The 144,179-nt window shown below is 44.3% G+C and overlaps 2 protein-coding genes across 8 annotated transcripts; both read left to right on the top strand.

Annotated features, from left to right (window-relative positions):
- The first annotated feature begins 24,788 nt into the window (after positions 1–24,788).
- Positions 24,789–46,870, top strand: LOC122542200 (transcription factor PU.1-like). Of its 4 annotated transcripts, none has more exons than XM_087978274.1 (6): positions 24,789–24,912; positions 34,663–34,687; positions 38,202–38,295; positions 39,602–39,798; positions 41,552–41,663; positions 44,157–46,870. In XM_087978274.1, exons 1-6 carry the CDS (start codon positions 24,890–24,892, stop codon positions 44,474–44,476), a joined length of 771 nt encoding a protein of 256 aa, XP_087834400.1. In that variant the 5' UTR covers positions 24,789–24,889; the 3' UTR covers positions 44,477–46,870. The 4 variants fall into 4 exon arrangements, with proteins under 4 accessions (XP_087834400.1, XP_043535597.1, XP_043535598.1 ...); XM_043679662.2 differs by having other exon boundaries at positions 41,552–41,714; XM_043679663.2 differs by having other exon boundaries at positions 41,549–41,663.
- A 7,992-nt stretch (positions 46,871–54,862) lies between these two features.
- On the top strand, positions 54,863–141,610 carry mybpc2a (myosin binding protein Ca). Of its 4 annotated transcripts, none has more exons than XM_043679656.2 (32): positions 54,863–54,981; positions 66,463–66,726; positions 66,842–66,868; positions 70,409–70,432; positions 70,547–70,576; positions 79,696–79,773; positions 81,083–81,231; positions 81,821–81,938; positions 83,796–83,838; positions 88,732–88,788; positions 90,135–90,304; positions 91,558–91,690; positions 93,903–94,027; positions 96,396–96,501; positions 98,557–98,723; positions 101,800–101,965; positions 102,570–102,676; positions 104,042–104,071; positions 104,427–104,569; positions 107,735–107,894; positions 108,606–108,710; positions 111,583–111,771; positions 112,060–112,194; positions 114,434–114,601; positions 116,401–116,489; positions 120,483–120,678; positions 130,081–130,220; positions 131,257–131,416; positions 132,423–132,559; positions 135,228–135,414; positions 138,650–138,691; positions 141,423–141,610. In XM_043679656.2, the coding sequence occupies exons 1-31, from the start codon at positions 54,960–54,962 to the stop codon at positions 138,658–138,660; spliced, it is 3,636 nt and encodes a 1,211-aa protein (XP_043535591.2). In that variant the 5' UTR covers positions 54,863–54,959; the 3' UTR covers positions 138,661–138,691; positions 141,423–141,610. The 4 variants fall into 4 exon arrangements, with proteins under 4 accessions (XP_043535591.2, XP_087834399.1, XP_087834398.1 ...); XM_087978273.1 differs by lacking the exon at positions 54,863–54,981 and adding an exon at positions 59,958–59,991; XM_087978272.1 differs by lacking the exon at positions 54,863–54,981 and adding an exon at positions 60,313–60,394 and having other exon boundaries at positions 70,412–70,432.
- The last annotated feature ends 2,569 nt before the right edge of the window (positions 141,611–144,179 follow it).

The raw sequence follows: 144,179 nt of genomic DNA, 5'->3' as shown, positions 1-144,179 counted from the left end.
AATCTCCTGAACTCCTTTCCATTGCCATTTTAACAGAGATGATCACCTATTTTGGTTAAATGCACTAAAGGTTTCCATGCTACTACCCCAAAGCCTATTCTGGGGAAATAAACCACTAGTAAAGTGTTTATAACCAGGACTACAAGACGACAAGAATCAATGCAGGAAGATATAATTTTTTACAAATCAGGAAAAGAACCCACTTTCAACAAAGGGTAATAGTATAACGGAGCACGTTTATCATTAAGTCAGATGTTATAAATGATGAATGAGGCATGTGTGGAAAAAGTGATAAATCCAGAATGAACAGACTCAATAGCCTTGCATTATATAGAATTATGTAAACATTTATAGCATTAAGGCAGGCCATTGGGCCTGAGATTTGAGCATCACTGGAGAAGATTTTAATGATGTATAATGGTCCCTCACAGTGCTGCGAATTCTGTGCAATTCTTTGTAAGTAGTCTGTGCTTGTTTGATAATCCATAGGATGCTTATTTAATTTTTAATATCTCCTATTTATTTTTCCCACATCTGTTTTTGCAGCCTTCCTTCAAATGTCGACAAGTAGGTGACTGGAATAACACAGCAAGCCAGGCAGCATCAGGAGGTGGAGAAGTCAACGTTTCGGGTGTAACCCTTAAATGTCAGCTGTACTATTTGTAATGATTGCACGAGATAAACAGCTTCCAGAATGAAACCTGGCTTGTTTGATCACATTTAATTTTTCGCTGTTGGTTAACAGTGTGGTTAGACACTGAAATTACTCAAACAAAGCTGTATGTGTTTTAACAGCAGAACATAAGTTGATTACTCAAAAGTAGAAATAAACTGGCAAGCCATATATACTACCAATTTTAAATTCCTTAATACAAACATCAAAGCATTGTTTTAACCTGTATCCCAAAACAATACATTCAGTGACTCAATCCCAGAGAATGATCACTCTTAGCTTTATAAGTCTTTATCCAATTGGCACTTTTCAGCTTCTTTATCTTGAACTGTAGCAACAATTTTATGGTTCATTACAAAGTCTGCTAGCATAAACTTCTCGATTCTGATACCGAAACCTTTCTGTTTTGACAACTTGAAAATTTCGGTCTAAATTTTCTTGGCTTGGTAGCCTCAGAGATCAGAAGCCATTTCTGCTGAGTGACTGATCACCCTGAACTGGAAAATATGTGGTTCCCCTACCAGGTAAAAAAATACTATTTTATGAACTAAGAGTTTGAACCTTATGTTCTGAAGTCATAACTAACCCAATTACCTTTGTGTTTATTCTGCCTGTCATAAACCCAACAGTCTAAGCATTTTATACATTAACCTCACAAGGGCTACTCGGAAATTGGCTGAAATCATCTCTTCTTGGACATGAGGTATTTAGGTTACAGATTCAAAATGGCTTTCACTAGAAGACAACATTATATAATTTATCAAAATCCATCTGTCTTAATTTTGGGATTTGGATTTCAAAATAATAACATATTATACACTTTTCACCACACCTCCCCTCAAAAAATAAACTGAAGAAGTAGCTTTGAGAGTCATGGTACATCAGTTGTAATAATCTATTTAATATAAGTATAAACAGGATCTCATAACCATGTTCTCTGCAAGTTTATGTTAATCATGGCATACGATTTCATTGAAATTTGGTCTTGACAAAGCATCTGCTATAATATTTTTTCAGAGTCATTGGATACACAAGCATCAAGTTTCTTTATGTTTAACGCATGATTCAGTGTTTCTCCACCATTGAATAAATCTGTTAACAAATATTCAATTTCCTAGAAAAGCAACTGACTATTCAACCTGTGTCTCATCATTTTGTAGTAAAATGGTTCCCACACTAATGTCATTTGCATCAGCAGCTGGTTTGAATGGCTTCTCATAATTACATGCTGTTCAAACTGGTGCAGTTATCAATATACTTTCAAATTGCCAATGGCACTCTGACATTCTTTTCTCCATTAAAATTTCTTGCCTTCAGTAAAGTTATCAAAGGAGCCATGACAGTGCTGAAATTCAGAGCAAATTTCCCATCAATCCAGTCATGCAACTATGTCACAGAATTTCACGATGTGAAGAGCTGGTGTTGGACTGGAGTGGGCAAAGTTAAAAATCACACACACCAGGTTATAGTCCAACAGGTTTATTTGGATGCACTGGGGAGCAAAAATTAGTGTCATGCAACTGAAATGATATATTAAACAAACCTAGATTGTTGTTTCGTCTTTCATCTTTTAGAATGGGTTACAGGTTTCAGTTCATTAATATGTAAATCCCTTCTAAGTCACATTCTCAAGATAAGTTAAGGTTTTATAAAAAATAGTGACATCTCAGCTTAGACAATGCTTTAAAGGTGTGAGCCTGTCTGTATCCCAATCTTGACTCAAATTCTATCCCAATCTCGATTCTATTTCCAAAGTATTTGGAAATTGTATTTTTTGAGCAAAATAGATTGTATCTGTAAATGTAATTCTGCAAATACAAATTCACCCCATGGACTTATGTGTGTGCTCTTGCATGAGTGTGTGTGTGGAAGCTTGGTAAAGTGTGTGAGAATGTGATGGGGTATGAGCCTATGAGAGGGTGCGTGTGAGAGCGTGTATGAGAGAGAGAGAGTGTGTGTATAAGTGAGGGTTTGCGTGAGTGTGTGTGTGTGTAGTGTAGTGGGGTCTGTCATGAATTTATCTCTTGCCTCACTTGAGTACATCTTTGCATTGAGTCTGGAATGAGTTTTTGCATAAAGCATTAACATCATCTATAACCATACAGCCAAAGATCTTTCTCTTGGCCTGTGCACACCAAATGATTTATAAGAATGTAAATTGAAAAATCAGTTTAGTATTTTCAAGAAGCTAGCAAAACATTCCATATAACTTCCTATTCACCCCTATTATACAGTATGATTATTGAAGGTTCAGTGTTTGAATTTGCATTTGTTTGTTCTCCAATTGTTCTGGTATCTTCATTCCCCATGTCTTTCACGGCAATAAGCACACTTGTTCACTGTCTATCATTCAAATACCTCTTTAACATAGTAACATGACACACTGGTTGCTTTTTTTCTCCTGTCCAGAATACTCACGATGTAATTCACATCATTGAGTTTGTTTTTGGTTGGTAAGATCTGGTGAATCTTGCTGCTTATGGTTCCCCAGAGACCGATAATAACACTAATGCCTTGATTCCAGTGACACAATTTTCACTTTTGGCCTTTTTATCAGCTTTAGTTATCATTGTTTTTTGAGTAATTTTCAAATGCTTTTTTGGATAACTCTCATGCTGTGCTTAGTTTCTGTCTGAAACTTTAAACATAAGCAAGAAGTGATTTTTCTCTGAGCTTTAGCTATTAAAATTCTGGTTGATCAATTTAAGAGGTTCTCCCACCTCATATGGAGTTATGTGTATCAATTTAAAAGAACTGGGTCCTGTGGACTCATTAGGAGCATACTAACAATAACTTCATCCCAGTTGTTAAGGCATTCCTGAAAATAAGTTCTAATCATGGTTTTCTAAGTTTAATGCCATATTTTTAATGTTCCTTGTGATCTGGATGATAAGCTGAAGGTGTAAATAGTTTTATTTCCAAACTGTTAATTGTTCTTTGAATATTTGTAACACCAAACGTGAACTTTGATCTGATTGTATTTTTTGGGGTAATCCACATCTTGTCCAGTACATTTTTGCTGTAAATTCCCCCAAAGGTAACTGCTTCAGGTAATCTTGTCAACAGATCCATAATTATTAATCTATAATGAGTGGCAGAGCAAAGTGTGTAGAGGACTATGAAACTTTGCAGAGGAAGATAAATACTTTGAGTGAGTGTGCAAAGATCTGGCAGATGGAGTACAATGTTAATAAATGTGAAGTCATCCATTTTGGTAGGAGTAGCAGTAAAAAGGATTATTACTTGAATGGTAAAAGGTTGCAGCATGCTGCTATGCAGAGGGACCTGGGTGTCCTTGAGCATGAATCATAGAAGGTTGGTCTGCAGGCACAACAAATAATTAGGAAGGCAAATGGAATTTTGTCCTTCATTGCTAAATGGATTGAGTTTAAAAGCAGGGCGGTTATGTTGCAGCTGTAAAAGGTGCTGGTTAAGCCACACCTGCAGTACTGTATGCAGATTTGGTCTCCTTACTTGAGAAAGGATGTACTGGCACTAGAGGAGGTTCACTAGGTTGATTCCGGAGTTGAGGGTGTTAGTTTATGAGGAAACACTGAGTAAACTGGGATTATATTTATTGGAATTCAGAAAAATGAGGGAGGCTCTCATAGGAACATAAAATTCTCAAGGGAATAGATAAGAAAGAAGTAGAGAGGACGCTTCCACTGGCAAATGAAACTAGGACAAGAGGGCATAGCCTCAAGATTAGAGGGAGCAAAGTTTGGACTGAATTGAGAAGGAAATTCTTCACCCAGAGGGTTCTAAATCTATGGAATTCTTTGCCCAGTGAAGTAGTTGATGCTAATTCAGTAAACGGTTTTAAAGATAGACATTTTTTGAACAATAAAGGAATTGAGGGATATGATGAGAGTGCAGGTAAGTGGATTTGAGTCCACAAAACGATCAGCCATGATCTTACTGAATGGCGGAGCAGGCTCGAGCCAAATGGCCTACTCCTGCTCCTAGTTCTTATGTTCTTAAAAGATATATCATATCTAGTTTAGATAGGGTTTCTACACATTCCATTAAGACCCTGCTGAACAGTCCTTCAAAAGCTGATATTGAAATTAAAGGTTTAGTTGAGAGTAGGGGTTTCTTCTAACTGACATGTATGATATATCTGGTTTAATAAAAAAGACCATGTTCTTATATGATATCAGCTAATACGATGCATTAGAATTTTAGCCTGTGTTTTTCTAATATACAAGTGACCTGCCATTGGAACTTGAGCCAATCTTAAAATTTCATTATAATACTGAGAGAGGGCTACCACCTCATTTGGTAATTGAGGCGGACTCAGTTTTCTCATTAACATTTTAACCTGACTGTCAGGTATTGCTCCTGATTCAAGTCTTGAGTAGGCAATTTGATATTACTAGTATGATTCAGAATTCATTTGTTGCACTTCTCTTAAGACATGCTAAACATGTCAACCTCATTTTCTTTTCTTTCATCCTTCTTATTTAAATTTTCAAAAATTGTATCAACACTTGATTTTCCAAATCATCGTCCTTTGTCACTGATTCTACTCTTTCCTGTCTAATTGCGGTGGGCCTGAGATTTAATCATAACACATTCAATATGGTCCTCCTGTAGTGTTTCAGTTACTTTGGTTTCTACTGGTTTTTCCAACAACCTTAGTGAGATCAATATACGTGAACCAGTCAGATCATTCTCCAGGATGAAATCGGTCAGTGCCGACTATGTTCCCAATGTAAACTAGTCATACCTGCCTGTGTTTGACTCGCATCCCTCCAAAACTTTCTTATTCGTGTACTTATCCAAATGTCTTTTAAATATTGTAACTGTACGTACATCCACCACTTCCTCTGGTAGTTCATTCCACACACTAACCACTCTGAAGCAATTTATCAGGAAGTTGCAGCTCACGTCCTTTTTAAATCTTTCTCCTCTCATTTTAAAAATATACTTTTCAGTCTCGAAATCCCGCACCATAGGGAAAAGGCCCTTGCTATTCACCTTATCTATGCCCCACTTGATGTTATAAACCTCTATAAGGTTACCGCTCAATCTCCCACGCTCCAGTGAAAAAAGTCTCAGCCTACTTTTATAACTCAAACCCTCCATTCCCGGCAACATCCTGGTAAATCTTTTCTGAAACCCCTGCAGTTTAATGATGTACAGAACCGTACACAGTAATCCAAAAGAGGCCTCACCAACGTCCTGTACAACCTCAATATCACATCCCAACTCCTATACTCAAGAGGTCTGAACAATGAACACAAATGTGCTAAACACCTCCTTAACCACCCTGCTTATCTGTGATACAAACTTCAAAGAGTTACATTACCTGAAGCCTGAGGTGTCTGTTCTACAACACTACCCAGGGACCTACCATTAATTGTATACATCTGCTGTTTGTTTTACCAAAATAACAACTTGCATTTATCCAAATTAAACTGCATCTATCACTACTCACCCCATTGAGCCAATTGATCAAGATCTCTTTGTAATCTTAGATAACCTTTTTCACTGTCCATTATACCACCAATTTTGGTGTCATCCACAAACTTACTAACGGATGCCTCCTATATTTTATCCAAATCATTTATATAAATAACAAACAAAAGTGGACCCATGCCGATTCCTGTGGAACACCGCTTATCACAGGTGTCTACTCTGAAAAACAGCTCTTGGTATCCACTCTCTTATCTCTTACCATCAAGCCAATTTTGTACGTCATTGGCAAGCTTACCCTGAATCCCATGCAACCTAACTTTACTAATTAGTCTACCATGCGGAATAAAATTGGCCTAACGGCAGGAGACACACCATAATGGTGGAGAGCTTTTCAGACTGGAGGTCTGTGACCAATGGTGTTTCACAGGGATTGGTATTGGGTCCACTTTCCTTTGTAATTTATAAATGACTTAGATGAGAATGGGGAAGATATGGTTGGTAAGTTTGGATGACACCAAGATTGGTGGTGTAGTGGATAGTGAAGAAGATTATCTAAGATTACAAAGGGTTCTTGATCAATTAGCTCAATGGGCTGAAGAGTAGCAGATGGAATTTAATTTGGATAAATGCGAGGTAATGCATTTTGGTAAAACAAACAAGGGCAGGACTCATACATAATGGTAGTGTTGTAGACCTGAGAGACTTAGGGACTCAGGTAAATCATGATTTAAAGTTTGCATCATGTATAGATTGTGTGGTTAGGAAGGCATTTAGCATGCTTGCCCTTATTGCTCACACCTTTGTGTATAGGAGTTGGTTATATTGAGGTTGTACAGGACCTTGGTCAGGCCTCATCTGGAGTACCTAGTCCAGTTCTGTTTGCCCTATTATAAGAAGGATATTATTAAGCTGAGAGGGTTCAGAAGGACTTTGCTGGAAATGGAGAGTTTGTGTTATAAAGGAGAGGCTGGGCGGAATCAGAATTCCTACAGTTGTGGAATAAGGCCATTTGGCCCATCAAGTCAACTCCAATCCAGCATCCCACCCAGTCCATCCCTATCACCCTGCATTTTCCATGGCTAATCCACCTTGCCTGCGTACTTTGGACAATTTAGCATCGCCAATCCACCTAAACTGCATATCATTGGAGTTTGGGAGAAAGGCAGAGAATCTGGAGGAAACCCATGCAGGTAGGGGTGGGGGGGAGCGGAGAAAGGGTGTGCAACTCCGTGCAGATGGTTGTCTGAGGGTGGAATTGAATCCAGGTCCCTGACCCTGTGAGGCAGTAGTGCTAACCACTGTACTATAGCTAGAAAGTAGATGTCAAGGTGACCTTATAGAAGCTTATAAAATTATAAGGGCTCTAGATGAAGTGAATGTCCTTTCCTTCAGGTAGGAATTTCAATACCAGGTGACATTTTTTAGGTGAGAGGAGAAAGATTTTTTTAAACTGCGTGAGAGTAAGATTTTTTTTTATACAACAGTTAGTATGTGGAGTGAACATCCAGAGGAAGTGGTGGATGCAGGTACAGTTACAATGTTTAAAAGACATTGGAGTAAGTACATAAATAAGAAATGTTTGGAGGGATATTGGCCAAGTGCAGCTGGGTGTAAATTATTTAGTTTGGGATTTATGGTCAGTATGGATTAGTTGGACCGAAGGGTTTGTTTCCATGCTATATGATGCTATGACTGTATGATAAACTCAAGAGCATTCAGTATTGCTTTTTAACAATTTCATAATTTGAATATTGTTCTTGAAAAGCTGGTGTACACATTCATAGCTGTACTTTGTCAAATGTAAGTTAAAGAAAAACATCATTTGGCCACTTTATGTGTCCATTTACCTTCTCAAATAAAGTGAAATGTCTTTCCACAGCATGATATGTATGTTTAGGCATAAAAAACAAACTTCTAATTGTATCAAATCCTTCACTGGAATCAGAATCAACAGCTGAGCTACTATCCCTTCTTTCGTCCTTTACTCTGAACTCTTCTCTGGTTTGGTCATGTTGTCTGATTTCCTTATCTGTCTGAGGCATAAGTTTTTAAATGCTATTACCATAATGTGTTATTTCTCCTTTCTACTTTGCTTTATCTTCATATTCCAATTAATGCTTTCTAATTTAGTTATTTTCCTCTCTCCTGCCTTTCCATTGTTCTTTTTATTATTTTCTGTCTCTATTGCTTTTTTTTTCCTTTTTCTTCTGATTCAAGTTTTTTTCATTTCTCTTTCTAAGTCAAGTTTTGTTTAATTACTATCTGAAATTTAACTAATTGCATTCCTTAGCCAAACACATCAAGTTTAGGTTTCCTTCCTTCTAATTCTATTGCTTGGTAATTACTTTTGGCATCTAATCCTTATGAGGTCCACTTTTATTTTTACCCTCAATTTATCTGCTAACTCTTTCAGTTTAGTCTTTTATTATGCAAGTGTAGAGTTCCTGTGCCATTAAAAGAGTTGAAAAGCTAGCAAGGCCTGCCTGACACAACATAAAGTGTTCTAAACAAGGTAACAATGTAACATTTGGTCGAAACAACTAGCAGTAGATGGATTGCCTTAGACAAAAACAAATTCAAATTCAGCCAATCAATTTAAGTTATGCCCCAAGATACCAAACTCCAATCAAGTTTGAATTTGGCATTTTGATAATATTAAAACCAACGAAATGATCCGATATTTTGGGGTATAAAACCAAACATTTGCACATTTAGAGGGAGAACTGCCACAGAGACTGCTAACTCAAGAGCTGTTGTGGTTCTGTTCGCCGAGCTGGGAATTTGTGTTGCAGACGTTTTGTCCCCTGTCTAGGTGACATCCTCAGTGCTTGGGAGCCTCCTGTTAAGCGCTTCTGTGTTGTTTCCTCCGGCATTTAAAGTGGTTTGTCTCTGCCGCTTCTGGTCGTCAGTTCCAGCTGTCCGCTGCAGTGGCCGGTATATTGGGTCCAGGTTGATGTGTTTGTTGATAGAATCTGTGGATGAGTGCCATGCCTCTATGAATTCCCTGGCTGTTCTCTGTTTGGCTTGCCCTATAATAGTAGTGTTGTCCCAGTTGAACTCATGTTACTTGTCATCTGCGTTGGTTTTGCTCATGCTGGGTATCGGGTCCTTTACCCTGGTGAGTTGTCTGAGAGTGGCTGTTGGTTTGTGTGCTGTTATGAGTCCTAGTGGTCGTAGTAGTCTGCTACGACTACTACGACCACTAGGATCCATAACAGCACACAAACCAACAGCCACTCTCAGACAACAACTCACCAGGACAAAGGTCCCGATACCCAGCATGAGCAAAACCAATGTAGTGTACAAAATCCCATGCAAGGACTGCACAAAACACTACATAGGACAAACAGGAAGACAGCTAATGATCCGTATCCATGAACACCAACTAGCCACGAAATGACACGACCAGCTATCCTTAGTAGCTACACACGCAGATGACAAGCAACATGAGTTCGACTGGGATAACACTACTATTATAGGGTAAGCCAAACAGAGAACAGCCAGGGAATTCCTAGAGGCATAGAATCTGTGGATGAGTGCCATGCACAAACACATCGACCTGGACCCAATATACCGGCCATTGCAGCGGACAGCTGGAACTGACAACCGGAAGTGGCAGAGACAAACCACTATAAATGCCGAAGGAAACAACACAGAAGCGCTTCACAGGAGGCTCCCAAGCACTGAGGATGTCACCTAGACAGGGGACGAAACGTCTGCAACACAAATTCCCAGCTCGGCGAACAGAAGGGACTTGCAACAACAACGAGCACCCCGAGCTACAAATCTTCTACAAACTTTTAACTCGAGCTTTCTGAGAGATACCTGCCTGGGGAATGAGTTTGCACAGCAGATAATTGAAACTGACCTGGAGAGAAGCTACAGAGGAAATTTGGCAAAGCTGATTGGTTTTGAAACGGGATTTTTTTTTTGTGTAAATCCTAATCGGGATTTTTTTTTATCAGACTAGTATTGTAGAGCGTGAGGTAAAAGATAGGTTTAAGAGAAAGGACTTGTAAATAGATATTGGTTTTAATAATCTCTGCTGGACTTCAAGAGTAAAGTTGTTAATTTTTACTCTAAATAGTGACCTCTGGGATAACTCTTTGCCTCTTGAATTTTAACAGATTACAGCATGAGGTGAATCTTTTCTTTGTTGCTGGCTTAAATTAGCAGAGGGGTTTACCCTGTGTCGTATCAGTTTGGGGGCTCGTCACCAGGATTTGAACAGTTTAGGTTTTGGATTCGTGGTTTGAACAGGTTTAGATAGATCTAGTCTGATAATTGGATAGATTTGGGGTACGAAAAATGCCCAGTAGATTTAAACACTTGCTGGTTAGTATTCTACACCTTTAACTAAAATGTAAGTGAGACGATTTGTTTAATTTCAGTGACTTGTAGTTAGTTAAATTAAAAGTGGGAGAAATGGCTCCTAAAGTTGCTAAAGAGGTTCTGGGGTTTCAAGATGATTCTCAAATTTGCCAACATAGTTTAGAAGGAAAGGAAAAGGCCATACTTCTTGAATTAGCAAAGAAGTTAGATTTGGGTTTAACCAAGGACAAAAGTAAAACTGAAATTGTTAGGCAATTACTCAAACACTTATGTATATCAGAGAAACAGACAAGTGCAGTAGAGGTAGAAAAACTTAAATTATAATTAAGGAAAATGGAGTTAGAAGATAAAGGGAGGACGATAGAGAGAGAAGAAAGAGGAAAAAGAGAAGGTTCTTAGCTGAGCAAAGAGAGAGAGGGAATTTGAACTTGAGACGTTGTGACTTAGTCAGCAAAGTCAAGTTAACAGGATAGAAATTAAAAGAGAAAGTAGTCAAATATACAAATATGTCAAAACTGCCACATTTTGATGTGAAAGATGTTGAGCTTTCTTTATTTCATTTGAAAAATTGGCTAGGCAGATGGAGTGGTCTGAGGATTTATGGGTAATGCAAGTTCAGACTAAACTGGTAGGCAAAGCTAATGAGGTATTTGCCATGCTGTCAGATGAGGGGGTCAAGAAATTATGAAGAGGTCAAACAGGCTATGTTAAGTGCTTATAAATTGGTACCAGAAGTGTATAGACAGCGGTTTAGAAACATAAAGAAGGAACCAGGTCAGACTTATGTTGAATTCAAAAGAATTAAACATAGTCATTTTGACAGATGGGTATGTGCTTTAAAAATAGATAGGACCTATGAGGCTCTGAGAGATTATTCTGCTGGAGGAATTTAGTCCTGAAAGACAAAGGGACTTGCAACAGAAAGACGATAAAAGATATATATGTGGGTGCGTACTCTGAAAAGGGGGCACAGAATATTCCTGAGGGTTATTATCTGAAAGATAGAATCCTAAGATGGAAATGGAGACCAGGGAAGGTTAGTGCAGAGGAGAAATAGGCCAAAGTGCACCACTTTTGTTGCCGATAGCATACAGACAGGAAGTGATACGGGTAGCAAGTGAACTATCTGCAGGAGGTCACCTAGGGGTACGAAAGATTCAGGCTAAGGTACAAAAACATTTTTATTGGCCTGGAATGCACAAGGATGCGGTTAACATTTGCCGTACATGTCATACATGCCAAATGGTAGGTAAGCCACACGCGGTCATAAAACCAGCACCTTTGTTGCCAATTCCTGCTTTTGAAGAACCTTTCATGTAGGTTTATAATTGATTGTGTAGGTCCCCGAGAACCAGAAGTGGGAACCAGTCCTTGTTAACCATAATGGATCTGAAAATGTGTTGCTGGAAAAGCGCAGCAGGTCAGGCAGCATCCAAGGAGCAGGAGAATCGACGTTTCGGGCATGAGCCCTTCTTCAGGAATGAGCAGGAAGGGCTCATGCCCAAAACGTCGATTCTCCTGCTCCTTGGATGCTGCCTAACCTGCTGCGCTTTTCCAGCAACACATTTTCCGCTCTGACCTCCAGCATCTGCAGTCCTCACTTTCTCCAACCATAATGGATGTATCTACCAGATTTCCCGACATAATTCCATTACAGAGTATCAAGGCCAAAATGGTGGTAGAGGAGTTAGTAGCTTTCTTCACATGGTGTGGGCTACTCAGAGAGATTCAGTTGGACAAAGGGTCAAATTTTACTGCTAGGCTGTTTACGAAGGTTATGGATAGTTTAGGTCTGCAGCACTTTAAATCCAGTGCATATCATCCTGAATCCCAGGGAGCTTTTGAAAGGTGTCATCAGGCCTTGAAGACCATCTTGAGAGCATACTGTCAGGATTACCTGAGTGATTGGGATAAAGGTATCCCATTCGTATTGTTTGCCATTAGAGATACCCCAAATAAATCTACTCTGTTTACTCCCTTTAGTTAATATTCAGATATGAGTGAGAGGCCCTTTGGAATTAATTAAAGAAAAATTGACAGGGCCAAGTGTGAGATCTCACACTTAGATTATGTATCGGAGGTGAGGGAAGGATTAAATTGAGTAGGTGAGTTAGCTAAACAGCATCTCAAGAGGGCACAGCATTGAATGAAGCAGGTGGCAGATAAAAGCTCTGATTTGTTTTCCCAAGGGGGTGACATGTTAGTACTGTTAGCAGTGAAAGGAGATCCCTTCAAAGCCAAAGTTATAAATCACACAACACCAGGTTATATAGTCCAACAGGTTTAGTTGGAAGCACTAGCTTTCGGAGTGCTGCTCCTTCATCAACCACCTGAAAGCTAGTGCTTCCAATTAAACTTGCTGGACTATAACCTGGTGTTGTGTGATTTTTAACTTTGTACACCTCAAGCCAACACCAGCATCTCCAAATCATGACTACCTTCAAAGCCAGGTTTAGTGGTCCCAATCAAAATGTGAAAAAGTTGAGTCAGGTGAACTATTTAATAAAGATGTCAGGTAGAAAAAAATGGTATCACATATGTCATGTGAACATGTTGAATACTGGAGAGAAAGAACTGGAGAAGCAGGTTCATAGTTACTACCCCACAGAGTGAGGAATCAAATCCAAATGGTGTGGAATTTGATGTGCCTCAAAATAGATTAAAAAATGAAGAAGTCCTTGAGGAGTGGGATAGGTTAGTAAACTGTCTGTCTCAGGAGCATGAACACAGTTGAAAGATTTGTTATTGCAGTATCAGGACATATGTAAGAATTAGATGGGGAGGACTAATGCTGTTGTACATGAAGTAGACGTAAGGAATACTCCTCCAATGAAACAACACCCTTATCGGCTTTATCCTTACAAAGCCAGACAGGTCCAGAAGCAGCTGGAGGCCATGCTCGATGATGACATTATTGAACCGAGCCAGACAGAGCAAGTGGAGTTTGCCAATCGTCTTAGTTCCCAAACCAGATGGGACTCAACGATATTGCGTGGATTATTGGAAGGTCAATGCTGTTACAAAATCGGACTTGGGTCCAATTCCAAGATTGGAGGACTGTTTCGAGAAAGTTGGACAAGCCAGTTACGTCACCAAGTTGGACTTACTGTGTGGTTACTGGCAGGTACCTTTATCAAATATGGTGAAACAAATTTCTGAGTTTGTAACCCCAAATGGGCTGTATCAATTTAAAGTGATGCCCTGTGGAATGAAGAATGCACCTACCGCATTCTAAAGACTCATGAACAGAGCTGTGGCTGCGTTAACAAACTGTGCAGTCTATTTGGACAATGTAATCAGTCCTGGAAAGATCACATGGTTCAGTTGGCAGGGCTCTTTGAATGACTATGAGAAGCAAAACTGGTAATAAACTTCAACAAAACTGAATTCGTGAAAGTGGAGGTGACGTTCTTGGGACATAACATTGGTCATGGAAGGTTGACAACGCAAAGACAAAGGCTATCAAGGAATTTCTACAACCAAACTCAAAGAAAGAGCTGCTTTGATTTGTGGGCCTTAGCAGATTGTATTGGAAGTTTGTTCCAAATTTCAGCAGGGTAGTGGTACAGGTAACCGATTTGCTGAAGGAAAGCATAGCGTTTCAGTGGACAGAACAACGCCAGGATGCATTTGACCATTTGAAAGCAATATTAACCACCAAACCAGTTTTAGCTACACCAAACTTTTCAAAACTTTTTAAAGTTACCATTGATGCTATTGACATAGGAGTTGGAGCTGTACTGCTACAGGATGATGATGATGGGATTGAACTGCCAGTTGGTTATTTTTTGAAGAAACTCAACATCCACAAGAGGAAAATTCCACAATCAAAAAAGAGTTTGGTACTGGCCTTACAACATTTTAATGTTAATGTCACAAACAATGTGTTGGAGATGGTTGTATACACGGATGACAATCCTCTTACATTCTTGGAATGCTTTAAAGTCAAGAATATGCAACTATTTTGTTGAAGTCTTATGTTACAGACTCTTAGTTTACATATCGTACATGTTGCGGGTCGTAAGAATGTAATTGCAGATGTGTTATTGTGGATTTAACTGATAAAGTATAGATAAGACTGATATCTGTTCAATGTTATATTTATGGGGAAGATGTTAATATGAACTTAGATTAAAGTCATATGTATGTCATGGTATTGTAGTTAACGATTAGGGGAAAAAATGAAGCTATCTTTTCATTATGATGGTTCATTTTTTCTTAAGTGGTGAGGTGTTATGAAGGTGTAGAGGTCCTGTGCCTTTTAAGAGAGTTATAAAGCTAGCAAGGCCTGCCTGACACAGCACAAAGTATTCTGAACAAGGTAACAATGTAACATATGGTCGAAACAGCTAGCAGTAGTTAGATTGCCATGAGACAAAAACAAATTCAAATTCAGCCAATCAGTTTAAATTATGCCCCAAGATACCAAATTCCAATCAAGTTTGATTTTAGTATTTTGATAATATTAAAACCAATGAAATTATCCAATGTTTTGAGGTATAAAATCGGACATTTTGAACACGGAGAGGGAGAACTGCCACGGAGACTGCTAGCTCAAGAGCTCTCTGACAGGTACCTCCCTAGGGAAGGAGTTTGCACAGCAGAACATCGAAACTGACCTGGAGAGAAGCTACAGAGGAAACTCGGCAAAGCTGACTGGTTTTGAAACAGGATTTTTTAAAAATCGGACTAGTATTGTGTAGTGGGAGGTAAAAGATAGGTTTAGGAGAAAGGACTTGTAAATTGATGTTAGTTTTAATATTCTCCGTTGGACTTAAAGAATAAAGTTGTTAATTTTTACTTTAAATAGTGACCTCTGGGATAGCTCTTTGCCTCTCGAAATTTAACAGATTATAGAACAGGGTGAATCTTTTCTGTGCTGCTAGTTTAAATTAGCAGAGGGGTTTACCCCATGTCATAACACTTTAGATTTCAAATGTATGGCTTTCACTACCAGAAGAATCTTAGTAATAATCAAAATGTTTTGAAAATTCAATCCATGAAATAAATTTCACCACAACACTTCTCTGTTAAATGCAGGACCTGTCCGTACCTTTTATTTCTAAAACGGCTACAGATGTGAATTCTGATTCGTAAAGAAGCTCCACTTTATGGTCCCAGCCAATGGTAATATTTGGCAAGTCAGAATTAAACTTGGCTTGATAGATCATATGTTTAAGTTTTAAAATCATTTAATTTTTGCCCAACATAGTGTTTAATCACAGAAACCATCACAGGAGACTGCAGATGTTCTTTAATGACAGAACATAAGTTTGTTACACAAATGAAATAAATAGACAAAGCTAGATACTATGTACATGAAAAACAGTAAGATCAAAGTCGAAATATCAAAACGAAGATTCAACATGATTCCCAACACCATCTATTAGAGACTTAGTCCCAGAGAAATATCACTCCTCTCTCAAGGTTTTATATCTTTACTTGATTAGCATTTTCTAATTTCTTTATCTTGAACAATTTTTTGATCATTTTTTTGAGTTTACTGAACCTCTCACATTTCTAGGCCTAAATCTTTTCAGTTTTAACAATTTGAAGATTCCTTTCCAAATTCTCCAGCTTGGAAGCTTCAAAGAATGGAAACCACTTTCTGCTGAAGTGACTAAACTGAACTGGAGAAAAAAGGTTTTCCTCATAACTACTCTGCCTTCTGAAGTGAACTCCAGATTCTGCTAAACTAAACCTTTGAAGCTTTTTTTGTGGAAGTCAAAGTTAAAGTAATTGCCCTATGAAAATCCAACAGCATAAATATTTTATCCATTAACACCTCAAGGGTCTGCTATGAATTTGGCTGAAGTCATCTGCCGCTTTGGAAAATATGTATATCAGTTATTGTTCCAAATTGACTTTCTGACCTATACGAAAACAATATTCACAGATCTGACCAAAATCCACTTGCCACTATTTTGAAATGAGTATTAAAAAGTACAATATATATCATCAACACTTCATCACATATTCACCTCAACTACTATCTGCAGCAGCAAATTCTGCATTCTTGCCATCTCAAGGTAAAGATCTTTCTCCAGAATTCTTTATTTCAAATGACCATTGAAGTGAAATCAAGAACAAGAGTGTTGATTAATGTCATCTTTTATCCACTTCAAGACGCTAAGGTCTATCATTAGTTGCAAAAGCCTAATGAATGCTCCAGTACCTCAATGAGACAGGGTGCCCTGTTATAATTATGGTCTAGTGCTAAATAAAATAGGAGTTTCAAATTTGTTGACTTAATACAGCAAGCCATTTATTAAGTGGCACCATAGGACCAAGAGTGTACAATTGATTAAATATACCAGTTGATCAAGAGTTCCATGTAATCAGTGTAAAAACACATACTAAGTAAAAGAAACGTAATGGCAGGGGTATACACATCACTTTTAAATTTTATTTACAGCACAAATCACTTAAATAATAAACCAACTTTACCATAAGTAAAACTTCTCAGCACAGAGCGTTCTCCCTTGCACCCTCAACTGAGTACTCGGATATTGCAGAGATCGTGATAATACAGTAAACTCTGGTCATTTAAATATATAATTTTTGCCAGTTTATCAAGAGTGCCAGGTCATAAGGTACTGGTTAAAACAAATTTTGCAGTACATTGTTTCTCTGGAAAGCTGGGATGAAAGGGTTGTCTTCTGAGGAAAGGTCTAACACGGAGTTTCAGAGAAATGATCTTATTGAAATGTATAAGATCCTGAGAGAGATTGACAATGTAGATGTTAAGAGGATGTTGTGAGATCCAGAACTGGGGCCACAATTTTAAATTAGACAGGGGAAATTTCTTCTCTGAGGGTTGTTAGTCTTTGAAATTTTCTTCCTCAGAGTGCAGTAGAGGCTGGATCATTGAATATGATCGAGGGCAAGATGGAAAAGAGACTGGTCAATAAAAAGGAGGAGGGATATGGCAAGTATGGACAGCTAGAATTGAGTGAATCCCTTGGACTATAAGAGCAATGGAGTATACTCAAAAATCAGGAGGGCAAAAAGGAGACATGAGATAGAATTGGCCAATAAGGTAAGGAGAATCCAAAGAGATGCTATCAATACATTGTGCAAAAGAGTAGCTAGGGAGACAATAGGGCCCCTTAAAGATAACCCAAGCCAAATCATTTGAGGAACTGCAGGAGAAGAGTGAGATACTAAATGAGTATTTTGCATCAGTATTTTCAGTGGAGAGGCATATGGAAGCTACAGAACTTGGAGAAATAAACATTGATATCTAAAAAGTGTTCATAATAAAGAGGAGGAGGTGCTGGATGTCTTAAAATGCATAAAGGTGGATAAATCCCTGAGACCTGATCAGATGTATCCCAGAACTTTGTGGGAAACTAGGGAAGTGATTGGTGGGCATCTGGCTGTATCATTGATAGCCACAGAAGAGGTGCCAGAAGACTGGAGGATGGCTAATGTGGTGCCATTATTTAAGAAAGGTGGTAAGGAAAAGCCAGGGAACTGTAGACAGATGAGCCTGACGTCAGTGGTGGGTACGTTGTTGGAGGGGATTCTGAGTGACAGAGTTTTCATGTATTTGTAAAGGTAAGGACTGATTATGGATAGTCAACATAGCTTTGTGCTTGGGAAATAGTGTCTAACTAAAAGTGATTAAGTTTTTTGAAGAAGTGAAAAGAGTATTGAAGGCAGAGTGGTGGATGTTGACCATATGGACTTCAATAAGGCATTCGACAAGGTTTGTGCATGGTAGACTGGTTATCAAGGTTGGATCACTTGGAATCCAGGGAGAGCTAGCCGTTTGGATACAAAATTGGCTTGCAAGTAAGAGACAGAATGGTAGAGGAGAGTTGTTTTTTTAACTGGAGGTTTGTTACCAGTGGTGTGCTCCAAGGAGAGGTGCTGGGCACAATACTTTTTGTCATTTCTATAAATGATTTGGATGTGAATATAGGAGGAATGGTTAATAAGTTTGCAGATGACAGGAAAAGTAGTGATGTAGGGGACAGTGAAGAAAGTTATGTCAAAGTACAATGGGACCTTGATCAGATGGGCCGATTGGCTAAGGAGTGGTAGATGGTGTTTAATTTGGATAAAGTGATTGGTGGGCACGTTTTGATAAAGCAAATCAGGGCACGACTTATACACTCAATGGGGAGTGTTGCCAAACAAGAGACCTTGGGGTGCAGGTCCATTGTTCCTTGAAAGTGCAGCCACAGGTAGACAGGGTAGTGAAGAAGGCGTTTGGTATACTTGCCTTTATTGGTCAGTGAATGTTGTGATTGACCAGGCGACTTTTGGAATACTGCATTCAATTCTTGTCTCCCTGCTTCCAGAAATATATTGTTTAAAGTGAAATGGTGCAGAAAATATTTACAAGGATGTTGCTGGGATTGGATGGTTTGAGCTTTCAGGAGAGGCTGAATAAAGGCACAGATGTACAACATGGAAACAGACCAACTTGTCCATGCCGACCAGATATCCTAACCTAATCTAGTCCCATTTGCCAGCACTTGGTCCATATCCTGCTAAACCCTTCCTAATCGTATAACCACCCAAATGCCTTTTAAATGTTGTAATTGTACCATCCTCCACTGCTTCCTCTGGCAGCTCATTCTATACAGACACCACTCTCTGTGTGAAAAAGTTGCCCCTTAGGTCCCTTTTATATCTTTCCCCTCTCACTCTAAGCCTATGCCCTCTAGTTCTGGACTCCCCGACCCCAGGGAAAAGACCTTGCTATTTTTCCTACCCCTGCCCATCATGATTTTATAAACCTCTATCAGGTTTCCCCTCAGCCTCCAACGCTCCAGGGAAAACAGCCCCAGCCTATTCAGACTTTCCCTATAGCTTAAATCCTTCAACCCTGCCAACATCCTTGTAAATATTTTCTGAACCCTTTCAAGTTTCACAAAATCCTTCCGATAGGAGGGAGACTAGAATTGCTCACAATATTCCAAAAGTGGCCTAACCAATGTCCTCCCAACTCCTATACTCAATGCTCTGACCAATAAAGAAAAGCATACCAAAAGCCTTCTTCACTATCCTATTTACTTGTGACTCCCCTTTTCAGGGAACTATGAACCTGCACTCCAAGGTATCTTTGTTCAACAACGCTCCCCAGCACCTTACTGTTAAGTGTATGAGTCCTGCCCTGATTTGTCTTTGCAAAATGCAGCACCTCAGATTTATCTAAATTAAACTCCATCTGCCACTCCTCATCCCATTGACCCACCTGATCAAGATCTCATCATACTTTGAGGTAACCTTCTTCGTTATCCACTACACTTCCAATTTTGGTATCATCTGCAAACTTACTAACTATTTTCCTATTTTCGCATTCACATCACTTAAATAAATGAAGAAAAGCAGTGCACCCAGCACCGATCCTTGTGACACTCCACTGGTCACAGGCCTCCAGTCTGAAAGACAACCCTCCACCACCACCCTCTGTCTTCTACCTTCGAGCCAGTTCCAAATAGCTAGTCCTTCCTGTTTTCCTGAGCTCTAATCTTGCTAAACAGTTTATCATGATGAACTTCGTCAAACGCCTTACTGAAATCCATATAGATCACGTCCACCACTCTGCTCTCATCAAACCTCTTTGTGACTTCTTCAAAAAAACTCAATCAAGTTAGTGAGACATGACTTCCCATGCACAAAGCCATGTTGACTATCTCTAATCAGTCACAGAATCATAGAGATGTACAGCACGGAAACAGACACTTCGGTCCAACTCGTCCATGCTGACCAGATATCTCAACCCAATCTAATCCCACCTGCCAGCACCCGGCACATATCTCTCCAAACCCTTCCATTCATACACCCATCTAGATGCCTTTTAAATGTTGCAATTGTACTAGCCTCCACCACTTCCTCTGGCAGCTCATTCCATACACGTACCACCCTCTGTGTGAAAAAGTTGCTCCTTAGGTCTCTTTTATACCTTTCCCCTCTCACCCTAAACCTATGCCCTCTAGTTCTGGACTCCCTCATGCCAAGGAAAAGGCCTTGTCTATTTACCCTATCCATGACCCACATGATTTTATTAACCTCTATAAGGTCACCTCTCAGCTTCCGACACTCCAGGGAAAACAGCCCAGCCCATTCAACCTCTCCCTATAGCTCAAATTCTCCAACCCTGGTAACATCCTCGTAAATCTTTTCTGAACCCTTCATAGTTTTGTAACATCCTTCTGATAGGAAGGAGACCAGAATTGCACGTAATGTTCCAAAAGTGGCCTAACCAATGACCTGTACAGCTGCAACATAACTTCCAACTCCTATACTCAATACTCTGACCAATAAAGGAAAGCATACCAAACGCTGCCTTCACTATCCTATCTATCTGCGACTCCACTTTCAAGGAGCTACGAACCTGCACTCCAAGGTCTCTTTGTTCAGCAACATTCCCTAGGACCTTACCATTAAGTGTAGAAGTCCTGCTAAGATTTGCTTTCCCAAAGTGCAGCACCTTGCATTTATCTGAATTAAACTCCATCTGCCACTTCTCAGCCCATTGGCCCATCTGGTCAAGATCCCATTGTAATCTGAGGTAAACTTCTTTGCTGTCCACTACACCTCCAATTTTGGTGTCATCTGCAAAGTTATTAACTATGCCTCTTATGCTCACATCCAAATCCTTTATGTAAATGACGAAAAGTAGTGGACCTAGCACCGATCTTTGTGGCACACCACTGGTCACAGGCCTCCAGTCTGAAAAACAATCCTCTACCACCACTCTCTGTCTTCTACCTGCGAGCCAGTTCTGTATCCAAATGGCTAGTTCTCCCTGTATTCCATGAGATCTAACCTTGCTAACCAATCTCCCATGGGGAACCTTGTTGAACACCTTCCTGAAGAACATATGGATCACCTCTACTGCTCTGCAATCAATCCTCTTGATTACTTCTTCAAAAGATTCAATCAAGTTTGTGAGACATGATTTCCCACGCACAAAACCATGTTGACTATCCCTAATCAGTCCTTGCCTTTCCAAATATATGTACATCCTGTCCCTCAGGATTCCCTCCAACAACTTGCCCACCACTGACATCAAGCTTACTGGTCTATAGTTCCCTAGCTTGTCCTTACCACCCTTCTTAAACAGTGGCACCACGTTTGCCAACCTCCGGTCTTCCAGCACCTCACCTGTGACTATCGATGATACAAATATCTCAGGAAGGGGTCCAGAAATCACTTCCCCAGCTTCCCATGGAGTTCAAGGGTACACCTGATCAGGTGCTGGGGATTTGTCCACCTTTATGCATTTTAACACATCCAGCACCACCTCCTTGTAATATGAACATTTTTCAAAAAGTCACCATCGATTTCCCCACTTGCTATATTTTCCATGTCCCTCTCCACAGTAAACACTGATGCAAAATACTCATTTAGTATCTCCCCGATCTCCTGCGGCTTCACACATAGGCTGCCTTGCTGATCTTTGAGGGGTTCTATTCTCTCCTTAGTTACTCTTTTGTTCTTAATATATTTGTAGAAACCCTTTGGATTCTCCTTAACCCTATTTGCCAAAGCTACCTCATGTCCCCTTTTTGCCCTCTTGATTTCCCTCGGTGGCACAGTGGTTAGCCCTGCTGCCTCACAGCGCCAGACACCTGGGTTTAATTCCCACCTCAGCGACTGACTGTGTGGAGTTTGCACGTTCTCCCCGTATCTGCGTGGTACTCTGGTTTCCTCCTACAGTCCAAGAATGTGCAGGTTAGGTGAATTGGCCATGCTAAATTGCCCGTAGTGTTAGATGCAGGGGTAAATGTATGGGAATGGGTCTGGGTGGGTTTCGCTTCAGTGGGTCGGTATGGACTTGTTGGGTCAAAGGGCCTGTTTCCACACTGTAGGGAATCTAATCTTACTGCCTTTATACTTTTCTAAGGATTCACGCAATCTCTCCTGTCTATACCTGACATATGCTTCCTTCTTTTTCTTAACCAAAACCTCAATTTTCCTTGTCATCCAGCATTTGCTGCACCTCCTAGCCTTTCCTTTCACCCTAACAGCAATATACTGCCTCTAGATTCTTGTTATTTTGCTTTTGAAGGCTTACCATTTTCCAGCCGTCCTTTTACCTGCGAACGTCTGCCCCCAATCAACTTTTGAAAGTTCTCACCATCAAAATTTGCCTTCCTTCAAATTAGAACTTCAATTTTTAGATCTGGCCAATCCTTTTCCATCACTATTTTAAAACTAATAGAATTATGGTCGCTGGCCCCAAAGTGCTCACCCACTGACACCTCAGTCACCTGTCCTGTCTTATTTCCCAAGAATAGGTCAAGTTTTGCACCCTCTTTAGTAGGTACATCCACACACTGAATCAGAAAATTCTCTTGCACACACTTAACAAATTCCTTTCCATCTAAACCCTGAACATTATGGCAGTCCCAGTTTATGTTTGACAAGTTAAACTCCCCTACCGTAACCACCCTATTATTCTTACAGATAACTGCAATCTTCTTACAAGTTTGTTCTCAATTTCCCTCTGACCTATTGGGGGTCTATAATACAATCCCAATAAGGTGATAATCCCTTTTTTTATTTCTCAGTTCCACTCAAATAACTTGCCTGGTTATATTCTCAGGAATATCCTCCCTAAGTACAGCTGTAACACTATCCTTTATCAAAAACGCCACTCCCCCTCCTCTCTTGTCCTCTTTCTATCCCTCCTGTAGTATTTGTATCCTGGAACATTAAGCTGCCAGTCCTGTCCATCCCTGAGCCATGTTTCTGTAATTGCTATGATATCCCAGTCCCATGTTCCTAACCATGTCCTGAGTTCATCTGTCTTCCCTGTTAGGCCCCTTGCATTGAAATAAATGCAGTTTAATTTATCAGTCCTACCTTGTTCTTTGCTTTGTCCCTGCCTGCCCTGACTGTTTGACTTGCTCCTTTTCCCATCTGTACTAGTCTCCCTGGGTCTCCCCCTCCCCAGGTCACTTTTACCTCAGAAGAGATTTCAATGATCCAAAAATGTGCAATTTTTCTCCCATACACCAGGTCCTCAGCCATGCATTCACCTGCTCTATCCTCCTATTCCTACCCTCACTAGCTCATAGCACCAGGAGTAATTCAGATATTACTACCCTTGAGGATCTTCTCTTTAAATTCCTGGCAAACTCTCTATATTCTTTTAGAATCTCATCCTTTTCTCTTCCTATGTCATTAGATCCAGTGTGTACAACAGCCTCCGGCTGGTCCCTCTCCAATATAGGCTGGGACTGTTTTCTGTGGAGCATTGGAGTCTGAGGGTGACCTTATGGAGGTATAAAAAATCATGAGGTTCATGGATTGGGTGAATTGTCAAGATCTTTTCCCCATGGCAGGGAGTCCAAAACTGGAGGTTATAGGTTTAAGGTGAGAGGGGAAGGGACCTAAGGGGAACTTTTTCATGGAGAGGGTGGTGCGTGTATGGAATGAGCTGCCAGAGTAAGTGGTGGACGGCTGGTACAATTGCAACATTTAAAATGCATTTGGATGGGTATATGAATAGAAAGGGTTTAGAGGGATATGGGCTAAATGCTGGCAAATGGGACTAGATTAATTTAGGATATCTGGTTGGCATGGACAAGTTGCAGCAAAGGGCCTGTTTCAGTGCTGTTCAACTCCATGACTCTATAACAGGTAATTAATCTGCAATTAAGGAAATCAAGGAGGACAGAGTGGAAAATGAACAATGAAATCAGTTACTGTCTTATCAAAAGGTGGACCAGGCTTCCAAAGGCAGAGGATTCCATTCCTTTTCCTAATACTTCTTCAAACCAATCACTTTGGGTGTGTTATGACGGATTTCAGAGGCAGTCTGCCCTGAGGTGGGAGTTGAACACACATTCTCAGGTAGGGACACTGCGCCACAACACTCTCTTCCATTGTCTGTGTGGTGAACAAAACTCTTCAATGATAGAAGCCACTGAAAGTCAGGATGGGAACAGGTGTTGTTTTTACAGTATCCACTGAGGGCTCCTGTGAGTGTGTGGTCTGCAGCGGGGAGGGGGAGGTGGCGACATTATTTGTTTGGGAGGGGGCGTGGTGTAGGATCGACATTGAACATTTTGCAGGATTCCCTGGAAAATGCGCACATCTGGGCGAGGATTGAAAAGCAAGTGCAGTAGCGGCTTGAGATCACTGGGGAAATCAGACGCGAGTACAGTTTGCGAGACGATTTGGTTTGCAATTCTGGCTAGTTTACATGGTTGGAAAATCTAATATAAATGTTTCTATTGCTCTTTGGGAAAGGGGGAGATTTTCCGTTCACACTTTTAACTTTTTCAGTTTGTCTTTCCCAAAAACCGACAAAAGACTCTTAACTCCCAGAAATGTTGATTGTGCAATGCAAAAGGGGATTTTTGAAATAAACTCCACAGGCTCCACCCACTTACATATGGATATTTTAAAAGCACGCAACGACACCAGACTGGGCTCAGAGAGGAAGCGGGAGTAAAGAGGTCGTGTTCATAAAGCACCGCTCTGTCCACCAACATGCACACGCTGGAAACACCGCAGTAAGTACTTGTAAACATAGGAAAATCCAAAGCTCTATTTAAAACGCCTCCCCACTAAACACTGCATCAACCACTGGCCTATCCAGATGAACCTAACACCACCAAAACATCCCTTGTTTTAAAAAAAAAGATAAAGTTTAAGGCTTACTTTTTTTCAATGTTGAACTGAAAGATGATTTTGAATTGTCATGGTGAGAGTCTAAAAACATTTTTTTTTGAAGTGATAAACTTTTAATCGGTGCGAGGAATCTAGCTGTAAGGGTATTTTTTTAAATTGGCAGATGGACTTGGGGTGCCAAGATTACTGTCAGTTATGGCTGCAATGTTTCATAGCGTTTCAGTAAGAGTGAAGTTGCTGTTTCATGGGGAGTAAAGTGAATGATAATCAACGCGTTTGAACTTCGAAGATTGGATTGTTTCGAATAGGAGTTAAGGACAAAATGTTTATGATCTTTTCGACAGGTTGCTCTAGATAGTTGCACTCCTGAGCTGCGTGTTTATGTGTACAGTACGGAGGTGCCTGTTTGTAAATCGAGTTGTAATCTTGGCCGAATGAGTTCTGGCTAAATAAATTGACACACACTGGTTACCTCAGAGTTACAGGTTCCATTTGTCTGCTTTCGATTGTGGAACTGCAGTTTTGGGACGCTGGAAGCTGATATCTCCAGCATGTTTTAAATTGGTGAAAACATTCTCATCTGGAGCACCATTCTGTACAATTTGAATAAATTCTGCGTCTTTTCTCGCACTAAAGAGGCGGCAAGAGAAGGAAATAAGCAAATGTGATGAGCAATCACATTCCTGACATTGCCAGGGTTTATGCCAAGAAGGTTAATTTCAGTGTAAGGCAAGAAAATAGTATTTCTGTCACCTATAGGCACACTATGATAGTATCGATACACACAGCCTACTAATTGACACATTCTTCGATGTCAAATGTTCACAATAATTAATTAGATTTGAAGATTCGAGAGACTTAAGTTAGTAAATACAACATTATGCTTTGCCAGGAACTTCCCACAGATAGCAACAAGCTTGACCTGTTAATCTGCTTTCTGATGATGTTTGTTGAAGGGGAAATTTTACTAGAACACTGGAAGAGAATTGTGTTCTTATGAACTGTTTTGTTTTATCATTAATATCGGTGATTATAAATAGACAAGTATTTGCATATGCTTTTGTTTCTTGTAGAGGTTCCTTTCTCGAAAATACTTTTTTGCAGTCACAAATATGTTGTACAGATTTTCCATCTAACTTGGCAATACTTGGGTTTGCTTCTGTATTATTCAATGCTTTGTAATGTTAATAAATTATCAGACAAGAAAAAAATTCAGGATTAACAAACAAAAAGTGAAGGGAGGGTTTTTCTTTTACCTCCACCTTGTGGGCAAATTGGGAACTGCATGGGTTAGTGAGTTGTAGAGACATGCGGGTCTCTGGCTCAAGCCGTAATATCAACTGAGCTAATTTAGGATGTTGTACCTGGCCTCAGTCCGCAATCACTTGGCACCAATCACACACTATCCATCAATCCCTCATGAGAAGAGGGATGATGGGTGAAGATGCCACTATGCTCCATTCATTCTCAAAAAGGGTGCTAGTAGCTTCTATCAAGTGACTGCCTTCAGATGGAGGGGTCAGAGACAATTTTGAAGGTGATCCAATTATTGAAATGACCAAAAATTGTTTCCGGGCCACCTGTCCCCATATTGAACCGTGACTTAAATTAATTGCCGACTATGTGTGCCTGATAATGGCAGTTGTTTACAGAGAGAGAACTATTTGCAGCATCTGTGACAACCACAAGACATTCCAAAGCACTTTACAGTTAATGCACTACTTTGGATGCGTAGCCATTGCTGTGGTTAAAGAAGCTCAGCAGCCAATCTGTCCACTGTCCAATCCTGGAAGACCAATGGGATAATGACTTTTTACGTACAGTTCTAAAGGTGCATATGCTGCTGTTTTGCCTCTGATGCTGCTTGTTTTGGGTAAAACTGTTCAAAACAAGTGTATTTTCTTAACAGTAAAAACAATGCTTTAATTATAGCTTTGTGCATCTTTCACAGATCAAATCTATCTCCTCATCTTGGTGTCGCATGCTGGGAGTTGCCTTGAATTTTACTTTTCGTGATTGTCACCAAATTGTCAGTCTCTCCCTTTCTCTGCAAACTTCGACAGTCCCACAATCCTCTGAGAAGCTGACATCCTGTCTATTTGAGTGTCTTGAGCATTCCTGATTTTGATTGCTCCACCATTGGCAGTGCCAGCCTCTGCATTCACCCCCCACCCCCCGCACTGCTGTGCCATCCCTTCCCTAAACCACTCTACCTATCCAGCCCCTCTTTTAAGATTCACCTTAATATCTCTGGTCAAGCTTCTGCAAACCTGCCCCTTGTATGGTTTGATAACTGCTCCTCTGAGCAGATCTTACTATGTCAAAGGCTGTATATAAATGCAAGTTGTTTTATATCCATTGAACACTACTCACTATCTTCAGCAGTCAGTCTGCAGTCACTAGATGAGAGGGAAGACGTGTGAGTATAAAGGACTGCATCTCTCATTGGAGTCCTTCTTCCAGCTGTAATATTGGGCTAATTGCACGACTGAATTAACATTATACCGGACAATTCCAAAACTGAATGTTATGAAGGAGAGTTCAAGAAATGTGCAAAGCATTTGTTCATTGACCACACACAGCAACTCTCAACTAATTCTCAATCCTCCTCACCTTCAGGAGTAAGTCAGTTGAAAGGTCCTGCAGACCACCAGCAATACACCAAGCTGGCTACCAGGAGGCACCAAAGGGTGACTCACATTTTCGGGGAGACATTTGGCCTTGTTTTGTGCCTTTGTGCAGCTGAATTGAGAAACTAAATTGAGGTTGATGTCATAGACAGACAGACACACACACACAGTTATGTTATGTCATGGTATTGAATCTTAGTGCCACTATGGACTGGCTCATAGGGAGAAACAAAATTGTTCTTGACTGGCAGTAGTCTTCCAGTTATTGATATGGCCTATGAGTGATAGTGTTTACCACTGGGTAGGGGAATGGGAGTTCTCATCATGACCCCAGGATGGTCGAACAAGCAGGAAATTTACTGATTGGAAAGTGCAAATAAATACTGCAACTAGTAAAACTTCCCTTTATTGCAGTTTCTGAAGTGGGGGTAAATTGTCATATGACTACACACTCTGTTTTTGTGGTCAACTGGACAAGAATATTACTTCTCAAATGTAGCAATGGGCTTTGGATATTATTCATCATCAACAGCAATGTAAAATTGCCTCCACGAAACATATGTTATGCCTTCACATACTATGGTCTCCGACTACAGCTGTATCCTGTAGCACTGTGCTATCCAACACAGCAGACAGTCCCAGGTAACTGGATGAAAGGCCCACCTATATCTTTAATTTCCCACCAGATACTGTTGTGGGAGTCGACCTATCTAAAATGCAAAGAAGAGGTCCTCATGATCTCTCCACTTGCCATCTCCTAGCGGTGAGCACAGACTGGCCTCACTGATGATGTTCAAATCCTGAGAAAAAAATAATTTTCAACTAAGGAATGGTTGAAAATTGGTCACAGTCCTGGAAGCTGATAATAAAGTTGGTTATGTTGTCCAAAATGATAAAGCATTCCTTGTTTTTTTTAATTTGATGGTTTACTTTATAGTTCAGAGGAAAGGGCACTCGAAGGGAAAGAGGTAATGGTGATGTTGTTGGGTTTGTAATCCAAAGGTGCAGGCTAATATGTTTCAAATCCCATCCTGGTCTCTGGTGGAATTTAAATTCAATTAATAAATCTGGACTATAAAGCTAGCCTCTACAACAGCAATCATGGCAATCATCATCAGTTGTTGAAACCGTCTGGTTCACTAATGTCCTACATGTGACTCCAGACCCACAGCGATGTGGTTAACTCTTAACTGTCCTCTGAAATGAAAATTTGGGATGAAAGAATAAAGGGGAGAAAAGCCAAATTAATCACTAAGTAGTTGTGTCAATTGTTAAGGAAGATGTATGAGATTATTTGACAGGGAGGGTGTCTGAAAAGGACCAAGAGGGAGGTGGACAGTATTTGCTCGGGAGTGTGCAAAGAGGTTCAGTATTTGACAGGGAGGGTGTGAGAGGCAATGAGAGATGGTATTTGACAAGGAGAGTGTATGGTGGAGGCAGAGTGTGATAATGTGAATGAGTGTGACACTCCCTGTCCTTCCCTCTTGCCCTGTTTCTCAGGGTGATTGCTGCTGTTTCATTTAATATAGTGCAGTCTACAAGGAAAGGTTTGACTGTGCAGCCTTCTGAATCAGCAATACCTGCCCCATCTTTAATGGTGCAGTGGGCTGCTGTTTGCTTATGGTCCTGAAGGTCACTATCCTGAACAAGCTGGAAGACCCCATTTCTAAAAATCAACAACTTGCATCCTTAACATCAAATGAAATGGCCCAAAGTGTTTCACGGGGAAGAAATGGTGTAGTGGTTAAGTCAGCAGGTTACTAATCCAGAGAGGGTGGCGGCTGGGTCGGAGGCTGACGTGTGACCTGATAGAAGTGTATCAAATCATGAGAGGCCTGGTTAGTCAGGGTCTTTTTTTCCCCAGGGTGCAAATTTCAAATCCTAGGGGTAGTGGGTTAAGGTGAAGGGGGAAAGTTTAAAAGAAATGTGCGAGGCCCGTTTTAGCACAGAAGGTGCCAAGGTTGGGGGGTGGTGTTCGAAGCAGATAGCAGAGTTTGAGGCATTTAGACAGGCACACTAACAAACAGAACAGAGAGAGATGGGCCATATGCAGGCAGATGGAATTAGTTCAGAATAGCATTGTGGTTGGCACAGGTATGGTGGGTCGAAAGGCCTGTTGCTCTGCTGTACTGTTCTATGTACTAACCCCAGGCTATCATTTGGGACTCGTGGGTTCAAATCCCACCATGGCAGAATGTGAAGTATAAATTCAATAAAACTCTGGAATACAGAGCTGGCCTTATGGTGATCATATAACCACAGATGATTATTGTTTAAAAACCTATCTGACTCACTAATGCTCTGTAGGAATGAAATGATCTGCCATCCTAACCGGGTCTGGCCTACATATGACTCCAGACCCACAGCAATGTGGTTGAATTGTAACTGCCCTCTGGCCATTGAGAAGTGAGTTATAGAAGCCTGGCTAGTGATACCTACATCCCCTGAATTAATTTTTTTTTTAAGAAAGAGCAAAGTTTGACACCAAACCTCTTAAGGGTATGTTAGGTCAGATGATGAAAAGCTTGGTCAAAGGGGTAGGTTTTAAGGTGCCTCTTAAAGGAAGCAGAGGTATAGGGAGGGAATGGCAGAGTTTGGGCACAGCCAGCTGAATGCACGGCCACCAGTGGTGAAGCATTCATTATTGGGGAAGCACAAGAGATTTCACAATTTTAGGGCGGCACAGTGGCTCAGTGGTTAGCGCTGCTGCCTCACAGCACCAGGGTCACAGGTTCGATTCCAGCCTTCGGCAACCTGCCTGTGTGGAGTTTGCACATTCTCCCCGTGTCTGTGTGGGTTTCCTCTGGGTGCTCTGGTTTCCTCCAACAGTCCAAAGATGTGCAGGTTAGGTGAATTGGCCATGCTAAATTGCCCATAGTGTTAGGTGCATTAGTCTGGGTCTGGGTGGGTTACTCTTCGGCGGGTCGGTGTGGACTTGTTAGGCCGAAGGGCCTGTTTCCACACTGTAGGGAATCTAATCTAAATAAGGAGGGGCAAAGACCATGAAAGCATTTGAAACAAGGATGGGATTTTTAAGATCATGATGTACACAGTAGCAATTAGCAGTCTCCAGAATTTGGCAGTTGCAGTCGCTGGGCTGGAGTGGAGTAGGTTACCCCTGAGTTGACCGTGTTGACGTTCAGAACAAGAAAGTGCCAGGTTCAGAATTAATCACCATAGTCACGTGATGTACTGGTAAGATTACTATAAATGGGCTTTGTGTCTCGTAATCAGCCTAGCTTCCTGCTCTTGAAGCACATAACTAGCAACTATTAGAATTAGTGTTGACAGCAATGAGGGGGTCAGCTGGAGTGTGCTCCCGCTGTGAATAGGCAACTGCCAGGGCTAGCAAACCAAGGTTGGCCAGTCGAGTCTTGTTTTGCAATGAGACCTTGAGGTTGAAGTCTTCAAGGGAAGAAGAGAGGGAGGTGAAAGCAGATGATATTGATGTTTAAGCCACCTAAGCCTAAGGAGTCTGTGTAATCATGATACAAGAGTCCAGTGGGAGGAGTTCAGCTATCATTGGCAGGATTCAAGTGTAATTAATGTTGTCCTATCATTCTAATTTTCTCTTTTCCTCTTCTGAGTGCTCAAATGCAAGATGTAAACTCCCTCTGCTCTGGGCCAACACAGTGAGTGAAAACTAAGTTACTTTCATTAGATAGATCGATTGGAGATGTTGGGTCTGTTTTTGTCGAAGAAGAGAAGGTTTAGAGAGAGATCTTCAAAGTCATGAGGGGTGTGGACAGTGTGGAGAGGGAGAAATTGCTGCTGCTCAGGACGATCATGAAGAATATGAATGTGCAGATTGATGGGAATTGGCAAAAGAAGCATTGATGACACAAGAAATTTTCACGCGGTGAGTGGTTAGGGTCTAGAATGTAGTGCCTGGGGGTGTGGTCGCAGCAGGTTCAATTGAGGCTTTCATGAGGGAATTGGATTAATATCTGAAAAGGAACAATGTGCAAGGTGAAGGCAGAAGATGGAGGGCTGGCATTAGGTGAATTGGTCGCATAGTGGTAATGTAATTGGACAAGTGATGCAGATGCCTGTGCTAATGTTCTGTGGAGATGGTTCAAATCCCATTGTGGCAGATGGTTGAATTTGTAATGTCTGTATTTAAAAGCTGGTCTAATGGCAATCATGTAACTGCTGTTTTTGTTGAAATGGTTCACTAATGTCTTTTAGAGAACAAAATCTACTGTCTTTACATGGTCTGGCCTGCATGTGACTTTCACTCCCACAAAATTGTGGCTAACTCTTAACTGCCCTAGTTCAAGGGAAATGAGAGATGGGCAACAAATGTTGGCAACAGCAATAATGCCCACATCCCATTCAAGCGCTTGTAAAACTGTTCATTAGGAGTGCTGGCACTGACATGATGGGCCAAATGGCTTCCTTGTTTGCTGTGACCCTCTGTGTGAAATTCTGTGTTGAAATTTCCATGATTGCTAATCCCAATGGCAATTACTGTACATGTTTCTCTACACACCACACCTTTTGTCATTGACACTAGTGACCGAAGGAATTGTCGAGTGGATGGGCCTCACCTCTCAATGTGGAAATTACCCTTTTCCCACCCCAGCTCTGCCCGTCACAATCCTGAGTGACATGGACAATTGAATGACAGATGCCAGCCTCCCCCTGGACTGGAGTCTGGGGGCTGATCAGTCTCATTTCACACGATGACCCTGAAAGCCAGCAGACAGAGAAAACGAGAATCTCGTCCCCAGCAGCTATTCTCATCTTGAAGGTGGATCTGAACTTATCCTTGTGGTTTCATACAAGTGGAGGCATTCTGTAATATATGCCTCTTTGTGTGTTTGTAATGTGATCCTTAATCATCCGAGAGTCTCGCTGCATGTGAGTCAACAAATCTTTCGGACCGTGGGTGGGGGCGGAAGGGAAAGGTTCACATGATGGTTGGGTTTCTTGACTCTGACCTCCAACCTGATTTTCTGCCTTTAAAACTTCTGGTAGTGCGAATGGAAAGTGTGTTTCAGTGGCAGGGGTGAAAAATGCAAGCTTTCCTATTGAAATAGGAAAGGAAGAGAGATTGGATGAGTTCAGGATTCTCCGAATTCCTGCCACCATTTCAATAAATGCAAGTGTGTTCTCACCATTCTCTAGGTTAAAAGAAAAAGTTTCTGCTGAATTTCCTGTTGGATTTGTTAATGATTATAAAATCATTGAATTTACGGAATTGGGAGTTCTACTACTGTTTCCTGCTAATGTAGATGCTTCAGATGAGCCTCCAACCACCTCTCTTCAACTAACCCTATCACCATATTTGTTTTCATTCCTGTCTCCCTCACTTGCTTATTAAGCTTTCTGGGAATGCAGCATTGCTGGTCATTGTAACGATCCCCCCATTTCTGTCGCAATAAATGGTTCCATTGGAATTGCCTGCCAACCTTGTTGAATCCCTTCATTATCTATTGGTCATTGCCCCTCACTTATGTTGTCTGGAGAGATAAGCCTCAGACTGTTCAATCATGCCTGACCGTATGAATTCTGGCACCAACCTTGCAACGCCAGGGTTCTGCGATAAAGGCAGGTAGCTGAAAATAAGATGCAGGTCACTGATGATCGAAATGAATGGAGGGGTAGGCTTTAAGGTGTGAATACTCTTTTCCTGTTCATACATTCCTAAATGTTGCTTTGAACATGATCGTGATTATAGAAACCCTTAAAAAGAACTGCTATTTTGAAATTGTGCTGATTTACTTAGATCAATCCCATCCCTTTTTATCTTGTCTGATTCCAATCGCATTTCCTATTAATTTCTTTGAATTTTCTGAAGCAGGAGCCACTTTACTCAAGCATTACTCAATGGAGTGAGCCATTGCAATCTTGCTGTCAATAATTCAGCAAGTCTGGTGAGGAATGGTTGGAATGCCTGATATACGCAAACGTGCGGAGTCAAATATTTACCACGTCCCAACCCCACGCAGCATTCTCCAATTACGAGGGAGGTGGCGCCTGGATAGTAATGGAAATGGTTATGGCCCATTCACACATTCTCTCTGTATGAGGGTTTCAACTCGTAAAGTCATTGCCATTGCTAGTGAGCTCTTACTTGATTTAGTGAGACCAGAGGAGCTGAGGCATCTCCCATGAGAGCAGCTTAGTCTAGGTCGACAAAATCATGAAAAGTTCTGATTACACAGATTAGGAGGAATGATTCTCACCTATAAGAGGATCAATGGCCAGAGAACACACATTTAAAATCATTGTCAGAGAAAACCCATAGAGAGGAGACATGTTTTTTTCATAGGGAATTGGTTATAGATATTTTCTAATCAAACTGTTCACAAATGTCACAATACATCTCTGGAGCAAGTGGGACTTGAACCCAGGTTTCCTGGCTCAGAGATGGAACAAGAAAATGAACAAAACTAACCCAGGAAAGATGGACTGAATGGCCTTCTCCTGAACTGTATGATTCCATTCTGGATTGATGCCAAGTAATGTTTCCCATCACCTTCACCAGTTCTTCCCCCGTCCTCTGCTGGAGACATTGATGAGCAGATGCCAAAGACAGCTGTGTGGTTGTAAATCTGGGCATTCAGTGTTGACTATTTGGCCTTTGAGGGCATTGTGAACCGGATCATCTCCTGGGGTATCCATGTGCAGTTGTTTGCCTTTCTTTACATACATGGTGTCTTGCGACAGTACAGCTTTACTTTTCCAAACGCCTTGTTGTTGTTATTGTTTAAAATGTGAATGTCACAAATTCCCAGATAATAGGGATGTGCTGCGTGGGCTGTGGAGCCTTAAGTATTCCTCCTCCTGCCTGCCCCTGCCACCCTTCCTGTTGCTTCCCCCTCACTCCCCTTTCCCACTCTTTCTCTCTTGAGGTGCATGTGGCAGGCCACATGCACAGTTTTGCCACACGCTCTGCCAGACATCACAGGGCATTAATTCCAGCAGTACGTCTAAGCAGAACTTTTTGATTTTGGCTAACATTCTAATGTGTCTTATTTTATTCCTTCTCCATAGGATTGAGCCATCACAGATTTCTCTGGTAAGTATCATGCATCTTTAAAAGTTTTGAGTGCTTTTCTTTACAAACGATTGAATGTTTACATATTTTCACCCTTAATTGATATGCTCAGACTTGCCAACTTTGCCATATCTGAGCAGAAATGAATCTGAATTTAATAAACTACTGGAAAGCGTCTGAGAAATCTGACTCTCTGTTTGTTTTGTTCTCTTATGCCTGCATTTATTGCCCATCTCTAACTGCCTGTGAACTTAGAGGCTTGTTAGAGTTATTTCAAAGAGCAGTTAAGAGTAAACCACATTTCTGGGTCTGGAGTCACATGAAAGAACAGCAGATTTCTTTCCCTAAAGGGCATTCATGAACCAGACAAGATTTATTTTAAAATCAGCAATAACTTCCTTTTAATTCAAGATTCATTAATTAAATTTAAAATTCTACTCACTGACATGATAGGATTTGAACCCATGTTTCCACACTCATACCTGGGTCTTGTGATTACTGTTCTAGTGACATTACTGCTGCACCACAGTTTCCTAATGTGCTAGGTCTAAAACAGACCAGTTTATCTATAATATCTGGCTGGAGATTTTATCTGCACACTGGCTGGTATAATTCACATACCTCTCTGAAACCCCTCAGCTCCGTCATTTCTTGTATTCTACAAAGCCTAATGCTCAATTTAAATGTTGTTACTTTATTAATTACATCTGGAGGAGCCTGTTTGGCACAGTGATAGGGCACCAATCTTAACCCTGTCTTTGAGACAAGGAGACCAGAGGTGTGTCATAACATCTCTGAATAAACTGATTAAAGATATTCTAAGTAAGTCTGAATAGAGAGCTGGTGCCAGTAATGGACCCATCTGGCTCACTCATACGCTTTGTTCAGGAAGGAAGTCTACCATCTTTACTGAGGCTGGCCTACATGTGACTCCAGACCCACAACAATGTGATTGACTCCTAACAATCCTCCCATGACGTCCCATTAAGATAATGAGTTGTATCAAACACTGCATTGACTTAAAGAATGGAGCTTGAGCACTTCTATCTTCATTAACTTTGATCCTGTTATGCTTTTGATAAGTACAGACAGGCAGATGATTCAAACCAAGAGCAAGCGAGGGGAACTCATAAGAACATAAGAAATAGGAGCAGGAGTAGGCCGTCTGGCCCTTCGAGCCTGCTCCGCCATTCAATAAGATATGGCTGACCTATTCATGGACTCCTCCAGTCTTGTCCTGTCTGAGCTATCAGCAGTGCTGTTTGGACTCAATTAATGACAATCCACGCACAATGTTTAAGACATTTGTCTATGATAAAGGTGCTATAAAAATGTAAGTTGTTGCAGCAGGCCAGTACAGATACAATGGGCCAAATGGCCTAATTCCTTGCTGTAACCACCCATTGGTTCCATGAATGCTTGGGAGCATGGGGACTGAGACACAACATGGAGAGCTTTACCCTGTGTCTAACTGTTATCTGAGGGTCCTTATTAATTGGATCTGCATCTGTGCACTGGACTATCTCAAATAGTCGTCCACCTGTGTTCAAACAGACACCTTTTCTTACTTCTGTCAGGCTGCAGGAAGCCTGGAACATACCTTAGGATCCTAAAGTCAAGTGGAGCTCAGTCAGTCCATAAAACCAGTGCTGACCATTTAGCAGCGCTATCTACATTAGACCCATTGCCCTGATACGTTTTCAAACCATTGCTTTTTCAAATATGAATGCAAATCCCTTTAGAAAGCTCCTATTAAATTTATTCTGGGCAGTATATTCCATAGGTCTGCCTGTCACCCCTCTGGTTTTTGTTGAGATACTTGGGTCTGCCTGATTTCCTGTGAGCACAGTGAGATCCAAAACTGGAATATGCAGCATTGCCTGAAGGATTCAAGGGAAAGCAACCAAGGTGATGGGCTGAATGGCCTCTTCCTTTGTAGTATTGTTATCCGATTGGATACAAATCTCCTCCAGTTTCCAGTTGGCAGTGTTACCAGAAGGAGTTCTGAATGGAGGCTGATTGACTGAATGGTGAACATGATTAACAGACTGCCCTCACGGGGCCCTACCTAATAACAGGAGCAACCTCTGCAGATTGTAGTTCAGACCATCGCTAAGCATGGCTGAGTGGATTGTAACTTTCTATGAACTGGGCACCATCAAACATGCAGGATTGAGGCAAGAGACTGGGTGGTGAGGCCAGACTCTGTATTCAAATCACTGACACACTCCAGTTGTTAATCACCCCCTCCCCTCCCCACCATGGCCACGTGCATCCGTACAGAGGGTCCCTGGGGTGACAGATAAACAGCCGAAAGTGCTATGTGCATGAACACGAAAAGGAAACAGATGGGAGCACGAGTTGAACTCAGGCTGAAATAGACTCTTGACTGGTCGGGGAATCAAGGGTGATGGGGAAAATGCAGGGAAGTGGTCATGAGGTGTGTCAAATCAGCCACGATCTTATTGAATAGCAAGAGTAGGCTTGAGAGGCCGCATGGCCTGTTCCTGTTGCTATTTCTTCTGGTCACCAACCTCCTGAGTTATCGCAAAAGTTAACTAATTAACCAAGATTGTCAAGGCCTATTTACGATAACACTGACACCTCTTTTGGAAGAATTCAAATAAGCTGTCGACACCATGTACTTGGACACATGAGCTGAGCTTTTGCAAATCCACCTCATTTGTTTTTTTTTCGTAAGCCAGTATTATTGCCCTTGGCAATACCTGGCATAGCCCACTGTGGAACTGAAAGCATCCAGACTGCTGTTCTGAATCAGATCATAATTTTTTATTATTCTTTTCTGGGATATCAGTGTCATTGGCTGGGTCAGCATTTATTACCTGTCCCTAATCACTCTGGAGTAAGTGGTGGTGAACCGCTGTTGCCCACAGAGTTGTTACGGAGGGAGTTCCAGGGTTTTGATCCAATGATGCACACCTTGTCCACAGTCTCAGGCAGATGTAAGGAGTCCCACCTCCAATAATGCAATGGAGATCAGGGGGCATCCTCCTAGTACCCTGAGAAAATATTTAGACCCCTCGGCCAATGTAAAGCTAAAAACTGTAATGAAAGCAAAAACTGTAGATGCTGGAGGTCAAGATGGCTGGAGAAACTCAGCAGCTCTTGCAGCATGTGTAGAGAAGGAGAAACTTCAGATTTAATGCCTTGAGTCCAATTCTCTGCTTCTGTCTCCCCAGATGTTGGCTAGATGCACTGGGCTTTCCCACCACTTGGCTTATTTGGTCTCTGAAAACAGATTCCTCTTATTTAACTATTGTTTGCGGGAGATAGCTGTGAGCAAATTATCTGTTGATCATATTGTGATAGTTTCTGCAGTTCAGCCAACACCTGATTGACTGAAGACTCTGAAAAGGGGGATGGTGTATGTGTGGTGTTTCAATGTGTGTGGCGTTTCTGGAGCGGGAGATGTTAATGTGCTGCGTTAGTGCAAGTCACAGGAAGTCTAAACTGTGAGGTGGATGGGGATATGAAGTGAAAATTAGAATAATCCTGACAGTTCTCTTCTCTACAGTATCCTGATGCAGTGTCATATGAAACAGATACATACAGCAAGCATCCAGCTCCTTTTTGTTCCTACTATGTTGCTGATCCAGAGCAATCTACAGGTCAGTGATTTGGATGTTGATGCATATTGAAAGAAGGCCTTTTTTAAATCTCTCTGCTAGCAATTGGACTCTCCTGTCTCGTCACTGGAACTGAGAGCCCAGTTCAGCTCAGAGCTAATACAACAGCCTTGCAGTTAAGGAAGACTTGACTCATAGACTACAAGGACCTCTTGAATAACATTTTTAAAAAATCAGTCTTCAGAAATAAGGGCACCGCTACCAAATCCAACATATATTCCAAGTACCTGGTTCTCCTTTGAGAAGTTAGTGGTGGGCCAGCTGAATTCATAGAGTATTGGTGCATCCACAGGGAGGTAATTTCAGGCTGTTAGCTCTGCAACAGTGAAAGAAGAACGTTATACTTGCAAGTAAGGATGGTGAGTGGCTTGGTGGGGAACTTTCATGTGATGGTGTTCCTAAGTATCTGCTGTCCATATCCACCTTGATAGTTAAAGTTCCGGGCTCACTAAACCAGGTGAGATGAAGATGACTGGGAGGAGTTTTGAGTAGGACTTGAACAATGACACAGATCTGATGAGCCAAATGGTCTGTCTCTCTGCTGTAAATTTGATATGACTTTCTTATTCATTTAAATATTTAATAATTCAAGGAGAGAATATTCTGCACATTAAAAGCAAAAGGTTACAATGTATTTATATTTGAGAAGATTGTCATTATTATCACCTTATCCCATGGCACCTTTTCATCCATCAGAGAGTTACCTGAAGCAGCCACATAACAGTAGTACTGGTGTGTAGCATGTATGAGATACACTGCAGCAACTCACCAAGTCTCCTTCCTCACCTTCCAAACCGATGACTGCTACTATTGAGGAGGGTACAAGAGGGCACCACCATCTGCAAGTTCCCCTCCAAGCCACCCCAATATTCTGACTTGGAAATAAATTTGCCTTTCCTTCACTGTCACTGGGTCAAAATCCCGGCAGTCCCTCTTTAACAGAACAGAGAATGTCCCTGAACCATATGGACTGCAGTGACTCAAGGAGGCAGCTCTCCTCCAACATTTGGAGGGCAATTAGGGATGGGCAGTAAATGCTGGCTTAGCCAATGATGCCTACATCCTGTGAAAGATTAAAAGTAATATCTTGCAAGTTCTGTTTCAACAGTGCATGTGTTGTTTTGTTCACCCTCTGAGACCTAGTTTAATCCTGTCTATATTGTGGCCTGCATGTTGAATTATTGACTGGTGTTGGAGGTGGCTAGTGAGACTGAGTGCAGGGTCTAAGGGCAATAATGTTCTAGAAATATCCAAGGTGTCCCTCCTGACAAGCTGCTTCTTTGTTTAGATCATTACTGGACGGGCTCTGAACATCACAGCCTGAGCTATGAGCATTTCGACGGGGGGCAGTTCACCCAGCTTCAGAATGTGGCAGTCTCACACTTGCAGAGTTTGTACCCGCAGTTCCCACTGGAGGTTGTCAGCACCCCAGAGCCCTCACTGCCAAACCACAGCACCTGCCCACTGGAGGAGGACTACAACCAGGTAACATTTCAGAATGGGCCAATAGCACCAACCTTGTCAGTGTGGCAAGGGGTGCCGATGTTACTAATGGACCGCAAACTGATATGGAGAGCCCTGCAGAATGGGCAGATGGAGTCTAACTAATGCGTTTTGACAGAAGGAATGGGGACCGGCCATATCCATCTAATGGCACCGTCTTAAAGAGCGTGGAGGGAAAGAGGGATCTGGGAGTTCACGTGAATGAATCTTTAAAGAGTGTAGCACCAGGTAGCATGGTGGCTCAGTGGTTGGCACTGCTGCCTCTCAGTGCCAGGGACCCAGGTTCAATTCCAGCCTCGGGCGACTGTGTGGAGTTTGCACATGCTCCCCGCGCCTGCATGGGTTTCCTCCCACAATTCAAAGATGTGCAGGTTAGGTGGATTGGCCGTGCTAAATTGCCCGGGATGTTAGGTGCAATAGTCAGGGGAAACGTGGGGAATGGGTCTGTGTGGGTTACTGTTTAGAGGGTCAGTGTGGACTTGCTGGGCTGTAGGGGCTCTAATTCTTATAATGGCAGCTGTGTAACATTGCTGTTGTGTCAGAGACGAGAGTGAGAGACAATTGATGGTATGTTAACGTGAGGGCCACCACACCTCAGGCAAGGGGACAGGTTGCGAAGGTGGTAATCTGAACTAGTGCGGGAATTGAACCTGTGATGTTAGCATCACTCTGCATCGCAAGCCAGTCATCCAGTCAACTGAGTGGGGCAGGTGGGAACTGTAGCAAAAGAATGGTTAGCAGAGTAAATTGAATCTTGAGCATCATAAATAGGGGTATTGAGTTAAAAAGCAGGCAGCTAAGGCGAACCTTCATAATGGTCTGGATAGGCCGTAGCTAGAGAATAGAGAAGCAAAGATAATGTTTCAAGTCCAGTACGATTCCTCTCCAGAATTGATGACATTGATGACAGTTGTGAAGAAGAGTCATATCCGACTTGAAACATTAACTCTGTTTTTCTCTCTCTCTCTGCAGCTGCTGTCAGCCCTGCTGGGTTTCTCCAGCAATTTCAGTTTCTATTTCAGAACCTCAGATTTTCCTCTGTCTTTTTCAGGGCAGGGAAAGGAAAGGGCAGATTTTGAGACAATCCACGTATGAAAGAGTCAAGTTCTAGAAGGAAACCTGGGAGGGAATTGAGCAGAACTAGTTTAGCTTGAGATTCTGGTCGGCATGGACTGGTTGGACAAAAGGGTCCATTTCGTATGACTCTATAACTATCTTGTCTTTAGATTTTGGATATTATTTACTGGAGAAACAAGCACTTTAGAAGGGAAAAGGAGGTAATAAAATGTGTGAAGAGAAAGAGAAAGGCTTGAGAGAGAGAGAGATGACAAGGCCTTTTCCCATCATGTAGTATATTTGTTCAAGGTAAAGCTGTAAAAGTTTTTCAGGGAATTGACAGAACATTCATTGCCAGTTCCTGCTCCCAGTGTTGTAGAGAAAGATGGACCAACACAGTGATGCAGCTGGGAGGTAAACACTGTGCCACTGGATATCAACAGGAACATACATGAAATGAGAAACTTCCAAAGCTATTGCTGATTTAAAATAAATAACATTTTCTTTCTCTCTCTCTCTCTTTCTTTGAGCTTCTCTCTCAGCTCTTTTATTTGCGCTGTTCTTTTCGATTTTTAATCTTGTATGTCTATTATTTGTCATTTTTAATGCATTGTCCTGATGGATTTTTGGCACGGGGATTTTATTTTTCCGTTTTCTTTCGCACTTCCCTCCCCAGCAGGTTTTCCCCATGTTGTACCCTTCCTTCCAGACACCCACCGATTTGTCAAGCCCTTCGATATCCGAGGATGATGACTATAACCTCGGCAGCCCCGTGCTGGAGGTTTCTGACAGTGAGTTTGACGAGAATATCCCTCCCAGAGAGTCGTCCACGCACGATGGAGGTCAGTGCAGGCCCTGATGACAGGTCAACATAAGAATCTGAGAGGACGTCAGTTAGTGAATGGAGTATTGTATTCATTCTGGGGGAGAGAGGGAGTGGGGGAGAGAGAGAGAGAAAGAGAGAGGTGGGAAAGGAGAAGGAAGAGAGAAGAAGGGAGGGAAAGAAAGAGAGAGAGAGCCAGAGAAAGACTGAGGAAGAGAGAGGGGAGGGGAAAGAGAGACAGGGAGATGGAGAAAAAGGTAGGGGAGGGAGGATAGAGAAAGAGGGAAGAGGTGGGGGAGAGGGAGGGGAGAGAGAAATAAGGGAGGCAAGAGTGGAAAGGGGGAAGGGATGGAAGAAAGGGTGAGAAAAATGGGGAAGGGAGGGAAGAGAGACAGAGAAAGTCGGAGAAGGAGAGTTTGAGAGACTGCAAGATACTGATGGGCACTTGACAATGTGAATAAAGAGTCATGGTGCTGTGATGAAGTGGGATGCTGCAAATAGAAATGTTAGTCCCCTGAGCTGGGCGCCAGTCTCCTGGCAAAGACTTGTGTCTCCATATCCTCCTCCATCCCGAATTAAATTATGAAATCCAGCTGCTGCCAGTTTTGCTGGGTTGGCAGTGGGGATGGGGTTAGAGGAGGAAAACCGACATTTCCTACCAGTTAGTGCAGTCAACTGTGACAGAGTTGGCTTTGCTCGACTTGGAGTGAGGAAAGTAGCAAAGGTTTAGTTGGTTTGTCAAAGTTGGGTGAGTGCCCAGTTGAACTTCTGGCTAATTCCAGAAGAATCCAATGTGGAATTGGGTTGCTGTTTGTCTTTGTGAACATCTTTGGCGAAGCCAGCATTTGTTGCCCATCCCTAATTACCCTTGAACTGAGTGGGTTGGTCAGCTATTTCGGAGAACAGTTAAGAGTCAACCACATTGGCTTGGGTCTGGAGTCACATGTAGTCAAGACTACGTCAGGACACAGATTGCCTTCCTAATGACCCAGATGGACTTTTACAACAATTAGTGATTGTGCCATTACTGAAACTAGCATCCAGCGCTCATTTTATTAATGGAATTTAAATTCTTCTTGGTAGACTCTGAGGAGTGACCTTATAGAGGTTTATAAAATCATGAGGGGCATGGATAGGGTGAACAGACAAAGTCTTTTCCCTGGGTGGGAGAGTCTACTGTGGTGCATGTTCCTACAACGTTCACTTTGGCCTTGGTAACTTTATCACCGCTTCCCACATCTCCCATCTTCGCTCTTTGAAGTACAACTAATTGAAAGCTATTTCTAAATAAATAGTCAATGTTGCCATTTGAAAATTAATTTCAGCAGTCCAGCACACTTTTCCTTTCTTGGAAGGAATTGATTTCACTGGTGTTCCTCAGTTTGGAGCCATTGGTCCTAAAGGTGCTGAGTCTGGTATCGGGAAGCCAAAGATTCTGCCCCAGTCTCCCTCAGCCAATACTACACCATCCCACCCTTTTGCCTCCATTTATGATCTCACTACCTCCCTTCCCACATGGCACCATTACCTTATCCATTCCTTCTGCCTATTTGGCAGTGGGGGAAGCTCACACCTGAACCTAAACCCATCCCCACCGGTTACTGATATCCTCCAACTCCCCTCCAACAATTTTCTTGTTGTTTGTTGCATGATCGTCCTCAAGGGACCAGACCCTGTCATCCTCTTGCGCTGATGCTCCAGCTTGTGATTGCCAAACCATCTTGCTCTTCCATAAGGGGGTCCTGTGGTGCAGTGGGTAGAGTCCCTGTCTACAAACCAGAAGGTTGGGATTCAAGTCCCACTCTGGGACCTGCAGGCCAGGGAGCATTCATGGGTAGTGTAGCCAAACAGGTAGATGAATTTGCACATCCCTCCAGTTTGGCTGAGAGCAGGAGGAACTCTTAATTTACGAGGATGTTCTCCAGGGTTGGAGGATTTGAGCTATCGGGAAAGTCTGAATAAACTGGGGTTGTTTTCCCTGGAGCGTCAGAGGCTGAGGAGTGACCTTATAGAGGTTTATAAAATCATGAGGGGCATGGATAGGGTGAACAGACAAAGTCTTTTCCCTGGGTGGGAGAGTCCAGAACTCGAGGGCAAAGGTTTAGGATGAGAGGGGAGAGATATAAAAGGGATCTAAGGGGCAACTTTTTCTTACGAGAGTGGTACGTGTATGGAATGAGCTGTCAGAGAAGGGGTGGAGGCTGGTACAATTACCACATTTAAAAGGCAACTGGGTGGGTATATGAATAGGAAGGGATTAGAGGGTTATGGGTCAAGAGCTGGCAAATGGGACTAGATTAATTTAGGATATCTGGTCAGCATGGATGAGTTGGACCGAAGGGTCTGTTTCCATGCTGTACATCTCTATGACTCTATGGAATGCCCCTTCATTGTCATTGGCTAAATTGACACAGGAGGCCCTCTTAAGTCGTATGACTAATGTACTTCCCAACTTGTGCAGGTGTTCGGAAGAAGGTGCGCCTCTATCAGTTCCTGCTGGAGCTTCTGAAGAGTGGGGACATGCGGGACTGCGTCTGGTGGGTGGACCGTGAGAAGGGCACTTTCCAGTTCTCCTCCAAGCACAAGGAGGTGCTGGCTCATCGCTGGGGAATGCAGAAGGGCAACCGCAAGAAGATGACCTACCAGAAGATGGCGCGGGCCCTGAGGAACTACGGCAAGACTGGCGAGATCCGCAAGATCAAGAAGAAGCTCACCTACCAATTTGATGGCATGCTGCTCTCTCAGAAGAAATCTGAATGTAAAACCAGCTATTTGCCGTAAAGTCGGGGGAGGGGGCCCTTTTCCCTTTCCTTTTGGACTCTTCCATCTTGGACTGTCGATGTTTATTAAGACGTGAAGGCTGGGCTTGACACTGCACTTACTTCCTTGTTTTTGCGTTGTGTTTCTGCCTTGGTTTTCAAGAGTGCTGTTGAATGCCCATTGCTTGTCAATGTGAGACATACCGAGGCTCACAAACTGGACGCTACCTGCTGCTTTCCCAATAGAGCTGTGCAGCACATTCTGTTTCTCCAGAAAACCTCTGAAGGCCACTGGTTATCCAAAAGGAGATTGCCCCTCATTTTACCTCTCGCACCTCCCTCCCTCCCCCCCCCCCTCCTAGGGGGCTCGGGCTGGTTGAGGGAGCCATTTACAGGAGAACTTTGAAAGGACGTTCATTACAAACCTCTGTGCTTTGGAGAGAACGCTTTTCCACTGCTTGGGGCAGGGTTGGGGAGAGGGGTTTCCAGGGCCTGGGGACATATCCATAGGAGAAAATTTAGGAAAAGCTTCACTTCCATGAGAATAAATTCCTGCACAAAAGCAGCCCAGTGGTAGCTCAATTAATCAGAAATGGGCACTGCTGGCTCAGGATATTAGGAAATGCAGAGCTGGGGCCCAATACAGATACGGATCTATCATGATCTCGCTGATTGGCAGAACAGAGCCTCTGTTTATACCTTTTGGCCTGTGCTCACCATCGGCCCTCCATCAGAATGATGGTGCAGGCTTTGGGAGTGTTGGTGGACAAGTTAAAATGATCAGATTCCCCTTGCTTTAGGTTGGAGGACGTCAGCTTCCTGTATCCCGTTGATAAAAGGCGCTACCTGCAGGGTTTGTTGTGACTAAGTGCTGCTTAAAGCTGTAGGGCTGGAGGTTCAACTGGGTGGAGGAATGATCCTGGAGAGGTTGTGGCGAGCTAAGACCCAAACACACATGGCCCTTTTGGGAAATGCAGCCGACTGGGGGCTTTGCTGTGTTCTCCTTTTGTTTTCCTACATTTTTTCATGGGAGGAGGCGTTTGTTGGTGAGGCCAGTGTTTATTTATTGTCCATCAGTCATGACCCTGGAGAAGGTAATGGTGAGCCATCTACTTGAGCTGTGGCAATTCCATTTGGTTTCATTACACTGCCAGTGCTGTCAGAGAGGGAGTTCCAGGATTTTGACCCAGTGACGCTGTAGGAACATTCCAAGTCGGGATGGCGTGTGGCTTGGAGGGGTATTCGCAGGTTTTCATGTATCTGCTGCCCTTGTCCATTTAGACAGTAGAGGTTGTGTGGTCAGCAGGTGCTGCTAGATGAGCTTTGCTGCAGTGCATCGTGTGGATGGTACACTGCGCGTCGGTCTTGCAGGGAGTGGATGTTTAAGTTGGCAGATGGGGTACCAATCCAGCGGGGGCCGATTCGTCCCATTGCAGTATTCTGTTTATTTTAGAAAGCGTGCTTTTGTTGTAAATTTTATGTTAAAGACTCCGTTTTTTTTTTGTTAAGAGGCAGGTTAGGGCCTGCAAGCTGCAGTGAGAAAGTGCATTTCTCTTTCCCAAAGTGACATCAAAGGCTGCACCCCACAGAAAGCATTAATGGAATGGCGCCGCGCTTGGGGAAGCAAAATTTAATTCCTTGAACACATTTCAGAAAGTTTAAGATGTATCTGTATATATTTTGAAAGCAAAGCAGGCGAAGGTAAGGGAGGGAAGGTGGGGTTGGAGTCGGTAACAGGGGAGGTGGGATGGGTGGGGGGGGGGGGGAAAGGTGCACGGGGTGCTTGAGAAGAATCTGTAAAGTGTCCGAGGAGGTACCCGCGCAGTTTCTGGGCTTGGTTTTATCTTGTGTAGATTGTGTGCGCTGAATCGAGTTGTTTTGAAGCCCAAATATTTTTGTCTGTTGCTTTTTTAAACACCGTTCAATGCATTGGAAAACTATGTTACACACATCAGGGATGTCCAGCCTCCCAGTGTAGCTGATGTGGTCATTGTATGTGTGTGGTGTGTATGCATAATTTTTGAATGAGTACATGTGTTTGTGTGGTATGTGTCTGCGTATGAATTGTGTACATGAGCTTGTGTGTGTGTGCAATGTATGTATGCATAATTTGTGAATGAGTACATGTGTTTGTGTGGTATGACCGTGTATGAGTTGTGTACGTGAGCGTGTGTGTGGTATGTGTGCGTGTGTGAGTGTCTGGCAGTCCTATTCTGCCAGTCAATGCCTGGCGCTACAATGGTGCTGGGTGCCAGCACAACTGCGGGTACCATTATCCCCACAATTACCCTCATGTAAATAAATGTAAATAGAAGAAACGTTAGTTGATACTAACAGACCAGGATCAGATGTTGTGGGACGTTTGGCTGTTGAACAGAATTAAAAGGAAAATAAAAATCCTCTAATTTTCATAGCAGGAGCTGATCTCTGTTATTCTTTTCAAAAGCACAAGGGTAGGATCACCATTATTTTGGAAACTTTTCACTTGTTTTATAAATAAGATTCACTCAGAGAGACATGAAACAGACCGTTTGCTCCTCTGCCCATTCCTGAAGAAGGGCTAATGCCCGAAACGTCGATTCTCCTGTTCCCTAGATGCTGCCTGACCTGCTGCGCTTTTCCAGCAACACATTTCCTCCTCTGCCCATCAACCTTTCTTTTATTTTGCAGTCATAATAACTAGGAGCAGCAGCAGTCCATTTGACCCCCACAACCCCGTATGTGATGGATTGGATGTGATCTTATCGGTCACATAGGGGCTCTCTGTAAATACTTGACCTGAGTGACTATTAGGCCATTTTGGAGGTCACATTGCTGTGGGTCTGGACACACATTTAGGCCAGGCTGGGTTGGACAAGAATAGTTCTATATTTCAAATTTTATCAATTGAAATTAAATTCTACCAGCTATGCTGGGGGATCTAAACCCATGTCCCCAGTGCTCAGTAACAATACCAAGACTCCACTGTCTCAATCCTGTGTTTTGTTCATAGCCTTTAATTCCCTTTATATCTGACTCTATCAACTGGGGTCAAGTTGGAGAAGGAAGGGGAGAAATCACGGTCCCAGAGAAAGCCGCTGCCCCTTTGTACCTCAGTCCTAATTCTCGTACGAGGAAGGCACTTGAGGTTTGCCAAGGCCCTGTTTGGTTTCTGTACTGCATTTAACCCAAATAAGTTCTGTAGACCCTCCACAATCAGAGCTCAATCTGGATCCTATCCCCACCCCCTCTGTCTTTCCCCAAATCCCCTCCTCCTCCCTCTCTGTCTCCTTCCATACTTTCCCCACTTCCTCCTCTTCCCGTCTCCCCTTCGCCCTCCCTTTCCCCCAGGGATCCTGTTTTATCGAAAGCTGTAGACGTAGGCAATGGAAAACTACAAGTTTGAGAAAAGAATCAGAAGTTGGGTGTTAAGAGTATGTGCAAGGACTTCGAAACCAAGCGTCACGAGTTTCAAAATGAGGAACTTGGGATTAATTAGCGGAGTCAGCAGGAAAGTTCGACATGCAAAGGGGAAATGGACTTGGCTCAGAGGTTACTAAGGAAGACCAGAGTCACAAAGCAACATGGGAGCCACAATTAGTACAATGACTGTTTCAGTGCAGAAGGTATCTGTGGCGGAGTGGAGGTTTTATTGGAGGTTTTGGGAAGGTTATGATGTTTATTTGGGTTTCTGTTGGTATTAATGGGTTTATTGGGGTTATGATAAGTTTAGGGGTGATTATGGGATGGTTATGGTAAGACTGAGGTTCATTGTTGAGTAGGAGTTGGTGTGAACTCACTCTGAATCACTGAATTGTTACAACACAGAATGAGACCATTCAGCCCACCATGTCTGTGTTGACTGTCTCAGCAATGCACCTAGTGTCGCTCTCTTTACCTTCTCCCTGTAACCCTGCACATTGTTCCTTTCAGGTAATTGTCGAAATTGCTTGATCGAACCTGTTTCCATCACTCTTTCAGGCAGTGCATTTCAGAACCTAATCACTCACCATGTGAAAGTGTTTCTCCTTATTTCGCGTAGGAATTAGGAGCGGGAATCGGCTATTGGGCTCCTTGAGTCTGCTCAGCCATTCTAAATCATGGCTAATCATCTACCACTGTGCCATTTCCCCCATGCTATCCACATCTTCCCGATATCTTGAGTATCTAGAAATCTATTGATTCCAGTCTTGAACATGCTCAATGATTGAACTTCCACAGTCCTGGGGGGTAGAGAATTCCGAAGATTCCCCACCCTCCTAGCAGAAAAAGAATTCTTCCACCCCTCTACTGTCACACACTTGGTCACTTCCCATCACATTCCGTCTAGCTTTTGCTTCTCGATCCTCCCAGCAACAGGAACAGTTTTTCCCTTTCTGCACTGTCCACGATTTGAATACCTCGATCACATCTCTCCAAGAAAACACTTCCAAGTGTCTCTAGTCCTGTATCCATGTTACTGATTTTTCTCAACTCTGGCTCCACGTTGTGTTTATTGATGGGGGCGGGGTGGGGGCTTGGGGATGGACAGCTATGATGACATTGAGTGATACGGTGAGATTGAAAGGAAAGTCTTCTGAGCTAGGTCTATCTATCAACTTATGCAGGCCAGAAAGATCATTTCCATTTGCTTCAATATGCTTATGCTGTGAAGGCAGCGTAGCCCAGGGCAGAGGATGCCACTTGAACATCTCAGTTCCCAAAATTGGATTTCACTGAAACAATATGTTTGCTCTTGGCAAAGAAGCATTTTCAGAAAAAGGGTTTTGACAGATTTTGCCTCTGACTTCATTTGGGGTTGATATCCAGCAGGGGGCAATATTGCCCAGGCCTTTGGCATTGCACAAGGTTGAGGATCTGCTGAAGGCCTGAAGTTGGTGTGATCTCGATCAGAATCACAGAATTATTCCAACACAGACAGAGACTGTTTGTACCAGAACTTGCTGTTCAAATGATCATCATTAGCTTGTGCCAACTGTCTACTTTGTCCCCTTGCACAGGTGAGTTACCTTTACCCACAGCTTTACACACACACACTCCCACACCTGTACACTTTACACACACACCCTCGCACACTTTACACACAGACAGCTTTGCATACACACATATCTCCACACACACCCACAGCTTCACACAAACACCAACCCCCCCTACACACAGCTTTATATACACAACATCCACACTCACACACTTTACACACACACAGCTTTACACACCCACAGCTTCACACACACACACACTCACCAACACTCGCACACTTTAGACACACACCCACCCACAGCTTCTCTCTCTCTCACACACACACTTGCTCACTTTACACACAACCACAGCTTCTCACACACCCACACAGAGCTTTATACACACACACACACACTTTCCATAAACAGACATGCACGTGTGTATACATGTACACACACAGTGGGAGAGCCAGATGTTTGGTTTTGTACTAGACAGTCCAGTGTTTGGTCAGTGTGGCCACTATCAAATGCAGGATGGCTTCCCACTTGGCTCTCTGACCCTTAGTTCACTCTCTCAGTAAAGGGGCTGAGGGAGTGAATGATTGTTCTGTTCCCATCTGCAGGACCCTCGATGTAAAGGAAATACAAAAGTCAGGGCTTCTTCTGTAAAGATGATACTTTGTCTATATGAACAGATTCAGTTTTGATTGCCTCTGGAGCTGACCACCCTATCACACTCACACTCGCGCGCACGCACACACACACACAGATATACACACAAAGACATATACATACAGACACACACACACACAGCTGGACAGACGTTGATCAGATCTTGGCTCTGCTGTGCTGTCACATTCTGTTGTGAATGGTGGTGCCCAATTCAACAACTGTCCCTGCCAACATTGTTCCAATTGTACTGCTTCAAGCCAAGCTGTACCAGGACTGACGTCTACCCGGCAACATGGGAAATTACTCAGACATGTCCTGTAAAAAAAAATCAAAACAAATCCAACACAACTGGACTGTCCATCAGTGTACTCTTGATCAAACAATACCATCGACCAGAAGCTAAACTGAACTCACCACATAAACACAGCAGCTACAAGAGCAGATCAGAAGCTAGGAGCCCTGATCTGACCTAACTCACCTCTTGACTCCCCAAAGCCTGTCAAACATCTACAAGATCGGACCTGTGATGGAATACTCCTCAATTCCCTGGATGAGTGTAGCTCCAATAACACTCAAGAAGCATGACACCATCCAGAACAAAGCAACCTGCTTGATTGACACCATATTCATGAGTGTGCACTCCCTCCATCACCGACGCTCAGTAGCAGCAGTTCATACTATGTACAAGATGCACTGTAGAAATTTACCAAAGATTGTTACCTTCCAAACCTGTGACTTCCATTACCTGGAAGGGTAAGAATAGTAGATACATGGGAACCTTTTACCATCTGCCAGTTCCCCTCCAAGACACACATCGTCTTGACTCAGAAATATATCACCATTCCTTCAGTGGCACTGGGTCAAAATTCTGGAGCTCCCTCCCTAACAGTGCTGTGGGTCTACCTACACTAATTCAAGATGGCAGCTCACCTGTACCCTCTCAAGGGCAACTAGGGATGAACAATAAATGCTGGCCCACCCCATGCTGCTCATGTCTCATGAATGAAGAAAACAAAATTCCTTTGTGTGCATACTCAGCAGACCTGCACACGCAAACTTCTTGACATAAAAATTGAGACGGAGGTAAACAGGTTTTTAATCAGTCGGGGTGATGGGAAAAAACCTGGGAAAGTAAAGATGAGGATTATCAGGTCAGTTATTCTGCTCCTATATTTTATTGCTTAAATATGCACAAGCTTCCATATGTACACACATCCTTTGCAAGTGGAGTAATGGGAAATGGTCTGCTGGTTATTTATTTTTCCCCTCTTTTCCTCTGATGCTGCTTGTTCCTCCCCACCTGCCTGTGATCTGTTAATGTGCCACTGATAGGTTAATGAGTGCTTCTGAAGGGGACAATGCCTTTTCCCAGTGCACCATTGGGTGGCGCCATTTCTCACTTTAGCAAATGGAACGTTAGCGAGGACAGTCTAAAGGAACAGAAACAGAAATTACTGGAGGAACTCAGCAGGTCTGGCAGCATCTGTGGAGGGGGGAAGCAGAGTCAACATTTCGAGTCCAGTCATCCTTCCTCAGAACTGAATAGCCTGATGGAATAAAAACCGAAAGGATTGCAGATGCTGGAAATCAGAAATAAAAACAGAAATTGCTGGAAAAGCTCAGAACCGGGGGAGTTCTGAGCAAGGGTCACTGGACTCGAAATGTTAACTCTGATTTCTCCGTACAGATGCTGCCAGACCTGTTGAATGTCTCCAGCAATTTCTGAAGGAAATTTTGAGACTGAAGGAATAGGTGTTCCAAATTATGGGTAGCATGGTGACTCAGTGGTTAGCACTGCTGCCTCAGCGCCAGGGACCTGAGTTTGATTCCACCCTCGGGCGACTGTCTGTGTGGAGTTTGCACATTCTCCTTGTGTCTGTGTGGGCTTCCTCTGGGTGCTCCCACAGTCCAAAGATGTGCAGGTTAGGGTGAATTGGCCATGCTAAATTGCCCCATAGTATTCAGGGGTGTGTATATTTGGTGTATTAGTCAGGGGTAAATATGGGGAATGGGTCTGGGTGGGTTACTCTTCAGTTGGTGTGGACTTCTTGGGCCAAAGGGCCTGTTTCCACATTGTAGAGATTCTATCAAGCTTGTGTACCCTTAGATTTTCTGGAACTCAGCACAGACTCAACCTTAAAGCCACATTCCTAACACGAGCTCCCAGTAGGGTTTTGATATGACTGAGGGTACTTCACTGTCAGGAGCTATTTAAATAGATGCAGAACCAACAGCATTGTTTTTACAAAGGCTACATGGGAGACTCACCTGGAGGACTGTGATTATAATCTGGGATATCTCCATTAATTTGGTGTGATGGTGTTCCATCATATTCTGCACTTGTTTGGATAGGTGCAGCTCCGACAACACTCCATATGCTTGACACTGTCTGAGACAAAACATGATCACCACCATGTCCACCACCTTAAACATTTACCGACACTTAGTAGCAGCAGTATGTACCATCTACAAGATGAATAGCAATAACTCAACAAGGTCCCTTTGACAGCACCTACCCGACCTGCAACCTCAATCAGGTGAACCAGTGCCTCCCAAAGTGGCAGTCAGACCCCCAGGTGGGATCACAAACTGATTTCCTTCTCTCACTCCCAAAGGTCTTTTCCAGCCTGGAATAGGCTTGAGGGGCTCCTCCTAATCCTGTATTCATCCTATTGTGAAACCAGAACAGTAACAGCTTCTGCTTCTGTAGCATTTACAGTCAGAATAGGTCAGGGATTTCCCACGTTGGAGGGGTATAGAACAAGGTGACGCAGGTCAAAGGTCAGAAGAAGTGGGCACATGAACGGAGAGAGATTTTCACGCAGCAAGTGATTGGGGACTGATAGAGGCAGCTTTAACTGGGACAGTGAAGACAGTTTGGAAAATGAGTCATATTGAAATGTTAATTCTGATTCTCTACAGAGGCTGAGTTTCTCCAATAATTTCTATTTCTCTTTCAACGGGAAATAAGATTGTTATCTATTAGAAGGATCCAGAACATAATGGCAAAGATTTGAAGGGGTTCTTGCATGGAGGTGTATTGGGGGCAGAGATGAGTGAGGCATTACAGAGGGCACAGGATGAATATTTGAAGAGAGATGATGGGCAAGGGTGAGGGCAGGGGAATGCCACTGGGTGATAGTGCCCGTTGGAGAGCAAGTGTAGACAAGATGGGGCTGGATGTTCTCCTCCTGTGCTCTAACAACACTGAGATTCAGTGCAGAGGGAGAAGGTGCAAGGTTGTGGGGAGAAAGACTTTAAGAGAATTGCACCGCCAGAGAGCAGACCCAGTCTCAGTGGGCCAAATGGCCTCCGTCTGTGTTGTAATCATGATGTGATTTTATCTCTGTCACCCTGCCTCTGTAGAGTCATACAGCATGGAAACAACCCTTCGGTTCTAGTCATCCATGCTGAACATCATCCCAAACTAAACTAGTTCTGCCTGCCTCCAACAAAAACAGAAATTGCTGGAAAAGCTCTGGCAGCATCTGTGAAGAGAAACCAGAATTAATATTTCAGGTCAAGTGACCCTCCCTCAGAACATTTTCCTGCGTTTGGCATCCATCTCTCTAAACATTTTCCTGCGTTTGGCATCCATCTCTCTAAACCTTTCCTATTCATGAACTGATCCAAATGTCTCTTAAATGTTGTAACTGTACCCGCATCCACCACTTCCTCTGGCAACACTAACCACTCTCTGGGCGAAAAAGTTGCTCCTCGGGTGTTCTCCTCAGAGAAGGGATGGCTGAGAGTGATCTGTTAGAGATTTTCAAAATCATGTGCAAGGCTGGATAGAGTAGAGAGGGAGAAATTGCTTCCGCTTGGATAGCGAGTAAGAGGGATAGAGTGATGTGCAAATGACGCAAGGGTGATGTGAGAATAATGTTTCATTCAGTAAGTAGTTAGGGAATGGGATGTGTTGCCTGGAAATGTCGATCAATTGAGGCATTCAAGAGGGGAATTGGAGCAAATTACTGCGGATACTGGAACCTGAACTGAAAACAAAAAAATGCTGAAAGTCACATTGGGCCAGGCAGCATCCAGGGAGAGGGAGCAAGCTGATGTTTTGAGATTAGGTGACTCTTCATTGGGGTATTGGAAAGATCTTTTGGATAGAAATAGAGTGCAGGAAAAGGTAGGAGATTGACACTAAGTGATGGAAAGATGGACTGCGTGGTCTCTTTCTTATCGGAAGGATGTTGTGAAACTTGAAAGGATTCAGAAAAGATTTACAAGGATATTGCCAGGGTTGGAGGATTTGAGCTATAGGGAGAGGCTGAATAGGCTGGGGCTGTTTTCCCTGGAGCGTTGGAGGCTGAGCGGTGACTTTAGAGAGGTTTATAAAATCATGAGGGGCATGGATAGGATAAATAGACAAGGTCTTTTCTCTGGGGTCGGCGAGTCCAGAACTAGAGGGGAAAGATATAAGAGGGACCTAAGAGGCAACTTTTTCACGGAGAGGGTATACGTGTATGGAATGAGCTGCCAGAGGCTGGTACAATTATAACATTTAAAAGGCATCTGGATGGGTATATGAATAGGAAGGGTTTGTGGAGGGATATGGGCCGGGTGCTGGCAGGTGGGACTAGATTGGGTTGGGATATCTGGTCGGCATGGACAGGTTGGACCGAAGGGTCTGTCTCTGTGCTGTACATCTCTATGACTCTATGATGCTATCAATCTGTTTGCCTGTCTGTCTCTCTCTGTGTCCAAGATCCTCACTGAGTCTGGCACAGATCCCTCTGGAGACTAGTCCCTCCCTAGGGGACTGCCCCAACCATCCAGCAGGACCCGGGGGAGGGGACCGAGTGGCTGTGAGCCTCTCTGTGATCTGAAAGGCTCTTATCTCCCAGAGCGGAGCTCAGTGGAAGCGGAGCAGCACCGAGACCACACACCATGCCGGAACCGAAGAAACCAGGTGAGTAACCAGGACTCCCAGGGAAATGCTGCCTCACTTCCCCAGAGAAAGAGTTTGCAAACTTTTACCATGACAAGTCTTTTTGTGTGTGCTCTTATTTGTCAAAACAGGAATAATGCAAGTTATTTTAAATTAAATCTGAAATCCAATAAAGAGAATTGTTTACATTTTTGAATTCCATTAGTTCTGGAGCTGCTGCAAGTTTTGGAACCTTTTTAAGGTGATTCTGCATCTTGCAGTTCTCACAGGCTCTCTTGTGAATTTCCAGCAGTGACAGCATTTCCCCCACCAAAAAGGACTGGAGCTGCAGACTGAATCTGGCACCGAAGGGGTTAAGGGAATGTTGCTTTTAAACATGTTTGCAAACTGAAGTCTGTTCGGTGTCAATGTTTCCAAAACAGCCTGTCTCGATGATGGCAGACAATATAGGAGGTTGGGGTCTCTTGTGAACTGGGATGGGCTATTTGTGGGGGTGGGGGGGACCAGATTCAGTTGTAACTTTCAGAAGGGAATCAGAGCAAAGGGGAAAATAATGGTAAGGGTCTTTGAAGGAGCAGTTGGAATGTTAAGACATTAGGTCACTCCTTCCAAGAGCTGGCACAGAGACCGTGGGCCGAATGGCCTCTTCTTCCCTTCTCTGATTTCCACTAGGTTTCCCATAGCAATGTTATACTTGTGGTTTTAGCTAATCCCTTCAAAAGTGGGAGAGACGATTTAAATTGGGATATTTGATAGCATCTGGGCATGTAAGTTGGGATGAGAGGGGTGGGGACTGGTGTTGAGTTTGAGGGGTGTTTGAGATGGTGCGTGGTATGTTGGCAGTTGCAGCCTCCGCTATCTTTTTTGAGAAACAATCGCGGTCAGCATTTATCGACCCTCCCTAATTACCCCTAGGGTGAGCCGCAGCAGTCGGTGTGGTAGAGGTTCTGATAGAGAGGGCTATCAGAGTGTCCAATGCCCCTTTAACAATATCAAACTACAAGACAGTGATGAGACGATTTTTTTTGGTGGGGGGAGAGGGTGTTTTGGGGGAGAACAGCCCACGCGCGATTATGTACAAGAGTACCCAGACGTCCACCGGACCTGATCTCCCAGTCCGATAAAGTTACCAACACCACCCCCACCAACAACAAGGTGTCCCACTACATCCCCTCCCCTCAGTATTAACTTATCTACCCAGATCCCACAATGCTGCCCTGACAGAGGGTCAGTCAATTGGCAAATGAAGAAAAGTACCTTTAGTCAGCACTGAACCCCATTGATGCCAGTCTCAACCTGCGGAGCACCGTTTGTTCGTACTGAGTTATCTGTCCATGCCTTGAAAGCTGGGAAAACAATTCCTGCCTTTTTGATCCTTTTTGCTTGGTTTATAGAGTCTTAGAGATATGCAGCATGGAAACAGACCCTTCGGTCATTGACCTACTTGCTGTTTGGACTGAAATATTTCCACCCTTGCCCCTCCCTCCCTCTGTTCTCTCTGCACTCTGAGCTGTTTGGGATGTACCCACGTGAAGTGTTAAGCCAAGAGTCAGCTCACTCAGGTGAACACACCTGACCCCGTGGTCACTAGATTTCAATGGTGAGTGAGGGAGGAATCATAGAACCCCAACAGTGTAGAGAAGCAGGCCATTCAGCCCATCCTGACCCTCTAAACAGCATTCCACCTAGACCCATTCCTACCCTAATCCTGTAACCTTGCCTTTCCCCTGGCTAATCCATGTAGCCTGCCCATCTCTGGATACTACCACAGTGTCTACCTCAATGTTTTTACCTCCAGCAATGTTATTTAAGAATATCTTTCATTTAATGCTGGGCCAGTATTTGCCCCTCATTCCTAATTACCTTTGAATTGAGTGCCTCACTTCAGAAGCGAGATAAGAATCATCCAAGTTGCTATGAGTGGAGTCACTAAAGGGACATCTAAATCTTAAACCGAAACCAATTTTACAACGATTGGTGATGATTCACCATTCTCAAGCTTTAATAATTCCAGATTTAATTTTATTTTCATGACTTAGTTTTAGTTCTCCTAGATATTTTCCATACAGAGATGTTATTGACACACCTTGGGGGAAGGTGGAACTTGGACTAGACCTCCTGGCCCAGGGGGAATGGGCACAACCACTGCGTCACAACAGTCCTGCTAAGTCCCGGTTTAACTAATTGAATTAAAGCTCCATCAGCTGGGTTTGTGGGATTTGAACCTGGTCCCCCCCCCCAGCGTTAAGCTGGGACTGTGGATCACCAGGATACCCACTCACCAGTTTTCCGGAGCTTGCTGTGGGAAAATGGACAGGTTTTCTGCATTTTGTAAGGGCATCAGGAGCCACAGAACGTATTTGGACATCCCGAGATCTTTAAAGGCTCTATCTTTTCATCCTTCCTGTCCCACCCTTGTACAACCTGACCTCGCACTCTCCGTAAGCTGATATCCATTCAGCTCCTTTATCTGAAGGAGATGAGGCTCTCTCCCTCACGATCCTTGAAGGATGGAGGGAGTTTTAGATTAGTGACCCCCCCCCCCCCGACTCCCACCACCATGCCTCAAGGGGTTAAAGTGATAGTCTTGGAGGATTAGCTTAAAATAGCGCCTGCCATGGTAAGTCATCTTAAAGCTGCTGCCGAGCAAATTTGGAAGCTGTCTCCCAGGGTGTCCGGTTGCTGCTGCGGCAGGCTTTAGCAGGGTATCATTTTATTATATCGCGTGCCCCTGAGCCCTGGCAAGGGACAGGAAGGGGAGGGGAGGGGGAGCTGCTAAGCCAATGTCTCTGCCCCTAATAGGACAGGTTGGCCAGCTCCATTCCCCTCAGCCTAGCTGCATGGCTCGAGCCCAGCGGTTTGTTCATGCTCTGCACCCTGTCACTGGAAAATAAATTAACAGGATTTAGTGGAACAGTAAGTTAAATCCCATCAGCCGACACTTAAGGCTCATAAAACATTTTAATGCTCGTCGTTTCTTTTTCACTTCTTCCTGCTTTCCAGTCAAGCTTTGATTTCTCAATTGCCGTAGCACCTCTGTTCTCTCTATCCATATCTCTCCCTCTGTGCCTCTATCTCCGTCTGACCATGTTTGTATCTTTCCCTGTCTTTTCTAGTATTCCTTCTCATCCTTTTCTGTTTAGCTGCATTTCACATTGAGTTCTCCTGTGTGAGGCTGTTCTCTCTCACTCTTCCTTTTTATCCATCCCCATTTCTCTCTATTGCTCTCTGTCTTGCCCTGCTGTCTGTCTCCCCCCGTCTGTCTGTCTTGCCCTGCTGTCTGTCTCCCCCTGTCTGTCTGTCTTGCCCCGCTGTCTGTCTCTTCCCCGTCTGTCTGTCTCGCCCTGCTGTCTGACTCCCCCCGTCTGTCTGTCTTGCCCCGCTGTCTGTCTCTTCCCCGTCTGTCTCTCCCATCTGTCCCCCTCGCGTCTATCTCTCCCCCTGTCTATCTCTCCTCCATCTGTCTCCATCCTCATCTGTCTTCCCCCGTCTGTCTCCCCCTGTTGGTCTCCCCCTGTCCGTCTTCCTGTCTGTCTGTCTTCCCCCATCTGTCTCCCCCATCTGTCTTCCCATCTGTCTACCCCAGTCTGTCTCCCCCATCTGTCTCCCCCATCTGTCTCCCCCCATCTGTTTCCCCCGTCTGCCTCCCCCCAGTCTGTCTCCATCCCTATCTGTCTCTCCTCCGTTTGTCTTACCCTCATCTGCCTCCCTGTCTGTCTCTTCCTCCCCCGTCTGTCTCTCCACCTCCAGCTGTCTCCCCCCCCCATCTGTCTCTCCCCCAATCTGACTCTCCCCCATTTGTCTCCCCCGTCTGTCTGCCCCCGTCTGTCTGTCTCTCTCCCATCTGTCACCCCATCCATCTCTCCCCCCCCGTGTGTCTGTCTCTCCCCCATCTGTCTCCCCCTTCCCCGCCTGTCTGTCTCTCCCTGTCTGTCTGTCCCTACCCCCGTCTGTCTGTCTGTCTCCTCGTCCTCCCGCCTGTCTGTCTCCCCCGTCTATCTCTCCCCATCTGTCTCCCACTGTCTGTCTCCCCCTATCTGTCTCCCCCTCCCCCCGCTTATCTGTCTTGCCCTGTCTATCTCTCCCCCGTTTATCTCTCCCCTTGTCTATCTCTCCCCCGTCTGTCTTCCCCCGTCTGTCTCCCTCTGTCTGTCTCCCCCAGCTATCTCCCCCGTCCATCTCCCCCCCCCACCTGCCTGTCTCTCCTCCGTCTGTCTCTCCCCTGTCTGTCTCTCCCCCTGTCTGTCTCTCCCCCTGTCTGTCTCTCCCTTGTCTGTCTCTCCCCATCTGTCTCTCCCCCATCTGTCTCCCCCATCTGTCTCTCCCCTGTCTGTCTCTCCCCTGTCTGTCTCCCCCTATCTGTCTCTCCCCTGTCTGTCTCCCCCTGTCTGTCTCCCCCTGTCTGTCTCCCCCCTGTCTGTCTCCCCCCTGTCTGTCTCCCCCCTGTCTGTCTCCCCCTGTCTGTCTCTCCCCCGTCTGTCTCCCCCTATCTGTTTCTCCCCTGTCTGTCTCCCCCTATCTGTTTCTCCCCTGTCTGTCTCCCCCTGTCTGTCTCCCCCTGTCTGTCTCCCCCATCTGTCTCTTCCCCGTCTGTCTCCCCCTATCCGTCTCTCCCCTGTCTGTCTCCCCCTGTCTGTCTCTCCCCTGTCTGTCTCTCCCCTGTCTGTCTCCCCCTATCTGTGTCTCCCCTGTCTGTCTCTCCCCCTGTCTGTCTCTCCCCCGTCTGTGTGTCTGTGCGCCCCTTTTTATTTCTCTGGCCCTTCCTTCCTTTCTCACTTTCTGCTTCTTTTCAACGCCATTCTTTTTCTCCTTTCGCTGTTACTTCCTTCTCATTCTCTCGGGTTCTGAGTGCGTGACCTGAGGTTTGGGGCTATCATTGCTGTACTCTAACTAACAGTGAACCTGTTGCATTCTCGAGCACAGAGAGCCAGGACACTGAAAAGGTTACAAAAGGAATGGTTCGACTATTGGTGCGACAGGGTCTGGAGAGAGGGCAGTCTTGGAGATAGAGGATGGTCCTGTTGGAGCAGCGTGAGCTTGATGGGCTGAATAGCCTACTCCTGTTCCTGTTGTTAATGTTTATATAACCTGCAGTGGGCTACTAACAAGAGCAGTTGATATAGAGACAATTAACAGAATTAATTTCAGTGCAGAAAGAGGCCATTCAACCTATCATGCCTGCACTGGCCCTATTGCCAATCTGCAGTTTCCCTATATCCCTGCACGGCATTACCATCCAACTAGCTCTCTTGAACGATGAATGGCTTTGAAAAGAAATTAGAAGGGGCAAGGAGAGCAAACCCTTTGCAGGGCTGTGGGGATAGAGAAAGGGAAAGGGGCTGACTGGAATACTTGGAAATGAACATAATGGTTATCCTGGAGCACTGTTCTGAAGAATACAAAACAAATCGCAAGTTCTACTGGTTCAGTGGAGGCTAGTATACCATTTGCCTTACCAATGGCTTGCTGGACCTGCCTGCCTACTTTCACTATCAGATCTGACTCAGATTACTAACCACTGAATTGAAGTTTTCACCTGGGTCCCCCTCCTTCTACTCTTCCTCTTGAACCGGAGGGGGTGCGGGGTGGGGTGGAGGTCGGTTAGCTCAGTTGGCTGGACGGCTGGTTTGCAGAGTGATGCCAACAGTGTGGGTTCAATCCTGTACCATCTGAGGTTGCCACGAGGGACTCGCCTTCTCCCCTTGCCTGAGGCATGGTGACCCTCAGGTTAACCCCCCAATACCAGTCATTTCTCTCTAATGAGAGTGCAGTCCTGTGCTCTGGTAAAGCTATGGTGACTTTACCATTACCTCCTGTACCTCTAATGAGTATAATTAATTGTTTGGGATCAAGTACAGGCGTATCATCTGATTCTAAGCCAAGGGAGATCCAACATCTCAACTTATCTGAGCTTGTTGGTTGGATTATAACTCACTTGGATGTTAGATATTCTTCAGAACTTTCATTGGTGTTATGTGAAGGAACTGGTCTGGTCCCCACACTTCAGGGAGGGTACAAGTGTCCTTGAGAGCGTACAGAGGAGATTTCACTTGGGAACGGGAATTTAGTGACAGGGTGAGGTTGGAGGAACTTGGGCAACCTCTCCTTGGAACTGAGCGGAGATTTGATTGAGGTGGATAAAGTTCGACAAAGAAAAGCTCTTCCCAACTACTGATGGGACAAATCATGATGTGGAGGTGCCAGTATTGGACTGGGCTGGACAAAGTCAGAATTCACACGACACCAGGCTATAGTCCAACAGGTTTATTTGAAATCACAAGCTTTTAGAGTGACACTCCTTTTGTCAGGTAAAGTGACTTCAAAGGGTGGCGCTCCGAAAGCTTGTGATTTCAAATAAGCATGTGGGACTATGACCTGGTATCATGTGGCTTCTAATGGTAGTGCAAGCGTTCAGGACAAGGCTTTAATGTCTTGACCAAGCGATACCGCAATGGAACGTGTGTGTTAATGCCTAAGCACTCACTGTCCGGGTGGAGTGAGTGGAGACAAGGAATGATCTTAAAAGGAAACTATTGGCATTTGAGGGAAGTAAAACTCCCAGGACAGTGTGGATGGAGCAGGGAAATGAATGGCTTGCTTGCTGAGGGCCAGCACAGACTCATGGGCTGAATGGCCTCTCATCTGCTGGACTGTACAGTGTACGTGATGGATACAGGCCACGGGAAATAATGTTCTTTGTTTTATACTGAAAGGACCCCATTGCTATCTGTTTGGGACAGTTCAGAAGTTTCCGGAATATTCACTGGACTATCAGGGAAACTTCTTGTTCCAGTTGACATCTTCCTTCCCTCTTTGTCCCTTTCGAGGGACTTTTCAGGAAGAGCAAAGCCAATGAGATGAGGTGAAGGTACAACCAGAGAATATTCTAGAGTGCTAATCAGCAAGGAATTATGAAAGGCAATTGGACAGACTACTTGAACTTACATGGGGAATAGTGACTAAATTAGTACATCCTTCCGGGATCTATGATGGGAATGACAGGCCAAGTGGGGATAACTGTGCTGTAAGATTTTGTGATTCTCAATGGAGTTTGTAGGAGTGTATGTGATAGCATAGATCAGTTAGGACAAATGGTCTGTTTCTACACTGTAGACTCTTGTACATTTTAAACCTCTTTGTTTGCAGAATTCTAGATGTTCCACGAGACCGAATTGCAACAACTATATTCAAGGGAGATGCTTTTAATGAGATTTAACTTTATTTGTAAATGTCAGGGGTTGGGATCACCAGTGATCCAGTGGATACAGAACAGAGATTTGACACCTGAAACCCATAAAAATTTCTTGAAGGCTGTCCCGCCCTGTGAGTTATGACTGTGTAACAAGATCACATTTCCAGAGAAGCTGACATCTGTTCCTTCTTTGGTTTGCAATTTGATTTGTAAGGGTCTCTGACTTAAATAAGGACAGACTTGGCAAATGGTGTTCAAAGTGGGACCATAAATCACTGGAGTTGTTGCTCTTCGACAGATTGTAGTCAGCAGCCCAGAGCCCCTTCAGTTCCTGAGTCAGCTTTATATCTAGTGCTCAGCTGTAAATCCTCCAAGCGACTGGCTATCAGTATGGCAAGACAACTTGTGTATGAGAGAGAGAGAGAGAGAAGGGAAAGAGAGAGGGGGACAGAGAGAGAATGAGTGACTAGGTGAGTGAAAAACTAAGAGGATGAGAGAGCATGATTAAGTGAGAGTTATAGAGTTATACAGCTCAGAAACAGACCCTTTGATCCATCCAGTCTATGCTGACAGAATTTCCTAAAACTAGTCCCACTTGTCTGCGTTTGGCTACATTGGGGAGACTGGACGCCTTCTTGCAGAGCACTTTAGAGAACATCTCCAGAACACCCGCACCAATCAACCCCACCACCATGTGGCCGAACATTTCACCTCCCTCTCCCACTCTGCCGAGGACATGCAGGTCCTGGGTCTCCTCCATCGAATCTCCCTTACCACCCGATGCCTCGAGGAAGAAAGCCTCATCTTCCGCCTTGGGACTCTTCAACCCCAGGGCATCAATGTGGACTTCACCAGTTTCCTCATTTTCCCCTCCCCCCACCCTACCTCAGTTCCAACCTTCCAGCTCAGCACCGTCCTCATGACCTGTCCTACCTGTCAATCTTCCTTCCCACCTATCCACTCCACCCTTCTCTCCAACCCATCACCTTTACCCCCACCTCCATCCAGCTATTGCACTCTCAGCTACCTTCCCCCAGCCCCCCCTCCCATTTATCTCTCCACCCCGAGGGTCCCAGCCTCATTCCTGATGAAGGGCTCCGGCCTGAAACGTCGATTCTCCTGCTCCTCGGATGCTGCCTGACCTGCTGTGCTTTTCCAGCAACACACTCTCAACTCTGATCTCCAGCATCTGTAAACCTCACTGTCTTCTAGTTCAAATCCCTCTAAACCTTTCCTATTCATGTACCTGTCCAAATGTCTTTTAAATATTGTAACTGCACCTGCATCTACCACTTCCTCTGGCAGTTCGTTCCACATATGAACCACCCTCCGTGTAAAACTTTGTCCCTCAGGTTCCTTTCAAATCTTTCTCCACTCACTTTAAAATGATATCCTCTCGTTTTGAACTCCCCTTCCCTGGGAGTTTGCTTATGTATGCCCCTCATGATTTTATACACCTCTATAAGGTCACCCCTTAACCTCCTATACTGATAAGTCAAACCTCCAGTCCAAGTAACATCCTGACAAATCTTTTCTGCACCCTCTTCAATTTAATAATGTCCTTCCGATAGCAGGGAGATCAGAATTGTACACAGCACTCCAAAAGTGGCCTCACCAATGCAGTATACAACTGCAATGTGATGTCCTACTGAGTGAGAGACAGACAGACAGACAGAGAGTGGAGCAGAGGCTCTCAAGAGAAATCTGCAACACAAAAACAAAAGGACAGGTCATGATTTTGACACAGGGTCAATTGTGAGCTAAATGCTAAATGAAAATCTTTTCCTTTTGAAATATATTTCTGAGATGGAAAAATGTGGCAGGGTGGTGTGTGCACTGCAGGATCACACAGGAGCAGTGATGTGAAGGACCAGTTTGTGAGATGTTGCTTGAGGATTGGTTGAGCACCAACAGAGCCCCTTGCTCTTCTTTGGAACTGGGCCACACAAATTTCCTCTGTCCCTGGGGCAGGCTGCGCCTACGACCTGAAGCCTATAGGGCATCTGCTCTGACAATGTTGCACTGTGTTGGTGCTGCACTGAAGTGTTGGCATCTGCTGAATCCTGTAACCTTCTGCCAAGTGATGATGGTTCCATATGGCACAGAAGGTGATGGCAGTGGCGAGTATGAAGTTCGCCAGAAGGATGCCATTCTTTGGGCCCAGTCTCAGCTGAGTTAGTGAAGGAAAGGTAATATTTACTTTGCCGATTTCTTAGCACGGGATGTTCTAAAGCACTTTATACTCATTGTATATGTTCCTCAGCCTGTCATATAGTGGCAAGGCCAATGTTTGTTGCCTTTCCCAAATTGTTCTAGATCAAAGTGTCGTCTGGGCTCTTACTGGAGGGTAATTAAAGGACAGCCAGGATGCTGTAGGTCTAGAGTCACATGTAAGTCAGATTATGTGATTGATTTCCTTCTTGAAATGTCATTAGTCAGCCAAATGGGTTTTACAGGGTTCAAATTTTGCCATCTGTCTTAGTGGGATTTGAACCCAGCGTTAACCTGGGAAGGTGGGTTACTAATCCACTGATATTACCACAAGGTCACTGCCTCACCTCTGTTTAAGGCTGGGATAGACAAGCTTCTGGGAATTGAGGGCTATGGGTTGTGAGTTGGACAGCGCAGTTAAAGCCCAAAGATTGGCCATAATCAGATTGGATGGTGGAGCAGATTTAAAGGGTCTATTCCTGTCTCTATTTCATAGAATGCTTACAGTGTGGAAGCAGGCTATTCAGCCCATCAAGTTGACACTGACCCTCCAAACAGCATCCCACCGCAATCCGTGTAATGCTACATTTACCATGCCAAATCCACCTGCATATCTTTTGACTTGGGAGGAAGCTGGAGCACCCAGAGGAAACCCACGCAGACACTGGGAGAACGTGCAAAGTCTACACAGACAGATTCCAGAGGCTGGAATCAAACCCGGGTCCTGAGTGCTGTGAGGCAGCAGTGCTAACCACCGAGCCACTGTACTGCTTGGGTTTTCAGAAAGTACTTGATAAGGTACCACACTTTAGTTAGGATCATGTAGACATTGGGGTGTAATGCTAGATGCCATTATCTGCGCAATAAGAACTCCACAGGGAGCCTGTAGTTCTGGAGGAGGAGAGCAGACAAATTGGAGGCAAGTTGAGGAGAAGGCAAGAGAGACCTAACTTTACAGGCCAGGATGTTCCGTGTGAAATGCAGTCACTGTCGTAGGAAAATATTATCTTGAGAAAAGGAATGAGGAAGGATGAGGAGAAGAGATGAAGGGGCAAAGTGGAATAGGATGGAAAAGCAGGAGCGATATAGGACAGGTGGAGGAGCTGGAAGTGGGCAGAATTGGAAAGAAAGAAATGCAAGCTGAGTTTGAGCCATAACTATATCAGAGAACACTGGAGACATGGTGTGGGGAAGAATAAAGGAGGGATCTGTCTATCCTTTCTCTCAACTGTGCATCAAATCTGCGATTAAGCAAATCCCTGCATTGCTTTAGGGTCCAATGGCTGCATCTTCTTCCTGTCAAATGATTCCCAACATGGACTTCCCAATTTCCTGAGGGAGAAAGAAATACCCTTTACTGGGATTTTCCTCAAGATCTCTTGGGATTGGAAATTCCTGGTGACCACGTCCAGCTTGTCTTGCAAACGCACAACCCAAGAAACAGAGTTTAGCGCCATAACTCAGTATCAGAGTAACCGCCAGGTTTTTTATTGTTATAGCCCATTGTGCTTCCCTCAAGCCCTCTGCAACACCTTTCCAAATGTGAAAAAGGGTGCGTAACTTCAAGGTCCAGAGGTGATTATCCTGGACTGGCTGGAGAGCTGGAGCTTCAGTGGCTGTGTTTGATTCTGTTATTAATTGGGCCACACTTTTCAGCTTGTATATAGTCTTGAACAGGGTGTCGCAGGTTTGTGGGACTGAATAGTTTATAGTCTCCTGCTCCTATTTCTTGTGTTGTTGTAAACTTCAGCCTGTTTGACCTTCCCTGATATTTATAAGCTTTCAGTTTGAGTCTCATCTCTGTTAATCTATTTTTGTACCTCTCCAGTGTCTCTATATACTATTGATTACATGGCTTCTGTCTCCTTTAGAAAGATGGATGGCAGTATTGACCTTACTACAATCTTGAGGCCTACGTGGCCATATTGGGAAGTCACTAGGTTGGAGGCCATGTGACCTATCTGCCGCGTTGCATTCTAACCATTCAATTTCCGCTCAAAACGACGTGTTTTGCTTCTGCACTTCTCCGCTCTGCCTTTCTCCCTCCCTCATTTCCATCTCTTCCTTTTGGTGACGCACTGTTCTTCTCTCCGATGCAGCTGGCTTCACCAAGAAGCCGCAGAGCCAGACGGGAACGGTGGGTGGGAAGGCAGAGTTTGTGGTGGAGGTGGACAAGCCGAACGTGAAGGTGAAATGGCAGAAAGATGGGAAGGATCTCATCGCTGGACCCAAGTACACGATCAAGGCGGAGGGGAAGAAACACACGTTGACCATCAACCACCTGGCCAAGCAGGATGACTCTGTTTATATGGCAGTGCTGGGCACGGTGAAGGAGAAGTTTGAGCTCCAAGTGAAGGAAGCTGGTATGTAGTGCTGTGCCAGGTAATGCCACACCGACGTATTCCGCTAGCACCAGGTGATCTGTGCATTGACTGAGATTATCCGTTCATTAATCAGTTGCATTTCTTTATTTTACAGAAAAAAGTGCAGAACCAGAGACTGCAGGTAAGAACCAGCTTCTTTAACAAAGTGATAGAACCGTCTCCGTAGAACAATCCGGAATTGTCTCCCTAAAAGACTGGATACTGGTGGACAATTGGAAATTTTCAGGATTGACATTGTCAGAGTTGTTGTTAGGTGATGACATTGATAGATGTGGAATGCACACAGGGACAAGGAGTTAAAGCAAAACTCAGCACTGATGGGATGGCAGAATAGGCTTGATTAGATTAGATTCCCTACAGTATGGAAACAGGCCCTTCAGCCCAATAAGTCCACACTGACCCTCCAAAGAATAATTCACCCAGATCCATTCCTCTACCCTATATTTAAACCTGACTAATGCATCTAACACTATAGGCAATTTCGCAAGGCCAATTCACCTGACAGCACACCTTTGGACTGTGGGAGGAAACCCACACAGACACGGGGAGAATGTTCAATCTCCACACAGTCACCCAAGGCAGGAATCGAACCCTGGTGCCTGGTGCTTGAGGCAGCAGTACTAACCACTGAGCCTCCATGCCACCCCTTGAGGGGCTGAATGTCCTCCTCCTGTTCCTGTGTTCTTTCCATGGAAAGTGATTCCCCTCAGAGTGTTGCTGAGTCTGGTTGTCTTCCACCTACAACCATTTGATCTCACCAACATGGTGCTCACTGTACCTGAGATCCCATCCAATGCCTGGGCCCTGGACTCTGGAATTCTCGGTCAGGCCTTTTCTGCCCCCTCCCCTCCCCCTACCATCCTTTAACACACTGCCATGGCGTTCTTCGGGTCGAGGCTGGGCATCTTACTAAGTGGTAAAGATTGCTTATTTTTGGTTTGTTCATGAAGGTAGAGCTCCACAGTAGCACGTTCTGAGAACCACGGTGTAAAATTATTTCATGGGAAACCAACCCATGACTTCTGAGGCTGATCGATATGTTCATTGACCCTCAACTCCATTGGAATGAAGACTCTTTATTTTTCCAAGATTTGTAGCTGTTCAAATATCTTTCAGTTGCAATACTGGGAAGTGATATGGGGTGTATTATCATGTTAGACCAGGTGATTGCAGGTTGTTATTATTTCGGTATCAGGCTATCCTTTAATTTGCTGCCTGCCCCTAACAGAACTGAGTGACTCACTCAGCTGTTTCAGAGGGTGGTTAAGAGTCACGTTGCTGTGAGTTTGGAGTCACATACAAGTCAGTCAGGAATGACAGGCTTTGCGTTCCTAAAGGATATTAGAGAACCAGATGGATTTTGATCATATTTGATGCTAGCCTTATATTCTATGTTATTAATTGAATTTAAATTCCACCAGCTGCAATAATAGAATTCAAACCCATGTCCCCAAAGCATTAGTCTCTGGGTCACTGTGTGACTAATCCAATGGCATTTCAACTAAACCTCAGCCTGCCCCCAGTATGGATAGAATTCAGAAATATTTCTGAACCTAACATGCTGACCCACCCTCTGAGCCATCTATAAATCTTGATATACTTTTAAAGGTGCCTAATAAGCACTAGGTAAGCTCTGGGCTTTCTCATATACCTACTAACCCACCCCCAGAGATACTCTGCACATGTTAGCATAGTCCAACCTCCTGATGTACTCTCGAGATCCCCTGGAATTGTTAGCAGATTCCCAGAGGTCATTTGTACTCTACCAAGGAATCTCCCTCTTGTAACTTTCAAAAGTAATGGTCCTGTTGCAGATGGCCAACATTGTGCCTAGACAAATAATTCAGCATCCTGGACCATTGTATCTGGACAAAGTCAGAAGTCACGCAATGCCAGGTTATAATACAACAGGTTTCTTCGAAATCACAAACGTTTGAAGCAGTAGCACAGAAACATGCCCTTCGGTCCAACTAGTCCATGCTGATCAAGTTTCCCAAACTAAACTAATCCCATTTGTCTGCATTTGGCCCATTTCTGCTGAAACCTTTCCTATCCACGTGCCTGTCCAATTGTCTTTAAAATGTTGTAACTGTACCTGCATCTATCACATCCTCTGGCAGTTCATTCCACACATAAACCACTCTCTGTGTAAAAACATTGCCCCTTTTGAAAACTTACTCCTTTCATCTTTAAAATATGCCTTTGTATTTTGGACTCTCCCATCCTAGGGGAAAAAAAAACATTTGCTATTCACCCTATCCATGCCCTCATGATTCTATAAGGTCACCCCTCAGCCTCCTAATTTCCAATGGAAAAAAAAGTCCCAATCTATCCAGCTTCTCCTTATAACTCAAACCTTTCAGTCCTGGTGACATCTTGTAAATCTTTCCTGAACCTCCTCTCCAATTTAGTAATAACCTTCCTGTAGCAGGGTTACCCCAGAAGTGGCCTCCCCAACATCCTGTACATCCTCAACATGTAGTCAACTCATTTATGTTCTCCCTCAAGTGATTGAGTGAGTCACTTGTAAGATGAAGAGCTCAAATAGAATGCTTTGTTTGATGATACCCAGTCAATGTACTCATTAGTCAGCAATTGTAATACAAAATAGAACAATAATGAGAGCAGTAATTTATTGACACCCTTTGGGATTCATTGGGGCCCCTAAGTTCTGGAGATATCATACAAGTTTTGAAAAAAAGTTACTGGTGAAAACAATGGGGCTTAAGATAGCACTTGCTGGCTTTCATCCCAGATCCTTAATAGAATCAGGGAGGGAAACTGCTTCAGATGATTTTCCAAAATTTTCTTAAAAAGGAACCATGGGGTTGAACCCCACTCTGACTTAGATCGGATCACTCTACGGATTTGCTTGTTAACGTAAGAGTATGGGGAAGCTACTAAAATTATTGAAGGTATATATAAAAATTAAAGACCATTACTAAGCCCTTATCTAACATCAGCTGGACAGAGAGTTGTGAGGAATAAATCATGATCGAATAATGGTGCTATATTTTCTGAGATGCTCTGTTAACTTGCTTGACTTGATTGTGTGTATGCATTTTTTGACATCCAGAGGGCATTTAATGTAATTCCACAAAGGGGAAAACAGGAATTTGGTCAAGGTTCGTGTTGCAGTTCATTGTCCAGTCAGCTCACTCACTCCTCCCTACCACTAGGGCCAATATGGGTGGCATGACAGGGTATGTATGGGGGGTAGCAGTAAGTGATGGAAGTACCTTCTAATGTTGGATGCTCAGTTGATGTTGACTGACCAGACCTTTGGATAAAGTAAACAGTCGTAGTTCACAAAGGGCCATAGTTATTTGTCTCTATTAGACAGAAAGAGAGAGAGAGAGAATTGATTCGAGCAGTGTGGGGAGAAGGGGTTGTCAGCCATCCATGAACTACAATAGCCAACAATTTGGTGCTCAAATCCAAATGAGGTTAGCACTATTCTACACAACACTCTTACCAACTGACCTAGCCATGCTGCCCCCCCCCCCACCCCCCCCCCCACAACATGAGATAATTGGGTACCCTTAGGACAAGGTGTGTGATCATGGAGTCAGAGAGAGAGAGGAGAGGGAGAAAATGGATAAAATTGTGAGTAAAAAGACACTTAAAAGCAACCACACTAATTCTCCCCTTCTACTTCCAGCAGCCACCAAAGCCCCTGCTGAAGGTAAATCAACATTTTGCTGTTGTCTATTTCCATGATGTTCCTTAGTGTATAGAATATCTTAATTAATATTTTTGATCAGTCAAAATAACTTCTGTATTTCTCTTTCCTCTGCAGAACAGAGTCGTGGTGAACTTCCTGAAGATGGTAAGAATTTTGAGGTTTTTCTTGTTTCACTTGACAAGCTCCGAAAGAATCGGAGAGCATAGAGAAGGCTGTTTGGCCCATCGCACCCATCCTGACTCTTTCAAGGAGTCTTTTAGTGTGTCCTGCTTCTCTCTCTCTGCTCATTTCTCCGTAGCTCTGTTGTTTTTATTTGTAAGCATTTATCCAATTGCCTTTTGAAAATTAACATTGAATGAAACTAGTTGGATGGTTCTTTGAAACACAGGTACAATAGGCTGAAGGGGGTCTTTCCTGATGAAGTGCTTTTGCCCGAAACGTCAATTTTCCTGCTCCTCGGATGCTGCCTGACCTGCTGTGCTTTTCCAGCACCACTCTAATCTTGACTCTGATCTCCAGCATCTGCAGTACCAACTTTCGCACTGAAGGGGGTCTTTCTCTGCTGAAGCAATCGGACTCTTGGAGCCGACTAGGAAGGAACGTAGAGACAGGGAGAAAGAGCTTCCATTGTTGACACATGTAAAAGGTAATGCCACTCAGTGGTTAGCACTGCTGCCTCACAGCGCCAGGTACCCGGGTTTGATTCCGCCCTCGGGTGGAAGAATGTGAGGACTGCAGACGTTGGAGATCAGAGTCGAAGAGTGTGGTGCTGGAAAAGCACAGCTGGTCAGGCGGCATCCGAGGAGCAGGAGAGTCAACGTTTCAGGCATACGCCCTTCATCAGGAAGCCCCATGGGTGACTGTCTGTGTGGAGTTTGCACATTTCCCCCGCGTCTGCATGGGTTTCCTCCGGATGCTCCGGTTTCCTCCCACAGTCCAGAGATTTGCAGGATAGGTGGATTGGCCATGGGAAATTGACTGTAGTGTCCAAGGAAGTGCAGGGTAAGTGGTGTAGCCATAGGAAATGCAGGGTGCAGGGACAGGGTAGGAGAGTAGATCTGGGCTGGGTAGTCTTCGGTCGGTCAGTGTGGATTCGATGGGCTGAATGGCCTGCTTCCACACTGTAGGGATTCTATTCTATTCTACTATATTCCAACTGGAACATAGGACTACTCTGTCATTTGAGAGACGCAACTGGGGGGAGTGAGGGGAGAAATTGAGAAGGAGAATCACTCATGGTATTGCACCACATCATTGGCATCACAAACCAGCTGACTAGCCAACTGACCCCACGCCCCATATATTACTGTCAGTCTGACAGAGACTGTGTTGATCGGAAAAAGAACTGCAGATGCTGAAAATTGGAAACAAAACCAGAAATTGCTGGAGGAACTCAGCAGGTCTGGCAGCCTCTGGGGAGGGAGAGCAGAGTTAACAGTGAACTGGAAACAGTTCAGAACACCCTTTTGAAGAAGGGTCACTGGACTTGAAACATTAACTCTGCCTTCTCTCCCAAGAGACTGCCAGACCAGCTCAGTTTTTTTTGGAAGATTAGATTCCCTATAGTGTGGAAATAGGCCCTTTGACCCTCCGAAGAGTAACTCACCCAGACCCCTTTCCCTTTGACTAATGCACCTAACACTATGGGCAATTTAGCATGGTCAATTCACCTGACCCGCACATCTTTGTGACTGTGGGAGGAAACCGGAGAACCCAGAGGAAACCCACACAGACACGGGGAGAACGTGCAAACTCCACACAGCCAGTTGCCTGAGGCTGGAATCGAACCTGAGACTCTGGTGCTGTGAGGCAGCAGTGCTAACTGCTGAGCCACTGTGCCGCCCCAGCAATATACTGCTTTTGTGACCATGTTGATGATCTGTTTTTATGGCCAAAGCCACCACTAGACACTGCACGCACACAACACGCCAGTAAGACCACTTCAACATCTAGCTGCTATCCCCCAAACTAACAAGCAAAAATCAGCTTTGTTCTGAAGTCGGGTGGTAAATGAGCAATTAAAATCGTTGACCTATAATTATTTCAACCTCTTCAAAAAGGAGCAAAAGCTTACCAATTGTTTTATATCAATAGTGGAGCATCACTGAAAGGAATTTCCCAAAGCAACATCTCTGTCTCAGTCTTCCTATAGTGCTCCAGCGAGACTCAGAGCAAGTAGGAAAAGGAGCATGTCTTACCTTGCGTTCGGGGACCCCTTGCAGCTTTCAGGACTCAATATCAAGTTCAATAATTTGAGAACCTGAACACCACCTTCTATACCCTTTGCCAACCTCCCCCCCTCCCCCACCAGCCCCGTTCCTGTCGTGCCTGGGCAGGCCAGAGCCAGAGGAAACTCTGCTGGAACTCTGTGGTGTATGCAAATCGGTTGTCTGACCTTGGTCTGGGGGGCAAAGACGAATCAAACAATCTGGTGACTGGATCCCCCAGGATAGCTGGTGCTCGTCCTCCACACAGTTTTACCCAGTAAAGCGAATGGCTAGAGATCTTGTGGCCGAGCGATCCCACACTTTGAATGGGCAAGAAGCCCAATTCAGTGGCTTGGAGCTGGGCATAGAATGTGAGTGCCTCGTGGCCACTTTTGGGAAGCAGATTTGTTGCTGTGGGATGAACCGGTGGGATCAGTTTGGAATGGACTGGTTGTGTCTGCTTCTGTGTTGTATGACTCTCTGACCTACTGAGTTTGTCCAGACACTGCTGTTTTTATTTCTTTTGTTTACCTACGCACATGTGCTGCCTTAGACGTTACATGTTCAGTTGGGGGTTAAAAGTTATCGACATTTACCCAGACACCAGTCCTGACCAAGGGTTTCGGCCCGGAACTATGACTTCTCTGCTCCTCAGGTGCTGTCTGACCTGCTGTGCATTTCCAGCTTCTATTGACTCTGGCTTCCAACATCTGCAGTCCTTGCTGTCTTCACTTCAATGTCAATACCACGTACGGGTGACTCCAGGCCACCACCTTCAAGATATGGCCTGCGTTGGGAGTAGACCCCTGGCTATAAAGAGCCTGGGGTTGGGATTTATACTACTTGCTCCGCACGCTCCTGATTCTGTTGGAGTACAACACTGAAATAAAACAGGAAAACGCTGGAAACACTCAAATAAAAGCAAAATACTCTGGAGATCTGAAACAAGCACAAAACTTCCTGGAGAATCTCAGCAGGTCTTGCTGCATCTGAGGAGAGAGAAACAGAGTTAACGTGTTGAGACCGGTGTGACTGTTCTTCAGAGTTGACTTTGCGTCTTTGTTGAAACACTCGATCAGTAGTTCAGGCAATGTCAATGGAGAGAGAATGTGCTAAATAGTCGCTGACCTTTCTCGTGGTCTCGCATAAGTAGAGAATTGGACAATTCTATGAGGGCAATAAAATTGGCAGGGCCAAGGGAAAAGGCAGATGTGGGAGGGCTAGAGGGGTTGCTCTTGCTGAAGGCCAGTAACAACACGATGGGCCGAATTATTTCCATTGGCATCAATCAGGAGAGAAGCAAAATACTGCAGATGCTGGAACTCTGAAACAAAAACAAGTATTGGAGAAACTCAGCTGGTCTGGCTGCATCTGTGGAGAGAAAGAGAGAGAGAAAAACAGAGTTAATGTTTCAAATCCAATATAACTATTTGGAATTGACCGTTCAGGCTGTTCTGAAAAGCAGGCATATTGGACTTGAAATGTTAACTGTTTCCCTCTCCATCAGTGCCCTCAGACCTGTTGAGTTTCTCCAGCATTCTCTGCGTTTATGTCAGCAGAGGTGTGGACTGATCTCAGCACTGCCTGTCATACAATGTGGAGAAAGTGAGGACTGCAGATGTTGGAGGTCAGAGTCGAGAGTGTGGTGCTGGAGAAGCACAGAAGGTCAGGCAGCATCCGAGGAGCAAGAGAATCGACATTTCAGGCAAAAGCCCTTCATCAGGAATGAGGCTTGTGGGCCAAGGCGCTGAGAGATAAATGGGAGGAGTCTCCCTCACCTTCATCTACCTATTGCATTCTCAGCTACATTCCCCCCAACCCTACCCCCCTCCCTGTCCAACATTGCATTTTGAGCATTTTCCAAAGCCAGAATTGTCAAACTAAGATGGCCCTTTTACACTGAAGTGGCTGAGAATCAGTGGATCTAACCTTGACCCACGAAGAGGTTAGATTTTAATTTATCGTGTTACAGCTGTGACTGCATCACACAGGAAACATTTAGCTTCAAAAGACCATGTCAGTAAGTCAAAGCAACATAGCAAAGGTCCAGAGAATGGATTTTGCCATGAATTAAGGTACAGAGAGAAGTAATTAAAAGGTAACTACAGTTCAGGCCTCCCATATAGATACAATTACTGTGCTATCAACACTTCATTTCAAACATGTAATGAGGGATATTGAAGTGGATTTGAATACAGTGCAAGTCACACCTAGGTCTTTCAATTTAATGGCAGAACGTTGATGTCGGCAGACCGACAAAGTTATTCACTGCTCATTTGCATCCTGAACCAGAGGAGATATATTTGCATAAGTCTTTCATTTGCATTTAAATAGGCTTCAGGTGATTGTGGAGCATGAAAACGCCATTGAGCACCCTGGCTGTATGTTACGTGAGGGGTTGGTTAGTGCCATCGGCTGGACCGCTGGTTTACAATGCAGAGTGTAGCTTCAATGGCGGCTGGAGTCATTGTGCCCCTCACCTGAGGCATGGTGAGCCTCCAGATTAAATTCACTACCAACCATCTCTCTGTAATGAACGAGTGGGACTATAGTGATGTTACCTCTAACAGGCAAGTGACACTGGATGTCTGACTAAAGAGAGCTCTCTAAGTCCAGATTGGGTGGTACCTTGAGGCATGAGAGACACAAGGTTCGATCTTTGTCCTCAAGGTGAATGAAGTGATGGGATGTGTTGCTGGTTTGGGGATAGTTGGGAGCGAAAACTGTTTCCTGTTAAAATGGTCAGCAGCTACCAAGTGCTTTCTCTTATGGGGGAGAGAGGGCTGGGGTCACTGTTCAAAAATGAAAGGTCAGCCACAAAAAACAGAGGTGAGGAGACCCTTTGTTCCAGAGGTTGTGAGTCAGGATCTCTCTCTCTCTCTCTTCTCCGAGATCATTGGAGGCAGCATCGTTGAATGTTTTTGTGGTAGTGGCAATAGATTCTTGATTATTGAGGGAGCCTAAGGGGCTGGGTAGGAATGTGGTGTGAAATCAGGTCAGTCATGATCTTATTGTATTGATGAACACACAAAGAGCTGAATGGCATACTCCTTTTAATTTGAATGATCCAGCCCCCTTCCCAATTTGTCTTGACAATGAGGTCCCAAACCTCTCAATAAAATTCACCACCAGACGCCTGGAGGAAGAACGCCTCATCTTCCGCCTCGGAACACTTCAACCGCAGGGCATCAATGTGGACTTCAACAATTTCCTCATTTCCCCTTCCCCCACCTCACCCTAGTTCCAAACTTCCAGCTCAGCACTGTCCCCATGACTTGTCCTACCTGCCTATCTTCTTTTCCACCTATCCACTCCACCCCCTCCCTCCCAAACTATCACTTTCATCCCCTCCCCCACTCACCTATTGTACTCTATGCTACTTTCTCCCCACCCCCACCCTCCTCTCATTTATCTTTCCACCCTTAAGGCTCTCTGCCTGTATTCCTGATGAAGAGCTTTTGCCTGAAACGTCGATTTTCCTGTTCCTCGGATGCTGCCTGAACTCCTATGCTTTTCCAGCACCACTCTAATCTAGAATCTGGTTTCCAGCATCTGCAGTCCTTGTTTTTACCCTCATAACTCTGTCTGACTTTTTCCACTCGAGATATGGCTCCCAGCAACAGTGGTTCAAAACAACGTCTTGAGACCCAATCCAATGCACAGTGAGCAGCCTTGCCCCAGGAAGTTCGTGCACACAATGAATGTGTACCTGCCCAGAGCGTTCCCCTTACTGCTTCTCACTAAGTCGAGTGTCATTCTGTAACAAAATCCGACTGGAAATAGGAGATAAAAACAGAAAGGAAAAACACCCCTGAACATACACAGCTGGCCAGAGAGCAACAGTAGAGATAGTGTTTTGAAATTGAGATGATGTCTTATCAAAACAGGAGAAAGTATGAGCTTTTCAGCCGTTCCATTCATTGGTGGTGGTCAACATGCATCTGGCAAAGAAGGAACCAACCATGTCTACCGCACTGCTTCCTTTATAATGCTCCATACGGCTTCAATACATGACTTCTCCTGACTACAGAATTGCCAAACCCCTGGAAACTGGTTTAGATATTCCTCAAATCGAGCTATTAATCACAACTAGAGTTTGCACACTCATTTGACACAGCAATTGCAACATTAGCAATGGGGCCCAGTCTACCTCAGATTACTCCAGCCCTCAATTACTGCTAATTATTTTACGTGGTGTTTTAGATGGTCTTGTGGCACAATGATAGTGTCCTTCCCCCTGGGCCATGAGGTCTGGATTCTTGTCCCACCTACCCCTAAGGAGTGTCCTGATATGTCTAAGCATGTAGATTGAAAGAACTACCCTGAAGAGAAAAATGCCTCAAAGATTTGAATAATGGCTACTTTGCAGCAAACCTACGAGTGGCTTATTCCACTAACAGGATATTGCCATCAATCATATTTGCCTAATGATTAATGTGCTATGTGAATTTCAGTGCCTGTGTGGTGCCAGATATGTAGCCTGTACGCTGCAATGGCTGGCAAACCAACATGTCGTTTTGGCCATTTGTAATTGGTAGCATGCTCAACCTACCTGGATTTGCAAGCCTCAGAATACACTATGCCCATCATTAGACGCCATTAACAATTTGGACCTTTGTATCTTTACTGCACCTACAATCAACATTCCCAAAGCCATCTCCAAAACCGGAGTCAATGCTCTGTATGGTGTCAGCTGCTGAATGGCCAAACTCCGAGGGGCTAACCGAAACCATTACCAAGTTCCTTGGTTTTTGCATTTTAATATCTCTGCCCATTTGCTCTCCACCCAATCACAGAGCGATCCTTTCCTTCTTCCTGCCCCTTTCCCACTGCTCCCACCAGCCAGGGATGAGTCTGTAGAATTCTCAGCCGCAGAAAGCAGTCGAGACCAAAACATGGAATGTATTTCACCAAAGAGTTAGGCATCATTTATAGGGCGAAAGGGTTTGGGGAAAAAGTGGAAAGAGGCTACTGAGTGAGTTTTAAGAAGGCTACTGAGTTAGATGATCAACCATGATCATGTGGAATGGCCGAGCAAGCTCGAAGGGCTGAATGGCCTACCCCTCCTCCTATCTCCTGTGTTTCCACTTACTTAAACTTCCCAAACCTCAATTTCTTTTCAGTTCTGATGAATGACATTGACTTGAGATGTTGCCTTGTGGTGCTGGAAAAGCACAGCCGGTCAAGCAGCATCTGGGGAGCAGGAGAGTCGAGCATAAGCTTTTCATCAGGAATGTGTGCCACTTTCTCCTAGCTGATTTTAACCTTATTGCGAAGCCTTTTCCAAGGGTGCCCACCTTGAAGAAGTTCTCCTCCGCCCTCTACAATCCTCCAGCATCTGCAGTCATCACTTTCCCCTCTGTGTGATGTTGCCTCTCTTTCTGTCCACTGATGCTGCCCAAACCTGCTGAGTATTTCCAGAATTTGTTTATTTTTCCACTCTCTGTCTAATTCTTGCTGAGCCCAGCTTTCTTATAGGATAACCTATGAACCCTTGGGACATCAAGCAGCTCAGATATGGTGCTGTCACCTTTATTAAAATCCTACTCCATTGATGAAAGCCAACATCCTCTTCAAACACTATTGCTTACTTTGTATCTTTGTTCTTGCCATGCCATAAGCTAACCCAGGAGTACACTGAGATGTAATGCTTAAATCAGAAATGCCTACATGTTACAATCCTGTTAGGAGGGATATCCATTTCTCATTCCACTCCTCTACCATTTGCAACAAAGTCTGAATTTAAAAAGGGAGATGATATTTCCAATTATACACAAATTACGCTCTGTATAGCTCAGTATCAGAAGCAAGTCAACCTGGCTCCTTAAGTAGTAAGTTTATTTCAAACAAAATTGTAGCCTCCAGAATCATGGGCCAAAAAATGGGATTAGTCCAGTCAGATCTTTGTAAGCTAGTATGAAGATGTTGGGTTCAATAGCCTCCTTTTGGGTTGCAACATGTTATAAGATACACATCCTCTCAGTCGCACTCGCACTCACTCTGTCAGTCTGTCAGTCACTCTCTCACTCTCACTCTGATTCACTCAAATTCAGGGGAAAAAGCTATTAAACTCAACATTTAATTCATTTAAATAATAAGTTGGCCATGTAACATTTACAATCAGAAAAAGCAATGTTTTCAAGTTGTTTTATGTTCTGGCCTGCAGCCAAAGTCACTTTTACACACAAGCTGTTGGTACTGACGTGGCATCCTGGATCAGTTAGAACAAAAATTGGTGTGAATTTCGAAATCTCCTTTATGGCATAAATGGCATAGTGGCTCAGTAGTTAGTACTGCTGCCTTACAGTACCAGGGACCTAGGTTTGATACTGTCCTCTGGTGACTATGTGGAGTTTGCACATTCTCCCTGTATCTGTGTGTGGGTTTCCTCCAGGTGCTCCGGTTTCCTCCCACAGTCCAAAGGTATGTAGGTTAAGTGGATTAACTATGGTAAATGTGGGGATGCCTTTTGGAGAATTGGTTTGGCTGAATGACCTCTAGGTGCACTGTTGGGATTCTATGCTTCTTTCCGAACTCTCTGCTTGTGGTGAAGAGATTTTCCAGTGGGTTTGCAATTCTCAAAGTTTGATTAAGATGGAGGACAGTTCAGAAAATAGAGAGAGGACACAGGCTACTGTTCCAAGCAAGTCATCTCTTTGGCTGTCTGTGATAAAATCCCATAACGTAATTATTCCCACAAACTGAGTCTTGTGACCTCTCTCAGAAAGAGTTGTAAGCCTCGTGACTCCCGTTGTCTGATTGTATTCTTTACAAATGTATCCCTGCTGTGGTCAGTCTTCTCTGTTTTGTGAGGCGTTCCTCCCCAAGAGCTCCAAGGTCTGACTAGTCATTGATATGCAATATTAATATTTCAGGGAGCCCACTTTCATAACGATGTCTAGAGTTTTGCACAATGCATTCATTTCGCTGCAAATGGCCCTTAGAGGAACATTTTCTCAGTAGCATCGTCTAACAAAGAGCCCACGGTTCACAAGCCACGATCTACAGCGCAAGCTCCTGAGGTGTGTGAATCTTTTGTTTTTGCTCCTTTTACAGACACAGCCCCTGCTGATGCACATCAAAACCTGACTGGCCTCTTCATTGAGAAGCCAGAAACAACATCAGCTTGCATTGGTGAGTCTGTACATATTGACAGTCTGAGTGAATGATTGGAGCGATTTAAAGTGTGTCAAGGTATCTTCACTGTTTGATATTGTACGTTGGTGGGTGGAATCTAGGGTGAAGGGCACGTTGCATAATTAGAACCAGGCTAAGAGTGGGAATTACAACTCACTTAATAGGGTCGTGGAAATCTTGGAAAACTGACCTTCCAAGAAACTGTGGAGGATGGGAGGGGGGAGGGTGAAGAGTTGGGGAGGGATTCTTCCTGGTCCTACGTTCTCATTCAGGATAGTCTTAGAGATGAACGTCCTTGACGTGTAGCAGAGTGGGTTCAGTGTGGGAGCAGTGCATGTGAAACTCTGTGGGTTACAGGGCTGGAGGGGGTTACAGACCTAGAGAAGGGTGAACCCATAGAGGGATTCGACCACAAAGATCAACACTTTCCAGTTTAGATGTTGCCAAGGTGCTGAGATCACTGACTGCAAGGCTTTTGTTATTTTACAAATGATTTCCTCTTGCGACATATATGTTGCTGGCTAGACCAGCGTTTGTTGCCTGTCCCTAATTGCCCTTGCTGTTGGTGAGCCACTGTTTTTAACCACTGCAGTCCGTATGGTGGGCCACCCATAATGTCCTTAGGGAGGGTATTCCCTGAGTCTGACCCAGCCACACTGAAGAAATGGTGATTTATTTTCAAGTAAGGATGGTGAGCGACTTGGAGAGGAGCTTAGAGGTGTTGACTTTCCCATATATCTGCTGCCCAAATCCTTCAAGATGGTAGAGGTTGCAGCTTTGGAAGGCACTGACAGAGGAGCCTGAGTGAATTTCTGCAGTGCATTTTGAAGGTGGAACTCACTGCTGCTACTGAGTGTTGGGAAAGTATTGAATGGGGTGCTCATTAAGGGAGCTGCTTTTTACCTGGATGGTATTGAGCTTCTTGAGTGTTGGGTCATTGGGAGTGGACGTGGGTCAGGATACAGATGGCAGATATTTGGGGGAGCTTACATTTACAGAGTGTGGGCTATGTAAGTCTGGTCAAGACAGGAACAATCAAATTGGGCAGGTAACAGGAACACAGACCTGAAGGGCGAGATTATTGAGGTAGAAATGTATGGTCTTTGTGATGGACAATTTCTGAGGTCTGGTGCTCTGCTCCGGGTCATACAGAATGTCAAGGTTGCAAACAAAAGTTCTGGAGCTTGCTGTGTAGGATCGCCCCTCTCAGATTGGGATTTACCGAGATGCTGCTAAGTGCTGGAGTAAACCAAGAGGAGGCTGAAGGGGAGGGGTTGCCTGACCTTTTCTTGCCTTTGCTCAACAGGTAGCAGTATCTGTCTGGTCGCTAAGGTTGACTCGAGCAATCTTCTGAAGAAGCCAACCATCAAATGGTTCAAAGGGAAATGGATGGATCTCAGCAGTAAAGCTGGGAAAGTGTACCAGTTCAAGGAGCAGTACGACAGCAAGTCAAAGGTGAGGCCCACAGCCTGCATGATGACTCGGCTGTCCATGTTTGCAGATAGAAAGAGCCCACTCGCCCCTCTCACGCATCCTGACTTTTTTCTATAGCTGCAGTTGGCCCAATCAAGAAGGTTACCTGTATTGGGACAACTTTCTTGATAATTTCTCCCAATTACGTTGATCACCAGACCTGTATCTAAAAGACCTTAGAATCCCAACAGTGCAGAAAGAAGCCATTCAGCCTGCACAGACTCTCCAAAGAATATCCCACACAGACCCAATCCTGCATTTACCGTAGTCAACCCGCCTAAACTGCACTTCCCTGGACAATTTAGCATGATCAATCCACCTACCTTGCACATCCTTGAGGGATTGTGGACTGTGGGAGGAAACCAGAGTAGCCAGAGGAAATATTCTCAGACATGGAGACAATGTGCAAATTCCTCACAGACAGTTGCATAAGGGGGTGGAATCGAACTTGGGTCCCTGGCACTGTGAGGCAGCAGTGCTAACCACTGATCTGACTGATGACGCAGTTCTACAGGCATCTACATTTGCTAGTGGAGCGTTTTATTTAAGGTAATGAACTGTCTTTCCACAGATTTACACCTATGAGATGAAAATAGCTAAAGTTGATAAGACCATTGCAGGTGGTTACAGATGTGAAGTGACCTCAAAAGATCAGTTTGACAGTGTGGCCTTTGATATCACTGTTGAAGGTAAGAACTATACTATTGTAATAATCCTACCTTGATATTAGATACTTTTAACCAGCCTGTTCAGGGATGTATGGAGCAAGATGGGACTTGAACCAGGATGTACGCTACCACTGCACCACAAGCACCTCTTGCCCTGATTATATACAGGACACTCAATGCTTTCAAGTTGGCTTTGTCGGAGGTATTCTCAACCCTAAAGGACAGCGGGTTCATGATAAATTTGGAATCCCTACAATGTGGAAATAGGCCCTTTGGCCCAACAAGTCAACACCGACCCTCCAAAGAGTAACCCACCCTAATACACCTAACCTACACATCCCTGAACACTATGGGCAATATAGCACGGCCAATTCACCTAAACTGCACATCTTTGGAGTGTGGGAGGAAACCAGAACACCCCACGCAGATACGGGGAGAATGTGCAAGCTCCACACAGACAGTTGTCTGAGGCTGGAATCGAATCCAGGCCCCTGGTGCTGTGAGGCAACAATGCTAACCACTGAGCCACCATGCTGCCCCTCTACACCAGAAACATGAGCTCAAAATGCACAGTAACACCAAGGGGAGTCACAACTGCCTGTTTTAATGGCCCTGGTAATTGCTAAAGACCCCAACTTGCTCTTTTAGAAAACATATCAGGAAAACTATTTTGCCCATCTTGTAGCTTCCCACCCTGAAAGAATCTGAATACTTCTGCCCCAAAACTCCACGAGATCCAAACCATTCTTAAGCCTTCACTTCCATTTCACAATTTGGGAATCCATTTCAAAAGATTGTCCAAATCAGGAGCAGGCCATTCAGCCCCTCAAGTCTGCTTCAACATTCAGTAAGGTCATGGCTGATCTGTTTGGGGCCCCAAATTTACATTCCTGTTTGTCCCCCAAAATCCATGACTTCTATATCCATCAAAAATCTAGTGCAGCCTTGAATGCACCCACCCAGCCTCTGCTACTTTCTCCAGAAAAGTATTCAATATACAATAATCCTCAGAGAGAAGAAATTCCTCCTCACTTCCATTTTAAATGGGCCACCCCTTTTAATTGTAAACCCTGGGCCCGTGTTCAAGATTACTCCGTCTCTGCAAGGACGATGGTAGCCATGATGTGGAGGTGGTGGACTGGCGTGGACAAAGTCAGAAGTCACATGACACCAGGTTATAGTCCAACAGGTTTATTTAAAATCACAAGCAGCTGTTTCATCAGGTGATATCTGAATACTTCACCTGATGAAGGAGCAATGCTCCAAAAGCTCATGATTTCAATAAACCTGCTGGACTATGACCCGGTGTTATGTAACTTCTGTCTCTGTGAGAACAGTAGTCTTAAAATTACCTTCCACTGGTTTCACTACTGTCTTCTTTTCCTTTGCAGTTTAGTTTAAACAATGTCTGAATTTTTTACACGCCTGTTCAATCTTCCAAGCAGGGAAACGCAAAGTTTTGTCCAAAGTGGAATTTTAGCATGTTTTAACAAAAGCAAGTCACTTTCTGTCAAGTGTCACTGAAGTCTATATATTGCTCTTTACCCTCAGATTCAATTTGGAACCTCTCCTGTCAAATCTAAACATTGAAACAAATGTGGGTGCTGGAAATCAGAAACAAAAATAGGAATTTCTGGAAAAGAAATCAGTGTAACTCTGAGAAAGGGTTACTGGACCTAAAATGTTAACTTTGATTTCTCTTCACAGTTGCTGAATTTTTCCAGTGATTTCTATCTTTGCTGCCACCAGATCTGCTGAGGTTTTCCAGCAATTTTGGTTTCTGTTCCTTTCAAGACAATGTTGCATGTCTCCCTGATAATCTTGCAGAACTTATTATAGATGTCATGCCTTTCTAAGTCTTCACTCATTTTTCTGCAGCGTCAGCGGAGGAGAATAACCTTCTGACAACTTTTAAGCGAACGTGAGTATTTGTTTTCTCTTTTGGTCTGTCTGAAGATCGAGCAGTGCTGGTTGGGGACCAGAGAGTGTTGCCCATCCCTAATTGCCCTTGAACCTAGTGGGCTTCTGGGTCCATTTCGCTGGGGAGTTAAGGGATTAAGGATAGGGGATGAAAGTGGGAGCAGGGTACTGAGTTGGATCATCAGACTGGAAGGCACAGCAGATTTCTTAGGGCCGAATGACCTGCCCCTGCTCTTGTTTCCTATGTTTGAGAGTCAACGACATTGCTGTGGGTCTGGAGTTACATCTAAGCAAGATGGGATAAAGATGGCACATTTTAAGTACATAGAATCCCTCCAGTGTGAAAGCTGGCCTTTTGGCCCATTGAGCCCATACTGACCCTCCAAAGATCATCCCACCCATTACCTTGTCCCTGTAACTCTGCATTTCCCATGGCTAATCCAAGGAGCAGGAGAGTCAATGTTTCAAGCTTAAGCCCTTCATCAGGAACATTCCTGAAATGTTAACTCTGTTCATCAGGAACATTGACCCTCCCACTCCTCAGATGCTGCCTGACCGGCTGTGCTTTTCCAGCACCACACATTTTGACTCTGATCTCCAACATCTGCAGTCCTCACTTTCTCCTCCTCCATGGCTAATTCACTTAGCCTGCACATCCCTGGATAATATGGGTAATCCACCTGACTTGCACATCTTTGGACTGTGGGAGGAATCCAGAGCAAACCCACACAGAGACGGGGAGAATGTACAGACAGTCACCCAAGGCTGGAATTGAACCTGGGTCCCTGTGCGCTGTGAGGCGGCAGTGCTAACCACTGAACCATCATGCCGCCTTAAAAGGGTAATCTTGTTTAGACACACAGTGGTTCATGTGTGAAATGAAATTCCAGAGAACGTGGTAGATGCAGCTACAGAATGCCAAAAGACATTTGGAATAGTTCATGAATAAGGAATGTTTGAAGGGATATGGGCCAAGCGCAGATAGATGGGACTAGTTTAGTTTGGGTTTATGGTTGGCATGGACTGGTTAAACCAAGAGTCATGCTTCCATGCTGTATGACTTTATGACTCTCTGACATTAGTGAATCAGGTGCCTTCTTAATGTAATGAGTAATGGCCTCATGCCTCACTCTCTGTATTGTATTCATTGTTTTTCAAGATTACTGGCTGCTGTGGTGGGATTTGTCCCCAGAGCTTCATGTTGGGCCTTTGGGTTACCAGTCACCATCAGCATCTTCCCTTATTGGTTATCTGTCCTTCATTGCCATGGTGGTCCTGATACAGTTGACGACACTCAGGTTGTTCAGGGGTGAGGTCAGAGTTGTCCATGTTGGTGTGGGAGCCAAGGACAGTCCAGAACAAGACAGGACAATGGTGTTTTCTTCTCTAAAGACCGTAACTGGGTTCTAATGGTCACTGTTATTGATTCCAGCATTTTAAAAAAATATTTACCCTTTGAGCCCATTAGCCCTAAGAACTACCAGGGCAGAAATTGGACACTCAATAGTCCTGGGGAGTGCAGGTTCATAGTTCCTTGAAAGTGGAGTCACAGGTAGACAGGATAGTGAAGAAGGCGTTTGGTATGCTTGCCTTTATTGGTCAGTGCATTGAGTTTAGGAGTTGTGAGGTAATGTCATGGCTGTACAAGACATTGGTTAGGCCACTTTTGGAATACTGCGATCAATTTTGGCCTCCCTGCTATAGGTACGATATTGTGAAACTAAGAGTTCAGAAAAGACTTACAAAGATTTGAGGTGAAGGGGTAATGGGTTGTAGGGGAATGGGTCTGGGTGGGTTGCGCTTCAGCGGGTTGGTGTGGGCTTGTTGGGCCGAAGGGCCTGTTTCCACACTGTAAGTAATCTAAATCTAAGATTCGAGAGTTTGAGCTGTACAGTGAGACTGAATAGACTGGGGCTATTTTCACTGGAGCTTCAGAGACTGAGGGGTGACCTTATAAAGGTTTATAAAATCATGAGGGGCATGGATAGGGTGAATAGCCAAAGTCTTTTCCCATTGTAGGGGGAATAGGTTTAAGGTGAGAAGGGAAAGATTTAAAAGGTACCTAAGGGGCAATGTTTTTACGGACAGGGTGGTGCTTGTATGGACTGAGCTGCCCAAGAAGTCGTGGAGGCTGGTACAATGACAACATTTAAAAGGCATCTGGATGGGTATCTAAATAGGAAGGATTTAAGAGGGATATGCGTCAAATGCTGGCAAATGGGACTAAAGTAATTTAGGATATCTGGTCGGTACGCATGAGTTGGACCAAAAAGTCTGGATTCTTGCTGTACATCTCTATGACTCCTTATTAAAAATAGTCAATGTTTTGGTCTCAACCGCTTTCAGTGGCAATTAATCACACAGATTCATTGCTTTCTAGCTGAAGAAATTTCTCCTCATCTCAGTCATACAAGGTTGACCCTGTCTGCTCAGACTGTGAACCCTGGTTCGAGACTCCAGGCACTGGGGGTATCTTTTCTTCACTTACCCTGTCCAGCCCTGTTAGAATTTTATAGTTTTCAATCAGATTCCACCTCAGTCTTGTCAACTCCAATGAGTATTAAGGCCAGCCAGTGATGCTAATGTCCCATGATTGAATTTTAAAAAATTATCTTTTTGAACTGAATGCAATTCTTAAACTTCCCATGGAAGGATTTGGACTTATGTTTATTTGATTAACACCAGTAATCTCTCTGCTACTGAGGCAGTGTTGTGTTACAGTTTGTTGAGGGAGTTTGGAGTTGCTGTAGCAATTGTTGTAGCCTGGAGCTACAGACAGCGATGGTCAAGGCTGCCATGTTTTTTCCATCACGCTGCCATCCAGGAACCTCTCCTGCTGCCATCGATGTGTGTCAGAAGGATTTGCAGATTGATATGTTCTAATCTCCAGCATCCGCAGTACCCACTTCTGCCTAGTACCTGATACGGTACTCAACCTGTTGGGTCACATTATGAATGTGCCGTCGTTGACCATAGTGTCCTGGAGTGTGATTTAAACACAGATTTTGCCAGACTGAATACTTGACACTGCAACAGCAGCTTCTGTTATGTGGCAGCACCCAGTTGTCAGTACAACTTACCCACGTGAACACACTGCTAATCAGCTAGTCATTCAGCCATGGGGGATATCGTGCTTGAACCTGACCAGGACTGTCTGCAGCCACAGAGGAAGGGTTGATGCAGTATAGGGGGCCACCGTTAATGAAGCCACACCTCAGTGAGATGTCTCTCTTAGGACATAAATAGGAGTCCTTGTTTTCCTCTTCGAAAGAGGAGGCTAAGGGCTAACCTGAGAGAGGTTTCTATGATTAGGTTAGACAGAGGGAAGCTTGTGGAGGAGACCTGAACTGAGGCCGTTAAACACAGGAACATAGAAAATAGGAGCAGGAGTAGGCCATTTGACCATTCAAAACTCTCAGCCATTCAGTATGATCATGGCTGGGCATCTAACTTGGGTCTCGCAGTAGGGTTAAAATCAACTAGGTAAAAACAATGACTGCAGATGCTGGAAACCAGATTCTGGATTAGTGGTGCTGGAAGAGCACAGCAGTTCAGGCAGCATCCAAGGAGCTTCGAAATCAACGTTTCGGGCAAAAGCCCTTCATCAGGAATAAAGGCAGTGAGCCTGAAACGTGGAGAGATAAGCTAGAGGAGGGTGGGGGTGGGGAGAAAGTAGCATAGAGTACAATCGGTGAGTGGGGGAGGGGATGAAGGTGATAGGTCAGGGAGGAGAGGGTGGAGTGGATAGATGGAAAAGGAGATAGGCAGGTAGGACAAGTTGGGACAAGTCATAGGGACAGTGCTGAGCTGGAATTTTGGAACTAGGGTGAGGTGGGGGAAGGGGAAATGAGGAAACTGTTGAAGTCCACATTGATGCCCTGGGGTTGAAGTGTTCCGAGGCGGAAGATGAGGCGTTCTTCCTCCAGGCATCTGGTGGTGAGGGAGCGGTGGTGAAGGAGGCCCAGGACGTTCATGTCCTCGGCAGAGTGGGAGGGGGAGTTGAAATGTTGGGCCACGGGGCGGTGTGGTTGATTGGTGCGGGTGTCCCGGAGATGTTCCCTAAAGCGCTCTGCTAGGAGGCGTCCAGTCTCCCCAATGTAGAGGAGACCGCATCGGGAGCAACGGATACAATAAATTATATTAGTGGATGTGCAAGTAAAACTTTGATGGATGTGGAAGGCTCCTTTAGGGCCTTGGATAGAGGTGAGGGAGGAGGTGTGGGCGCAGGTTTTACAGTTCCTGCGGTGGCAGGGGAAAGTGCCAGGATGGGAGGGTGGGTTGTAGGGGGGCGTGGACCTGACCAGGTAGTCACGGAGGGAACAGTCTTTGCGGAAGGCGGAAAGGGGTGGGCTCCTGTTCCTGCGTTCTCCCCCAGATCTTTTGATCCTTTCATCTCTAAGGACTATATCTAACCCCTTGAAAACATTCAATGTTTTGGCCTGAACCACAGGCTCCCCACTCTCTGGGTGAAGAAACCTCTCTTTATCTCAGTCCTAAATGGCCTACCCTGCATCCTTAATCTGTGACCCCTGGACTGTGTAACACAGTTGGTAATAAACTCAACAAGAGAGTTGAGAAGAAACATCTTCATCCAGAGAGTGATGAAAAAGTGCCACTCATTCCCACAAGGAATAGTTGAGGGAATAGTTTAGGGAAGCTAAATAGACCCAGGATGGAATAAGGGATGGAAGGCCATGTGGATGGGATTGAATGGGGAAGATTAGAAGGAGACTCCTGTGGGAATATAACACCAGCATCAGATGAACCGTAAATTCTGTGTCAGAGTCTGCACCTGTGGAGGGAAAGCAGAGAGCTTTACAGAGAAAGGCATTATCAGAATGCGAGTCAGAAAGACATTGATTATTAAATGAAGCTGTGCTAATTTGTCTTTCAGAGCTGCTGCTGGAGATGATGCTGGGGAGCTGGACTTCAGCGGATTGCTGAAGAAGAGGTAGGAGTGGAGTGAATTGTGTTCTTATAAGCGCATCCTTGAAATCTAAGTATCAGTTTGAGCAGGAAGGACTGTTGCTTCTGAACTAGAGAGTGATGGTCTCAGACTGGGAAAGTTAGTTGTGTATCTAGGCTGACACTAAGATGCACTGCTGATAGAGGGCTGTGTTAGCTCAGTTGGCTGGATGGTTGGTTTGCAAAACTGTGTGATGTCAACAGCTATGGGTTCAATTCCCATCTCTAGCTAAGGTTACAATGAAGGACTCTCCTTCTCAACCTTATCCTCTCTGATGAGGTGGTCATCAGGTTAAACCACCACCAGTCCTCCCCCTCTAAAGACTATGGTGACACAAAGGAAAATAAAATTGTCAGAGGAAGATGTTGAAATGCGGTCTGGTCAGTCTCCTCGAGGGGTTGCTGAAGATTCAAAGGAAGTTCCCCTTGCTCCTTACTTGGGCCTGATATCTCACCCAGTAGGATGAAGGATGATTGAGGTTGCTATGCTTACCTAGGCAATAGCTATATATCAAAACAAATCTTGTTTGCTGTCAAATGCTGCGTTCCATAACTGAAGGAAAAGTCAGTTTTTTGTTCTCTCTTCCTTAATTTGTGTTCTTTCCATATCATCCATTTAGCCTTCACCTCAAAAGATTTTCATTTACATAGTGCCTTTTATCCTCTCTGGATGTCTCGAACTGCGATGAAGTATTTTTGAAGTGTTGTTCCCCATTGTCTTCACTGGTTTGTGATTCAGAGTGACACCAACAGCGTGGGTTCAATTCCCGCACCAGTTAAGGTTACCATGAACATCCCTCATTCCAAACCCCTCCCATCGCCTGAGGCATGGTGAGCCTCAGGTTAAACCACTGGCAATCGTCTCTCTGTCTAATGAAAAGGCAGCCCTACGGTCCTCAGGCATTGTGGTAACATGTTTCCATTTATTCCAGCAATACCCTATACAGCTAGACCTGAGTGAGGAGCTATCACCAGCTCCACATTGAGGCCCTCTGTTCAAACCCAGGCTGGGACAGCTGCAATCGGTTTCCTTTCTGCTCTCTGTCGCTCATGGGCACAGAATGACTCGCTTTCTGGATGGCTCGATCTTTCTTGTCACTAACCAATGTCACAACTTTTTCCCCACTAATGCACTGAACTATTAAACCCCAGTTCCTCACTTCAAGATTTAAAACCTCATTAAAATGTATATAAACTAAACTGACTTCCCACATGGCCAAATCTAAAATGAAACTAAACTACACTTCCCCATACTCAACACAAGAATTATAAATTCAGTTGACAGTGCTACATTTCTCTTGGCATCACTGGCTTTTGTTATCTTTAAAACAGGGAGGTCAAAGTTCAGGAAACTCCGAAGGAAGAGGTTGACGTCTGGGAGATCCTGAAAAATGCCAAGCCCTGTGACTATGAGAAAATAGCCTTCCAATATGGCATCACGGATCTGCGTGGCATGCTGAAGAGACTGAAGAAGAAAAAGAGGGTGGAGAAGAAGAGTGAAGGTGAGTAAATCTTTGACCATTGCCAGAGCTGATTATGGGGTGAGGGGGGAATGAGGGAGTTTGGAACAAGAAGACGAGAAGATACAGCATCCCCCTCCCCCACAATGAAACAACCACACAAAGATTTTAGTCGACATAGAAACCAAATTTCGATGCCTGGCACAGGTAATCAACCTATTCAGACGTCGAGTAAGAAAGATTTGAATCCAGATATTCTGGCCCAGAGGTAGGGACACTGCCACTGCATCACAAGAATCCATCCTTGCCTCCTGGTGTAAACTGGACATTAAAGACCTCAAAGTGAAGTTGGATTCTTCACTGCCAAATTAATACTGCAGGGCCGTGAATGCATTTTATAGTGGGGCCTACTGCCTGGTGTCTGAAGCAATGGCTTGATTCTGACAAAAGACTTCCGTTAATCTGGAAATTGGGGTTACGAGGTAAATGGGATATTGATTGCCATTGGTGTTATGAGGTAAATAGGATAGCAATTGCCATTTTGGTTCCCAACTCCACACACTCTGCCCAGTTCCATGCTGTGCAATGGAACCAGCTGGGTTCAGTGAAAGATTATTCCGCTGTGCAATACTCAACCTGCCATTCCCCCCCCAATCCCACTGTGCACCACCCTCTGCCCCAGCCCTCCACCCTTGAGAGCTGACTTCCTCTGCAAATTTCCTTGTTATAGCCTCTTTACCTGCCTTTTGGAAGCCAGCAGCTCAAATTCAGTTCAGCTGTGGAACTTCATTGTGTGAGAAACATGTTGCACCCTTTCTGTCCAGTTAAGGCATTGAGGAAACAGATATTTAAACTCAGAAGCTTGTATTGTGTGTTTGCTAGACCTTTTTTCTTCCAATAGGAAGAGGCAGGAGGCTGGTGGTAATGTCACTAGGCCAGAAATCCAGAACCTTAGGGTAATGTTCTAGCTTTAGATTCACATGTAGGCCAGACTGGGGAAGGATGACTGATTTCCTTAGTGATCCATATGGGTTTCGAACTGCAGTTACATGGCTGCCGTTGGGCCAATCTTTTATTCCAGATATTTGTTTTATAAAACTCTTTAAGTTTCACCATCTGCTATGGTGGGATTGAACCCATTTGCCTGGATTACTGACACTGTGACATAACCACGATACCAGCATGTCCCCACATCAACCTGACTGAAAATGATATTTATGACTTAATATTAATTTTTTAATTTTCAAGAAAACAGTTATTTTACTTTTTTCCCCTTTTCTTGGAAATTCCCTCAGCGTTTGCTAAGAGGCTGGAGAGTGCGTATCAGGTGGACAAAGGAGGGAAGATTCGAATGGCCATCGAACTAGCAGGACACAACATGGATGTGAAGTGGCTGAAGAATGGGAAAGAAATCAGACCAAGTGCCAGGTATGTCAGAATTGATTTGCCACACTTGACTGTAGCAGTAAAGTAGGAACTTGCATATGGATCTTTTGTCCATTTTCTAGTCTTTCTTCTACTTTGCAATTTTGTTTTACAATGTGAAAACCCTATGTCAACCTTTGCTTTCACTTTCACTGAAGGTTGGTGATGTAATGCAATTCGCCAAGTCAATTTTGTTTCCCCACCTTCTGATTTCTGCCTCGAATTTTGGGCCTTTTAACCTCGATTTCTGGTCTTCAAGGTCTCAGGGATGGATGAAAGCATCAGCTTTGGTGCAGCCATCTGATTTCAATGGCAACCCGAGGACTGGCACTCCATTAGCCCTGCTTTCTTTTAGTGCAAGTATGGACTAACCTTACGGCTGTCCTTCTCAATTTTGGATTGGCATTGTGCCGAGACTCCATGTCCTTATTCTGGTGTCTGGCTTTCAGTTTGTACACCTCATGTCTCACACTCCTCACTTCCTGGGACCAGGAATGGGGAGAACCGAGAGGCGAACAGTGCAGCTGACGGAACAGTTATGTTACAGAGTTTTGGTGGACCAGCATTCAGGAGAATTGGCCCTATTTGGTTTCTTGAATGTGTGGTCTCCATTTCTCACCTCACAGGCTGAAATCTGTGCCTCGTGATTCTTTTGGGTCCCCATGACAACTACTTCCATTGAATTCTGAGCCTGACATTGTATTTTTTTCTTCATTTTGTTCGAAGAGAGGTTTAAGGCTGAGGCACCAAGCTGTGTTGTAAGCCCTTAAAGTAAAACCTTGTGAGGCTTTGTTTTTTTTTAAACAATAGAAGCAGCCTGAATGAGTGGAGTCAAGCTCCCACAGAACCAGGATTTTTAGTTTCAGTAGCAGTTGCTGGGGTTTGAAGCAGGGTTTAAAAGCTGCAGTACATCTCTTGCATTCTCTCACACATTCTCTCTCTCTCTCTCCCTCTTGCTCTCTTGCTCTCTTGCTGTCTCTTGCTCTCTCTCTCTCTTGCTCTCTTTTGCTCTCTCTTGCTCTCTCTCACTCTCTCTCGTTCACACACTCTCACACACTCTCCTGGACTGGAGAATTACCTGTGTGACACTATTTTACTGAATTTGCCTTTTGCCAAGGGCATGTTGATAGAATGTTATCATATTGGAACAGTTATTGCTTAGTAATTGAATAATCTATCATTCTGTTAATTTTCCAATAGAGTTAATTATTCCAGTTTCTTCTTTCTTTTGTTGTATTTTAACTTTTAACTACAGTGTATAAACAAGGTGCATTTTGCTTAATGCCAAGTAGTTTGACCAATCGAATTGCATCTGGAACACAGCACCTTACCCTTACCTTTAAATTAAGAAAAAGTTAGGGTCAAGACTACCTTCTGAATATATTAGATTAGATTAGATTAGATTACAGTGTAGAAACAGGCCCTTCGGCCCAACAAGTCCACACCGACCCGCCGAAGCGAAACCCACCCATACCCCTACATTTACCCCTTACCTAACACTACGGGCAATTTAGCATGGCCAATTCACCTGACCCTGCACATCTTTTTGGACTGTGGGAGGAAACCGGAGCACCCGGAGGAAACCCACGCAGACACGGGGAGAACGTGCAAACTCCACACAGTCAGTCGCCTGAGGCGGGAATTGAACCCGGGTCTCAGGCGCTGTGAGGCAGTAGTGCTAACCACTGTGCCACCGTGCCGCCCACTATATATTGTGGGAGTTTGGTTTGGTCTATAACAATTACCTATCTCAACTCATACATCCTCTCGACCTACAGAACTCTGCACTCCTCCACTTCCTCTCATGCATTCCCAATTGGAATCACTTCAAGATTAGTGACAGTTCAGGCTATCCTAAGATCTGGAATTCTATCCTTCAACCTTGTCTACATCTCCCTTTCTTCCTTTAAAATGCTTCTTAATCCTTTAACTGATAAACCCGATGGTCACCTATTTTAAAGGCTCCTTCTGATCTCAAATTACATTTGATAGTCACTACTTCAAAGTGTCCTGAGACATCTTCCATTGCCAAAGGTGCTATGCTGCGAATGCAGGTTGTAGTTGTAGGTGAGCCTTTCACACGTGTAACATACTTTTCTGCCTCCAGCTTCAGGTCCGAGCTTCTCTGGGTCAGCTGTTTCAAGGGAGCTCTTCATTTTTCTCACTTTGCATTTTCAATCTCACAGGCTGACTCTTGCTTTTTCGATTCCGGCAGGTTCATCTTTGAGATCATCGGACTGAAGAGGGTTCTGACCATTAAGAACTGCACACTGGCAGATGATGCAGAGTATGAGTGTATCGTGGGTGATGATAAGTGTGTGGCTGACCTCTTTGTCAGGGGTGAGTATTACTGTAGCACTGCTGGGACCTGGGTCCGCTGAAGTATCCCTTGTTTTAACTGAATGAAAGAATTAGGAGCAGGCGTAGGCCATTCATCCCCTTGAGTCATTTAATACAATCATGGCTGATCTCATCTCAGCCTCAAGTCCACTTTCCTAAACCTTCTCCATGACTCTTTAACCAATTGCTAATTAAAATTCTGTCTATCTCCTTCATAGATTTCTTCAACTTCTCAGCATCCATCAGTAATTTCCATAGATTTGCGATCCTTTGAGAAAAATAATCCCTCCTCATCTCTGTTTTAAATCTGTCATTCGTTATCACAAAGCTCCAACCTCTTGTTCCAGATTGTCCCACATGAGGGATATCCTCTCTACTTCAACATTGTCATCTTTAGCATCTTTTGCCTTCATTAGATCTTCTCTCGTCCTTCTAAGCTTGAGCAAGTATAGGCTTAAACTGCTCAATCTCTCCTCATAAGACAAATCTTTCATCTCTGGAATTATTCTAGTGAACCTTCTCTGAATTGCCATGATACAGAGTCATACAGCACAGAAACAGACCTCTCGGTCTAACGCATCTGCACAGACTAAACATCCCAAGCTGACCTAGTCCCATTTGCCAGCATTTGGCCCATTTTCCTCTAAACCCTTCCTATTCATATACTCATCCAGATGCCTCTTAAATGTTGTAATTGTATCAGCCTCCACCACTTCCTCTGGCAGCTCATTCCATACACGCGCCAACCTCTGTGTGAAAACACTTCCCTTCAGGTCCTTTTTAAATCTTTCCCCCTCACCTTAAACCTGTGCCCTCTAGTGTTGGACTCCCCTAGCCTGGGAAAAAGTCCTTACCTATTTACCCTATCTATGTCCCTCATGATCTTACAAACCTTTATGGGGTCACCCCTCAGCCTCCAATGCTGCAGAGAAAATAGCACCAGTCTATTCAGCCTCTCCAGCCTCTCCCTATAACTCAAACCTTCCAGCCCTGGCAACATCCTTGTAAATCTTTCCTGCACCCTCAAGTTTAACAACGTCTTGAAAGGCAATCAGTTGTTTTTTTTGATACTGCCTGAGAGCTGAATTGATCTCACTTGATATTAAGTGGAATAATCCACCATCCATTCGCAAAAGAAGACAAATGGGTTTGGAGTGGGACAGACATAGCCTTTCTTAGGTTGTTCCCAGAAGTTGGGACAATGGATGGAAATCAGGAAACACTCCACGAAGGAGGTCTGAGATGGAAAAGCTTGGGAAGATCTAGCCCTGTCCTTTCTGTTCTTGACCCTCTCTGAACCATCCCTCCCTTGAGGAGGGGGCGGGACATGTGGTCCCACAGGTCACATGGCTCAATGATGATGGCTACACCTCTGACCCATGTGACCTGGCTGTGCATCTAGCCGTGACAGGATTGTAGGGGAAAGGATGGGAGTCGCATATGGGAGAGGCGTGGATGTACACGTAATGCCTGCCCACAACCCCGACACCACCCAGAGCAACCACGGAAGTACTTTCTGAAGCATGGTCATCAGTTGCAATCCAGGGAATGCCAGCTGTTTGTGACCGCGCAGCAAGTTCCTGCTAACAGTGGTGTGAGAATGACCAGTGATCATCTCTTCTTTGATATGATATTGGCTGAGGTCAAGACATGGTGGAGGGAAACGTCCCCTCACTTTTCTCTGAAATGGAGGCCCATTGAATCTTCTGCATTCATCTCCAGGGAGAGCTCTCTGTTCAATACCTTGCCTCTGAGAGTCAGCACCTCTGGCAGTGCCGCACTCCCTCAGCGCTAGGGTCAGTCTAGATCCATGGAGTGGAGCTTGAACTCTCAGCCCTCTGACATCACACGGGGTGCACTGGGAATGGCAAAAACCAGGCTGTTGTTGTCGATTGGTCAACGCTGGCTTTCATGTTACTCGATGAACTAGCTAGGATATAACTCAATTATGCAATGCACTTGAACAGTATCCAGGTTTAACCCCACCTTGTTCTTGAGTTTCCGTAAAATGTCCAAATAGATTGATCAATGATTACAATTCTGTGGTACAGTGGTAGTGTCCCAATCTCTGGACTAGGAGCACAGTTGTTTGAACTCTACCTGTCCCATAGGTATGACACAAAACTTGTAAACGTATTGATTAAGATAATAATAACTGAAACACTACCTCATTATTGTGTTATATTCTATATACGCATTCTCTGTAATATCCATCAGATGCATGGATGTTGATGAGAGCTTTAAGATAGTTTTGACTGGTCCGTGAGGAGAATCCACCTTCTTCGCATCTCCCAGTCTAAATGCTTGGCAGAACTTGACCTTCTCCCTTCCTGAAAGTCAATGCTGATTGGTCTGTTTCTATTCCCAGAGCCTCCTGTCGTCATCACTGTCCCCTTGGATGACCAACATGTATTTGTGGATGACCGGGTTGAGTTTGACTGTGAGGTCTCAGAGGAAGGAGCAGTCGTAGTCTGGTGAGGATCTTTGCTTGTCTCGTACCCCCACCCAATTTTCTCCCGTCTTTCCTGAAGAGGACTCTTTTCAATTACCATTGACCAGAAACTAAACTGAACCAGCCGTATAAATATTTTGGCAATAAGTGCAGGTAAGAGGCTGGGAATATTTTGCTGGGGGTTACCACACCTCATATCTCACGGGAGGGACAGCACGGTAGCTCAGTAGTTGGCACTGCTGCTTCATAGCACCAGGGTCCCGGGTTTGGTTCCAGCCTCGGGCAACTGTCTGTGTAGAGTTTGCACATTCTCCTCACATCTGCATAGGTTTCCTCCGGGTGCTCCGATTTCCTCCCACAGTCCAAAAATGTGCAGGTCAGGTGAATTGGCCATGCTAAATTGCCCACAGTGCGAGGTGCATTAGTGAAAGGGAAATGGGTCTGAGTGGGTTACTCTTCAGAGGCTCGGTGTGGACTGGTTAGGAATCTAATCTAATCTCACCAAAGCCTTGAGTCAGGAGTGTGAGGGAATGCATATCATTTGTCCGGATGAGTGCAGTTCCAACAACACTCAAGGAACCTGACACCAAGGCCCCTTAGACAGCACCTTCCAAAACCACAATTACTTCCATCTCAAAGGACAAGGGCAGCAGATACACGGGAACACCAACCCCCCCCCCCCCCCCACACACACACACACACACACACAAAAAACCCTCTAAGCCACTCACCATTCTGACTTAGAAATATCTTGCTGTTCTTTCAATGTTGCTGGGTCAAAATCCTGGAATCCACTCCCTCACAGCAATGTGGATCCACCTAAACTGAAAGGACTGCAGCAATTCTTCACCTGTGACTTTGGCTAAGTTTGGATAAACTTTGAGAGTGCAAAAATGTAGAGGTTTCTCTCCTTTGAATGGAGAAGACTCAAGATACAATGGAAATGTTTGCAATTATGATCCGTTTTGAAAGAGTAGATAAGGAGAAACTATTTGTAGTGGCAGGAAGGTCAGTAATCAGAAACGATGGATTTCAAGTGATTTCTAAAGAGAGTGGAGGGTGGCTGAGGGGAAGAGGGAACTGAAATATGAAACCTGAAATTGTGCTGGGAACAGATTCAACAGTAGGCCATTCAGCCCATCGAACCTGCTCCACCATTTAATCATGGCTGATAAGTTTCTCAACCCCATTCTCCCGCTTTCTCCCCCTAACCCTTGATCCCCTTGACAATCAAGAAACTTACATATACTCCAGGACCTAGAGTCCTCAAATATTCCTCATATGTTAAGTTTTCCATTTCTGGAACCATTCTCGTGAACCTCCTCTGAACACGTTCCAGGGACAGTGCATCCTTCCTGAGATATGGGGCCCTAAATTGCACATGGCACTTTAAATGTGGTCTGACCAGAGCCATATGGACCCTCAGATGTACATCCCTGCTTTTATATTCAAGTCCTCTCAAATGCCAACGTTGCATTTGCCTTCCTAACTACTGATTCAACTTGCAAGTTTACCTTGTGAGAATCCTGCACAATAACTGCCAAGTCTCTTTGCACGTCAGACATTTGAATTTTCTATCAATTTAAAACATAATCTTAGGGTCTCCTTATGGTCAGTGATAATGGTGAACAATAGCAGGTATAAAGACTAGGGCAACACAGGTTTAAGGCTTTGGTCGAGTGATGCAGGGAGATGTGAGGAAGAACTTTATTACATAATGTTTGGCAATGACTGTGAACACAGATCGAAAGGAAACTGAGTGATACCACAGGGAGGTAGGCCTGGAGGGAAAAGCGGGGGGGATGGGATTGATTCAATTATTCTGCAGAGAGCTGGCATGGTCTTGATGGGCCAAATAGCCTTGTTCTGTGCCGTCGTGATTATGACAGCAACAAATTGCCTTTAACACCAAGTAACATCCCAATGGCAGTGAGTGGAACTGTGAAAAAGGTTGGACACCAATCCACTTGGAGATGTCAAGATAAAAGCTGGAGGGTTGGGGTTGAAGTTGAGGGAAGGACTTCCAGTGTTTAAGGCAGCAGTGTTCATCATACTGTACTTTTTTTGCCTTAATCAGGACAAAGAATGGGGTAGAGTTGACCCGAGAAGATTCCTTGAAGTACCGTATTAAGAAGAGTGGGCAGAAGCATATGTTGATCATCAATGATGCCACCAAGGAGGATGCAGGCCGCTATAAGATTGCGACTAACGGAGGGGAATCAGAAGCTGATTTGATTGTGGAAGGTACGTTCTAGCAACCTGCGTGGAGCGGAGGGGAGGCTGGTGACTTAGAGCCGTCCTGAACCTCAATAAAGGAGACTCAAACGTTAGTCAGCAGAGAATAGCACAGGCATCAATGAACACTTGGTAGTGTTTGTCCAACATATCATTCAAAAGAGAATAGTGATGCAGTTTTTGTCAAAATTTAATGAAGGTTCAGTTGAGATGTTCCAGTTATGAGGATTGTTGGACGTGAACATCATTAGCAACATCTGGATTTTGATGCCCATCTTTAATTTCCTCTGAACTGAGAGGCTTGCTGGGGCCACTTCAGAGGACAGTTTGTAGTCAGTGTCGAGAGTGTGTTGCTGGAAAAGCACAGCCGGTCAGGCAGCATCCGAGGAGCAGGAGATTGGATGTTTCGGGCAAAAGCCCTTCATCAGGAATCGGCTGTGATCTGTTGTGCTTTTCCAGCACTATACTCTCGACTCTGATCTGCAGCATCTGCAGTCCTCACTTCTCCCCACAGTTAGGAGGTCAGGCAGCATCCAGGGAACAGGAGAATCGAAGTTTCGGGCATAAGCCCTTCTTCAGGGCTTATGCCCGAAACGTCGATTCTCCTGTTCCCTGGATGCTGCCTGACCTGCTGAGCTTTTCCAGCAACACATTTTCAGCTCTGATCTCCAGCATCTGCAGTCCTCACTTTCTCCCCACAGTTAGGAGTCAACCACATTGCTGTGGGTCTGGGGGTCACATTTAGGCCAGACCAGGTAAAAATGGCAGACCAGGGTTGGAGGGTTTGAGCTGTAGGGAGAGGCTGAATAGACTGGGGCTGTTTTCCCTGGAGCATCGGAGGCTGAGGGGTAACCTCATAGAAGTTTACAAAATCGTGAGGAGCATCGATAGGACAAATAGACAAGGTCTTTTCCACAGGGCAGTGCAAAATTAGAAATACAGGTTTAAGGTGAGAGGAGAAAGATTTAAAAGAGACCTGAGGGGCAACTTGTTCATGCAGAGGGTGGTGCGTGTATGGAATGAGCTGCCAGAGGAAGTGGTGGAGGTTGGTACAATTACAGCATTTGAAAGGCATCTGGATGGATATGTGAATAGGAAGGATTTGGAGGGATATGGACCAAATGCTGACAACTGGGACTCGATTAATCTGGGGGGATGGACAATTCTGACTGAAGGGCCTGTTTCTGTGCAATACATCTCTATAATTCTATTTCCTTTCCTAAAGGACATTAGTGAGCCAGATGAGTTTCTGTACAGTAATTGGTTAATCGTTTTGTGATCGCCATGATTGAGACTAGCTATGAATTCTGGAAATTATAGCCTCCAGTTGCAGTGTGCCCAGAGCAATCACCTCAATCTCTAGCTCAGTGACATTATTGTTACACGCTGCCCCTCTTGTTTAAACAGGGAGAAACACATTCTCACTGGCTGAAGGTTAGTAATTAGAGGACATGGATTTAAACCATACCAAGAAGGAGAGTCGCTCTTACAGGGAGTCAGCATGGATACAATGGGCTGAACAGCCTCCTTTGTGCTGTAACCATTCTATAGTTTTCTCAGATATTCAATGGGCCGAACTGCCTCTTTCTACGCTGTAGGGGTTCTGTGATTCTATAAGGATTGTATACATACAAGCCACTTGAACCCTGCAATTAGATTGCAACCTTTCACTCACTCATCAGTATCTTCAGCTGTCGTTCAATGGTTGTGTCCCCATCTCCGAGCGTGTGAGTTCACACCTCAATCCAGAACTTTGGCGCAAATAAACAACATCATTGGACACTCCAATGAGTTACTAAGGCAGTCTAGTGCTGCTGGAGGTGCCATCTATCAAATGACACATTAAACTAGGGCTTTGTCTACCTTCATGGAAAGGCAGAGGATTCTCTGGTGGCACAGTAGTTCAGTGGTTAGCACTGCTATCTCTCAATATCAGGGACCCGAGTTCAGTTCCCCCCTCGGGTGACTGTCTGTGTGGAGTTTGCACATTCTCCCGGTGTCTGTAAGGGTTTCCTCTGGGTGCTCCAGTTTCCTCCCACAGTCCAAAGATATGCAGGTTAGGGTGGATTGGTCATGGGAAATTGCCCCATAGTGTCCAGGGACATGCAGGCTAACCATTGGAAATGCAGTGTGACGGGGTAAGGGGCTGGGTCTGGATGGGATGCTCTTTGGAGGGTCAATGTGGTCGCAATCAATTGAATGGCCTGCTTCCACCCTGTAGGGATTCTGCGATACTTTGAGGGAGCGCAGGGAATTCTCCCCAGCCTATAATTTATAACACAGTCAGCCTCCAAGAAAGAGATCCAACTGCTGCCTTCTTGCTGTGTTGATACCAGCTCTCCATAGTTTGAATAATCGCACTTTAATCTGTGTATAAGGAGAACTCTGTCTTTAAAGTCAATGTCAGTTCCTATCTCTAATATCTGACAAATGTGTACAGATAACAGCCATACATATGACTGGTCATTTGTGCAGTGCTGCTTGTGGGAGCTTGCTGGGTACAAATTGCTTATGGTGTTCCTTGCACTGTAACATAGAACGACAACTGATCCAAGAACAATGTTACCATTATAGAGGGGTTCCCCACTGTTATTAGACTTTTGAACTAACCTCTCAAACTAAATTTAATGTTGACCCCGCTCTCTGTGCACCTATCCTGCAACCGTAATATTGTATTCCTCGCTCTGTTCTGTTATCCTGATGCACTTTGTATAGTATGATCTGCCTGTACTGCTCGCAAAACAAAACTTTTCACTGTATTCAGGTACATGTTGACAATAATAAATCAATTCATTAGTGATGCTGGAAAAGAACGTTATTGGTTGTGAAGTGCTTTTGGCTGAAGGTACAGTTCTTTCCTTGTCTTTGCTACATCAGTTCAGCATTGTGTTCGGGGATTGCAGTGAGAATAGATGCCTCCACACCTGCCCTACCCCTGCACCTATTGTCTCGTGTCTATTGTCTTCACTGGGCTGCTCTCAAGGTCTTGGGGTATTGAGCTGCCAAGAGAGGAAGTAGTTTTTATTTTCCAGAGGCAAGCTTGGAATCAACCGGTTATGTGCTTTTCCTTGCATGTGTGTTTCAGACAAGGTCCTGGAGGTGTTGCAGAGTTTCGCTGACCTGACATTGAAGGCCCAGGAGCAGGCAGTCTTTAAATGTGAGGTCTCGGATGAAAAGGTGACAGGCAAGTGGCTGAAGAACGGGATTGAGGTCAAGCCCAGCAAGCGCATTCACATCACCCATAAGGGCAGGTAGGTTCCACCATCATCCCCTTTCTCACCACAGTGATCCACTGGATTCCTTCGCCTTCCCCAGTCTCCCTCCAAATGCCAAATCTGCAGGGTCAGGCCAACTTGACCCCCCCAGCCCAGTCCTCCGAGCTTTAACTGGTCTGAGTGGTCGTCAGTAGACACATGGCAACTAGATACGGATATCACAGTCAGTTTTCCTTCTAAATAAGGAAGGAAAATTATATCCATCTGCTCCAGTACGTTTGATGACTACAGTTTTACCATAGAGTGGCATTTTCTAAGATAATTTCTTCCCTTTAGATGCTAATCATATCACTATCTCCTTCTCCATCCGCTACTCTGGCTCAGTAAACACATGCACGTGCACCCCGTCCTTTAAAAAGTTTTTAAAAGCTTCAACCTTTTTCTTCCCCCGAACACCACTGGGGTGGTCATGCCCGAAGTGCAAGGACGTCCAGCAGATTCCCTTCACACCGTAACGTTCCTGGTGTCCAGTTGAGCTGCTGGTATCATGGGGTTTCCCAGCTCTGGCATGTGTGCTGATCCAAAACACGTCCCCAGCTCTTGTACAGTCACACTGCCTCATCCTTGTTCCTCCCCACAGGTTTCACAAGCTGGTCATTGATGACATCACACCGGATGATGAAGCCGATTACACGTTCATTCCAGATGGTTATGCTCTCTCCATCTCTGCCAAGCTCAACTTTTTAGGTACGGGCCACTTCACTAGCTCCCATTCTATCAGTTAATGCACACAATCTACTGAGCACTGTGGATGAGTATAGATTGTGTATGTCAGGCTGTGATTGGGTGCACACAACATATAGAGGACTGTAAATGGGTACATTAAATATGTACAGCTCTGTAAATGGGTATATAAGATCTAAAGAGGTCTGTGATTGGGTACACATTCCATATGCAGGACTGTAAATGGGAAAATACAATCTATGTAGTAACATGATTAAATATTCATCCTATATATAAGATTGTGAATGGGTATGTACAATCTATAATGGATTGTGTTTGGATATAGATACTGCACTGTAAACAAACCAAAGGTTTATACTGTTCAACGATTCTGGATGATGTGATATTAGTCACAAGATAGTGAGATGGATAATTTGCAGCCTACAGAATAAGGTTGCCAGTACAATATTCCATTTATTTTATGCAAGTTACCATTATAGAGGGGTTCCCAGGAAAAGGTGGGCAAGCGATGGGGCAAGCAGAGTGTGGCAGAGTGTGTTTCTGCAGGTATACAGAGCCCTAGCTGGACCTCATTTAGAAAACCATGCCTTTGCAAAGATACATCAGCCTTGGAAGGAGAGAAGGTCTCAATTCACTGGAATATTCCCGTGAATCCGAGGATTAGGTTGTGAGATGGTTTTATTGAAGTGAGGCCAGTTTTCCCTGGGGTTGGATGATTTTTCAGTGATTTGGTTAAAGTTTCCAGAATTTTGAACAGAATGGATGGAGAGTTTTTTTTTCCATTGTGGAGGGAGTCTGGGACTAGTGGATGAACTAAAAGCAGAGGCAGAGTCGAGAATGTGGTGCTGGAAAGGCACAACAGGTCAGGCAGCATCTGAGGAGCAGAAGAATCGACATTTCGGGCATTGGCCCTTCATCACGAAATGTTGACTTTCCCTGTTCCTTGGATGCTGCCTGGCTTGTTGTGTCTTTCCACACCACACTCTCGACTCTGATCTCCAGCACCTGCAGACCTCACTTGCTCCTAAAAGCAGAGGCAGGAGATAAATCAGGAAGCGCTTTGTACAAAAGGTGATCAGATGCTGGAGGTCTCACCTACGAAGAGCAAAATAAGCTAAAGAATACTAACTATGAGAGTTTTGGCAGTGAATGATATTCAGGAAATCACAATAATGATATCATTGAACCAAATGGGTGCATGGAGTTCAGTCATTGACCAGTAGAATGGGCTTGAGAGGCTGAATAGCTTCTTGTTGCTCCGAAGCTCCTATCTTGGCTCATTGACAAACAACAAACAGCAACCAAGCTCAATGTCTGGTTTCACTGTCCAATTTATTTTCACTCTCCCTTTCTCTTTGTGTCTTCCAGAGATCAAAATCGACTACGTCCCCCGCCAAGGTGAGTTTTGGATGTGGTTTTGAATGTTGTGGTGAAGTCGTTCCATTGCAGTATTGTGTTTGCATTTTAAAATTAAACTGAGTGATCAGCCAAATGGATTGTCATGTCTTGAGTAGGACCTCTGTCCGAAGGTGAATGCATAATCTGAGAAATATAATTGTAATTGCTTCTGAAAACAAGAGTCTTGTTCTCTCTTTGCCCCACTCTCTCCCTCTTTCTTCCTTCTCTCTCCTCTTGTTTCTGTTCTTTTTTGCTTAATTCTTTATCTGATTTTTTTTTTTCATGTTTCCTCTCTGGGATCGTGTCTTCCTGTGTCTCTGTCCATTTTTTGAAATGTGATTTTTTTCACATACAGAGCCTCCGAAGATCCACCTTGACTGCACAGGCAGTGTGGTTTCCCAGAATACCATTGTGGTGGTCGCAGGGAACAAAGTCCGATTGGATGCTGATGCCAGTGGCGAGCCCCCTCCCACTATTACCTGGTACAAGGCTGACCAGGTAAGTCATTCCCTCAGATGCTCTTGGGGCAACTAATTTCTTTGTTTGTAATTGACCATTTGATTCAATGCACTTTGAACATACACACACCCTGCAATCCTCCAATGCCTGGGCTCCCTGGATTCTAGCCCCAGATCCCCTCTGGGACCCTCTGGACACCTCCCAGAACCCTCTGGATACCTCCTGGGACCCTCCGGACATCAGCAGAGTCACGGAATCATTCAGTGCAGAAGGAGATCAGTCAACTTATTGTGCCCGCATTGGATCTCTACTATCCAATCCACATCTACTATCCAGTCTGGCTCTATTATCCAGTCTGATCTACTATCCAGTCCCTAAATATTGTCTAATCTGAATCTATTATCTAGTCAGGATCTATTATCCAGTTCGGGTCTATTATCTAGTTGGCATCTCCTGCCTTTTCCCCATATCCATGCACACTGTTACTATTCACAAAAGCCATCCAATGCTCCCTTGAATGCCTCAATTGAACCTGCCCCAACCATATCCCCAGGCAGTGCATTCCAGACCCGAACTACTCACTGTGTGAAGAAGTTTTTCTCAACCTCACTTTAAAAGGGTGATCACAACAAGAATTGAACCTGCAGACCTCCAATAACATCTTGATTAACATTGAAGTCAGATGTCTTATCCAATAGTTAGATGCCTTTATCCAGTAGGCCACATAACCACCTCCTGGGTGCTCCAGACTCTCATTCCTGAGCCTTCCAGGATATTGAAGTCTGACTACATCCCATAGTGACTGCCAGATGGATGACTTATTAAAAAACTGCATTTCCATAACAATTCATGCATATCTCAGAGCATATTAAAACATTATGCAGCCAGTGAAGTTGTGACAGTTAGAAATACAGAATAAAGACAAACCAATTTGTTTGTAGAAAGCTTTCTCTAAATGAGTGTGATAATGACCAGGTTATCTAATTTTAATGATGTTGCTTGAGGATGAACATTAGCCACCAAGAAGAACTACCCCACTCCACTTCAATATGGTGCTCTGTATGCCCAAGGGAAGGCAAGACGGGGCTCTGTTTAATGTTGTTGTTTAAAATCCACCACCATCGACTGTGTAGTTCTCCCTCTTTAGTAAGACTGGAGCTGTCGGCCTAGACTTCATGGAACTTGAATCATCAGAAATAGGAGGACACCATTTGGCCCTTCAAGCCTGTTTTGTCATTCAATATGATCACAGCTGATCATCCGATAATTTCCCCTCTTCCTATGCTGCCCTGTTCATGCTTTCTACCCTGTACCCTTTGATCCCTAAGGCCCTAAGAATTATATTTAACTTCTTCCTGGCAACACTCAATGTTTTGGCACACCCACTGTCTGGATGAAGAATCTTTTCCTCACCTCAGCTCGAAATGGCCTTTGTTGCACCCTTAGATTGTGACCCCTAGTTCTGGACTCCCGAGTCATTTGGAACATTCATCCAGCATGTAGTCCTGTTAGAATTTTATAGATTCCCCACCCCCACCCCAACCATTTCTAAACTCCAGTGAACATTGTAGTAACTGATCCAATCTCTGAAGAGTGAAGAGTGGCAGATGCAGTTTAATTTGGGTAAATGTGCGGTATTGCATTTTTGTAAAGCAAACAAGGTCAGGACTTAAACAGTTAAAAGTAGGGCCTTGGGTAGTGTTGTACAACAGAGAGACCTAGGGGTTCAGGTACATAATTCTTTGAAGTTTGCATCATATATAGATAGGGTAGTTAAGATGGTGTTTAGCATGTTTGCCTTCATTACTCAGACCTTTGAGTATAGGAGTCGGGACATCACATTGAGGTTGTACAGGATATTAGGGAGGCCTCTCCTTGAGTACTAAGTGCAATTCTGGTCGCTCTGTTCTAGGAAGGATATCATTAACCTGGAGAGGGCTCAGAAAAGATTTACAAGGATGGGACTTCTTTCACCTAGGTTGAGGGGTGATCTTATTGAGGTTTATAAAATGATGAGGAGTATAGATAAAGTGAACAATAGGTGTTTTTTTCCCTAGGATGGGGAATTTCAAAACTGGGGACATATTTTTAAGGTGAGAGAAGAAAGATTTTTAAAAAGACTTGAGGGTCAATTTTTTTTAAATGGAGAGTGGTTTGTGCGTGGAATGAACTTCCTGAGGAAGTGGTGGATGCGGGCACAGTTACAATGTTTAAAATACATTTAGATAAGAACATGAATAGGAAATGTGTGGAGGGATATGGGACAGGTGCAGGCAGGTCGAATTAGTTTAGTTTGGGATGAAGGTCGGCATGGACTGGTTGGACTGAAGAGTACGTTTCCCTGCAGTACGGTTCCTCAAAGAGTCCACACAGTTGTGCTCACCAACCTCCTCAAACCAACTGAACCACAGTTGTTGTCCACCAACTTTAAAACTGACGCTAGTTTAACGTTGGGGTCGGAACTGATGGAGTAACCAAGGTCCCAAACTAGTTCAACAGCACGCTGTGGTTCAGTGGTTAGCATCGCTACAATACAGTATCAGGGACCTGGGCTCAATTCTACCCTTCACCGACTCTCTGTGTGGAGTTTGCACATTCCCCCAATGTCTTTATGTACTCCGGTTTCCTCCCATAGTCCAAAGATGTGTGGGTTAGGCGGATTGGTCATGGTAAATTGCCCTGTACTGTCCAGGGATATGCAGGTTAGGTGGATTAGCCATTGAAAATACAAGGTTGCAGGGGTAGACAATAGACAATAGGTGCAGGAGTAGGCCATTCTGCCCTTCGAACCTGCACCACCATTCAATATGATCATGGCTGATCATCCTTAATCAGTATCCTTTTCCTGCCTTATCTCCATAATCCTTGATTCCACAATCCTTGTGAGCTCTATCCAACTCTTTCTTAAATGAATCCAGAGACTGGGCCTCCACTGCCCTCTGGGGCAGAGCATTCCACACAGCCACCACTCTCTGGGTGAAGAAGTTTCTCCTCATCTCTGTCCAAAATGGTCTACCCCGTATTTTTAAGCTGTGTCCTCTGGTAGTGGGGAGGTGGTGGGGGTCTGAGTATGATGCTCTTCGGAAGGTCAGTGTGGACTCAATGAGCTGAATGGCCTGCTTCCACACGGGAGGGATTCTATGATTAAGCTAACAAGATGGTGCAATCAAAGAAAGTATCTTGATTCGTTAACTTCATGTTTAGGAACTCACAGATGTAGAAGGACGCCTACGTATTGAGACAAAGAACAATATCAGCAGTCTGGTGTTGGAGGGTGCACTGAGAGAAGATGAGGCAAAATACAACATTCTGGTGCAGAACCCAGCGGGGGAAGATAAAGCCGTCATCTTTATCAAAGTTGTTGGTAGGTGTCTGAGGGATGGGCAATGTGGTAGGAACAGATGCATTGGTTTTAGAGCAAAAGGAGCAAAAATGTTGATCAGAAAAGAGAGGGTAATTGGGCAGCCAACAATCTGGATTTTGGAGAAAAGATTTCGAGCAAAATTCCAAACACCAGAAATATTTCCCAATTTGTAGAGACATGGAGGTTTTAGTTCCTGAGGTAATCAATGAACTTCAACTCTCGGAATTTAAACTTTGATCCTCATCCTGTTTCCAATTTCAAACTTCTGTCTGCTCTGGAAAAGTTTTGGTTAAAGAAGGAAACTTATAATTTTCAGGATAACTTGTTTGTAATCTTTATTTATTTATACATTTGTGGAATTTGTCATCAGTAAGGCCAGAATTTGTTGCCCCTTCCCTGTTTGTCCATGAGAAGGTGATGATGAGTCACCTTCTTGAACCTTCTGTGGTGTAGGATTACCCACAATGCCATCATGCGACAACTCTGAAATGGCCGAGCAACCAAATCAAATGGTGTCAGAGTCCCATGGAGGCCTGCCTTGGGAAATTATGCAGTTCTCTCTGAAGGGAATCTGAGACCTTTAGGCCATCCAGCACTCTGAATGCTTGGTCCCCTCTTAGTGACCCTTAATTCTGTTGAGCTTCCAGTGAGGAGCAGTGGTAGTTACATTGACAAGCCGACAATCAGAGTTACCGAGCCTTTGTTTTGCAGATGTCCCTGACCCCCCTGAGAACGTCAAGATCATTGGCATTGGAGAGGATTGGTGTACCGCGGGTTGGGATATTCCAAAGTATGACGGTGGCCAGCCCATTACAGGTAACGGGTGTTCCAGGGGAGAGGCTGTCGATGTTAGGAAGGGTAGGGGCATGGGTCCGGGTGGGATGGTCTTCAGAGGGTCGGTGTGGATTTGATGAACTGAATGGCCTGCTTCCACGCAGTAGGGATTCAATGAACCTTATGGGAGAGTCTAGGACCATACAGCATCATCTCAGAGTGAGGAGTCACCCATTTAAGACAGAGATAAGGAGGAATTCCTTCTTCCAGAGGGTGGTGAATTTGTGGAATTCTTTACCACAGAGGTTTGTTAAGGCCATTAAGTGTATTCGAGGCTGAGATAGACAGATTTTTAATCAGTAAGGGAATCAAGGGTTATGGGAAAAGGCAGGAAAATGGAGTTGAGGATTATCAGATCAGCCAAGCTCTTATTGAATGTCAGGGCAGACTCAATAGGCTATTCCTCCGCCTCGGCCGTATCTGCTCCCAGGAGGACCAGTTCCACCACAGAACACACCAGGTGGCCTCCTTCTTTAGAGACTGCAATTTCGCTTCCCACGTGGTTAAAGATGCCCTTCAAGGCATCTCATCCACATACCGCCCCTCCGCCCTCAAACACCACCCCTCCAACTGTAACAAGGACAGAACCCCCCCGGTGCTCACCTTCCACCCTACCAACCTTCACATAAACCAAATCATCCGACGACATTTCCGCCATCTCCAGACAGACCCCACTGCCAGGGATATATTTCCCTCCCCACCCCTTTCCGCTTTCCGCAAAGACCTTTCCCTCCGTGACTACCTGGTCAGGTCCACGCCCCCCAACAACCCACCCTCCCTTCCTGGAACCCTCCCCTGCCACCGCAGAAATTGCAAAACTGCACCCACATCTCCTCCCTCACCACCATCCAAGGCCCCAAAGGAGCCATCCACATCCATCAAAGTTTCACCTGCACATCCACCAATATCATTTATTGTATCCGTTGCTCCTCTACATTGGGGAGACTGGACGGTTCCTAGCAGAGCGATTTAGGAAACATCTCCGGGACATCCGCACCAATCAACCCCACCGCCCTGTGGCCCAACATTTCAACTCCCCCTCCCACTCTGCCGAGGACATGTAGGTCCTGGGCCTCCTCCAACGCCGCTCCCTCACCACCCAACGCCTGGAGAAAGAACACCTTATCTTCTGCCTCGGAACACTTCAACACCATGGCATCGATATGGATTTCACCAGTTTCCTCATTTCCCCTTCCCCCACCTCACCCCAGCTCCAGTGTTCCTGCTCAACACCGCCCACATGACCTGTCCTACCTGCCTATCTTCCTTTCCACCAATCCACTCCACCCTCCTCTCTGACCTATCACCTTGATCCCACCCCCATTCACCTGTTGTACTCTTTGCTACCTTCCCCCACCCCCACCCCCACCCCCCTCTCATTTATCTCTCCACTCTGCAGGCACCCTGCTTCTATTCCTGATGAGGGGCTTTTGCCCGAAATATCGATTTTCCTGTTCCTCGGATGCTGCCTGACCTGCTGTGCTTTTCCAGCACCACTCTAATCTAGACTCTGGTTTCCAGCATCTGCAGTCCTTGTTTTTACCTCAATAGGCTAAATGGCCTAGTTCTGTTGCTCTGTCTTATGGATAAGGACAAGCTAGGGAGACAAGGGACTCTGAACAGCAGAAGAAGCACTGTAAAATAGCGCATCTTCTGAGAGTGCAAGGCTGGATACTCAACGCCCTGGGGCAGTGTTCCCCAGACACTCTGTGCCCCCATTTCAGGGTTTGAAAATCCTCATGCACCCTCAGTGACAGGGAGGGGCTTTTGGAACTGGATAACAGTTCTTGCCACTTGGTCTGAACTCCACCATTACTACGTTGGAACTGGTGACCCCACAATTTCAGCCCATGACCCCACTTGGGGTTACAACCCTTCCCCTCCACTAGGGAAAGCCCTGACCTACTGGGAGCCAAGGGAGTGTTTGGGACGAACAGCAGGCATTAGTCTGTAGGAGAACTACACAGAACAGGCAAAGCTCCAACAGCTTGAAATATAGCTCACACACAGCCGTCTCAATGCACTGAAAAGAGTGAGTTGGTTTCAGTTAGTTAAGCATCTAGGGAACAGGAGAATCGACGTTTCGGGCATTAGCCCTTCTTCAGGAATCCTGAAGAAGGGCTAATGCCCGAAACGTCGATTCTCCTGTTCCCTAGATGCTGCCTGACCTGCTGCGCTTTTCCAGCAACACATTTCCATCTCTGATCTCCAGCATCTGCAGACCTCACTTTCTCCTTCAGTTAGTTAAGGGTTATTCTCAGTCATATTGTAAAAGCAAATGGGAACCACAGGTGAATGAAGACTGGTTAGAAATGTAGGAGCTGTACCATCAGCAGGATAGAGCTAGCTTTGGCTAAAGCACAGACAATGTCTGTGAAAACAGTGGGAAGGCAGCAGGTAATATAAGGAACCTGGATGGAGAAATGTGGGAATTGTCTGTTGTAATATATTGTACAACACTTGGAGATGTCTGCAACCCAGTGGAGTTAGATTTACACTTCACAGTGTGTTTACACTTCACAGCGGGTTTTCAAGAAAGAGATAAATATTTTTCAAGAAGGAGTTAGATATAGTCCTCAGGGCTAAAGGGATTGATGGAAGAAAGCAAGAAACCAAGTTGAATGATCATTTTGAATGATGAAGCAGGCTCGAAGGGCCGAATGGCCTACTCCTGTTCCTTTTTTTAATGTTTCTATGTTTCCTTGTGTGCAAAGAAATGATTGTTTGACCAGAATTGACTCCTGTACAATATCTCTGGTCTGTGCAGTAGTAGAGATGGTGCATGGGCTGCAATGCATTGTGGGGGCTCTGCAGTCTCAGTGGGACTTGGCTCATCCTTTGCCTCTTCCTCCAGGTTACCTGCTGGAAAGGAAGAAGAAAACGAGCATGAGGTGGATGAAGTTGAACTTTGAACCTCTCCAAGACACGACCTTCACTGCCACTCGGATGATTGAGGGCTGCCTCTACGAGATGCGGGTATTTGCTGTGAATGGCATCGGCATCTCGCAGCCTAGCGCCTCCTCCAGGACATTCATGCCACTTGGTAAGCCAAGGGCAGTGTGGGCAAGCGTATGGCGATGGTCAAATGGATGAGTGGAATTCTACCAACAACTGGGGCGGTGTGGGGTGAAGTTACTTTTTAATTGTGAAGGGGAATTTGACCTCCCATGGTGGCTTTTAGGAGACATTTGTCCCTTCCTGTCTTTCTGATTAAGCGGGCATTGGGAAGCTGGGTGGTTGTAAGCGCCTGGGTGGAGGGTCATGGCCAGGCTAAGGCTGGCCAAAGGTGCCACACCAAACCCGCCACTGAGTGTATACTTTGTGTCTGTAGCCGTGCCTGGTGAGCCGTCGCACTTGTGCGTTGAGGATGTCACAGACACCACAACCACCCTGAAGTGGAGGATACCTGAGAAGATCGGTGCTGGAGGTGTGGATGGATACCTGATTGAATACTGCAAGGAAGGCTGTGAGTACCGCAATGTTAGCTGGCACCAGGGATGTGGGGGTGAAGGGGGTCCTCCGGATTGGGAGTGAGACAGGCGGGCACGTGGGGGATGGGGGCCAACACCCGTACCATCTCGCCCCGGGGGAGGGTGAGGGCATTTCTGACTGGAGGTGGCATCGGGGCAGAAAGGGCTACCCACCTGCAAAAAAATGCCTTTCCCCAGTTAAAGCAATGCTTCATCCCACCGTGCCCTGGACACCACACAGAGGGGGTTGGCACCTCCCCAAAAGTGGAGTCTCAAGCCAAGGTTTTTGTTGTGGGGGGTCATGACCTCTGATGCAGCAATGGCCACTTTGGAATTGCACTCCCCCCCCCTCTCACCCCGTCTTCTCACCTCCAACCCGCGCTCCCCCAGTTCTCACTGGTGTCAGTGCACTGACTCCAGAGTGAAGGTTTTGGGGGCACGAGATTTGTAGAGGGGGTGAAGGAGTATGGTGGGCTTTAGTTGCTGAGTGGGGCATGGGCGATTTCTATTTTTAAAGAAACTACCATCTTGCAGTAATTTATTTGCAACAGCAATTAGATTTTCAAGATATGTCCCTTAGGCCATGGCTATCATTACAAGATAAATGGCACCTATTTAAAGGGGCCATACCATTCTTAATATTCAACGTCCAACGTCCAACGTCATTATCTCAGGGCTCATTATCCAAAAATCCTTCGTCATAGAGTCATACATAACGGAAACCAGTCCATGCCGACCATGATCTCAAACTAAATTAGTCCCACCTGCCTGCGCTTGGCCCATTTCCCTCCACACCTTTCCTATTCATGTAATTATCCAAATGTCTTTTAAACGTTGTAACTGCACCTGCATCCACCACTTCCTCTGGAATTTAATTCCACACACGAACCACTCTGTGTATAAAAGTTGCCCCTCCTGTCTTTTTTTAAAACTTGCTCCTCTACCTTAAAAATATGCCCCCTACTCTTGAAATTCCCCCACGCTAGGAATACGATCCTTGTCATTGACCTTATCTGTGCCCCTCATGATTTTATAAACCTTAATTGTCTTGGGGGTCATGACCCACTGTTTGAGAAACCATCATTCAGGGTCAGTTAAAGGCCATGTTTCTGAGGTTGACTGGAATTCCCCACCCCTAGAGATCCCTCTCCCCACTAGAGGACCAGAGCCTGTGATAAATTTTATTCAAAAATGTTATAAAGTTGTTGAGAGGTTGCCTCGAGATGGAGTCGCCATCTTCCCCTCTTTCAATCTCAGTTTGCAGCTTCTTCTGCGCTGCAGTGACTCCTACTGGCCAATTCGGGGAAGGTCACGGCCACTGCTCCTGAAACAGTCCAGGTCCCATTCCAATCCAAAAATGGGCATCAACTGAAAACATGAAATCTTACTCCGTAACCCGGAGAGATACTTGATTATTTAAGTGGAGCTAACGCTGACAGCCAATTAACATGGAAGGCCATTCAGCCCTTCAAGCCTATTCAGCCATTCAATATCATCATGGCTGACCTTCTACCTCATTGGAGCTTCCACCCATGCACTATGAGCTATTGAGGTGGCTTGACTGGATGGGCTGTCGAAAGGATGGGGCAATCTACAACAAGGAGCACTGTTTAAAAAAAGGGCCTCTCCTATTTAATATGGAGGTGAGGGGGCATTTCTTCTCTGAGGGTTGTTAGTTTTTGGAATTCTCTGCCTCATCGAACAATGGAGACTTGGGCATTGAATGTATTCAAGACCCATTTGGATAGGTTTTTGGGATGACAGAGGAGTTGAGGATTATGTGTGGCAAATGAGGGAATTGGGACTAAGTCCACAATTGGCATAATCTTACTAACTAGTTGAGGAAGCTGAATGGCCTATCCTGCTTTTATTTCTTATGTTGAAACCAGTTTCTCAACTTCCCCAATCCCTTTCATAGAATCATTGAATCACACAGTGTGGAAACAGGTCATTCAGCCCTTCAAGTCCACGCCGACCCTCCGAAAAGCATCCTACTCAGTTCCATTCCTCTACCCTAATTCTGTAGCCCTTTCGGTTCCCCTTCCACCTGTGTAGCAAACCACTTGTCTTCCATGACCATTCTGATGATAATCCAGTTTGGATCGGGGAAGGAGTGGAGCAGAGCCTCTGCTGCTATTCAGCTGCCCTCACTTTACCTGAGTCCATCCATCTGAGTTTTGATTCTGAAAGCTCACAATGTTGTCCTAACTGCAAACCCTCTCTGCCTCTCTGCAGCCAATGAGTGGATTGCAGCCAACACTGAGCTGGTGGAGCGTCTTGGATTCACTGTGAAAAACCTCCCGACAGGAGAGAAGATTAATTTCCGTGTGCGGGCAGTAAACATAGCTGGAAAAAGCGAGCCCGCAATTCTCTCCCAATCAGTCACTATCCGCGAGATTGTCCGTAAGTAAAACCAAGATGAACAATGCAAAAATAAGAGTACTTGGGTCAATAATGGAAGTTTTAGCTTTGAGGGATCTGGGAATACAGCAGTGGAACCCAGGATCAGGAGCCTACGTGTGATGTTTCTCCTCTGGGTGAAATCCTCATAATCTTTTAGTAACTTGCCATAAATCCTTGAGCTCTGCCTAAGGAGGAAGACCCTTTGTTAGGATCAGCAGCAGCACAGGAAGACCATTTAGCCAGTCCCTTGGTTCCAGCATTCAGTTTCATCATGGACAATCTGTATCTTAATTCTTCAAATAAAACCAAAATACTGCGGATGCTAGAAATCTAAACAAAAACACAAAATTTGCTGGAGAAACTGGGCAGGTCTGGCAGCATCTGTGAAGAGAGAAACAGAGTTGATGTTTTGGGTCCACAGTGAATCTTCTTTGAGTGCATTATGAATATTCAGACAATGAAGCATCATAGTTCCCTACAGTGTGAAAGCAAGCGAGTTGGCCCCTCTGAAAAGCATCCTAGCCAAACCCACCTCTCTACAGTAGCCCTGCATTTCCCATGGCTAATCCATGGCCTGCACATCCTTGGACACTATGGGCAATTTAGCATGGCCAGTTCACCTAACCTGCACATCTTTGGAGCCTGAGAGGAAACTGGACATGAGGAGAATGTGCAAACGCCACACAGCCTGAGGGTGGAATCGAACCCAGGTCTCTGTGCTGTGAGATAGCAGTGCACTGAGCCACCGTGCAACCAAATCATACCAGACTCAAAATGTTAATTAGGTTTCTCTTGACATAGATGCTGTTAGGTTTCTCGAATGTTTTCTGTGTTGGCTTAATTCTGTTTGCTTGCCATCGCTCCACCCTCGTCTGCCATTAAAGGTGTATCAACCTGCCTGGAATGCTCTGAGTCTCTCAGCAAGCGTAGCCTTATGAGTGCAGATCTTTCTTTCGAGTCATAGAGATGTACAGCACGGAAACAGACCCTTCGGTCCAACTGTTCCACCGGACCAGATATCCCAATCTAATCTAGTCCCATTTGCCAGTACTTGGCCCATATTCCTTTAAACCCTTCCTATTCATATAACCATCCAGAAGCCTTTTAAATGTTGCAATTGTACCAGCCTCCACCACTTCCTCTGGCAGCTCATTCCATACATGCGCCATCCTCTGCATGAAAGAGTTGCCCCTTAGGTCCTTGTTAAATCTTTCTCCTCTCACCTTTAACCTATGCTCTCTAGTTCTGGACTCCTCCGTCCCAGGGAAAAGACCATGTCTATTTATCCTATCTATGCCCCTCATGATTTTATAAACTTAAAACACAAGGTATAATCCTGTAAGTGGGAATTAAAGATCACAACATGTGATGAAATGAGTCCTAGAATGTATTACTAAAGATACCAATCAAAAGCATATCCAGCATGTTTGAGTCAGGCTGGAGCATGGAACTTCCCACCCCACAGTGAGTTAGGAATGTGATATATTCCTTTAAGGGAAACTTTGGTAGCTCAATAAACACACAGGAGAGGAAGGAATGCAAGGTTACTCTAATGTAAAAATGGGAGTGTAAATGCAAGTGTGGATCACTTGGGCTGGATTAGTTGATTAGGGATACAATACATGTAAAGTAATATAAGCAATACTGTGCTGCATGGAGTTCAATTAAATAGTTAGATAGCTTCTGATCAAGTTGTTATTGAGGGTGCCAATTAATCACCTGTTTAATCCTCAAGGCCATGGCAGTACAGACTTGCTAAGGTGCTCTGTTAACTTTATGTTCCTTTCTTTTCCATGCAGAACACCCAAAAATCTGGGTACCACGGCAACTGAGACACACATTCATCCGCAGAGTCGGCCAACAAATCAATCTAGTGATCCCTTTCCAGGTGAGGAGTTTTTTGTGTGTGAGAGCATGGCTTGGGATATATAGCTACAAAGACGTTATCAACTAGCTCCTTGGAAGGTGGTGTAATGGTAAAATCACCAGAGTTTTACTACAGAGGCCCTGAGTGGTATTCACAGTGTGGGTTCAAATCCCACAATAGTAAGTGTTGGAACTTGTTTTCAACTCCATAATCCGGAGCCAGTCTGAGTGATGATGATGGTAAAGTCATCATCAATTATTGTAAAAACCCATCATTATGAATCTTCTAAAGGATGAAGAGTCATACAATCCCTACAATACGAAAGCAGGCCATTTGGCTCATTGAGTCCATCAGGGAAGGAAATCTGCTACCTTTACCCGGTCTGGCCTACTTGTGACTTCAAATCCACAGCAATGTGGTTGAAGGCTAGTTAGATTCATATAACAAATACTGATAATTCCAAAGTCCCATGAAAAAAGAAAAATCAAGGAATTACAGTCCATTGTGCCAGTGTGAGAAACAGCATGGCCATCCCATCTGGGAATTGAACCCCTGGCAAGTGGGATGTTCACCACTTGTAACAACAAGGAGCAAATCTTTCCTCACTCCTCAATCTGAAGACATATTAGCATTGCAAGCATAAGATGTGAAAAGAAGTCAAGTCCTAGCGACAGATCATGTAGAATGTATTCCACCTTGAACTCTATCACACACTTCATTATGAATTCCACCCAAACCAACTAAAAGGGATTTTTGAGTTGACTTTTCATACGTGACTTTCTATGAGGTTAGTTCTTTGGAACCGCACTAGGGCCTAAATAATCACGAAATGTGTCAAATGCCTGTAAAATCATAAAGAACGGGAGCATGAGTGGTACAGGTGACTGCTTGTCCCGTTCAATATGATTGTGGGGGAGCTTCTAATTTAGTTTCACTTTTCCAGACTGTTCCAACATTCATTGATTCACTCTGTGTCCAAAAACCCATCAACCTCTGCCTTGATGTACTCGACAGCCCTGGGGTACAGCATTCCAAAACTTCGTAAGTCTCTGAAACGAAGACAATTCCAAACGATGCCTGAGACTGTAATCCTTAGTTCTGGATTGTCCACCTATGGAAACACCCTCTCTGTGCCAGCCCCTTAAGAATCTTATTCATTTTAATGGGATCATAGAGTCAGAGAGATGTACAGCACGGAAACAGACCCTTTGGCCCAACCCGTCCTTGCCCACCAGATATCCTAAATTAATCTAGTCCCATTTGCCAGTATTTGGCCCATATTCCTCTAAACCTTTCCTTTTCATCTTCCCGTCCAGAAGCCTTTTAAAGTTTGTAATTGGACCAGCCTCCAGCACTTCTTCTGGCAGTTCATTCCATACACGCACCTCCCTCTGTGTGAAAAAGTTGCTCCTTAGGTCTCTTTTAAATCTTTCCCCTCTCACTTTAAACCTATTCCCTCCATTTTTGGACTCCCCTACCCTGGAGAAAAGACCTTGGCTATTCACCCTATCCGTGCCCCTCGTGCATTTATAAACTTCTGTAAGATCACCCGTCAACCTCTGATGCTCCAGAGAAAATAGCCCCAGCCATTTAAACCTCTCCCCATAGCTCAAACTCTCCAACTCTCATTCTTTTCAATTTTAAGTTAGAGATACCTTGTCTACTTTGCCCATTCTCATAATAAAATTGACTCATGCCAAGATTGAGTTTAGTCGGCTGACATTGCACTCAGTCCTCCTGTATCCAGAAGAGTCATGTTTGTGTTTGAGAAGAGTTTAGAGAGTGACGGTTAACAGTCTGGGATTTAGAGAAATAAACTTGATACTAATATGTCGTTCAAAGTTTGTGAAAATTTGTAGTGAATGGTTCGAGGTTGGCCAAGTGAATCTCATTGAGTATGAATTCATCAAGTAGGGCTGTTAACCTAGGCCAATCAGGGAGCCCGGGCTGATAGATATAAACAGAAGGGGTTGTCTGCACTTTTGTATGTAACAGTACTGTCTAATGTACAACAGTCATTGCTGTTGTCTCTTTATATCTTTATGTGAAACTGGGATTTGAGGTTTGTCCTCATGTCCCTGTAAACTGTTTGAATAGTAGGGTTTGGGGCCTGGCTTTGCTGCTCCTCTCCCTTGTAAAATTGCTGTCTCTTGTATGCAGCTGTAAATGTAACTTGTTTGTTGTAAACTGTTTTTGTAATTTGTTTAATAAAATAAATATAACCAGAAAAAAAAATAAACAGAAGGGTTGCTGGGGAAAATAATAAGCACTACCGCAGTTAGGCAGTAGTGTGGGGGGAAAAAAAAACAGGAATGTCAGACATCCTGTTCACTCTGAAAGCTGACTCTTGAGGGAGCTGGACCAGTGTGTGTGCAAGGACTCTCCTTCTTGATTGTGAAAAAAACCCAGAAGGGTCAGGGATTCTCCTCACTTGAGGGACTGGCTCTGATCTGGCTGGGTCAAAGTTCACATACTGTGTCCATGCAAATAAAGGGTGACTTGATGACTGGATATTGGCCTCCGTGGTGTTATTTCGTAACTTTAACATCTATGTTCTATTCTTATTCCAAAATCTATATTATAGACACAGACTTATATATTGTACTTACACCTCCCACCATCAGTGATGCTGCAGCGCTTTAGTTGGGTTGAGTGTGACATGTTTACCTAGGCAACTTTCATTACAGATGTAAATTAAGAAATTATTATGTGAAAAGGGATGGAAGACTTTTTTAAGATACAGTGCTATTTGCCATTGTCCTGCACACAGGGAATCAAGATGAAGTATTTGTGTTGCAGGATTAGAAAGGCCAGGGATACCTGAAAGAAAGTGAAGGGGAGGGGTGTATGAGCGAGAAAGGAGAAGAGAAGAGGGTGGAGGAATAAATTAGACCAGTGGGAAAGTGGGCAAGTGGATGTGGTAGAGAAATAGAGGGAATAAGAAGGCAAGTGAATCTAGGCATTGAATATAGGAAGGTGGAAATGGGAAAAGGTGGGGGAGTGCATAGGAGAGGGAGGAAAATGGGATGAGGAAAGAGGTGATTGCAGAGGGATTGGTATAACAGGGGGCAATGCTCAGGGTAACTCCCATGGTGGAGGGACATGGGGAGTGGGAAATTATTGTCACCATGGAGGGATGGTGTAGTGAGGTCAACCTCTGTCCGTACGTGCTGCCAACAAATTAGTCTAAGACAGGACAGGATCTTCAAACCTGGCCCTCGAGATGAAATGTCAGCGTTGAAAGTGTTTTGAGGGATAGGATGGGGCAGGAGTATCTCTCAGAAGTGGGTGCTTTAAATAACAGTCAACAGGCCAATTAAATAGCACACAGTCTACAGAGTCAATTTAAACAGTGCACCATAGTAAACAGTCTCCAAAACCTATTTAAACAGTACAGTAAACAGTCTACAGAATTAATTTAAATGGTGCTTTACATCAACCAATCTACAGAATCTATTTGAAACAGCAGACTACTGCTAACAGTCTACAAAATCTGTTTAAATAGTGCTCTATAGCAAATGGTCTACAGAGTCTATTAAACAGTACTGTACAACAAACAGTCTACAAATTCTGTTTAAATAGTGCTCTACAGCAAACAATCTACAGAATTTACACCAAAGCACAGCAATCTACAGAATCTATTTAAAAAAGTGCTGTGCAGCAAGCAGTCTACAGAGTCTACTTTAACAGGCCAATTTAAAGAGTCACTTTGTGCTAGAGGGAACAGAACCGATGACTGTAACTGCAGCAGTGTCTACTGATAAAAACATAGTGATTTCTCTAATGAGTGGAGGATAATTACACAGGAGAAATTCTATGCGGAACATCAAACCCAGTCACTTATCGATTTATACATTGTGGCAGTCTTCAGGACCGGGGGAGGGAGAACTAAATGAGCGAGGGAAGAAAATTATTTCAGAATTAAAAGCACAGTCTTGATTTGATTCACAAGCATGCTTCGCTTTCCCAATTTGCTTGCATTGAACTGACTCTTTGTACTTTGACCCTCATCAGGGGAAGCCACGACCTGTGGTCACATGGTTGAAAGATGGCCAGCCATTGGATACTAAGCAAGTCAGTACCCGCAACAGCGAAGTGGACACTATTCTCTTTATTCGAAGTGCTGAGCGCAGTCACTCTGGGAAGTATGAACTCAGTGTTCAGATTGAGAATTTGGTTGACAAAGCAACAATCAAAATTCAGGTTGTTGGTGAGTACCGTGGACTGGCTGGCATCATTACTTATGGATAGCCAAAGAGGTCCCTCAGCTTTAAGTTGATAGAAATTTAAATCTTCCATGGAATATACATTTACAAAATTGACATCTGGGAACATAAGAATGTGTGAAGCTGACAAATAGGAAAAGACCATAAAAACTGGAGACCACAGTGATGCAAGCATCATGTCTAGATGCTTCTTTCTTCTCTTCACCTTCACCTTTCATCCCGCTCCTCACCCCCTCCTCAGATGATCACAAACAATCCAGGAGAACATCCATGAGTGATGTGTTTTCTATAAAGGTGCTGACCTTCTATATGTCGCAATCTCTGCCCCAGACAGGACTCAAAATCTAAATCCCTCTTTAAGGTTTCAGAGCATAGACTGTGTACTACACAACAGTCCCAGAGTCTATTTAAATGACACACTACCCCAGACAGACTACAGAGTCTATTTAAATAATGTACTACAATTGTCTACAGAGTTTATTTAAACAACACACTACAGTACTCTAGCGTCTATTTAAGTAATGTCCTATAGCTGTCTACGGAGTCTATTTAAACAGTACGCTACAGCAAAAAGTTTTACAACATCTACTTTGCGACAAAACCTCTCAAACATTATGACCTCTGTTTCAATTTAGCCAAGACAACATAGCAACACCCTAACCAACTCATGCTGGTTTGGGTTTTTCCACAATATGTTCAAGTTGTTCAGGAGACGGATGGTCATAGAGCATTCGATGAAATACTAATCTTTAATCAGTTATAATTTGCATTTGCACCGCATGTCACCAAGGGACCAGCTTCTATTCATTGACTTCTTGACAGTCATGAAATGATGTATGTGGGAGTAGGGGGAATCCATAGTTGTGGGTATGTTGTGGGAATGGGATTTGAGGTCCATGTCAGATTATTAGTGATTGTATTGAATGGCACAGGGGCAGAGTGGCCTATTCTTGCTCCTAATTTGTTCATTGCTGAGGTATTGTTCAATCCCTTGAGGTGTTCAGCAAAATTCATTAATTTGAGATTTGTGTGACACCTTGCATTTATATAGTGCCTTTACATGATTAAAGGTCACTTCACAGTTCATTCCAAATTTGACAGAAACCGTAAGGAGGAGGTATTTGGACAGGCCACCTTGGTCAAAGAGATGGGTTTGAAAAAATGTTTTAAAATGAGAGAGATAGGGAAGCTTAGCAAAGGGATTTCAGAGCTCAGAGTGCAAGCAAATGAAGGCACAGAGCCAGCAGCAGTGAGGTGATGAATGTGTTAGCCACCAGAATTGGATGAGAGTAGAGGATTGTAGGGACTGGACGAGGGTGAGGCCACAGGGAGATTTCAAACTAAAGATGAGAGTTGCAAAGCTGCAGTCTTGCAGAACCAAGAGCAAACGTAGAAAGAAGACGGAGACAAGATAGTGGAGAGATTGCTGTGAAACCTTTCCCTCCAGTCCCGAGCAACATGCAACTGCTGTTTTCTCCAGGAGCTTTCCCACCACCGTTCCAGTCAAACCTGGTGATTTAGTGGGTGGAGAAGTAAGGGACAAAAGCCAGACCCATGCCACTTTTCAGCATGGCAATGAACGTTAAAACTGCACCTGAAATGCTGGGAACCTGGGAATGTGTAGGCACATAGAAATTCACCAAGGATCCATAGACAGCACCTTCCTAACCCAAGACTGCTACCATCTAGAAGGTTAAAAGTCACACAACACTAGGTTATAGTCCAACAGGTTTAATTGGAAGCACACTAGCTTTCGGAGCGTCGCTCCTTCATCAGGTGGTAGTGGAGGGCTCAATCCTAACACACAGAATTCACAGCAAAAACTTACAGTGTGATGTAACTGAAATTATACATTGAAAAATTGATTGTCTGTTAAGCCTTTCATCTGTTAGAATACTGTGATAGTATCATTTCATTCATGTGTAAATCACAAAATCTTTTTTTAAAAAGTTGCATTCTCGGGTTAGCTGTTAACATAGAACATAGAACATAGAACAATACAGCACAGAACAGGCCCTTCGGCCCACAATGTTGTGCCGAACATTTGTCCTAGCTTAAGCACCCATCCATGTACCTATCCAATTGCCGCTTAAAGGTCACCAAAGATTCTGACTCTACCACTCCCACAGGCAGCGCATTCCATGCCCCCACCACTCTCTGGGTAAAGAACCCACCCCTGACATCTCCCCTATACCTTCCACCCTTCACCTTAAATTTATGTCCCCTTGTAACACTCTGTTGCACCCGGGGAAAAAGTTTCTGACTGTCTACTCTATCTATTCCTCTGATCATCTTATAAACCTCTATCAAGTCACCTCTCATCCTTCGCCGTTCCAACGAGAAAAGGCCTAGCACTCTCAACCTATCCTTGTACGACCTATTCTCCATTCCAGGCAACATCCTGGTAAATCTTCTCTGCACCCTCTCCAAAGCTTCCACATCTTTCCTAAAGTGAGGCGACCAGAACTGCACACAGTACTCCAAATGTGGCCTAACCAAAGTCCTGTACAGTTGCAACATCACTTCACGACTCTTGAATTCAATCCCTCTGCTAATGAACGCTAATACACCATAGGCCTTCTTACAAGCTCTATCCACCTGAGTGGCAACTTTCAAAGATCTATGAACATAGACCCCAAGATCCCTCTGTTCCTCCACCTCACTAAGAACTCTACCGTTAACCCTGTATTCCGCATTCTTATTTGTCTTTCCAAAATGGACAACCTCACACTTGGCAGGGTTGAACTTCATCTGCCACTCCTCGGCCCAGCTCTGCATCATATCTAAGTCTCTTTGCAGCCGACAACAGCCCTCCTCACTATCCACAACTCCACCAATCTTCGTATCATCTGCAATGGTGATAGCTAGACAATATGTTGAAGGTGTTAGCCCCCTGTGTTCTCTGTCTATGCCATGATGTTTAGATTGATTCTAATCTAAAAAATGAGATAACGGAATTTTACATGAATGCATGCAGTTTTTGAGCAAAGTACAATGTAACCCTAAATCATGACCATCTAGAAGGACAAGGGTAGCAGATACATGGGAACACCACCATCTGCAAGAACACCACCAAGCCACTTACAATCCCGATTTAGGAATATATCATTGTTCCTTCACTGTTGTCGGGTTAAGAAACAAAAGAAGATAGAAAATAGGAGCAGGAGTAGGCCATTTGGCCCTTTGCGTCTGCTCGCCATTCAGTATGTTCATGGCTGATCCTTCAACTCAATTCCCTGTTCCCACTTTCTTCCCATTTGATCCCTTCAGCCTCAGAACTATACTTAATTCCTTCTTGAAAATATTCAAATTGTGCAGCTCACTACTACCTTCTCAAGGGCAACTAGGGACGGGAAATAAATGCTGGCCTAGCTAGTGAATAAAAAATAAGATTGATGATGTCCCCACTGTAGATCTGGAGAGACTTGGCCAAGATTCTGGAACTTTCTGAGATGAATGAAACCTGTTGAAGTATAATCAGAGTCACAAGCAGAGGGCCTGACACAAAGTTGACCCAAGTTCTAAAGGACACCGAATAATTCTTTAGTTGAAGGAATGAAGTCAGGAATTTGGAGCCAGAGGGGATTAGTTTACGGAATGTTAATTGAGCTTCCGGCTGTAGGATGAGCAAAGCTAACTGGGCCCAATTCGAGCTATCAAATAGAATTGGAGCTACTTCAATTTACAACAAAGAACAAAGAAAGGTTACAGCCCAAGAACAGGCTCTTCAGCCTCCCAAACCTGAGCTGATCCAAATCCACTGTCTAAACAATTCCTAAGCATCTGTATCCCTCTGCTCTCCACCTATCATTCAGTTGTCCACACCCACCATAAATACAGGGAGAATGTGGGTAAGTGGCATTGAAATGTCCATCAGCTATGATTGAATAGCAGAGTGGACTGGATGGGCTGAATGGCCTTACTTCCACTCCTATGTCTTATGGTCTTAAATTAACCTACTGTGCCTCCCTCTATTACCTCTGCCGGCAACATGTTCCAGGCATCACCTTCTGTCCTTCTGATCAGATAACCCATCCCTCACACACCAGTGTCTGAAGTACCCTGCACTTCTCAATGTAACACTTCCTTACACTCGTGAACACTCTCTCAACTTCACACCTCGCAATGCAACATCTTCTGACATACCTATGACCCCAACATAACCCTTGCTGAACAACAAGGAATGGCACCTTGAAGTTAAATGAGGCATAGATCAACACTGAGCCATAACTGAGGAGACTTTGAGTATCTGGTCACGGAGGTAAGGTTTTGAGGAGTGGCCTAAAGGAGGGGACAGTGAGCTAGAGAGACTCCTAGAGGGAACCACAGACCTCCAGCCTCTTGAGACATGGCCATCAATGGCTGGGCAAAGGAAATCTGATCTGCAAGTATCTCTCTGATCTGCAATGATTATTCGTTTTGAACTCAGCAGTTAGGATTCTTTTGCTGGAACTTAGACCATTTAATCCATCCACCTGCTCAAAACGCCCATCTCTACAGCATTACCCATCTTTTCCCCGGTACACTGCAGCTGATGCCAGTCTTGTGATAGTCTTTTTGTCAAGCTCATGTTACAAGAGGCGTGTGCCAGTAATTCCACTCCATCCCTATGTGCCAAGCCCAGTCCTGTAAAGTTCCAAGGAATGACATTGAGGAAGAAGCATTCTCATTTCCCACGAAAGGAAATTTTGGGGCAATTCCAAAGCTCAAAAGATCTCTCAAAAGTATTGCCCCAGCCTCTAATTGCACCTCCTCAACCAAGACCAACAGGGCATCCCAACCCCAAAAGGTCAGAAACTTAAAAAGCCAGCAGGTGCTCTATTTGCAGAGCAGCTTGGGTTGTGGAAGATTTGATTCTACTCAGCCGAGAAGTCACATGTGGTGTCCTTGGCTCTAGCCTCCTCCGGTGATGGAGGAGAACACTCAAATGTTTCTTTGCTGGCAATTGGCTCCAGTTTCTCCGTTTCAAGTTTAACAGCCCTGCTGGCAAGCTTGTCACTTCACTATTGAAGGTCTTAGTTTTCATGTCTGAATGAAGAGATTAGATCTGTTTGATCCTGCGGGGAGTTTGGCAATCCCACTTGGACCTCCGTGTAAGACACTTGCATCCACTACAGAGGCAATGCTGCACTGTCAGAGGTGCTGCCCTTCAAAGCTTAGGTTTTTCCTGTTACTTGGATAGTCTCCATGACATTTTAGAGAATGCAACTTGGCCATTCAGCCCAACACATCTATGATGTTTATGATCCATCTCACCCTGTTGACATATCTGCTCATTCCTTTCTCCTTCAGGTTGTGTGTCGGATGTATTAGGGGTAACACTGCAACCTTTTTTATTCGCAATGTCCATAAAAATGAAGTGATGGAAGTTGTGGCTGTTAAATTTGCTAATGGCGCAGAGATAGGTGGGAAAATAAGTAGCGAAGAGGACACAAGAAGCCTACAAAGGGATTATAAATAGGTTAAGCGATTGGTGAACTGCATTGTGGGAAAATGTGACATTGTCCATTTTTGGCAGGAAAATTTTGGAAGAAACATCTAGTCCAAATAGTGAGGGACTGCAAAGCTGTGAGGTGTAGAGGGATCTGAGTGCATGAATTGCAAAATGTTCATATCACAAAATATTATGATGCAGTACAGTGAAGCTAATAGTGTGTTATTATTTATTGCAAGGGGAATTGAACAATAAAGTTGGGAGGGTATACTTCAGTTATGCAGGACAATGACGAGACCGTATTTGAAGTACTGTGCACTGTATTGGTTTCCAAATTTAAGGTGGGATATATATATTAGAAGCAGTTCAGAAATGGTTTGCTGAGAATGGGGGTTTTTCTTATGAGGAAAGATTGCCCAGAGTTCAGAAGGGTCAGAGGCAATGTGACTGAAACATTTAAAATCCTGGGGGGTCAGTGAAGAGGATGTTTTCTCTTGAGGGAGTCTCTAAAATTAAAGGAGAAAGTGAGGTCTGCAGATGCTGGAGATCAAAGTTGAAACTTTATTGCTGGAACAGCACAGCACGTCAGGCAGCATCCAGGGAACAGGAGATTCGACGGTTCGGGCACAGGCCCTTCTTCAGGAATGAGCAGAGAGTGTTCAGCAGGAGAAGATAAAAGGTAGGGAGGAGGGACTTGGAGGAGGGGCGTTGGAAATGTGATAGGTGGAAAGAGGTCAAGGTGAGGGTGATAGATCGGAGTAGGATGGAGGCGGAGAGGTCAAGAAGAAGACTGCAGGTCAGGAAGGCGGTGCCGGGCTGGAGGGATTCGGCTGAGACAAGGTGGGGGGAGGGGGATGAAGAGACTGGTGAAGTCCAAGTTCATCCCCTGTGGTTGGAGGGTTCCCAGTCGGAAGATAAGACGCTCCTCCTCCGACCGTCGCGTTGTTGTGGTTTGGCGGTGGATGAGTCCAATGACCTGCATATCCTCGGTGGAGTGGGAGGGGGAGTTGAAATGCTGTGCTACAGGGTGGTTGGGTTGGTTTGTCCGGGTGGCCCAGAGGTGCTCTCTGAATCGCTCCGCAAGTAGGCGGCCTGTCTCCCCAATATAGAGGAGGCCACACCGGCTGCAGCTGATGCTGTAGATGATGTGGGTGGAGGTGCAGGTGAATCTGTGGCGGACTTCCATATCCGCCACAGATTCACCTGCACCTCCAACCACATCATCTACTGCATCCGCTGCAGCCGGTGTGGCCTCCTCTATATTGGGGAGACAGGCCGCCTACTTGCGGAGCGATTCAGAGAGCACCTCTGGGCCACCCGGACGAACCAACCCAACCACCCTGTAGCACAGCATTTCAACTCCCCCTCCCACTCCACCGAGGATATGCAGGTCATTGGACTCATCCACCGCCAAACCACAACAACGCGACGGTCGGAGGAGGAGCGTCTTATCTTCCGACTGGGAACCCTCCAACCACAGGGGATGAACTTGGACTTCACCAGTTTCTTCATCCCCCCTCCCCCCACCTTGTCTCAGCCGAATCCCTCCAGCCCGGCACCGCCTTCCTGACCTGCAGTCTTCTTCTTGACCTCTCCGCCTCCATCCTACTCCGACCTATCACCCTCACCTTGACCTCTTTCCACCTATCACATTTCCAACGCCCCTCCTCCAAGTCCCTCCTCCCTACCTTTTATCTTCTCCTGCTGAACACTCTCTGCTCATTCCTGAAGAAGGGCCTGTGCCCGAAACGTCGAATCTCCTGTTCCCTGGATGCTGCCTGACGTGCTGTGCTGTTCCAGCAATAAAGTTTCAACTCTAAAATTAAAGGGTCAATGATTTTAAAGCAGGGGTGTCATCCCTTTAAGGTAGAGATGTGGGGAACCGATTTCTCACAGAATCTTGAAACTCTGTTCCTCAAAAGGTTTTAAAGCAGAATATTTTTAAGGCGGGGGGGTTAATAGATCCTTGGTAAACAAATGATGGGTGAAAGTTTATCGGGACAAGCAGGAATGTGGTGTAACAACGTCAGGTATAATCGTATTGAATGGTGGAACAGACTCAAGGGGCCGAGAGGCCTACTCCTGCTCTTGATTCTCTTTCTCTTTTTTTAATTCATTCGTGGCACATGGGCATCGCTGCACATCCCTAGTTATTCTTGAGAAAGTGGTGGTGAGCTGCCTTCTTGAACTGCTGCAGTCCATGTGCTGTGGGTCGACTCACAATGACATCCTTCTGCAGCATCTCCTTCAGTATTCACCTCAGTACTCTAGATTCTTGCTTTCTTATATACTTTCAATGAAATGTAGGTGCCAGTGAAAAGGCCACCATTTGTTGACCACCCCTAATTGCTCTCAAACTGAGTGGCATGTTAAGTCATATTGGAGGACAGAGTAGAGAGTGTGGTGTTGAAAAAGAACAGCAGATCAGGCAGCATCTGAGAAGCAAGAGAATTGAAGTTTTGGGCGATGGCCTCTCATCAGGAATGATTCCGTCGATTCTCCTGCTCCGCGGATGTTGCCTGACCTGTTGTGCTTTTCCAGCGCCACACTCTTGACTCTGATCTCCAGCATCTGCGGTCCTCACTTTCTTTATATTGGAGGACAGTTAAGAATTAACCACACTGCTCTTAATAACTTCTATAAGCTGCAAGGGTAGGTTGGAGCTTGGGTCAATTGATTTTTATATGGAGCTGTTCTGTGAGGGAGGGAGAGAATCCAAATGAAACAAATGATTGGACATGAGACAGCAGCAAAATAACAAGAGACCAGAGGTTGGAAAGGGAGAGGAAAGGCAGTAGATGCAAATGGCATGTTGTTCTGCTACTGCCTTGTTTAAGAACGAACTTGAATTTATACAGTTCTTTCAAGACATGGGGCACTTAGCAGTCAAGAACATTTTGGGATTGTAGTATAAATGCAGCAGTCAGTACACAATTCCGGGATCTGCGATAGGATTTATGATTTGATAATCTGCCTTTGGTAATGTTGCTTCAGAGATGAATGTTGGCCAGGCCAATTGGAGAATCAAAAGGCATCTGGATGGGTATATGAATAGGAAGGGTCTAGAGGGATATGGGCCAAATGCTGGCAAATGGGACTAGATTAATTTAAGATATCTGGTTAGAATGGATGAATTGGACCGAAGTGTCTGTTTCCATGCTGTACATCTCTATGACGAGGTTAATTCCCGGAATGGCAGGACTATCTTACGCTGAAAGATTGGAGCAACTGGGCTTGTATATGCTTGAGTTTAGAAGGCTGAGAGAGGATCTGATTGAGACGTATAAGATTATTAAAGGATTGGACACTCTGGAGGCAGGAAGCATGTTTCCCCTGATGAGTGAGTCCCGAACTAGAGGACACAGTTCAAAAATAAGGGGTAGGCCACTTAGAACAGAGTTGAGGAGAAACATCTTCACCCAGAGAGTGGTGAGTGTGTGGAATGTTCTGTCCCAGAAGACTGTGGAGGCCAAGTCTCTGGATACTTTCAAGAAAGAGTTGGATAGAGCTGTTAAGGATAGTGGAGTCAAGGGTCATAGGGATAAGGCAGGAACAGAATACTGATTGAGGATGATCAGCTATGATCATAATGAATGGTGGTGCTGGCTCGAAGGGCAGAATGGCCTTCTCCTGCACCTATTGTCTATTGTCTATTGACTGTAACTCTCTGCAGTTCTTTATAATGTGCCAGATGAAACCAGAGAGAGCCTCTGTTTAACATCACGTCAATGAGCTGTCAAGTCAGACAATGTGGTACTCCCACAGTATAACACTATCCTGTCAGCTTCAGTGGAATGGTTGAACCCACAACCTTCTGAGTCAGAAGTTGGAATTCCCTGAGCTTTCAGATGAACTGACCGCTGCTGAGAAACAAATAGTTCTTTCCTTTCATTCTCTTGAATGTCAACTGCAGGTTCTTCCGTAATTTTTCTTTGATCTGAATCTACTTCAGATAAACCTGGGCCCCCAGAGAGCCTGAAGATTGTAGATGTCTGGGGATTCAATGCTAGTATAGAGTGGACCCCACCGAAGGATACCGGCAACACGGAAATCACTGGCTACACCATTCAGAAAGCGGACAAGAAAACCATGGTGAGTAGGTGAATGGGGCAGGTGAGTATCACAATGCAATGACACACACTTGTGATGCTACACTGTACAGCAGTGCATCCAATGCACTTGCACTTTCAGCTGAGATCTTGAAAGTAGCATCACTGACCACCATGACCATCTCCAACAAAAAGACTCTGACCCTTGCTGAATTTTCCACTATCAACATCCTGGGAGTTATTGACCAGAAACTAAACTGGACTCACCATATAAGTACAGCGGCTACATGAACAGGTCTGAGGCTAGGAATATTGTTGCAAGTTTTCCCCAAAGCTTGTCTACCATCCAAGAGACACATTTATAAGTCACTTCCACCAAGTGACGGAATACTCCCCACTTGCCTGGATAAGTGTAGCTTCAATAGCAGAGGTAGGTTTGCAAGGAGCAGCTTAGAGCAGGATACAGAGATAGGGTTAAGGTGAGAATTTCACAGTTTAGGAGCCAGGCAGCTGAACGTGTGGCTGCCTGTGGCAGAGCGATTAAAATTGGGAACGCTCAAGAGGCCAGAATGGGATGAGTGCAGGTCACCCTGAGGATGGAGTGGCTGGAGGAATAGAGTGGACGTGGAGGGATTCGTAAAGCAGGAGGAGAATTCTAAATTCGAGGCATCTGACAGGTGAATGCAACCAGGTGTGAGTGACGATATAGCAGCAGAGGTTTGAGATGACCCCAGGTTTACTGAGGGCCCGTCCAGGACTGTGTCCTCATGGTAACAAAGGGGTGAATGATGGTTTCAGCAACAGATGCGCTGAGGCAGGGACCCAGTCAGACAATGTTATGGGGTGGTGGGAATGGGCAGGCTGTGTGATTGCATTGTCAGAAGCTCAGTTCTGAGATGAAAATGCCAATGTGCAAGTGTTTGGTTTGACTTGGCACGGTTGGCAGGAGAGGGGAGGAGTCAATAGGTAGGGGGTGGAAGACAATGGCTTTAATCTTCCTGAGAGTTGGGGAGTATTTTTAGGTGGATTTTGACTTTGATTGAGACAATAGTGATGAGCTTGACCCCCTTTGGTTTCAGGAATGGTTCACTGTGTATGAACATAACCGCAAACCCCATTGCACCATCTCCGATCTCATCATGGGTAACGAGTACTACTTCCGTGTCTTCAGTGAGAACATTTGTGGCCTAAGTGACAGCCCGAGAACATCGAAGAATACGGCCTACATCCAGAAAGACAGTAAGTGACAGCATTAACCCCTCCCTCATTATGGGAGCTCTCCCCCAATCTCTCAGTACATGGAAACATTGCTTGTTGCTTCTGAAACATTGACAGCTTTTTATTTTGAAGAGGGTAATAGTGATGTACATTTACCAAACACTTTACACACCCATTAGATGTCTCAAAGTGCTTGCCAACCAATGAAGTACTTTTTGTGAAGTAATCTCTGCTGAAACAGAGGAAACATAGCAACGAATTTGCCCATAGCAAGCTCCCAGAAATAAGTGAATGCACTTGCTATGTGTGAGGTGCTGACACTGTGACTATTCCTTCCACCATGCAAAGCCTGAACACATTCCCAGATCAAGTGCAGCATACAGTAGACACTGGTCTTATTGTAAATAACGCCCCTGTATGGTTACAGCTCTTAAAATGGTAAGCTTTAGCAGGTTTGACAGTCCCTAGTGAATTAGTGTAACAGAAGCAACAAGCAGTTAACAGAACCTTCTAGAACATCAACTTATCGAATCAAAAATAACATTGTCGAGGGGGATGATTTATACTAGGCTTTGTAGTGCCCACTGGTCTCGAAAGGCCAACATCCAAACAACATAACCACTTGGAGAAATGTTCCTGATAAATTATGAAATAGGATGCACTAAGCTATTGACAAGGCTGGGCTCCACACAGTTAAACCCATTTGGGCAGATCATTACACATCGTTGGTAGATGGGGGTCTTAATCCAAGGCAGGGATGCTACTACTGCACCACAAGAGATCTTGCCTTGCCCTGTTACACCATAAGGTGTAATTTGGTGTACCAGCACACTGTACCATGAAGCAGCAGGATGATGGGTGTGTACAAATGATTCTGGAGATGTGATAATTGGGTATCTGAGGACTGGGCACCCAGTTCTTGCTCATTTCCCTATCTGGGATAGAGCGAGTGATGAAACACACCAAACAGCATTGGGAAGAATGCTGAGTCAGATTGCGTCTGAATTCTGCACTATTTCTCTCACAGGCAAGATCTACAATCCTTCACCATTCAAGGAATATGACTTTAGCCATGCACCGAGATTCACGCAGCCTCTGTTGGATCGTTCTATTATAGCAGGTTACACAGCAAAGCTGAGCTGCTCTGTCCGAGGTTCCCCTAAAGTAAGTATACTATTGAAGACTATTTAGCTGTAATAATCCAAAGGAATGCACACTCTTTCCTAGTCACTCTTCAGTTCAGAGTCTAATGGACCAAGATCCTTTTCATCCATTCAAATTGTAAAACCTCTAATGGAACAAATCCCCTTCCACTTCATCCCTTACGCACTGAGTCCAATTGATTGGAATCACTCCTCTATATCGCCAGCACCTGACCAAGTCATTTCACATTTGATCATTAGAAGGAGATGCTAACATTGTGCTAATATTGCTGGATAAGAGCTCCAGGTTAATGTTTTGGGAAAACACAAAAATGTTGGAGAAACTCAGTAGGTCTGGCAGCATCTGTGGAGACCGAAACAGAATAAACATCTCGAGTCCGGTACAATTCTTCTTCAGAATGTCCCAGAATGAAACATTAACTCTGTTTGTCTCTCCACAGGTGTCACCAGACCCATTGAGTTATTCCAGCACTTTGTGTGCTGGTTTCAGATTTTCAGCATCAATAATATTTTGATTTTATTTTAAGAAATGATTTGTGCAAATAGGTTCAAAAACACCACTGCTATGGGTGGAATTTAAATTCAGTTAATTTAAATGTGGAATTGAAAGCTACTCTCAGTAATGAAGACCGCGAAGCTATTATGGATTGTTGTAAAATCCCATCTGGATCACTAATGTCCTTACCTGATCTGGCTTATATGTGACTCCAGCCCCACAGCGATGATGTTGACCCTCAACATTGACTCTCTGCTTTGGCTTAGCAAACTGCTCAGTTAAGGTCAATTAAGAATGGGACACAATTTTGCCAGTGACATACACATCCCATCAATGTTGGATTCTGGGTATTCCAAGATGGAGGACAAGAAAAAATTGTGGCTGTAAGAGCTGCTCCTTTTCTGAGGTATTTTCAGTGTTGGAGCTGATTTCATTGAAATTTTGGAGCTGTAGTTGCTCTTTTATAAGCTGATGCATGGTTTTGGAACTTTGGAAAAAGGAGATGGAAACAACAGCACCTTAATAAAGAAGGAAGAGAGATGGAGCAGATACCCTGTGGGAGGTGAAACAAATAGAGAAGTAAACCTGAGCAGCCATGTGACTGAGCAGTGAACACATCGTTTAAAAGGCTGGATGTGAATGTGAATAGGAATATGGGCCAAATGCTGGTGAATGGGACTAGATTAATTTAAGACACCTGGTCAGCATGAACGGGTGGGACTGAAGGGTCTGTTTCCGTGCTGTGTAGCTCGATGGTTCTAAATGCTTTATTTCCCACATAAGAGAAGTCATGGCACCCCAGGGCTGTCAGATTGTGGTTCAAAATGCAGCCTTGTTCATAAATGTCCTTGAGGGAGGGAAAACTGCAAGGATAATCTTCCTGGCCTGTGCATAACTCCAGTGTCACACTTTATGTTTGACTCTTAATGTCTTATGTAGCAGCTGTTGCTCAGTTGGATATGCTGTGTGCCAAGAGATTGAGGGTTTAAGTCTCATTCTAGAGACTAGATCACAAACACTAGGCTTACACCCCAGCATAGGCTTTTTTTAAACTTTTGCACTCAGTTGTTGGTCCATAACCATTAGGCTATTAATATTATTCTGATATTCAGTCTAATATCAGGCATATAGTACAACAGACAAAAAGTGATTCTTCATTTGCAGCCCCTCCCCTGTCCAATTTCATCCTCATTATACAGCTGTTTATCTCATTCTTGTTTATGGGATCTTCTGATGAACTACAACTCAAAGGAAGTTGGGAAAGGTGGTCAGGTCATAGAATGGAACACACATGGAGGCCCTTTAGCCAATCATATCTGTGCTAGCTCTCGACAGAGCAGTTCACCTCAGTGCCACTTCATCTGCCTCTCTGTAACACCACACGCTCTCCCTTTTCAGATAATGGTCCAACTCTCTCTTAAATGCCTTGGTTCAACATGGCACACCACCACACCCTCTCAGTCAGCACATTCCAGATCCTGGGGAGTTCTTTGCCGCAGAGTGCTGAAGAGAATGGGTTGTTAAGTGTACCAGTAAGGATATCACGGGTTCTGAAGATAAGGCACAAAAGTGAAGTTAGGGATAATCAGATCAAGTGTGATCTCATTGAGTAACAGAATGACAGTCTTGATAGGCCGACTGCTTTGTGGTAGAGTTATAGAACTGTACAGCACGGAAACAGGCCCTTCAACCCAACTCATCAATGCCAACCAGACATCCTAAATTAATCATGTCCCATTTGCCAGCATTTGACCCATATCCTTCCAAACCCTTCCTCTTCATATATCAATCCAGATGCCTCTTAAATGTTGTAAGTGTACCAGCCTCCACCACATCCTCTGGCAGCTCATTCCATACACGCACCACCCTCTGCATGAAAAAGTTGCTCTTTAGATCCCTTTTAAATCTTTCCCCTCTCACCTTAAACCTATGCCATCTAGTTTTGAACCTCCTGACCCCTGAGAAAAGACCTTAGCTATTAAACCGTGCCCCTCATGATTTTATAAACTTCTATAAAGTAAATCTTATGGGTTATGTGCTTTGAACACCTCTATCAAATCTACAAATGCAAATCCTTGCTATCTTTTGTGCGTGTGTTGCTATTGGTCTATTGTAACTTACTTTGGTTCTCTGTCTTCATGGAAGTAATCCCAGTTTCTTGTCTCAAATGCAGCCGAAGATTATCTGGATGAAGAACAAGATGGCGATCATAGATGATCCCAAATTCCTGATGCATCACAACCAAGGCGTCCTGACACTGCAGATCCGTAAGCCAAGCACCTTCGATGGAGGAATGTATACCTGCAAGGCAATAAATGACCTGGGTGAAGATGAGGTGGAATGTAAACTGGAAGTGAGAGGTATAACCCTTATTTGTTATCTTGCTTCATGTGTCGTATGCCAACTCTCCTGATGGTTCAGGAGGTGGATGCAGTGCCCAATCTCAATGGAAGAAGAAACAGAAAGTGCTGTAGAAACAAAGTTAGCATTTTGAGTCCGATATGACTTCAGTGGAGCTGAAGGGAAACAGGAGGGATTTTATCGCAGGTTGTAGTGTAGAGAGGACAAGAAAGGCTCATGGATGACTTTTCTGATCTTTCCATACTAATTCTTCAAGATATTTTCTAACCAACCTGCTCAAATATGTTATGATACACTCCTGGAGCAGATGGGGTTTGAACCCAGGTCTCCTGGCTGACAGTACCACAAGAATCCCATGGATACCTTTCTCAATTCACCAGCAATTGAGGCTCTTCAGTGGCCAATAAATGACTACTCAGGGCCCCCCGCTTGCCACCTTCCTGAATACCTGCCTTGTAGGTTAAGAAGGCAGCTAGTTTCCCACTGGAAACCATAACAACCTCCCAGACGTATAAACCAGTAAAGAAACTTTCATACTTGGAAATTACTGTATTGGAGCTCTATTTTGAAGCTGACATTAGTATGTATCGCTCGCAAGTTTTACTGGATTTTCCGTCTGGCTGCCCGCTGAGTTGTGGGTATGGGCCTCCAATTGTCCCAATCTGGAGAATGGGCAAGATGGGGCCTTCTGAAAATCAATCCTGCCCTTCCACCTGTAACCACCACCAGGAAAGAACATGAAGCCAATTGATTGTGGCAAAAGGACCAAGTGGACCCAGAAGAGGTGCTCAGGGAATGACTAAAGGCCAAGAGAGATTAGCAATCAAAAGTGTCACAAGATGAATAGTAATGGCTGCAGAGAATAGGTCCAGAGAGGGTGACAATAATAGACTCGTTTCTGTGGAAAAGCAGAGGGATTTGGGTGGATGACTATCTTGCAAAGACATGAAAGGCTGCACTTTTTGATGATGAAGTTATAAAAGTAAAGCCATCAGGGTACAAGGTTTTAATACAAGAGCTTTAAAATGTAACAGCAGCGAGGTAATGATGAACCTATATGAAAACTTTGGAACAATTTGTGCAATTTCAGGCTTTCTTATTTCATGGATTGAATGTGGTCTGGCTGGCATTAATTGCCTTGTAGGATGTGGTGGTTTTGAGCTAATGTTTTGACTAGCTGGTCAAGAGCCAATTCTGAAGAATCTCATTCTTGTAGTTCTGAAGTCAAATACAGGCTGGACCAAGGAAGAGGTGTATGAACTCCACGTTTGTTAGTTTCCCGGTCACTTTTGATAGAAGTTTTGAATTCCAAGCTGTTGGTTCTCTCTCCTAATTGTGCTCCCTTTGGTTTAGTGTCCATCATTTTTGATTGTGCTTATATGAGGCAACCCACTTGCCTGGATGAGTGCTACTCCAATAACCTTCAAGAAGCTGACTTCATCCGGGGCAAAGCAGCCCTACAACACTCACTCCCTCCAATACTGCTGCGTAATGGAAACAATGTGTGCCATCGACACGGTGCACTGCTAGAAATTCACCAAGGTTCCTCTGACAGCATCATCCAAACTCACAACCACAAACATCGAGAAGGACAAGGGCAGCAGATATATGGGAACACCAACACCTGCAGGTTGCCCCCTAAGACACAAACCATTCTGACTCGGAAATATATAAACATTCCTTCAGTGTCACCAGGTCAGAATCTTTAAACTGCCTCCCTAACAACATTGTGGATAGACCTATAACCCAAAGGATAACCAAAGTCCATGAAGGCAGCTTATTACCACCTTCCCCAGGGCAATTAGGGCAATAAATGCTGATCCAGCCAGCATCACTCACACCACATGAACAATATATTTCTTTTTCCTTCAGACCGATGAACCGTCTATTTTTTTGGGGGTGCACACTCTTGTTTGATAGCACAGCCTTCAAGTGAAAGGGTCCAAGTTGATCATGACCTGTTCAGGGACATTTAGGTTGAGGTTTTGAAGGAACATTGGGACATTTTTCAGTTATGCCACATTTTACCAGGGATGTAAAGGAATTAGGAAGGGCGTAAAAGAAAACATTTTATAAGAAATGCACCAGGCAAGAAGGATTTCAGTTAGACAGATCAGAGAGCTGTTCATCTCAGAGAGGAGAGGGTTGGCAGATTTGAGGCAGATGTTTATGAATCTGGACAGAACAGCTAGGGGGGAACTGTTGATGGAAGGCTTGAGAACCAGAGGACACCAATACAAGATGAGCAATAAAAGCAGCAAAGGTGACACTAGGAAAACCCTATTTTGCACAGTCAATGGTTAAGACCTGGAATACACTGCCCTAGCGAGTTGTGGACACAGATTCAATTGGGACTTTACAAAAGGAATTAGATAAGAATCTGAAGAGAGAGGCATGAGCTGAGTTGCTCTTGTGTCGGGTCAAAGGGTTGTATGGCCTCCTTCTGTGTTGTAACTTTTCTGTAATGGTACTGAAGGTACTGAGATTGATGCCAGCTGATCACATTGCCATTGTTACCCTCACCTAATGCCCACACTCAGCCATCACAAAATGGCAACCAGCAAGACTAATATTAGCTGATGTTCCTCTTTTCCATTGCCCTTACTCTGTCCCTCAAGGCCAGGAATATTGTGGCCAATTGTGCTTCTGTTTGGTGTGTGATAAGCTGATTGGTCTCTCTCTCTCACACACACACACACATAGTGGTGTCATATCCACATCACATTCTCCATACAAACTCTATAGACAGTGCAGGACTAAATTACTTCAGATGCTGGAATCTGTACTGAAAACAAAAAAATTCTGGAGATCACAGCAGGTCAGGCAGCATCCACGGAGAGAGAGCAAGCTAATGTTTGAGTCTAGGTGATTCTTCATCAGAGCTACCAGATGAAGAGTCATCTAGAGTCTGACCCACTATGATCTCCAGCATTTTCTGTTTTCTGCAGACAAGACTTCCATTGAACTGTGTGGGTGCTGGACACAGATTGACATTTGGTGAGTTCAGTTAGAATGGGAGTCATGCTCTCGAAAAGAGACCCGGTCAACCAGGAGCCACTCAAGACCCTTGCCTAAGGAAGGCAAATGGAAGTGCAGGACGGGACAGCTTGGCTCAGTACACACATGCCACAAAGTGATGGAGGCTGAAGGACCAACTCAGCAGAAGCAGGACAGGAGTGATACATTTCAGAAATGAAATACAAACCTTTATTTCTGTTTCTCTTCCTGTTACAGTTCCTCAGTAAAACGTGCCCGGTGTAATGCAGCTACTGTATGGTAAGAACAACTTCTTTGTCCCTGTTACTCAATATTAACGACCTCTAATCCATCTTTAGCTGAATTAATGTTTCAACTATGCTTTTTTAAAAAAGTGACTACAATCCAATATGGTAATATTTTAAAAATCAATCAGATGCCACTGTCAAATCCATTATTCCAGATCCTGCAGGAAGTTGAGTTTCTGACCATTGATTCTTGTCGCACACAAGAATGATCACAAAAAGATCTCTCGGATCACATTCATGTCTTTTTATGTCACTCCCTTGGGTTGTTTCTCACAGATCTGTGTGATCTGATTTCAGAGCTGCCATATTATACAAATTCAGCTTCCTGAACAACATGAGCCTTTGAATAAAAGCAAAATACTGTGGATGCTGGAAATCTGAAACAGACACAGAGAATGCTGGAGAAATTCAGCAGATCTGGCTGCATCTGTGGAGAGAAACCGAATTAACATTTTGAGTTTGGTATGTATCTTCAAAATGTGTCATGATTGTTCTGACTTCTGGAGAAAAGTCATTACCAAACTCAAAATGTTAACTCTGTTTCTCTCTGTGCAGATGCTGCCAGATCTGCTGAGTTTTTCCAGCATTCTCTGTGTTTGTTACAAACTCTTCAATGCCCAGGTCAGTGCTCAGAGCCCTCTTTGACTTAGCCAGACATTATATGGAAAATTTCCTGCTCTGTCTTCCCCTCCCCACCACCAAGCAGCTTCAGGCAGACCTAAGAGTTCTGGTCACTGAGTTAGAGTCATAGAGTTATACAGCACGGAAACAGATCCCACTCAGGCCAACTTCTCCACACCGACCAGCCATCCCAATCTGACCTAGTTCCATTTGCCAGCATTTGGCCATGTCCCTTCTAATTCATATACCCATCCAGATGCCTGATGAAGGAGCAGCGCTCCGAAAGCTTGTAATTTCAAATAAACCTGTTCGACTATAACCTAGTGTCATGTGATTCCGGAAGAAGGGCTTATGCCCGAAAAGTCGATTCTCCTGTTCCTTGGATGCTGCCTGACCTGCTGCGCTTTTCCAGCAACACATTTTCAGCTCTGATCTCCAGCATCTGCAGTCCTCACTTTCTCCTCATGTGACCTAGACCTTGTCCACCTCAGTCTAACACCGGTGCCTCCATTATGGCTACCATCTGTTTTATTGAGTTGGAACCAGTGCAGTGTGTGTATAAGTTCCTTCTCGTTGCAAAGACCAAGCCCTTCTGTATTAATATCTGTAAAAGTCACCATAGTCCAACTGGACCATAGGGCTGCTTTCTCATTAGAGAAAGATGATTGCTAGTGGTTGTTTAACCTGAAGGTCATGACACCTCAGGCAAAGGGAAAGGTTGAGAAGGAGAGTCCTTCATGGTGACCTCATCCAGTGTGGGAATTGAACCCATGCTGTTGACATCACTCTAGCTCAATTGGCAGGATGGCTGGTTTGTGATGTAATCAATCCTCTAATGTAAAAAACCAAAAGAGCTGCGGATGCTGGAAATCAGAAACAAGGAAAAAAGAAATGCTGGAAAAGCTCAGCAGGTATGGCCGCAGCTATGGAGAGAAATCAGAGTTAATGTTTCAGGTCAAGTGACCCTTGTTCAGAATCCCATGACATACATGACTACTAGTGCATGCAAGTATTCCACTCCGTGTGCCTGACTGGCACAATCCTAAAAAAGCAAAATCTAGCTTTTTTCCTCAACATCACTCCGGTTCTGTACTATCAAACAACTAATTGTAAAACTTTTGACATTTACAAGGTACTTTTCATGTCAGGTATGCTACCCGAGGGCAAAACATTTCAAATTGAAAATTACATAAAGCACAGTTGAATTAAACTTTTCACTTCCTAGTATACTCTACAGTGAACAGCCTCAATACAGTTTCAATGTTCTTGATGTTCACAATGTATGTCACTTGTCAGCCCAGGGGGCTCTAAACATGTTCCTCAGCGCACTATGGCTGAAAGGCCTTATACAAGCGACCTTCCCCACTGACCCTCTGCAGTGGCTGTATTGAGGAAGTTTTTTTTTAAATTTCAAAAATATACTTTATTCATAACAAAAAAATGTATACAAAAATGCATACAAAGTCACTAAAGCAGTTCAATACTGTACAGTAGCCTATTAATAAAACAAACAAACATTGGTTAAAAACTGAAAGAACTGTGCATGCAGTAAATCAGAAACAAGAATAGAAATTGCTGGAAAAGCAAACTGGAGTTCTGAGGAAGGTTCACTGGATCAGAAACATTAACTTTTGATTTCTCTGCACAGGTGCTGCCAGACCTGCTGAGCTTTTCCAGCAATTTCTGTTTTTGAAATAAACTTTGGAGTTTGACTCTATCCAACAACCAAACCAAAAGCATCGCTTACTGATATAATGTTATATTTGAGGGACCAGGAGGTCCAATAATTCAATAGACCCCCAATTAATTTCAGCAGAAAGATCTCAGACAGTGGTCTTTTCCCACTACACCTTGATGGCAGCTGCCCCAAGCTTTAGTGCGTCCGTCAGCATTAAGCAAATCCTATTACACATTATCGTTAGGAAAGTAAAGGATCAGCTGGTGATATCTGTCAAGATATACCACTTCTGACTATCCTGACGCACTCATCACGGTTGATGTATCTCAGGTGACAGTAGACTTTTTAAATTTCCCTTATGATGTAGGTTATGTTTTGAAGTGGTGGTGCTTCTCAATCTGACCTCTCGCCCTATGATCTGCAGGCAGTTTTCCCAGAATGCATGGCAATCGTTTTCCTCAGGCAGCGAAGGATGATGTGAGCGACGCCAACCTTTTTCCCAAAATGGACATGGCAACTTTTGTCTGCATTAATATTTGAAAGCATTACTCTGTTTCACAGTGTTATGTCGCCCATATTTATATTTAGTGAAAATAAAGCGATTAGACAATGTCTCTGTTGCATTTTATTTTGTTCTATGAGAACGTTTGAGCAGTTCTAACATCCATCTGGCAATGAGGAAGCTCAGTTCTGTCTGGTAATTTGCTGGAAGAATTTGGTGGGATTTTCTCCTTGTTTGTCTAAAAGTCTGTATTCTTGAAGCACCCACAAGATTTTCTTAATTCATTCATGGGATATGGGCATCACTGGCTAGGCCAGCATTTATTACCTATTATATATCATCCAGAGTCAACCACATTGACCATGGGTTTGGGTTTGACATCACACAGAGGCCAGACCAGGTCAGAATGGCATTTTCCTTCCCTCAAGGACATTTGTGAACCAGATGGGCTTTGTCCCTCAACAATTGGCAACGGCTTCATGGTTATCATTAGACTTTTAATTGCAGATTTTTATTGAATTCAAATGCCACCATTTGCAATGGTAGGATTTGAATCAGAGTCCCCATAACATTACCTGGTTCTCTGGATTAATACTGTAGCAATAATGCCACTGTGCTGTCACTTCTCTTCAGGGATTACTGGGTGAGAGATTGTGAGAGGTCATCTGTTGAGTCGGGATGTCACATGGGTCTGAACGATTATAAAGTCATAGAGATGTACAGCATAGAAACAGACCTTTTGGTCCAACTTGTCAATGCTGACCAGATATTCTAAATTCATCTAGTTCCATTTGCCAGCATTTGACCCAAATCCGTCTAAACGCTTCTACTTCTTCAGGAGGCTAAGGAAATTTGGCTGGTCCACAAAAACCTTTACTAATTTTTATAGATGCATCAAGGAAAGCATCCCATTTGGATGCATCATAGCATTGTAGTCAACTGCTGTTCCCAAGACCGCAAGAAATTCCAGTGAGTCATGAATACAGCCCAGTCTATCACGCAAACCTGCCTCACATCCATTGACTCCATCTATAGATGGATTCCCACTGCCTAAGGAAAGCAGCCAACACAATCAAAGATCCCTCCCACCCCAAACCTTTTCTGATGGCAGAAATTATAAAAGTTTGAATGCACATACGAATAGATTCAAGAACAGCTTCTTCTCTGCTGATATCAGCATCTGAATGAACCTCTCAAATGTTAATTCTGATCTCTCTCTCCTCACCTTCTCCACAGCTATAACACTGTATTCCTCACACTGTTCTGCTACCCTGATCTAATTTGTATGGTACAATTTGCCTGTATAGCATGCAAAACAACACTTTTCACTGTATCTCGATACATGCAACAACAATAAATGAAAGCAAGTCAATGACTGTCTAAGGTACAAGTCAAGGACTGTCTAAGAGAATTCCAAAGATAAGCAGGGTACTGAAAAATGAGATTGGAATAGATAGATCATAAAATCCCTATAGTGTGGAAGCAGTCCATTCAGTCCACACCAACCCTCCAAAAAGCATCCCACCCAGACCTACCCTATCCCTGTAATGCTGCATTTCTCATGGCTAATCTACCTAACCTCCACATCCCTGGACACTGTGGGCAATTTAGCATGGCCAGTCCACCTAACCTGCACATCTTTGGACTGTGGGAGGAAACCCATGCAGACACAGGGAGAATATGCAAAATGTACACTAACAGTCGCCTGAGGCTGGAATCCCACCCAGCTACCTGGTGCAGTGAGGCAAACCACTGAGCCACTGTGCCAAAAGATGTTTGATGAGTGGTGTGGAAATGATGGGCCGACAAGCCTCTTTCCGTGCTGGAAAATCTCTACGATCCTGAGATGAGTGAAGAGATTTCTCCTCATCCATGTTATAATTAGCTAGCCTTGTTATCCTGAGACTGTAACTCCCCGGTTCTAGTCTACTCAGCAAGGGGAAATATTCAGCAGTTCATATTTCAAGTTTCTCTCAAATGTTTTCAATGAAATCATCTCATTTGTCTAATTTCTAGCCAACGTGGGCCTTTTCACTCAGTCTCTTCACTGGAGAACCTAATCAGAATGTATCCTACTAACCCACAAAGGGATAAAAACGGTTTGCAACAGGTTTTCTTTGAAAAGAAACCTAGAAGGCAGCCGGTCACTAGCTGTAATGGTGTGACATCACCTAAGAGGCACTGCCTTTTAGATGGCAAAATGATGCCAATCAAAACAGAGAAATGGTCTACATGGAATAGCTTGTCTCAGTTGTTTTTCCTTCCCCTGCTGGGGGAAAGAAAAACAAGCTTAGAGGTAAGAATGTCTACTGTCCCCTATTGGAAAGCCCATTTGTGGGTGGTGAGTGATGTTTGGTTGCTGCTTCTTTGATCAAATGGCTTGCTGGGCAGCAATTGTCCAGTGAGGGCTGGTACCTTTGGAAGTGGGAAATATTTAGAAGAAGCCTGATGACAAAGCATAGTGCAAGCCAATCAATGGTCAATGTTGGTTGCTGTCTTCACTGAATTCAAGATTGGGGAAGAAGGTGGTTGGAGGTTAACTTATAAGGAAAGATTGGGCCTATATCAACTAGAGTTTAGGAGAATGAGAGGAAATCTTACAACACATAAGATCCTGCGGGATCTTGACAGGGTAGACACTGAGAAGATATTTCCCCTTGTGGGAGAATGTAAAACTAG

This window comes from Chiloscyllium plagiosum, unplaced genomic scaffold (assembly GCF_037043375.1).
Source record: "Chiloscyllium plagiosum isolate Xiang-an unplaced genomic scaffold, Cpla_swu_hap1 HiC_scaffold_33, whole genome shotgun sequence".
NCBI classification, from domain to species: domain Eukaryota; kingdom Metazoa; phylum Chordata; class Chondrichthyes; order Orectolobiformes; family Hemiscylliidae; genus Chiloscyllium; species Chiloscyllium plagiosum.
The sequence above is the reverse complement of the archived record's forward strand: the minus strand, read 5'-3'. Positions and strand labels throughout refer to the sequence as shown.

Coding starts and splice junctions, on each gene's coding strand:
- LOC122542200 (XM_043679661.2), top strand. CDS start 24,890: ATGCACACGCTGGAAACACCGCA. Junction 38,296..39,601: donor TGATCCAGAGCAATCTACAG/GTCAGTGATTTG, acceptor TTCTTTGTTTAG/ATCATTACTGGACGGGCTCT. Junction 39,799..41,548: donor TGGAGGAGGACTACAACCAG/GTAACATTTCAG, acceptor TTCCCTCCCCAG/CAGGTTTTCCCCATGTTGTA.
- mybpc2a (XM_087978270.1), top strand. CDS start 60,319: ATGAACATAATGGTTATCCTGGAGCACTGTTCTGAAGAATACAAAACA. Junction 66,869..70,408: donor TGCAGAACCAGAGACTGCAG/GTAAGAACCAGC, acceptor TTCTACTTCCAG/CAGCCACCAAAGCCCCTGCT. Junction 107,895..108,605: donor CATCTTTATCAAAGTTGTTG/GTAGGTGTCTGA, acceptor TTTGTTTTGCAG/ATGTCCCTGACCCCCCTGAG.